At 39.4% G+C, this 123,573-nt stretch overlaps 1 protein-coding gene and 1 pseudogene across 4 annotated transcripts; one reads left to right on the top strand and one right to left on the bottom strand.

Moving 5' to 3' along the window:
- Window positions 1–2,082: 2,082 nt before the first annotated feature.
- LOC144309656 (uncharacterized) lies at window positions 2,083–100,164 on the bottom strand. Of its 4 annotated transcripts, XM_077890752.1 has the most exons (7): window positions 99,679–100,164; window positions 95,056–95,143; window positions 93,663–93,885; window positions 88,726–88,913; window positions 87,986–88,103; window positions 26,432–26,602; window positions 2,084–2,892 (listed from the first exon to the last, which is right to left on the bottom strand). In XM_077890752.1, the coding sequence occupies exons 1-3, from the start codon at window positions 100,159–100,161 to the stop codon at window positions 93,797–93,799; spliced, it is 660 nt and encodes a 219-aa protein (XP_077746878.1). In that variant the 5' UTR covers window positions 100,162–100,164; the 3' UTR covers window positions 2,084–2,892; window positions 26,432–26,602; window positions 87,986–88,103; window positions 88,726–88,913; window positions 93,663–93,796. The 4 variants fall into 4 exon arrangements, with proteins under 4 accessions (XP_077746877.1, XP_077746878.1, XP_077746880.1 ...); XM_077890753.1 differs by lacking the exon at window positions 93,663–93,885 and having other exon boundaries at window positions 2,087–2,892; XM_077890754.1 differs by lacking the exons at window positions 88,726–88,913; window positions 93,663–93,885 and having other exon boundaries at window positions 2,086–2,892.
- Window positions 27,494–37,793, top strand: LOC144309657 (hepatoma-derived growth factor-related protein 2 pseudogene; annotated as a pseudogene).
- Window positions 100,165–123,573: the final 23,409 nt, after the last annotated feature.

Here is a 123,573-nt window from a genome sequence, read left to right as displayed (position 1 = left end):
CATACACACACACACACACTCATGCATGCACACACACACACACCTCACACAAATATTTACCTTCAGCCAGCAGGGACAGTTTAGGTCACCATTATTCCTCTACAACTCTTCACTCTGTTAATACTTGTATCATCTCACCATTCCATAGGCTATCATATTGATCCCCCATATGATGAGGTAATAGAACCATAAACACATGAAGAGATAATTCCCAGGAAAACCTAATGTCCTCCCAACTCTTTGAAGTTTTAGGGAGTTCAAGACATACCAAGATATCTCCTCCAGGGACGCTCAGGTGGTGCAATTGTTTAGTGTCTGCCTTTGGCCCAGGGCGTGATCCTGGAGTTCCGGGATTGAGTCCCACATCAAGCTCCCTGCATGGAGCCTGCTTCTCCCTCTGCCTGTGTTTCTGCCTCTCTCTCTCTCTCTCTTTCTCTCTCTCTGGCTCTCTCTCTCTCTGTGTGTCTGTCACGAATAAATAAATAAAATCTTAAAAAAAAAAGATACCCCTCCAAAGTGAAATACAAGGTGCTATACTTTGCTTCCTGATCATAAAAATAGAGATAGAACTTTTGGTGGCCTTTTTGGATTTTATAAGAAAAAAAATTGAGTGTTCCTTGTCTCAACTCATTAAATAATTTGTAAGGCTGCCAACAATTTGTAAGCCAGATTACAGTAAGATATTCCAGTTAACCCAGTCTGCAGTTCAAGCAGCTTCATAATCCAGAAACTAGAGTGGGGATCCAAAGGATCTATTATTCATCCAAAGATCTTTGGCAAAACAGACTATTGCATGGACCCAACAACAAACCCTAACTAAAGAGTCACAGAGAGACCTCTAGGATTCTAGAGATATGCTATACCATTTGTAGGATATAGATTCTCTTTTACAAAGTAGTTGTTCTCTTGCTACTAGTCTACTTGGTAGAGACTGAGACTTAACTCTGAGATACCAAGTAACATGAAATGTGAGTATTCATCATGAACTGGGTATTATCTAACCTAGGAAGCCATGAAATTGGCATGTGAAAATGACATATTTAAGACTGTACTCTAGCAGGAACCAAAGCCACAGGTAAGTTTTATGAATATATGGTTCCTCCCTGTTCCTGCTGTGCTATCACTTCTTCTTTCAGTAATACCACTTATGAATACCACCGCCACTTGACTGAGGAAGGAAAAATCTGAGGCTGGCTTACATGATATACCACCCCAGCCAAAGTAGTCTACTGGAACATTAAATATTTTTTACTCACACTCAAAACAAATAATATCATTGAAGACACACAAAAAATACCAATGGAAGTATTGGAAAAGCTGGGAAACTCTGTTGTTCTCAGACAATAAGTGCTCTTCCCAGAGCCTTGTGCATTAAAATCACAATTACTGATATCAGGAAGTCATGTTAACATGAGAAACAAGCTCCATGCAGGAAGCCTGATGTGGGACTCGATCCCGGGTCTCCAGGATCATACCTTGGACTGCAGGTGGCCCTAAGCCGCTGAGCCACAAGGGCTGCCCTGTAAATTTTGTTTTGTTTTGTTTTATTATTTTATTTATTTATTTTACTTATTTATTTTATTTTATTTTATTTTTTATTTATTTTATTTGTTTTTTATTTTTTTGTAATTTTTTTAAAGACAGTAAAAATGCTTTAAATTTTTGTCACGAAAATGTATAATTATCAATATCTTGGTATATAGAAATTTGTAATCCATCTGGACATATGGGTTCAGATGGCTACAAGATGCACTAAAGCAGGCTAAGTTGAGATGGGAGACTATTAAACTCATACAACTAGAGACATGTGGTACTTGGAAATGTCTGGCCCTGGAAAGGATAGGAAAGAGATATGGCACTGAAAATAAACAAAGTAGTTGAATTTTTTATTTTTTTTTATTTATTTACGATAGTCACACACAGAGAGAGAGAGACAGAGGCAGAGACACAGGCAGAGGGAGAAGCAGGCTCCATGCACCGGGAGCCCGACATGGGATTTGATCCCGGGTCTCCAGGATCGTGCCCTGAGCCAAAGGCAGGCGCTAAACTGCTGCACCACCCAGGGGTCCCTGAAAATTTTTATATACAAAACAATCAACTCTCAACTCTGTCCTCAATCCCTCATACACACACTTACATATCACAGACACATACATACCACACACAAGTGCCCTGTTCCCAGGCAGAAATGTAAACTTTCAAAAAACAAAAAAGAAATGTAAACTTTCAGAACAAAATAAGATTGGTACAAATTTCTTATCAGTAACACTGGGTGCTAGAAGACATTTTCTGATACTCAAAATCTATTTCCCATATTCCCTCCTTCATGGAGCTATGAGAATAAACTGTAGCAAAATGAAGTTGTAAACCAAAAATATGTTGGAGTGAATCCAGAAAACAAGGAAGGAAGCCCCAAGTGCTGAGATGACAGCTGTATGGCAACATTAGAGAGCAGTAAGTCTGGAGAGGAGCAGGGACATGGAGCTCCCAGAGTGGGGGATTTCCATGCTGTCATGAAGAGTCTTAAAAGAAAATGAGAAGACACTTCCATTGCAGCTTCCAATATGTAAAGAGCTGGGAAGCTGTCACTGTCATCCACACAAGAGCAAAGTTCTACAAACTGAAAATCAATGATTTTTTTAGATCAATCAAAGAATGGAGATTATAGGACAAACCACCACCTCAAAATCTAGAGAGATAGGCAAATACAGAGAATTACAGCTGAGATGTCCATACCTGAACAGAAGCCGTTTATGTGGTAGAAATACATAAATGATAACCTCAGTGAATTGCTGGAGGCTGAATTGGACTAGCTTGAGTGAGGAGCCAAGTCTCAGATGATCCACCGCATTTTCATGGGTTTTATCTCCAGGAATTCTAGTAGGTTCTCACCTTGGAGATCAAAGAAAAATCCTCTCATGCTTTGGGCTAGGAGAGGATGTTACCATTTTGTTGAAATATGCCCAGGTACTTCCCATAACAAAGGTCTTCCCTCCAGAGGAAATTATTAGAACCCTAGAGAATCTGAGGGAAAGGCAGTTAGTTAACCCTAGGCCTCTCTAGCCTCGTCTTACAAAAAAAGGCTAAGAAATGCTTTTTTTTAAAGAAATGGTTCTAAAGGCCACAGCCAAGGGACTCAAGTCCATTAATAAAAATGAGATTTTTTATTTAATGAATGAGATATTTTATTTTTTTTTCATTTTATTAAATGAGGGGTGCCTGAGTGACTCAATTGTTAAGTGTCTGCCTTCTGCTGAGGTCATGATCTCGGTGGGGGGGGGGTTTCCATCTCCCTCTGCCCCCTTCTTCCCCTACTTGGGCTCTCTCTCTGTCTCACAATAAAAATATTTACAAAAATGCTATTTAATCAAATTAAGTTTATAGAAGACTGCTTCACTCCATACCTTGCCACCACATCAACAGGGCTTCGATATAATAACAGTGAATTATAATGGAGAGAGGTGCAAAACACAGACTCTATTTAAGAAGTTGTGCTTAGGGAAATCCAAAGAAAACAGAGAGAAAAAAATAAAACTGAAACCTCTGGCACTTCCAGCTACAGCAAACATTTAAACACAGTCAGCTTTATACAGATTAATACAAAACCTCACACTAAAGGCCTACTAGCCTTAGTTCCTAATAACTGACATATAATGTGCACTTTAAACAATAATTATAAGGTACGCTAAGGAAAGAAAAAAACAGATGAGACACAGCAAGCCTAAGAACTAGGCTTAGATGTGACACAGAATTTGGAATTATCAGATATGAAAGTTTAAAATATTATGATTAATATGCTAAGGGCTCTAAAAGAAAAAATAAACAAATGTAAGAACACATGATTAATGTTAGTAGAGAGATGGAATCTCTAAGAAAATGCTAAAAATAAAAAGCATTATAAGAGAAGTAAAGAATGCCTTTGGAATTCATGGATGGACTCATTAGTACACTGGCGAGAGGACTGGTGCACTTAAAGATGTACCAATAGAAACTTCCTAAACAGAAAAGCAAACAGAAAAATGAATGGAATTATTAAAAAGGCTAGTATGTCCAAGAACTGTAGGACAAGTACACAAGTTGTGATACATAATGATAATACTAGAAGAAGAAGAAAGAGAAAAAGAAACAGAATAAATATTTGAAGTATTAATGGCTAATAATATTCCCAAACTAGTGACATACACTAAATCACACACTAGGAAGCTGAGAGAACACCAAGCAAGACCAAGCAAGATGAACACCAAAAAAAAAAAAAAAAAAAAAAACTACTTCAAGGGGTCTATATTCAAAGTACAGAAAACCAAAGACAAAGGGAAAATCTTCAAGGAAGCCAGAGTACAAAAACACTTTACCTATAGAAGCTAAAGTACACTTTACACTTACAAATTCCCCTTCTTCAGTAAATTCTCTTAATCTCTTCTGGTTTTCTGTTTATATAAACTGAATGTAAGGGTGAGGTCCACAGTTCAGTATGACCACCTCTTAACAATTCCAGTATCTGTCTCTTGAGAATGTGCCAGAGATATTTCATGATTTGTTATCCTTATCTTTCAGGCTCAGTCTAAATACTAACAAGGAAACTCCTATTGAATTTTCAGTTAACATATATATTAGATAAATACTTAATTTTTTTCTTATAGTTGCTTTTCTTATCTGATATTTATCCCCATTCAGGCAGTAGCCAATGTCTCCATGTCTTAAGAGGATAATAGAAAAGAATCTACAGAATTAAAACAATAATAATAAGTTTTTGGCTTTGGTGTTCAGTAGCAAAAGCCCAAGAACAACCAAAATAGTAGAAGAAGACATGACCAGGTAGGACCACGGTAACAAAGAAACAGAAAGAATGAAAAGGTAGGGTCTGGTACATAAACATGATTGTGATTCAGACCATCTGCCCTTGACACTATTCAGTTTTCCAGTACTCAGAGATAACCAGGAAAATGGAAGCTCTATAAAGAAATTAAATTCAGGTACAAAAATTAAAGTTAGATTTTTTTCATAACCAGGTATTTACTCAACTTACATGGAAAATGCCTAGAAGAATACACAGGGAACTGTTAAGAGAGTTTAGGGAGTAGAACAGGAAGTCAGTAGGGAGGAATCAAAACTACTTTTCTCTCATAAACTTATGAAATATTCATGTATTTTTGGAATTTCACTTATTTATTCAACAAAATATAACTTATTTTTATAAAAAGAAATTAACAAGGAGCACAATCACAAATAAATACACATTAAGAAAATTATTCAAGGCAAATTTTCCTCAGGTCCATGAAGATGACAAAAAAAGTGAATGAGGATTTGGTAGGAAAGGAAAGCAATGGAAAAGGTAAGAAAGACCAGGAACCACAAAATAAGAGTCAGCAATAAGAAAAAGTAAACATCATCTTCTTGTACAAATACCATAAGGTTGAGAGCCTCATTAATGTGTCTACGGCCACTTTACTATTAGAAAACACTGAAAAACTGGTGTGTACCCAAAGGAGACAAGTAGACAAATTAAGGAACTGGGATCCATATTGGCTAAGGAAAAATGACATGCTGGTATATAAACACGAGATCAGAAGTCTGAGGAGGGACTGCAGTCATCAGTAAGTAAGTGAAAGTTCATCAAATGGCAAAACGATTACACTTAATTTTTACATCGAGATCAAAGAATTAAACTGAAGAGTCAATTAAAAGGAAGCAGATTTAAATTTTCTAGTGTTCCCTTAAAATTAGATACATTAATTAAAAACCAATCCTGGACATCCCTATCAAGTAGCGCCAGAAGTGCTGTGACTTGTTAATCCCTTTGCTTTGTTTTGGACTTAATAGCAAAAGTAGCTGCAAGTATGCAGAAGGAAATATTAAAATAAATATATCACCTGAAAAGTGAAGGTGAGTCTACTGTGGAAGGGCAGCCCTCCACTGGCAAAGCAGAAGAAATTGCTTTTACCTTTTATAGTAAAGAGGAAGGCATTGGTGTAACCAGCTCCAGATAACCAGAGTAACATGGCTTTAAGAACCTACTAGAAAAGTGTCTGCAGAGAAGGTGTCCAAAAAAGAAAGTATGGGTAAAAGACTGATGGAACCTGAGAAAACGGTTATGATTAACCTGATCTGCTTCACAACTTTGCCTCAAGCCAGACTTTCCACTCCCTTCATGACTCCTCTTCTTTCCTTTAGTATAATCCCTACCACTGAGCAATAGTAAATCTTAGTTCTAAATGTCAGTCCTGAAAAGTTAGCACAAGCTCTCTTGCATTAGATTTCTGATGGCTAAAAAGTGTTCAGAATAGTTTAGCATGATAATCAAATGTCAACATTATTTCAGTATAGCAAGATAATGGTCCGAAAATATTCCTAGTTCACTTCTAAACATAAATAAGCACTTGGGGATCCCTGGGTGGCTCAGTGGCTTAGCGCCTGCCTTCGGCCCAGGGTGTGATCCTTGAGTCCCAGGATCAAGTCCCACATCAGGTTCCCTGCTTGGAGCCTGCTTCTCCCCCTGCCTGTGTCTCCATGTCTCTGTGTCTCTGTGTCTCTGTCTCTCGTGAATAAATAAAATCTTTTTTTTTTTTTTTAATAAATAAAATCTTAAAAAAAGAAGCACTTATAAGTATCTTTAATTAAGAAGGAATTCATAAATGTCAACTAGTTATTTGCAGGTCAAAATCAAGATATTCTAAAAAAACAAAATCAAGGTATTATGTGCTATTTAACAATCTAAAGATTGAAAAATTAAATTCATAGGAAGGAGAGAGAGAACAGATACAAATCAAATTGGTAGATGTTTCCTTATTAGATGTTTGCAAGGGGCACTGAATAACTAAATAGCAAGGGTTCTCATTAAAACAAGAAGAGTTTTCACACTTATTTATTTCACACTATTTATTCCTTTTGTCAAGGAATAAACAGTAATTCAAAAACTTGATTAAGTGTTTTCCATTGGAATCAGAGGCAGCATCAAAAATTCTCTAAACTTACTACGGCAACAATTTCTTAATACATACCCATATCAAATCATTATGTTGCACAACTTAAACTGACACAATGTTATGTATCACTTATATCTTAATAAAACTGAAAAAAAGAAAACCCAGATTTCTACATAAAATCAATAATTAAAAGAGCTTTTACATAAGAATCATAAGACCGAGAAGTCATGGCTACTATTGTATACATCTACACAACTGCACAAAATGTACTCAAAAGTTAATTTGTTTAATTATCACAAGAACAGTCTTCTGTCCTCACTCTGTTACCTGAACACTCTCTTCAAATGAGAGGTGAAGAAACCAAGGACTGGAGAAGTCAAATCCTTAGCCAATGCATTACAGCCAAACAGCTAAACCAAAATTTAACATATGATGACCTCAAACCCATAAATAGGGATCCCTGGGTGGCGCAGCAGTTTGGCGCCTGCCTTTGGCCCAGGGCGCGATCCTGGAGACCCGGTATCGAATCCCACATCAGGCTCCCAGTGCATGGAGCCTGCTTCTCCCTCTGCCTATGTCTCTGCCTCTCTCTCTCTCTCTCTCTCTCTCTCTCTCTGTGACTATCATAAATAAATAAAAATTAAAAAAAAACAAAAACCCATAAATATTCACCTTGGAACAATGCCTCCCTCTCTGAAATATTTGTTCTGTCATTAACAAGCTCCATGACATCAGAAAAAATTATTAATTTCTCTGGATCTTAGTTTCCTTCTGTGTAAAATTCTCTGAAGACAGGAATTCCAAGTTCTCTTTTTTGTTTGATATAAATAATCCATCATTCCTCTATTAAGAGCATATCATAAAGTCAGAAATAAGGCACATGATCGTACCATGAAGTCTTTTTTTTAAAGATTTTATTTATTTATTCATGAGAGACACCGAGAGAAAGAGAGGCAGAGACATAGGCAGAGGGAGAAGCAGGCTCTCTATGCAGAGAGGTTGACATGGGACTCAATCCTGGGTCTCCAGGATCACGCCGCAGGCTGAAGGCAGCGCCAAACCACTGAGCAACCCCGGCTGCCCAAGGCTTACTTTTGAATGTGAGCTGCATAAACATATATTTATTTGAAAAGCAAACAAGGGGCTCCTGGGTGGCTCAGCTGGCTAAGTGTCTCAGTCTTGGCTTCGGCTCAGGTCATGATCTCGTGGTCATGAGATCAGGAGATTTAGCCCCATATCCAGCTCTGTACTTAGTGCAAAGTCAGCTTCAGATTTTCTCTCCTTGTCCCTCTCTCAAATGAATAAATAAATAAATAGTCCTTAAATAAAAAAAGTAAAGCAAATCAAATTCCATGGTTTCCTCTACTTGTCCTTATCTGTAAAGGCATGTAGAGTTGACACATGAAAAATAGAGCCTTTCTTTTTTTAAATAGAGCCTTTCCATAAATGAGCATGTCTATTCACAAATGAGATATTTCCAGCTCTTACCTTCCACCCTGTTTATTAATATTATTATTATCATTTATAATAAAGATATCTGTCTATGGCTTGGTTTGAAAAGGGCTTGCACACTGTCCATCAGCAATAAAAAACCCATGACCTTACTCATGTGGTAATTAAGTCTACAGCCTATCAGCTCATATGAAACAGGCTGAGGCTGTTCTGGTTGGTGGAAGGGAGGAACATAAGACCCTCAGAGGACATCACTAAAATTCCTTCATCCCAGAAATATACACCTCAGTTGGGCAGGTCCTGGTGCAAATAGGAGGTAAGGAATTGTCAGAGAGTGCCACTTATTCATGGGAAGGGGAGCCAAACTAGAGCTGAAACCCTCAGCAGACTGAACCATCCAGAGCTCAGAACAGGGGGGAGCAGCATCCAGCTCTTGCATAAAACCACAGTCTGTGTTATAGCTCTTCATTGCATTGTGCTTAAGCAGACACTGTCTTACAACCCTGGGGATGAGGAAGACACTGCTGGGTTGGGGTGAGGGGAGAGAGACACCAGCATAGGCCCTAGTAGGAGTATACAACAGATTCAGAAAATGCAAGACTGAATATAAGGAAATATTCTATTCTCAGCGCTATAGCTAGCTTCCTGGCTATGTGATTTTGAAAAATGAAATCCCACCTCTCAATCTACATTCTTAAGTCTGCAAATGGGGCATAAAAGTAATACCCATCTTTGGATGTTGTCTTTTCTTTTTTTTTTCATTAAATAAGTTAGTGCCTATAAAGTCACCCTTTTGAACACTGCGCTGCAAAAAAAAAAAATTGGTCACTATTTAGTAAATCCTTGGCAACCCAATGACTGGTACCCAAACATCCGACAGAGGAGTTTACGTATGTAACTTCTAATTTAATCTTCACAAATATTTTAGGAGGTTTAGCCACTTAGCCACTTAGTGGCTAATCAAGAAACTGAGGTATAAAGAGGATAATTAACTTAATCAGATACATACAATAAGCTGTCTGACCCCTCAGTTCTCCTATTCTTAACCACTGTAATATAAAACTCCATAGAGCTAAATATCAAAGATGCTCATTATTAGCATGTCAGTAGACAATATTCTCACTTATTTGCTTTTATTCAATAAAACAATAAACTGCACTGTTTATAAGAACAGTCTTTTTATTTTTATTTTTATTTTTTTTATTTTTTTTAAGAACAGTCTTTTTTAAAAATGAGGCCCAAAGCTATTTTTCTTTCAAGTAGGGAAAACACTTTTTTTCTGAAAACACTGTTTATCTAAAGGTTATTCATCATCAACAAACACTACTTCATTGTAACATCATAACAAACCTATAATTTTGTAGGAGAGAAGTCTGGGTTTTAGAGATATTAAGTGATATCAAGTAAATAGTAATACTAGTAATCATTTACTGACATTCTACATTTAAGCATGACTTCTGGTGCTTTAAGTTATATCTAATCTCCATGATAAGACAAGGCAGGGTCCCCCTCACTTTCATAAATGCAGAAAGTCAGGAAATATTTGCCAAGGGCTCAAATCTTTAAATGATGAAGGTAGGTTCAAGTTCAGGTCTTTCTCACTCTTCAAGCTGTGCTTTTTCTAGTTCAGCAAGCACTGTCATAAATAGATACCTCCTTACTCTTTCTTATGCTCTTCCTTTCCCTGACTCAAGTATCTCCCAAATTCAAGCCTTTATCATGCTTCACTGAAGCATTAAAAATGCCTTGATTTGTTTCTTTCAAAAGCACCCTCCACACTGCCACCAGAATTATAATTATATAAGTAACAGCAGTGTTAATCTGACTGTGACGGCTATTCTCAACATACTTTGACAAGTCCCTCCAAGTGCATTCCGAGGCCCAACACTGAGTAACCACCTTATGACCTTTCAGTCAACAACTTTTCCCCATCCCCCAAAACTGCCACAAATGTTTACCTCTTAAGAATCACCCCAGATGAATGTAAGCTGGTACAGCCACTCTAGAAAACAGTATGGAGGTTCCTCAGAAGTTGAAAATAGAGCTACCCTATGATCCAGCAATTGCACTACTAGGGATTTACCCCAAAGATACAAATGTCATGATTCAAATGGGTACCTGCACCCTAATGTTTATAGTAACAACGTCCACAATAACTAAACTATGGAAAGAGCCCAGATGTCCATCAACAGATGAATGTATAAAGAAGATGTGGTATATTGGTGTATATATATGTGTGTGTGTGTGTGTGTGTGTGTGTGTGTGTGTGTGTATATATATCCATCCATACACACAATGGACTACTACTCAGCCCTCAAAAAAAAATCAAATCTTGCCATTTGTAATGACATGGATAAAACTAGAGGATATTATGCTAAGTGAAATAAGTCAATCAGAGAAAGGCAGTTATTATATGATCTCACCCATATGTGGAATTTAGTAAGAAACAAAACAGAGGATCATAGGAGAAAAGAGGGGAAAAAAAGATGAAATCAGAGAGGGAGACAAATCATAAGAAACTCTTAATCATAGAAAACAAACTGAGGGTCCCTGGAGGGGAGGGAAGTGGGCAGATGGGGTAACTGTGTGATTAAGGACGGCATGTGATGTAATGAGCACTGGGTATAATAGAAGGTTGATAAAACACTGACCTCTACTTCTGCAACTAATAATACATTATGTGTTAATTGATTTTTTAAAATTTTAAAGTAAAAAAATAAAATAAAAAGAACCATCCCAGACATCTCTAGAAATACCTGCCCACCCTTTATTCCTCAAGCTGAAAAAAAAAAGATCTCTGTCAAACTCCTAGGCTCTGCACATACCTCTCACACATTATTTTGAAATGTTCTATGTATGTCTGTCTTTCTCTAAGACTACATTTAGCTTTGTTTTTCAGTACTTGGTAAGACTAGAAATTTAGCAAAGAATTTGTTGAAATACACTTAACTGGCTTGCCCAAGTATAACATCTGAGAAGCAGAAGAAGGAGGATTTTAACTTCAGGTCTTTTAAGGCTAGGCCCAGTGCTCTGTTATATCCAGAAAATAAACACATCTATCCTGTAGCAAATTATGTTGCATAGACACAATTTTGAAACAGAGGTTGGAGCAGAACTAGATCAAGTGCCTAACACATACCTGAAATTATTGTCATCTTGGAAGCAAATGACAAAATAATATTTTTAGGCTACTTCTAAACTATTGGTATCAATATGTGACAAATCTGTACCAATTTATAACATGGATCAGTGTGTTTATGAAGTATCTATAATACAGCAGGAAAAGTTTGCCTCTTAATGAAATATATTCATACCAACAATGACCCTTAGTAATTGCGTAATTACTGCATTGCCTGGTACTATTTGCAGACATTCAGTTATTAAATACAGATTCAGGAGCAAGGGAAGAAATCACAATTTTCCTAGGTAGGCTCTCAATCTAGAAGTAATTAAAGACTTACTTAAGAGACAGAACATGAAAGACCCTTCACAAACCAAACAGTTAAACCTACATTAAATTAAAATTGCGGGGATCCCTGGGTGGCGCAGCGGTTTGGCGCCTGCCTTTGGCCCAGGGCGCGATCCTGGAGACCCGGGATCGAATCCCACATCGGGCTCCCGGTGCATGGAGCCTGCTTCTCCCTCTGCCTGTGTCTCTGCCTCTCTCTCTCTGTGTGACTATCATAAATAAATAAATAAATAAATAAATAAATAAATAAAAATTTAAATTAAAATTGCATTTTACCTTAGAATTAGGAAAATGAGAAATACTTTACTGCCTGCAAGGTATGAACATATATATTAAATATTGGAAGAAATCATTTTAAATAAGCTCCTTCAGTCTGATACTGTCTCCCTGCTGGATTTCAAATTAAAATAGTTTACCCTATTAGGGGAAATGCCTCACTTTCCTTCACTGGATTTCCCCCTTTAGTCTTTCTTTTAAATGTGAGTGCCTCTTGGATACTGCCCTTGGCTCTTCTTTCTTTTGTACTCCCTGGGTATTTCATTAAGGAACTCCATTTTAACTACCATTCAGAACTAGATTACTCCATTCCTACAACTCAATAGCAAAAATACAAACTGAATTTTAAAATAAACAAAGGACTTAAAGAGATATTTCAGAAAAGAAAAGTGCTCAACATCACTAATCATTAGGGAAATGCGAATCAAAATCACATTTGCCTCATACCTGTTAGAATGGCTATTATCAAAAATACAAAAAAATAAATAAATATTAGAGAGCTTATGGAGAAATAGGTACCTTAGCACACTGTGGATAGGAATGGAAAATAGTGCAGTTACTATGGAAAATAGTATGAAGGTTTCTCAAAAAATTAAAAATTACCATATGATCCAGCAATCGTGCTTCTGTGTATATATCCAAACAATTGAAATCAGGAGATACAGCTGATATATAAATATCTGAAGAAATATTTATACTCCCATGTCCATGGCAGCATTATTCACAATAGCCAAGCTATAGAAACAACTTAAATATCCATCAACAAATGAATGGGTTAAAAAATGTGGTATATAGAGACAATGGAATATTATTTGGCCTTAAGACAAAAAGGAAATCCTGCCATATGCAACAACCTCGATGAATCTGAACAATATTAGGCTAAGTGAAATAAACCAGTCACAGAAAGACAAATACTGCATGAGTTCATTTATATGAGATATCTAAAATAGTCAAACCTACAGAAGCATAAAGGTGAATGGTGGTTGCCAGGAGCTAGGTAGAGAGGGACTAGAGAATTGTTTAAAGTGTATAAAGTGTTGCTTATTCAAACTGAGTAAGTTCTAGAGATCTTTTGTTCCACAGTGCCTACAATTAACAATACTATATTATACACTTAAATTTGTTCAGAGGTAGAGCTCATGTTTAGTGTTCATAACACAATTTTACAAAGAGAATGAGATTCAGATTACTCCCAAGTTTATAATTTGAATCCATTTGCCATTCCTGGCTCTCTATACTCATACAAATCCTTTCCAGGTCAGATCAGAGAGAGGGATAAGGCACAAGAGGAAGATTCTGAGCTCACCTCATCCCATGGACATACTGAGGCAACAGTACATCTTTACAACTAACTCTGAAAATAACCTGAAATTGTAAATGAATTTGGTACAAGTTCCAGGATACAAAATTAATATACAGAAATCAGTTGCACTTCTATACACCAGTAACGAAGTAGAAGAAAGAGAAATTGAGAAAACTATCCCATTAACAACTGCACCAAAAAGAATAAAGTATCTAAGAATGCATTTAACCAAGGAGGTAAAAGACCGATACTCTGCAAACAATAAAACACTGTTGAAAGAAACTGAAAACGAAACAAACAAATGGAAAGATATGCCCTGCTTATAGATCAGAGGAATTAATATTGTTAAAATGTCCATACTACCCAAAGCAATCTACAGATTTAACACAATCCAAATCAAAATACATATAGTACTCTTCACAGAAGGCAAACAAATAATCCTAAAACTTGTATGGACCACAGAAGATCCCAAATAGCCAATGTAATTTTTTTCCTGGTTTGGAAGATGCATTGTTTTTATTTTTATTTAAATTAAATTAATTGGAAGAGGCAAGATGGCAAAAGAGTGGGGATCCTCCTTTCATCTCATCCCCTTATTTAGCTAGATAACTCTCAAATCATCCTGAACACCTATGAATTCAACCCAAGATGTAAGGAAAGAATGGCTGGAACAATACAAATAGAAAAGTGACCATTTTTTGCAAGGTAGGAGTGTGGAGAAGAGAAACGGAGGGGCCATATTGGAAGATAAATGGTGTGGGGGTGTGGAGGAGCCTCTGTAAGCTGGTACTAGAAAGTGATATGGCCCTGGAGCTCAAAATTGGGATCTTTAGAAATCTGCTCCTGTTAGAGTGTTCCCCGCCTGAAAGATACTCAGTGGTGAAGCGGGGGCAGAATTAAAGGTGGGACAGTGGGATATCAATATCCCTGGAAGTGCAAAAAGAACAGAGGTGTCTCAGCTGGCAGAAATTCCAAGGATTGCTGCAGGGAAAGGGCTTTAAATGACTGAGCCAGGGAGGGGACTCTCAGCTTGTTTTGCCCTAAACAACGAATGAAGGCTGGATTGGGTGACTGCTCTGGGTGTTGGGCCCCTGAAAAGGATGGGAACACAGCAACCCTCCGTCTTCCTCCAGGAAAGGCAGAGCGGGTGCACACTCAACCACATGAACACTCTCTGTGAACACTCCTACAATGGACAGAAACAGGGTGACCCTCTCCTTCCTCTAGGAGGGGGCGTGCAGTTGCATGCACTAGTGGGGGAAGCTCTCCCTGCCAGAGCCCTGCAAATCACACAAAATAGTGTCCTTCCATCTTCCCCCTGGAGGTTTGAGTGAGTGGGTGGGCATCATAGGAGTCTGTAGAGTTTGGTACACACCATGATCTTTCAGCTCTGGGATTGGAGATGGGGGCCAGTCATTTTTATTTCCTCCCTCTAAAGTGGTGTGGAAAGTCTTCAGGGAACAAAAGCCACACACAGCAAATAGCTTATACTGAGCCCAGTCCCCTGGCATGGGGCGGACAACTCTGCCCAGGCACAGACACCTGAGAATCAGCACAGCAGACCTCCTCCAGAATACTGGCTGGAAGAACCTGGGAACAGAAAGTTTACTGACCAACCAGGACTGGAAAACTCCAGTGGGGGGAGTAAAATAATATATAGAAAGAACTCAAGGTTTTCTCTTATGATTTGTTGGTCTTTCAGTTCAAAATTTTCCTTTTTTTCCCTTTTTTTCCATTTAAACTAGTTTTTTTAATCCACTTTTTCCTTTTAAATCTTTTTTTAACTTTCATATTTTATAATTACATGTTATAGATATGTTTTTCATTTTTGGCTTTCTTTCATTCTATTCAATTTTATTTTTTTTGTGTGTGTATATATATATATTTGGTTTCTTTATAACTTTAGAATTTAGTATCTTTTAACATATAGACCAAAATACACTCAGGACAAGTGGATCACCCTGTTTTGTCCACTCTGAGGTTATATTCTCTCCTCCCCTTTTTTCTTTTCTTTCTTTTTTTTTTTTGTCTCTCTGTGTGTGTGTGCGTGTGTGTTTGTCTTTTTTCTTTTCTTTCCTGGTTCCTAAATTCTTCAGATTTGTCTAGTGCGTATTTTGCTTGGGTTGTTGTTGAAAATTTTAGTTCTGTTGATTCATACAGCCATTCTTCACTGGACAAAATGACTAGAAGGAGGAATTCACAACAAAAGTAAGAACAAGAGGAAATATTCTCTGCCACAGATCTAATGGATAAGAATTTAAGTAAGACGTCAGATGGAATTCAGGATGATAATTACAAAGTGACTAGCTGGACTTCAAATTTTTTTTTTATTTATTTATGATAGTCACAGAGAGAGAGAGAGAGAGAGAGAGAGAGGCAGAGACATAGGCAGAGGGAGAAGCAGGCTCCATGCACCGGGAGCCTGACGTGGGATTCGATCCCGGGTCTCCAGGATCACGCCCTGGGCCAGAGGCAGGCGCTAAACCGCTGCGCCACCCAGGGATCCCACTAGCTGGACTTCAAAAAAGCATAAAAGACTCTAGAGATTCTCTTACTGCAGAAATGAGATCTAATCAGGCCAAAATTTAAAATATTCTGAGATGCAGTCTAAACTGGATGCTCTAACAGCTAGGGTAAATAAGGCAGAAGAGAGAAAAAGTGACATAGAAGACAAGTTGATGGAAGAAAGGAAGCTGAGGAAAAGAGAAAAACAACTAATAGCCCATGAAGAGAGGCTCCTCAGGGAGATAAATAATGCTATTTAAAAAAAAAAAAAAAACAACAAAGATCTGAATTATTGGAATTCCTGAAGGCACAGAGAGTGGAAATGCGGGGGAGGCAGGGGATATATTTGAGACCATCATAACTGAGAACTTTCCTAATCTGGGGAAGGAAACAGGCATTCATATCCAAAAGGTAGGGAGGACCCCTCCTAAAATCAATAAAAATAGATCAATACCCTGACATAGAATAATGAAGCTTGAGAATTTCAGAAATAAAGGGAAAATCCTAAAAGCAGGTCCAGAAAGAGATTCCTAACATACAGAGGGAGAAATATCAGATTGACAACAGACTTCTCCACAGAGACCTGGCAGGCCAGAACGGGCTGGCATGATATATTCAGTATACTAAATGAGAAAAACATGCAGCCAAGAATACTGAATCCAGCAAGGCTGTCACTCAGAATGGAAGGAGAGATGGAGAGCTTCTAAGACAGACAGAAACTGAAAGAATATGTGACCACAAAGCCAGCCCTGAAAGTAATATTAAGGGGGATTCTGTAAGCGAAGAGAGACCAAGAGTAACACAGACCAGAAAGAAACAGAGATAATCCACAGAAACAGGGATTGTACAGGTAATACAATGGCACTAAATTCATATCTTTCAATAGTTACTCTAAACATGAATGGGCTACATGCTCCAGTTAAAAGATACAGGGTATCCAGATTAGATTTAAAAAGCAAGACCACTCATAAATTCTCTAAGAGAGACTCATTTTAGACCTAAATGTATCTGTAGACTGAAAATGAGGGGGTGAAGAACCATTTACCATGCAAATGGACCTCAAAGGAAAGCTGGGATATCAATCGTCGTATCAGATAAATTAGATTTTATTTACTTATTTTTAAGATTTATTTATTTATTCAGAGAGAGAGAGAGAGAGAGAGAGAGAGGCAGAGACACAGGCAGAGGGAGAAGCAGGCTCCATGCAGGAAGCCTGACATGGGACTCGATCCCGCGTCTCCAGGATCACACCCTAGGCTGCAGGCAGCACTAAATCGCTGTACCACTGGGGCTGCCCGATAAATTAGATTTTAAACCAAAGACTGTACAAAGAGATGAAAAGCGGTGCTATATCATACTTAAAGGGTCTATACAACAAAAAGATATAACAATTGTAAATATTTATGCTCCTAATTTGGGAGCAGCCAATTAATAACCAAAGTAAAGAAATACATATAATAATAACACATTAGTAGTAGGGAACTTCAAACCCTCACTCACAGCAATAGACAGATCATCTAAGGAGAAAATCAACAAAGAAATAAAGGCTTTGAATGACTGGACCAAAAGGACTTCACAGATATACACAAAACATTCTATCCTAATGCAACAGAATATACATTCTCCTCAAATGCATATGGAACTTTCTCCAGAATAGACCACTTACTCGTTCACAAATCAGGTCTCAATCAATATCAAAAGACTGGGATTATTCCCTGGATATTTTCAGATCACAATGCTTTGAGACTTGAACTCAATCACAAAAGGAAATTTGGAAGGAATTCAAACACTTGGAAGTTAAAGAGCATCCTACTACAGAATGAAGGAGTCAAACCAGGAAATTAGAGAAGAATTAAAAAGATTCATGCAAACTAACAAGAATGAAAGCACAACAGTTCAAAACCTTTGGGATACAGCAAAGGTGGTCCTAAGAGAAAAGTACATTTCAATACAAGTCTCTCTCAAAAAAAAAAAATCAGAAAAATCTCAAATACACAAGCTAACGATACACCTAAAGGAGATGGAGAAAGTACAGCAAATAAAGCCCAAACCAAGCAAAAGAGAAATAATAAAAATTACAGCAGAAATCAATGAAGTAGAAACCAGAACTATAAAACAATGAAACTAGGAGCTGGTTTTTGAAAGAATTAATAAGATAGATAAAACCCTAGCCAGACTTATCAAAAAGAAAAGAGAAAGGACCAAATTAATAAAATCATGAATGAAAGAGGAGAGATCATGACCAACACCAAGGAAATACAAATTATTTTAAGAATGTATTATAGGGATCCCTGGGTGGCGCAGCGGTTTAGCGCCTGCCTTTGGCCCAGGGCGCGATCCTGGAGACCCAGGATCAAATCCCACGTCGGGCTCTCGGTGCATGGAACCTGCTTCTCCCTCTGCCTGTGTCTCTGCCTCTCTCTCTCTCTCTCTCTCTCTGTGTGTGACCATCATAAATAAATAAAAATTTAAAAAAAAAGAATGTATTATAACTAATTATACGCCAAAAAATTAGGCCATCTGGAAGAAAGGGATATATTCTTGGAAACTTATAAACTACCAAAACTGAAACATGAAGAAATAGAAAACCTGAACAGACCAATAACCAGTAAGGAAATTGAAGCAGTCACCAACAACCTCCCAAGAAACAAGAGTCAAGGACTAGATGGCTTCCCAGGGGAATTCTATAAAACTCATAAAGAATAAATAATACCTATTCTACTGAAGCCATCAAAAAACATAGAAATAGAAAGAAAGCTTCCAAACTTGTTCCAAGAGGCCAGCATTACCTTCATCCCAAAACCAAAGATCCCATCAAAAAGGAGAATTACAGACCAATATCCCTGATGAACATGGATATCAAAATACTCACCATGATACTAGCCAATAGGATCCAACAGTACATTAAAAGCATTATTCACCACAACAAAGTGGGATTTATTCATGGGATGCAAGGGTGGTTCAACATTCACAAATCAATAAATGTGAGAGATCACATTAATTAAAAAAAAAAAAGACAAGAACCATATGATCCTCTCAATTGATGCAGAAAAAGCAATTGACAAAATATAGCATCCTTTCTTGATCAAAACTCTTCAAAGTGTAGGAATACAAGGAACAAGGGATGCCTGGGTGGCTCAACAGTTATAAAGTGCCTGCCTTCGGCTCCAGGCATGACCCTGGAGTCCGGGGATTGAGTCCCACATTGGGCTCCCTGCATGGAGCTTGCTTCTCCCTCTGACTGTGTCTCTGCCTCTTTATATCTCTGTGTCTCTCATGAATAAACAGATAAAATCTAAAAAAAAAAAAGTAACTTAAAAAAAAGGAATAGAAGGAACATACCTCAGTATCATAAAAGCCATATACCAAAAGTTCATAGGAAACATCATTTTCAAAGGGGAAAAACTGAGAGCTTTTCTTCTAAGGTCAGGAACATGACAGAGATGCCCACTCTTACCACTGTTATTCAACATAGTTACTAGAAGTCCTAGCCTCAACAATCAGACAACAAAAGGGAATAAACGGCATTCAAATTGGCAAAAAGGAAGTCAAACTCTCACTCTTCTCAGATGACATGATACTGTATGTGGCAAACCTGAAAGACTCCCTGCCAAAATTGCTAGAACTCATATAGCAATTCAGCAACATGGCAGGATACAAAATCAATGCACAGAAATCAGCTGTATTTCTATACACTAACAATGAGACTGAAGAAAGAAAAATTAAGGAATCAATCCTATTTCCAATTGCACCAAAAAACAGAAGATACCTAGGAATAAACCTAACAAAGATGCAAATGATCTGTGCTCTAAAAACTACAGAACACATGAAAGAAATCGAGGAAGACACAAAGAGAAAAACATCCCATGCTCATGGATTGGAAGAATAAATATTGTGAAAATGTCTATGCTACTCATAGTCACCTACACATCCAATGCAATCCCTACCCAAATACCATGGACATTTCTCACAGAGTTGGAATAATCTTAAGATTTGTATGGAACCAGAAAAGACCCCAAATATCCAGAAGAATGTTGGAAAAAAAAAAAACTGGGACCACCACAATGCCTGACTTCAAGCTATATTACAAAGCAGTGATCATTAAGACAGTATGGTACTAGCATAAAGACAGACACATGAATCAATGGAAAAGAATAGAGAACCCAGAAATGGACCCTCAGTTCTATGGTCAACTAATCTTCAACAAAGCAGGAAAGAATAGCCACTGGAAAAAAGACAAATTTCTTCAATAAATGATGTTGAGAAAATTAGACAGCAACATGCAGGAGAAAATAGATCATGGTCTTATACCATACACAAAGATAAACTCAAAATGGATTAAAGACTTCAATGGGAGACAGGAATCCATCAAAATCCTAAAGGAGAACACAGGCAGCAAACTTTTTACCTTGGCCTCAGCAACTTCCTGCAAGTCATGTCTCTAAAGACATCAGAAGAAAAAAACACAAAAATGAAATATTGGGCCATCACCAAGACAAAAAGCTTCTGCACAGCAAAGGAAACAGTAAACAAAACTAAAAGGAAACCTACAGAATGGGGGAAGATATTTGCAAATGATATATCAGATAAAGGGCTAGTATCTAAAATCTATAAAGTACTTACCAAACTCAAAATCCAAAAAAACAAACAATCCAGTCAAGAAACGGGCAGAAGACATAAATAGACATTTCTCCAAAGAAGACATATTCAATACCAGCACACATAAAAAAAAGCTTCACATCACTTGCCATCAGGGAAACACAAATCAAAACCACATTGAGATACTACTTTACACCAGTTAGAATGGCTAAAACTAACATGACAGGAAACAATAAATGTTGGAAAGGATGTGGAAAAAGGATAACCCTCTGATACTATTGTTGGGAATGCAAGTTGCTACAGTCACTCTAGAAAAGGAGGTTCCTCAAGAAGTTAAAAATAGAGCTAACCTATGACCCAGCAATTGCACTACTGGGAAGATACAGATGTAGTGAAATGAACTGGCATGTGCACCCCAATGCTAATAGTAGCACTGTCCACAATAGCCAAACTGTGAAAGGAGCTGAGATATCCTTTGATAAATGAATGGATAAAGAAGAGTGTGTGTGTGTGTATATATATATATATATATATATACACACACACACACTCGTGATGAGCACTAGGTGTTATACACACTAATGAATTATTGAAAACTATATCTGAAATTAATAATATATATACTATATGTTGGCAAATTGATTAAATTTTAAAAATAATAAAAGAAAAATTCAATTAACATATAATGTATTATTGGTTTCAGAGGTAGAAGTCAGTGTTTCACGAGCCTTATACAATACCCAGTGCTCATTACATCACATGCCCATCTTAATGTCCATCACCCAGTTATCCCATCTGCCCACTTCCCTCCCCCTCCAGGGACCCTCAGTTTGTTTCCTATGATTAAGAGTTTCTTACGATTTGTCTCCTTCTCTGATTTCATCTTGTTTTATTTTTTCCTCTCCTCCCCTATGATCCTCTGTTTTGTTTCTTAAATTTCACATACGGGTGAGATCATATAATTGTCTCTCTCTGATTGACTTATTTCACTTAGCATAATATCCTCTAGTTTTATCCATGTCATTGCATATGGCAAGATTTGATTTTTTTTGAGGGCTGAGTAGTAGTCCATTGTGTGTGTGTGTGTGTGTGTGTGTATCACATCTTTTTTTATCCATTCATCTGTTGATGGACATCTGGGCTCCTTCCATAGTTTGACTATTGTGGATATTGTTGCTCTAAATGTTGAGGTGCAAGCACCCCTTTGGATCATGACTTGTGTATCTTTGGGGTAAATCCCTAGTAGTGCAATTGCTGGGTTGTAGGGTAGCTCTATTTTCAACTTTCTAGGATCCTTCATACTGTTTTTCAGAGTGGCTGCACCAGTTTGCATTCCCACCAACAGTGTACGAGGCTTCCCCCATCTCTGCATCCTTGCCAACATCTGTCATTTCCTGACTGGTTAAGTTTAGCCATTCTGACTGGTGTGATGTGGTATCTCTTTGTGGTTTTGATTTCTATTTCCCTGATGCCAAGTGATGTTAGCCAAAGCAACCTTAAGAAAGAAGAACAAAACTGGATGTATCACAATTTCAAGGTATACCATAAAGCTATAATCAAAACAATATGCTACTGGCACAAAAACAGACACATGAATCAATTTAACAAGACAGAGGGCCCAGAAATAAACTCACATTTATATGGTCAATTAATCTATGACAAAGGAAGCAAAAATATACAATGGGGAAAGCCCATCTCTTCCATAAACAGTGCTGGGAAAACTGGACCTCAACATGCCAAAAAAAGAAAAAAAGAAAGAAAGAAAGAAAAAAGAAAAGAAAAACAAAAAACAAAAACTCAACTAAACAACCACTTTCTTACACCAATACAAAAATAAATTCAAAATGTATAAAGACCTAAATGTGAGACCTGAAATCATAAATCTCCTGAAAGAAACTATAAGCAGCAATCTCTCAGAAATCAGCCTTGGCAACATATTTAGCAACCCTCCTCAGGTAAGGGAAACAAAAGTAAAAATAAACTATTGAGAGCACACCACAATAAAAAGATTTTGGATAGCAAAAGAATCAACAAAACAAAAAAGCAAGCTATTAGATAGGTAAAGATACTTACAAATAATATACCCGATAAGAGGTTAATATCCAAAATATATAAAGAACTGCACAGGGGAGGACACAACAGGATGAGCCCTGGGTGCATACTTTATGTTGGCAAATCGAACTTAAACAAGATATATATATATATATATATATATATATATATATATATATATATGTTGTTTATGATATCAAAATATATATAAAGAACTTATACAACTCAGTACCAAAAAAAAAAAAAAAGAAAAAAGAAAAATTGGGCAGAGGACCTGAAAAGACATTTTTCCAAAGAAGACATACAGATGAAATGGGGGTCAATAACACTAATAATCAAACCAAAACCACAATGAGGTATCACCTTACATCTGTTAGAATGGCTAAAATAAAAAAGACAACAAGTTTTGGGAAAGATATAAAGAAAAAAGAACCTTCATACACTGCTGCTGGCAATGTAAATCAGTATAGCCACTGTGGAAAATAGTATGGACATTCCTCAAAAAATTAAAAATATAAATACCATATGACCCAATAATTTCACTATTGGGTATTTACCCAAAGGAAAAAAAAAACACAAATTCAAAACGATACATATAACTCTTGTGTTTATGGAAGCAACCTATCAATAGACAAATAAATAAAGAAGATGTGGTGTATACACACTCATAGAAATACTATGAAATCATAAAAAAGGATGAGATAAGCCATTTGAGACAACATGGATGGACCTAGAGGGTATTATGGTAAGTAAAATAAGTCAGACGAAGAAAGATAAATACTATATGATTTTATTCATAAGTGGAATATAAAAAAAAAGACAAAAAACAAATGAATAAATAAACTGAAAGCATCAGACCAGAAACGTTACAGGTGGGAGAGTATGAATTGTGTGAATAGAGGTCTTGGTTCTTGGATTCCCCACCAGATTTACATGGTGATCTGTACTGGCATAAGGACAGCCAGAAGGAAAATAGCAAGCACGAAGCAAAAACATACTCTGAAGGTAGGGGAGGGGGGCAGGTTACAAGAGGTGGACGGGCCCTACATTGTTTGGGGATTGGGTATTTTTTACAGCACTCTGAGCTCATTGGAGTTATGAATGTACAGTAGGGTGGTCTCTAATGGAGGCTGCTTCCAATCATTTGAGAAAACCCTCCTACAGGTTGGAAGGGGGAGTTTTTGACTTTACAAAGTTTGTACTAGAACAGTCAAAGCAGAATTTGCAAAGGTGGGGTGGGAGGAATGGTGAGGATGTAGTATTAAAGAAAATGCATTATAATAATCTAGGGGTTACCCTGAGGCAGAGGTAGAAGAAGAGGACATGCTCTGCACCTGTGGCTCTTAATGTGTCAGTCCCAAGGTCTTGGAAGCCAACAAGATCAGGATATCATGTCCCTGGGGCTTTCAATGCCTAGCTTACTTATCACCGTCCCTGCCTCCAGCTCATGTCTCTATAGTTCCCCTTCAAGGACTTGGGACTCTGCCTCAGGATATTCCTCCTTCTGCTCATGTCTAGCTTCTACCTAACAGAAATATACAGAACAATGTATGGCAACCAATGATGGTTGCCAGAGGGAAGGAGGATGAGAGACTGGGCAAAATGAGTGAAGAGGATCGGGAGATACAGGCTTCCAGTTATGGAATAAATAAGTCATGGGAATAAAAGGCACATCATAAGAATATAGTCAATGATACTGTAATAGGATGTATAGTGATAGATGGTAGTTACACCTGTAGTGAACATAGCATAATGCATAAGCTTGTCAAATCCCTACACTGTACACCTGAAATTAATGTAATATTGTGTGTCAACTATACTCAAATTTTAAAAATAACAGTAATATTGTAATAATGTTGTATGGTGACAGACTTTAATAATATCTACCTTGGTGAGCACTGAATGACATACAGAATTGTCCAATCACTACCTGTGCACCTGAAACAAATATAACATTGTATGCCAACTATACTTCGGTATTTTTTAAATGCCTTCTGGTCACATGCATATCTATTGAACCTCATGATCTTCTGCACAAAACTTAGTCCTTGCACACATTCCTTATACTGGTAAATGTCTCAACCCAGTTGCCATTCTAGCCGCAGCTGCCGCTGCCATCTCCTCCTCCTCCTCCTCCTCCTCCTCCTCCTCCACCGTCCCTACATCCAATTTTTACTAAGACTATGTTAACTCTACATCTCTTAATCTGGCTCCTCCTCTTCCACCCAGTTGTAACTGCTTTAATTCAAGCACCCTTTATCTCTCACTGCACATTGCAATAATCAATTTTCCACTCTCTTCTAAAATCACTTCTTTATCCTGCTGCCAGAGACAGACAGATTTCCACACTGACAACCTAATCACATACTCTCCTGATTGAAATATTTCTATGCACACCCACCCACAGGAAAGAAAATCCAAAGATATCCTATCTAATATGATTCTGGCTTACTTCTCCAGTCTCACCACCTACGCTTAACATCTTTAATTGCTTTGTTCCTTCAACCTTAAATGGCTCATTCCTCTATATATTTGTTTATATTAATTCTTCTGAAAAATTATTCTTCTCTTTTCTCCCTCCTTCACCTTCCATTTTTCTCTACTCCTTATATTTCTGGAAAAACTTACTAATCCTTCAAAATCAGCTGAAGTTTAATCCTTTCTTGGAATCCTTCTGTGATCTTGCTAAGGCCTTCATGCCCTCAAAATGTGATCACAGAAGCATTAGACTCTTCTGGAAGCTGGTTAGAAATGCAGAATCTCAGTTCCACCCCAAATCTACTGAGTCCCACTCCAGGTGGTTTTTACAGATGTTAAAAGCAGAATGCTAGATCAGAGCTACTCCCAACAGCACACCAGCGTTAGCAGCAATTGGGAGCTTCCTAGAAATACAAATCATAATCTGATAAAAATATTTAAATCCAGAATATGCAAAAAGTTCTGAAAACTCAATGATAAACAGATGACCAATTTTTTTAATGGGCAAAAGAACAGACATCACACTGAAGAAAATATATAAATGGATAATAATCATGTGAACAGATGTTCAACCTAACTAGCCACCCTGAACTATCACTATATAAAATGTCAGAATGCAAAGAATAACAACAGCAAATCCTGATAATACTCAGTGCCGCTGGCATGAACATGGAGTAACTGGACCTCCATACATTGCTGGTGGGAGTGCAAATAATGCAGTCAATTTGGAAAGCAGTTTGTCAGTTTCTTATAAAGTTAAATATGCACTCAGAATATGGCCCAGCAATCCCACTGCTCAGCATTTACCCAAATGAAATAAAAACCATGTTTAGGCAAAAAATTATAGATAAATGTTTATAGAAGCTTTATTCATAGTCTCTAAAAACTCAAACCAACCTAAATTTTTTTAAGCCTAAATGTTCTTTAACTGGTGACTGAATAAGCCAGCTATAGTCCATCCATACAATGGAATACTATTCAGCACTAAAAAGAAATGAACTGTGGATATACACAAAAACATGGATACATCTCAAATTTATTATGCTAAGTGAAAGAAACTAGACTCAAAAGGTTACATATTACATTATTGTATTAAATGAAATTTTGGAAAAGGCAAAACTATCTGATGCAGAACAGATCAGTAGTTTCCAGGGCCTGGTGGTATGGGTAGGAACCTGGGGGAATTTGACTAGATGGAACTATTCTACACCTTGCTTTCCATGGTGAAGTGGTTATATGAGTCTTTACTTTTGCCAAAACTCACAAAACTATACACTAACAGGGATAAATTTTAATTCATGTAAATTATGCTTTAATGAAAAATGAAAAAAATAGTATTATATATATCATATACATACTATATGTGATACCCACCTTTAAAATATATGAATAGGGATCCCTGGGTGGCGCAGAGGTTTGGCTCCTGCCTTTGGCCCAGGGCGCGATCCTGGAGACCTGGGATCGAGTCCCACGTCGGGCTCCCGGTGCATGGAGCCTGCTTCTCCCTCTGCCTATGTCTCTGCCTCTCTCTCTCTCTGTGTGTGACTATCATAAATTGATAAAAATTAAAAAAAAAGATTAAAAAAAAACAAAAAAATAAAATATATGAATAAACTGTTGTTAAACTATGAAAATTGACATAATTCTCTTTTTTACTTGACCATACAATTCCTTTCCACAGATGTTTTCCCTAATAATATTGTATTTTATAGTTGGAAGCCTTTTATTGATCATTTACCAAACTTTCCTACACCAAAAATATGTAAAAGCATTTACAATTTGTTTTCTTTCTTATGACCAAAAGACATCAAATAATTTAAAGTTCCTCTGGCTTTTGAGTTACTGTTACAACTATTATTAATTCATAATTAAAAGAATATATATTACAAATTTTACTAAATAGTCATTAAATTTAAACATTTTATTAAAAAGTATAGATATTAATAAGCTGAATGGGGCTATTTTTTCCCAATTAGTTCAGCTATTTGTAAACAAGATTACGAATGGATTCATGTCTATTTTTTCTTTTTATAATTAGAAATACTAAGTATATTAACCAACACAAATATATAAGTAGATAGAAGCAGAAGGGGTTTTGTTAGAACACTGGCACCCATTTCCTTTAACTCCTCGTTTCAAAACAAATAAAAAATTATGTATGTAATGATCTAGTACAAAGGGTTGTTGCTGTTTTTTTTTTTTTTTTAATAATCAACTGAAACTCAGCTAGGTTCCCATTCAACTTTATGGAAAGCAAAAAATCAGGAACTGTTTGACACGCAAATGTGCCTGTACTCATTACACTGAAATATAAAGTTTATGCTCCTTCTGCAATTCTCTTGTCCATCTCCTCCTTGTACTGTCTTTGTTAGCATTTTACTTAAACAAGACCAATCCTCCACTTTCATCTTTGGATGAAACATCATACTTCAAGTTATGGGGCCTAGTTTCCTGAATAGCCACCAAGATGCAACCAAGAAGTATGGAGGAGATCTTTATGGAGGTAAACCTTGATCAAAGGGAAGAGCAGATGGGAGGGAGCCAAGGAGAAAATGTCCCCCTCCTTTCTCTCTTTCTTATGGACTACTCGCAGGTGAAGTTCTCCTTTCAGTACTTCTGGGAAAGTCCCAAATGCAGAGTAAATTATGAATGCTAATGTCTCTCTGCAGTTCACTATGGTAACCAGTATAGCAACACATATATACCTCCCTCCCTTCTTTTCCCTTACCTTCACTGCCTGAGGCTTGTACCTCCCAAATAAAGTGTCCTATCAAGAACTGTGAAAGGCTGGAGATTTCACCCCCAATTGTAAGCTAACAAGTGAGCCTGCCACAGTTTCACAGGTGCTGAGAGAAGACACAAGTCAGATAAAGGACTTTGTTACTCATAGCACAGCAGGCAGTATGTACTTTATGTTTATGCTGGCTCTCCTTGCTCACCAAGATATGTGGGGGTATTGTGTGTACAGTATATCTGTGTTACTGCTGAGATAAGCTTTGGAAACTCCCAATATTTTAAAGGGACTGCTAGGAAACGTGTCTAACTATTTTCCCACGGAGGCATATTATTTTTATTTTCTTGGCCAGAAAAAAAAATCTGCACATTCCTCCCAGAGTTGACACTATCCCTATCTTTAGAGGCTATTTACTACACAAACATCTCTCAAAATATAATCTTGGACAAAAGCTGTCACCGATGTGCAGAAACACCATGGAGACTTGCCACTCAACAAGTCTTTAATCTTTGATTTCAGATCCACTTTCTAAAGGTCCAAAGCTAAGATAAACAATTATCCGAGTCATGCATTTTCTCAATTTTTGGACATTTCCCAGATCTTGGATCCTCATTTCACCCTTTTTCACTCTATTCAATGTTCTTGGAGGACTTACTTGTGTTTAGCCAATGAGAGGCTCAATCGTCAGGTCTAAGGGTGGGGAGAGAGATCAGAGTAGTTTTTCCCCTGTACCCTCCCTTACTAGGTCCTGGTGTCAGCTTCTTCCAGTGGCAATTGGTCTAACAGCGAGTGTCTAATTTTATAGTTTAATAATAAAACATAGAGAATGTTTAACTTGTTTTATAAAATGAGAATTTATGGTAATTAGAATAAATCTTACATGACATGACTTAAAAAAGCAAATTTTAATTACTTTAGTGAACAATATACATTAAATCTGAAAGAAACCACATTGAAGTTTTATCCAGAGTTTTTTCCAATATATTTAAAATTTTTTGACATTTTCAGAGCACATCAAATTATATATTTTTAAAAAGTTTTCCTACTCTATATCCTTTAGCTGTTCTTCGGTGCTTTCAGGTACTAGAGAATAACATTAGGAGTGGAAAAGGATTTCCATTAGAAAAGGCCATTTTTAAGCACTTAAAATTTGTTACTGATGTTCTTTCTACTTTTTCCTCAATGGACTCTTCCTCAGAAGCCATCAATTCTTTAAAAAGTCAGGAGATAAAAGAAACAAAGTTGTTTAAATTAAAATTAATATTATTTTCTTACCTTCTACACCACATATCTGAATTCACCATTCTTAGTTACCAAAAGTACCAGTTTCCACCCCAGGCTCTATCCTTAACAGAAATATATAGAACTCTGGAAAGACTCAAAGTCCTATAGGTTCATGGTAGCATGATTAATCATTGCAGGAGGCTTCCCCTTTCTAAGGCATCCAGAGAGGTTTATCCTTCAGGCAATATTCCTTAGTAAGTTATAAGATAAGCGAGGACCTTGTATACCTTTTACAAATTGGAACTTGAGCTTTTCTGAATACAGGCTTGTTTCCAAGCAGATCAATTTTGGGGGAAAACTACACATGGAAGTAAAGTATAAGGAAATTTACTGTCTAAAAACCATTCACGCTTAAGTATCTTGGAAAGGCACGTATCTTCAGGTTGATGATCACAGCACTATGCTATATCATACTTGCAAGTATTGAGAAGAATGTTAAAAGTTTACAAAAATCATGAGTTACTGATTCACAAAAGTTCAAGACTAACCAGTAAAAGGATAAAAACTATTTTTATGGTCTTGTTGAAAAATACAATACAATTAACAATGTTTTAGACTATAAAGAGGGGGGGAGGAAAGTAGCTTTATGTAAACCTGTATCAACCTATTGTATTTATCAGGCTCAACGTTCTATTGGCCCTCCAACACTCCCATCTCTCTCTCTTGCCAGGTATCCATGTACCAAACAGCTTCACTTTGCTGCAGCAACACACATTCCCAAATGGAGTGTGAATCAGTGAGGCCATTATCTTGATCTTTAGGGCATATTCTCAACTCCCCTAGACTGAGTGCACAAAATATGATGGTGGTCAGGTTACGGATACCTCTTACTGCCTTTTTCTTTTTTTCCCTAGGCACTGAGAATATGCATTAGAGAAAAACGAGAAAGCTCTTCTTTTTGCCACCCTGAAATACTGAGTACCTATTATATTCAACATAGTGGCAAAATTCTGCATAATTATTGGTTCTTTAAAATATGGTTGGTTTTAACGTAGTTGCTTTTATTGCATTAGGGGACTGTTTATTGTAAGTTGGCATGTTTCAGAGGTTCCAAGTATAATTCTGTAGTGTTTGATGAATAGATTCCACATTCAGTTCTGAATCTGCACTGAAGATGCACTGTAATTATGCACCATTTAAAAACTTCTTCAATCCCTATAATTAGGATACATTGCCACCAGGTGGCAGGGGAATACCTTCATTTCATGAACTGAATTACTTGGCAAAAACTAGTACTGTTATTTATTTTAACTATTTGCTTTTTATTGTAATCTAGACTCAGTTGGAGATTAATATCAAGAGCGTGATAATAATTTTTAATGGTAACGGATACAAATTACTCTCCTTCTCTGTATCCCCATGGCATTTTGATTATATATCTACTAGGGATCCAAACATCTTGATTTCTGCTTCATTGACAGACAGACATATGGTCTCTGAGGGTCCTCAAGACCGTATCAGAGACTTCATTAAGAATATTTTCTGGGCAGCCTGGGTGGCTCAGCATTTTGGTGCCACCTTCAGCCCAGGCTGTGATCCTGGAGACCCGGGATGGAGTCCCACATCAGGCTCCCTGCATGGAGCCTGCTTCTCCCTCTGCCTGTGTCTCTGCCTCTCTCTCTCTCTGTCTCTCTGTGTGTGTCTCTCTCATGAATAAATAAATAAATCTTTAAAAAAGAATATTTTCTTAATAATGCTAAGATATTATTTGCTTTTTTCATTCTCATTTTTTCATAAGTGTACATACAATAGGGTTTTCTAGAGGCTACATGACATGGAATAAAACGGTCATTCTGTCAAAGAAATGTATTATTGTTTTATATTTGTATTTGAAATTTTCTCAGTTTTAATTTCTAATGTGATAAATACTGAGAGATGTAAGAATAGATGTTCTCTGTGATTTTCAATAATTCTGAAGAGTCTAAGGGAGTCCTGATATCTAACTTGAAAAAGTCCTACTCTAAGTAGTTAGTTTTGGTTAAATGTTGATGTATTTTTCTGTTTCTTTTGAAGACATAAGTTGTTCATGGATCTCCAGGATCACACCCCAGGCTGCAGGCGGTGCTAAACCACTGCACCACCGAGGCTGCCCTGTCAGCTGGTTTTACTCAATTCCTATAACTAAAATATTTAAAGGAATTCTTTCTTTACGTTATAAAATCCTGAGTTAAAACATGGATAGTGACTAGATCTAAGCTATGGAATGAAAAAACTATGTAGTGAAGTTGAACTGGGAATGATTATGGATGGCCAAAACCTTACAAATAATATGTGATTTCACTCAATTATTTAAAGCTAATGATCAAGTTATACTCTTAACTTCAGACAGGAGATAAGAAAATGTTCCATAAAAAAAAAAGAAAAGAAAAGAAAAGAAAATGTTCCATAAATTAAATGACATTTTTCATTATTTATCACCCAGGCATTTTACTGTAAACTAACTTCTTCTGTATTCCACACTATTCATATCTCATATGAGACTTGCTATAATTTTTTAGTTTACAGCTGTTATCCCACAAATAACCACCACCCAGGGTGGGATACCTGTGACATTCCTCAGGAGTGTTCATGGTAATGCCTAGCTGGGGGGAAAAAACAATCTTTAACTTGACAAAGCCAAGGCATTCAGTGTCTGGTAGGTCCTCTTTAGCATATGAAAATCCTTTTGGAACTCCCTTTTGCCTACCTTCCCCAAACTCCTAGGTATATAATTAGCCACCCCTCACAGGCCTGAGGCAGCCCCTCTTCCTGCCCAAGGCTCCTGTCCCCTGCTTTAATAAACCCACCATTTTGCACCAAAGATCAAGTCCTGTGACTGGCTCTCTGCATGGAGCCTGCTTCTCCCTCTGCCTGTGTCTCTGCCTCTCTCTCTGTGTGTCTCTCATGAATAAATAAAATCTTAAGAAGAAAGAAAGAAAGAAAGAAAGAAAGAAAGAAAGAAAGAAAGAAAGAAAGAAAGAAAGAAAGAAAGAAAGAAGAAAGATCATATAAGACGATCTCCATGAAAGTACACTGATAGTTTTCACATGTTATAAGTATGTAGGATATTAGTATTAATACAAAGAAGATTTGTATGCTTTAACACAATAAATTTTGGTCCTCTTCTGAGGCTCAGTGAGGCCTTGTTTGTAGCCCAAGGCAGACATTGACAGGCAGAAAGTCTCTGGAGTAAAGTTGCCATTAGGAGAGCCCTATCCTGAGTAGACTGAAGCTAATGGTAACAAGAGGGAGAATCACTATAGGCAAGAATGAAATATAGGAGTAAACTTGGAATCCATGCCCAGCTATGGTCTAAAGAGCAAGATCTAATAGAATAGGCCAGAATACTGAGAATAGCTTGGTATGGATTACTACTGATCTAGGATTTGATCATACTCTACTTACAAGCTAGTAAATTTGCCTGAAACTATTTCATAAATATTGACAGAAGATATGAGACTTGTGGGTCAAAAATAAAAGACTATTACTCATGACACAGCTATAGAGAAAACATTATTTCCTTCCTCAAGGATGTTCCCTGAATAAAACCATAAGAAATGGTCTGGGTAAAGAGTAGTCATGGCCTTGCATTCTTGGTATACCCAACAAGAAGTGAGTCATGAGGCTTATCTCCCAACAAGTCCTAGAGCACATGGAGCAAATGTGTCAGATCTAAAACAGTACAAAGTGAAAGGATACTAGAATTCTATTATCTGTAGCACTGGCTAGAAGATTTACTGATGACTTAAAGCAATCATCTCTCAACCCAACCTGGATATTACAGTTGGAATGTTTAAAAAATGCACATCTTAATGACTCTGATTAAATTGGTGTATCATGTAGCTTGCCATGAGTATTTTTTAAAGATTTGAATGTGAACATGAGCACCTACATGAAAACAGGGAGAGGGGCAAAGGAAGAGTATCTTCAAGCGGACTCCCCACCAAATGCAAAGCTGGATGTGGGGCTCCATCCCACAACCTATGAGATCATGACCCAAGCCAAAACCAAGAGTTGGACGCTTAACAAACTGAGCCACCCAGACACCTCGCCATGAGTATTAAGAGATTCTAATATATAAAATCGAGACTCCTGATTTAAACAGCCCATATGGGATTAGATCATATGCCTCCATCTTCCCCAATGATAGAAATCCTATACAACAATAGTTTTCAGTCTTTGGCATGCATGAGAATTACTTAAATGGCTCTAAATTACAGATTGCTAGGCTCCAACCCCATAGTTTTTCATTCAGTAGGTGTACAGTGGGGCCTAAAAATTTGTAATTCCAGTTAGCTCCCTGGTGACGCTGATGCTGCTAGTCTGGAACCATTCTTTGAGAACCACTGATTTTTTTTAAGATTTTATTTATTTATTCAGGAGACATACAGAGAGAGAGAGGCGGAGACATAGGCAGAGGCAGAAGCAGGCTCCACGCAGGGAGACTGATGTGGGACTCGATCCTGGATCTCCAGGATGACGACCTGAGCCAAAGGCAGACGCTTAGCTGCTGAGCCACCCAGGTGGTGTCTCCTGATGATTCTTTTTTCTTTTTTTTTTAATGATTTTTAAAGACAAAGAATAGTTATAATTTTGAAAAATTCAATGTAAATAAAAATAATGTGATCAAATCTGAACTTCTCATTAACAGACTAATTCCAGATTAATTTTGTTTTATAATTCATATTTAACTAGCAGTAACTCTTAATTAGATTTCAACAACAAAAGCCAAATGTAAAAACTATTCAGAAAGATGTTCATTATGGAAGAAGGAGGAGATGTTGCAAGGAATTGAGCTGACAAGCAAATAATCCAAGGTTGGGAGAAGAGGCTAGAAAATAGACTAGAGGAGAGGCACAAGCTGTGGTACAGTTAGTGTGGTTTCAGAAACATGATGCTATACACCGTCAGACCAGAATAGCCTCCACTGAATCTGTATTGTGAGTGTTGTTTTAAGCCTCAGAACCCCATATGTCCCTATAGGACAATTAAGGATCTGGGCAGCCCCGATGGCCCAGTGGTTTGGCGCCGCCTTCAGCCCGGGGTATGATCCTGGAGACCCAGAATTGAATCCCACATCAAGCTCCCTGCATGGAGTCTGCTTCTCCCTCTGCCTGTGTCTCTGCCTCTCTCTCTCTCTGTCTCTCATGAATAAATAAATAAAATCTTTAAAAATGAAAAAAATAATAATTAAGGATCTCCCAATAAATGCTTAGATGCTAAATAAATATATAAAGCAAATATTTTTCTTTAAATACAGGGGTCCCTGGGTGGCGCAGTGGTTTGGCGCCTGCCTTTGGCCCAGGGCGCGATCCTGGAGACCCGGGATCGAATCCCACGTCGGGCTCCCGGTGCATGGAGCCTGCTTCTCCCTCTGCCTATGTCTCTGCCTCTTTCTCTCTCTGTGTGACTATCATAAAATTAAAAAAAATTTAAAAAAAGAAATAAATACAAATTAACACTTCTAAATTATGTTTAACATATTTCTATCAAGTTGTATTTCTTAACGTCACCGAGTCCTAATATTTAAAATAGCACATTTAAAAGAAAAAAATGGACATAAAAGAGAAAGTTATCTAAACTATATTTTTATTATTATGATATTTTACCATGGTTCTCTAAAGTTTCCTTTTATATCATTTCTACCACATACTTTGCTCATTGCTGTAAGTATATATATATATATATATATATATATATATATATATATACACACACACACACATACATATATATTTAAGCTTTTAATCTAACAAGAAGTTGAAACAAGTTGAAGGTGCTTTGAAGTCGGTACATAGGAAGTCAAAACATGTAAAATAATCTCTGATGAACTTCAGTCATTATATATATACATATATATATATATATATATATATATATATATATATTAAACATGCTTTACTCTCAGGAGGATTCATATTTATGCTTGATATCACAAATCTTTATTAAAGCAGGCAGTAAAGATGAGGCTCAGAAGATGACTGAATAATGAAGCAGAGTTATCAGTTGAGATATGTACTCTAGAGTGTGTACTTTTAGCAAATAGCTAACATCCATAAGCATGGAAGAAGTTTTGCCTTTGCAGAGTCTACATGAGGATTAATAATTCAGATACAGTGTTTCTATTATGTTTGAGAGAGTTTAATAACCAACAGCCTCCTAACCATCTTTATTTTCCAGGTTCATCTCATGTATGGATCTTTCCTCAAGATCCTATTCACTTCCCAACCTCAATCATCACTTCCACTCTGATGACCCTAAATATACACTCCCATCCCAGGCTTCTTTCTGGAGCTTCAGACTCATTCTCAGCGCCTTATTGGCTGTTATTACTTTATCTGAACCATAAATTCACCTTATCCTAAACCAATTTAACAACTTTCTTCCCCAAAGGAGATCCTACTCTGATTTGCAGGTATTAGGAATTCCATCTTTTTCATACTTTCCTGTTGATAATTGCTGAGTCGTTTTCAACTCTTCTTTCTTCATCTCTTAAATTCTGCAGTCATCAAGTCAAAATTTTTCTGTGTTCTCTCTCTCTGATCCTCCCTTCCTCCACCTTGTTTATACCCTTATTATTTTTAACTGAAGTTCCATAACAGAAGAGGGAGAGGGTCTTCCCTTTTCCTGTCCATCCTGGGCAAACCTAACAGATTATTCTTCCTTATTTGCATCTCTTGACTCTGTGGCTCTAAAACCTTTAAGGAGTCCTCACTGGCCTCCTGCCACCATTTCCTGCAGCCTGGGCCTCCCGCCACCAGCAAGCCCATGCCTTAAAACCCGGGAACTTGTTGTTCGCCAAGGTGAAGGGCTACCTGCGCAGGCCGGCCTGGATCGATGACATCACCGAGGGTGCTGTGAAGCCCCCCCCCCCAACGAGTACCCCATCTTCTTCTTTGGTACGCACAAAACAGCCATCCTGGGACCCAAGGACCTGTTTCCTTACGACAAATGTAAAGATAAGTACGGGAAACCCAACAAGAGGAAAGGCTTCAATGAGGGGCTGTGGGAGATCCAGAACAATCTCTGCGCCAGCTACAGTGCTCCTCTGCCGGTGAGTTCCTCTGATCGTGAGGCCCCTGAAGCTGACCCGGCAGGTGGGAGCAAGGACGACGAGGTCCGGGGAGTCATGGCCGTCACAGCTGTGACTGCCACAGCGGCCAGTGACAGGATGGAGGGTGACTCAGACTCAGACAAAAGCAGGATAACAGTGGCCTGAAGCGGAAGGCAGCAACCCTGAAGATGTCAGTCTCAAAATGAACTCGAAAGGCTTCCAGTGACCTGGATCAAGCCAGTGTGACTCAGAAAGCTCATCTGAGTCAGAGAAGACCAGTGACCAGGACTTCACCCCCGAGAAGAAAGCTGTGGTCCAGGCACCTCGGCGGGGCCCCCTTGCAGGACGGAAGAAAAAGAAGGCACCTTCAGCCTCCGACTCTGACTCCAAAGCAGAATCCGACAAAGGGTGAGCCAGTGGCTGTGGCCAGGTCAGCATCCTCCTCCTTCTCCTCCTCCTCCTCCTCCTCCTCCGACTCAGATGTGTCTGTAAAAAAACCTCCTCGGGGCATGAAGCCAGCTGAGAAGCCACCTCCAAAACCGCGTGGATTGGAAGCCAAAGCCTGAGCGGTCCGACTAGCTCAAGTAGTGACAGCGACAGCAATGAGGTCGACCGCATCAGCCAGTGGAAGCGCCGGGATGAGGAGAGGTGGCGCCAGCTAGAAGCCAGGCGGTACAGGGAGCAGGCGGAGGAGCTGCGAAGGCTCCCTGAACAGGAAAAGGAAGAGAAGGAGCAGAGGCGCGAGCGTGATGGCGGAGGCCCCGGCCAGCGGGAGCAGCAGCGGGGATGAGCTGGGGGACGAGGATGAGCCCGTCAGAAAGAGTGGCCTCAAGGTTCCGGGGCCGCGGACCACAGGCCTCTTCCGACTCGGGGCCTGAGGCTGAGCTGCAGAGGGAGGCAAAGAAGGCAGCAAGACAAAGCACAGAGCCTACGAGGAGACCCAGCCAGAAGGAGAAGAGAGGGTGCCTCAAGGAGAGGCCCTGAGCCAGGCCCGCGAAGGTGGAGCGAACTTGGAAGCTGTCAGAAGGATTCCCACCTGACCAGAAGGTCGAGAAAAAGAAAGAACCTTCCATGGATGAGAAGCTACAGAAGCTGCACAGTGAGATCAGGCTCGCCCTGAAAGTTGACATTCTGGATATGAAGAGGTGTCTGAACGCACTAGACGTGCTAGGAACCCTACAGGTGACCTCACAGATCCTGCAGAAGAACACGGATATGGTGGCCACATTGAAGAAGATCCGCCATTACAGGGCCAACAAGGAGGTGATGGAGAAGGCTGCGGAGGTCTACCCCAGCTCAAATCTCGGGTCCTGGGACCAAAGATTGAAGCCACCCAGAAGATGACCAGAGCTGGGGTGGAGAAGGAAAGGGCCGAGATGGAGAAGGCTAAGGAGGTGCTGGCTGGAGAGGAGGCTCCCATGGAGAGGGAAGAAGACAAGGCGAATGCTGATCTCTCGGCCCCGGTGAATGGTGAGGCCACATCCCAGAAAGGAGAGAGCATGGAAGACAAGGAGCAGGAGGGAAGACACAACTCCGAGGAGGGGCTGGGCTGTGGCTCCTCTGAAGAGCCGTTACACAATGACAAGGCGCGGGAGGGCTCCGAGATGGATGCACCTGGGAAGGAGCGGCAGGAGCATGCAAGGTTGTGGATGGACTCAGAGTCCCTGGACAAGGAGGCCAGATGAGCCCTGGCAGCCAGGCTCACCTGTAGATACCCCAGGCCTGCCCCAGCCCCCACCTGCCACCTGCAGAGCAGAGACCTGTTGGGGAAACACCATGCTGTCCCATTTATATATCCCCTGGGTTGTTTTTCTGCCTAACTTCTGTGATTTCCAACCAACATGGAATGACTATAAAGGGTTTTTTTAATGAAAAAAAATAAAAATAAATAAATAGAGTCCTCACTACTAACCATATTAACATTTTCACCCTGGTATTCAAGATCCTTCTAATATACAAAAGATCTGGCACACATTCCCAATCTTATTTCCTACTGCTTTCTCTCATGTTCCACATGTTCCAAACTTGGTCGCCTCTCTAAATAGAACCTGTGCTTTCTTCCTTCTAAGGCTTTCTTTCCTTTCTGTCACTTAAAGACAGCTCAACATGGTGGAAAGAAGAGCTTCAAGCTTTGGACTCACTGCATTCAAATCCCTACTCTTCAGGTATGTAATTGTGAGCAAATTACTTAATTTTTCAAATCCTCTGTTTCATAGTCTCTAAAATGTATATAATTCTTACATCTCTAAATTTGAGCTTTAAATGAGATAATCCACCAAAGGAGGTCAGTACCTATCACTGATCTTACCACTTCCTTCATGTAGACAAATTTCAAACATTGTGTTCTCACTGCATTAAGCTTTCTTCATCTTCTCACCCAGATGTGATCTCTGCCTTATTTTTAGCAATTTGCATGAATCTTAGGGCACTAACTTTACTCTATATTAAGTCCTTTACTTAAAAAACAATCATTTGCAGAATTATAGAATCTTTCATGTCAACAATCTTGTTTTACCCATCTCAGGATTTCTGTGGCACTCCACATAGTGTCTTCAATCTAGCTTAGTAAACATTTGTGCAAGGAATTGATTTGACTATTTCCAATAAAAAACAGGATGCAAGAAAAAAGCCCCTAACTATTCTAGGGTCTCTTGGGAATAAGGTACTAATAAGAGAAATAAGAGGAGAGGGTGAAGAATGGAGAGACCACATATTAAACTATAGAGAGCAAGACTACAGGCCTTCTTTTTTTTTAAATACTTATTTATTTATTTATTTATTTATTTATTTATTTATTTATTTATTTATTTATGTAGTTACAGAACCCACTCCCCAGGCCCAGCACGAGAAAAGGAAGCAGAGCCAAGGCAGCAGCAGCAGCAGGAGGAGAGCAGGTGGCTGGCGTCCCGCTCCCCCCCCACACTGCTCCCAACACTGTGGAGATGCAGGGCCAGGCACTACGGGTTCACCCTTTTTTTTTTAATTTATTTATGATAGTCACACACACACACACACACACACAGACAGAGACACAGGCAGAGGAAGAAGCAGGCTCCATGCACTGGGAGCCTGATGTGGGATTCGATCCCGGGTCTCCAGGATCGTGCCCTGGGCCAAAGGCAGGCGCCAAACCGCTGCGCCACCTAGGGATCCCGACTACAGGCCTTCTTACAGAATTCATTTCCACTTATGGGAACATCAAACCAAACCTTAGAGCCATGTCTCCAGGAGAGCTCAGGAGAGTAATTGCTCTGTCCCATTTGAAGGATCCAATGCCACTCTAGGGAAGTAGACACCAAGAATTACAAACCCAGAAGGTCATAGGGAAGGCAGAGAAGGGATTTCACCAGATGATGCCAAAAAAGACCTATGACACAAATATTGTAAACAAAATAGGCATAGAGAGGGATGAGTCTATCGGGTTCGATACCCTTTCAAGCTATTTGTTTTCTATATAATATCTCTCTTCATTTTTCTTATATTTTGCTATTAATTCAGATTTCATATAGATGAACATGCAGTATGGTAAAAAGGCCATTTATTGCCAGTATATCAGTCCCTAAACTTTTACAAAGATGGCTTTGGCAAAGCCATTTTCATCTTATCGACTATAATTTCTTCAAATACACTTTCAACACCTTAAAGAAGCTTGGAGGGGCAACTGGGTAACTCACTCGGGTAAGTGTCTGACTCTTGATTTCAGCTCAGGTCCTGATCTCAGAGTTGCCTGATTGAGCCCCATCTCAGTTCCATGCTCAGTGGGGAGTCTGCCTCTCTCCCTCTGCCCCTCCCCCCTGCAGCGCTCGCTCTCTCTCTCTCTCTCTCTCTTGAATAAATAAATCTTTTTTTTAAAGGAAGTATGGAATTAACTTCTTCTTTGGTATCAATTCAAAGAAAAATATTCTGAGCTATTTGCCCTTTGATCTGGGGATAACTGTGTTTTAATCTACATTGTCAATGATGCTATTTCAAGAGATTTTAATTAATAGCCACACACACAAAAAAAAACAATGAAAAGAAGAACAATAAATGCATAGAGAATTTCTTAGGGCTTCTTTTGTAGTTCTTTCATGCTGGGAGATGAGAAAAGGAGAATAGATAGAGGTGTGTTCATAAACTCAGAATAAAGAAGTACAAACTTTGTTCTGGAGTCTGCTGACCTGACTGCCAGGATGTTTCAGTTCCAACAGTTTCTAAGCTTTGTTTCCCAAGTGAACATATAGTACTAGCAACGTAGATTGTAGAGAGTAGGACCTGATAAAAATGAAATTCCCTCTTTTAATGAAGCAGCAATGGAGAAGACAGATCAGTCAGGAGCAAGCCTCCACTCTGGATTATAGAAGCATAGGAGCAATCACTGAAGGAGGATGAAGACCTGGTCAATGACCCTGCAGTGCAGGGCTTCCTCATGCAGAGAAAACAACAAAGCCACTTCACCCTTTGGCTTTTGCTGGAATAGGGATCCTTGGAAGGATGCAGTTGGAATCACTAACACTGCATCTGTTACCAGCTACATCCATCCCAGTAGATTATAGTTAACTCATGAAAATATCTCGCCCTCTGATCAAGGGTGCAAAATCAGGGGAACTAGTGCTCTTTTATCTCCCCTTCTTTCATTGCACTGAATAAATAGACCCAGATCGATCGATTGATCTATCTATATCTATCTACCTACCTAATGGTATTCACTTTTTTTAAGATTTATTTTTATTTTTTTAAATTTATTTTATAGAAAGAGAGAGTGGTGGGAAGGGGCAGAGAGAATCTCAAGCTGACTCTCAGTGGGGACCTCCAACGCAGGGCTCAATCCCAAGACCCTGATATTATGACCTGAGATCAAACCCAAGAGTCACTTAAATGACTGGGCCAGAGGGCAGAGGCAGACAGACCCTACAGGTGGCACTTGGTGTGACCTTGCGGCAACTTCGCGCTTGTCTGCTTTGATACAAGTTTCTGTTTGCTCCTTTTCTAAAGAAATAGCCCATATCGCTTGTGCTTGTTGGGTGCCAGGCCTCGTACCGGCTGTCCCTGGGATCTGCCCGGTGCCTGTTGACTTTGCGACATTGTTTATTCTCCGTGTACGTGAGGGAACGTTCTCCAAGGCGCGCCTCCTGTTCCTGCAGCGGGCTTTGTTCTGTGGTTGTGACCTGTCAGCTGCCTTTCATGCCACATTTAGGGATATTTGCCCACAACCCAACGTCCTCAAATACTGTTCCAGACGCGCCCTGACACTATCTCAGCTGACCTTGCTTCCCTTGCAAGCTCGGGCGCCGGCTACCTGCCTTTGTGATCTCTTTACGCTCCGTGGCCTTCCATCACATGGGGTCTGAGCCACTGTTGTGTTGTCCTTGCATCTTAAGGACCAATGATGGGACTGGGCAGGAAGCCTACACCTCCCTGGACACAGGAGAGAGGGGAGGAGGTGGGAACCCCGAAAACTCAGGGCAAACCCCGCTGTGCCTGAAATAAATAAAATCCAGGCATTTAAAAAAAAAAAAAAGAATGCACAAACTTGCTGCTGTTTAGATCACTGCAGCTTCTAGGACCCAGTTTCTTTTACTGATTTAAAAACAAAACAAAACAAAACAAAAATAAAAAAGTTGTGCCTGAAATGAATCTTGTTTTTTTTTTATAAGTAGCCGCCTGGTTCCTGTGTCCTGTGAAATACAGGCACTTGACCCTTGGTGTAGCCTCTGTTCGACTTTATATCACGGGAACAGACTGGTCTGATTTTTTGGCCCTCATCTTGAATTGGCCACATCCAGGGCCCCTGGCCAGTGGACTGAAGGCTTTGTCTAAGATGACAAGGGCAGCTCAGGGGATGTGGGGGAGGGCGCTTTTATCTTCCCCGTTGTCATTTGAGGTTTTGATCTTCTCTGGGTAAAGAGGCCGTTTATCTTTGTAAACACAAAACGTTTTTGCTTTCTCCAGTTTTCTGTTAATGGTGAAAGAATGGAAGCGAATAGTTTTACTGATTTTTGAGACTCTAAAAAAAAATTTTTTTTTTTAAGGTTAAGGACAACTTTATTGCTACCAGAGGCTTTTATCATCAGTACACGGTTCTGACTGTAATACCTTCCTCAGACTACACAAGGAGCCCAGGATCCAGAAATTAGGAGAAATACAGGTAGGGTAATTTTCATCAAGAAAATACTAATAGCTTAACATAAATCTAGGGTACTGAATTCAGTTATTACATGTTACAGACCCAAATCATAGAGCTGTCCCAATATCTAGAGAGTCTCTCCTACTGATTATAAATGAGTGAAAACTGACCAGTTACCAAAAACAAAAGAAACCAAAACCTTAATTGTTTGATATTTCTTTGGTGAGTACCTGGATATATTAACTTTATCACAAATTCTTTTATACAAATGTGAAATATGCTTTCAACAAATCTAACAGTGCCCTAATTATAATTACATGCCACTTTTAAGTTCTAAATTAAGATAAAAATGAAAACAATAATTTTGTTTCTGAACTCCAGGAACTGAAATGAGACAAACACAAAATCAATGTGGTAATGCTGCTAGTCCTTTTTCTATTACCACCTCTCATTCACATGGGGCAATTTTGAAGAACCCTTTTTGGATCAATCTGAATCGTGGATTAAACATGGCTGCCAGACTGAAATAATTTATTCATTAAATTGCTAAAAAGTAATTTTGAGGGTTTCCTAATCAGTGGAGGTCAGGCTATACAGATCAACATGCATAAAGTTCATTAAGTAGTCAATAAAGCAGCAAACAAAAACGAGGAAAATTAAATCAGGATGCTAGAGACAGGGTGTGTGCCAGCTATGAATTTTGGAACTTAAAAAAAAAAAACACTGAATATGAATTTTTGATATGGGTACAACCATGGTAAATATGTATTTAAATGAGTTCATACAGGTGAATCAGGAAACAGTGGCATAAACTAAATCTCTCTATTTTAATTTCATTAGCTAATTCAGTGGCCATCTTAAAAAATTCTTCACAATACGCACATCATGAATGAGTTAATTTTGACTATAAAACTATTAATTTTGGGGTTTGCTCTAAACAGTTTTATTTTCATTTTAAATAAGGGTCATGAAATTTTAAAGAATCCTTATAGAAATTATCAATTTTGTCTAGACAGCAGGTTAGTGTTCCTGTGATATGAGGATTAAAAGTTACTGCAGTGCCTAGGATGGTGCTTCACAGATAATGTTGTGCATCCAGTCTCAGTAATTGAGAGATAATCCATATTAAGATTGACCTGAAGTTTAGTAAAATATGTTGCATATTCAGTTTTCCTCTAGATCAATGTTTCAAAAGAGACTAGAAGATTTCTGTACCCTAAAAGAAAAGGGAAATTTGTTTTGCAGCCCACACAGCAGATAAAAGAGTGAGCCTCTGTTCTGTGGCTGCTATTTTTGCCATATGTTTAAAGTATGTGATATTGTGAAATGATGATTGGAATGTTTTCTATTAAAAAAATTATCCTAAGGAGAGCTAAGGAAAACTCCCAAGAAATTAAAAAAAAAAAAGATGAAACCTTTAAATAAGAATGTACTGAGTAATAGCTGGTTTCAGGATTTGTCATCTCCCTGTTCAAGTCAATTGTGAGAATACACAAATATGATGATTTTCCTTACCTGCCCTAACCAGGGGCTCCCACTTACCCCAGGTAAAAATCCAGATCATGCATATGACTTGCAGACCCTCCTAAGGCTGGCCTCCACTTTGTCTTCCATCCTCTTCCTTGCCTGCTGTTGTCTGTGCACCTGCTCCTACTCCTTCCCTCTCCACTAACAGCCACACTGAACTCCTTTCCCTGGCCTTTGTGTTTTGTGCACACCCTTCCTTATTTCCCTCCTTTCCACCTTCTTCAACCTGGCTAAATTGTCCTTATCTCCCATGTCTCAGTTTGAATGTCATCTTCTTGCAGAAGACTCTCTTGACACTCCCCTCACCCACTCAGCTTGGAAGACCCTCATTGATAGCCTCATAATGCCCATACTTCCCTCATCACACACTATTGTAAAATGGTGGGTTAGTTTTTCTTTGTCTGTTTTACCTGTCTCCCTTTGCCATAACATTATATATAATTCAGTGGGGTCAAGAATCATGTCTGTATTGTGTAATAGCATTCTCCAATCTAGGGTAGATGTATTCTGGGTGTACATACAAAGCTTCCAAGAAACAAATGGGCAAAATTAGTTTTAAGAGACTCACATACCAGATCTTCCCCTTCCAGGCCTCCTTTCCCAAAACTATCTGTCTGAAAACCTACCTAAAATCAAGGCATGAATGCCAGTTCTCCTTTCTCACTCCTTTTTCAAAATCACCCTTTTCTCACTTCGTGAAAGAAAAGCCTACCTATCACACATGCCAAATCTTAATATGGAGCATTTCATAGGATATAAAAACCATCAGAAAGGCAAACTCTTCAAAGCAAAAACTGAATAGTGCTACTGCAGCCTTCTTTAATTGAGTCACTATCAACCCACAGCAGGAGTTGAGAGTTGTCCCTATATTTTAGAAATTTCTGTTAATATAAAATACTGGTGGGAACCTGTGCTATTTGGCCAATATATCTGGGAGTGACATGGTCACAATGATGATCATTATTATTCTGCCCACCAACTCTTTTATTCCCCCTAAATTTACTGAGATGTAATTGTAAATGAACATTTCATATATTTAGGGTATACAACGTGATGATTTCACATACATATATATTGTAAAAAAAATTACCACAATCAAGTTAATACACCCATCAGCTCACATAGTTACCTTGTGTATGGGGGGATGGGGGGAGAATACAAAACCCTGTTTTAGCAAATTTCAAGTAGACAATACAATGATATTATCTATAATCACCATGCTATAAATTTGATTCCTAAAACAATTCATCTTATAACCAGAAATGGTACCTGTTGACCAACATTTCCTCATTCTCCCACCCCTGCCCAAGTGCTTGGCAATCAATGTTCTATCCTCAAGTTCTATTAGCTCAACTTTTTTAGATTTCACATATAAGTGAAATCATACAGTATTTGTCTTTCTGTGTATGGCTTATTTTATTTAGCATAATGTCCTCAAAGTTCATCCCTATTGTTGCAAATGGCAGGATTTCCTCCTTTTGTGGATGAATAATATTCCTTTGTGTATATGTATTTTTCTTTATCCATTATCTATCCATCAGTGGACATTTAGGTTGTTTCCATATAATGGCTATTGTGAATGATGCTGCAATCAACATGAGAGTGCAGCTATTTCTTAGAGATACTGACTTCATTTCCTTTGTATATATACCCAAAAGTGGAATTGCTGAATCAAATGATAGTTTTATCTTTAATTTTTTGAGGAACCACTATACTGTTTTCTTTATTTTTTTAAAGATTTATTTATTTATGATAGACAGAGAGAGAGAGAGAGGTAGAGACACAGGCAGAGGGAGAAGCAGACTCCATACTGGGAGCCCGATGCGGGACTCGATCCTGGGACTCCAGGACCGCGCCCCCAGCCAAAGACAGGTGCCAAACCACTGAGCCACCCAGGGATCCCTTGCTGTACTGTTTTCATAGTAGCTATCCCCATCTGCCAACATTTTTCTAAGAATTCATACTTTTGAAAGACGGCCCTGCGAAAGTAGAGCAAAAGGACTTTTGAAGAGAAATATTGAAAAGGGAAACTTATTTCCGGGTTATAAACTCATTCATACATGACCCCACACAATGACTCATCTGGGACTCTCAAACTATTCATTTCTTTAAATAAGAATTAGAATTCCCACGTGAGATGCTTATCGTAAGAACATTAACACATTTATTTGAGCTTACTCTTTTTTTTAAGTGAATAAATCTGATTTAGATGACTGATTTGATATTTTCAATGAATTGAATAAACTAACTAGAACTCCAACAACTAAGCGGTAGGGGTGGAACAAGGAGAGGAATACACACACATACACGGTATTGTCACTGCATACAACATTTTTAAAAGATTTTATTTAAATAATGAAAGAGAGAGAGAGAAGGAGCAAGGGCAGAGGAGAGAAAAGAAACAGACTCCCTGCTGAGCAGAGAGCTCAATGCAGGGTTCTACTCCAGGTCCCTGGGATCATGAACTGAGCCAAGGACACTTAACCAACTGAGCCACTCAGGCACCCTTCAAACATTTAAATTGACATACTTTACTATCAAAGTTGTATTGAAATTGACAAAAAAAAAAAGAAAGAAGAAAAAAAGAAAGAAAAAAAAAAGAAATTGACAACACTTGGGATGCCTGGGTGGCTTAGTGGTTGAATGTCTGCCTTTGGCTCCTGGCTTGATCCCAGGACAGGGGGATCAAGTCCCGCATGGGGCTCTCTATGGGGAGCCTGCTTCTTCCTCTATGTCTCTAGCTCTCTTTCTGTGTCTCTTATGAATAAGTAAAATCTTAAAAAAAATTGACAATACTTCAATTTTTCCAACCCTTGCCATCTTAAAAAGCAAAATAGGGGGCAGCCCAGGTGGCTCAGTGGTTTAGCGCTGCCTTCAGCCCAGGCCCTGATCCTGGAAACCTGGGATCAAGTCCCAACTCGGGCTCCTTGTATAGAGCCTGCTTCTCCCTCTGCCTGTGTCTCTGCCTCTAGCTCTCTCTCTCTGTCTCTCATGAATGAATGAATGAATAAATATATAAATAAATAAAGGCAAAATAGGGCGTGTCTAAGAGAAAGAGTAATACTATGATTAATTGTCATTTGTTAACTCTTCAAAGGACCCTTTTGGTGTATTTCCCAAATATTGCAAGAATAAATGACTAAGATTAGGTAACAAATTCTTTTGCAAATTCAAATCATTGCTTTTCAACGAAACTGAAAAAGGACTTGATTTGTTAGCTGATAGAAAAGGGGAGGTGGGCGGGGGAGTGACTGGGTGATGGGCACTGAGGGGGGCACTTGATGGGATCAGCACTGGGTGTTATTCTATATGTTGGCAAATTGAACACCAATAAAAAATAAATTTATAAAAAAAAGAAAATTGAAAATAACATTTGACAACAGGAACATATATAATGAATATTTTTTAAGTATGTAGATGTTATCACTATTCTTTCCATTCTCATCTACCTTTTATGGGAATAAAGCTTTTTAAGCACTTACATCTACATCAGTCATTCTCAAAATGCAGTCTGAAAACAACTAGTGGTCCCTGAAACTCTTTCAGGTGACCATCAAATCCTCCCTTTTCCAGATACACATTTGTATGCAGCCAGATTTTCTTCACGTATTTCAAACAAAACATACTGCAAAAGATTTAAATGCATAAGTAGAATGAGAATCCAGTTGCCATTTTAAAAGAAGGCACTAGATGTTCTAATATGGAAAACAATGCCAATATTTTCACTATTTTTTATTTATTTTTATTTATTTTTTTTTAAGATTGTATTTATTTATTCATGAGAGACACACAGAGTGGCAGAGACACAGGCAGAGAGAGAAGCAGGCTCCATGCAGGGAGCCTGACATGGGACTTGATCCCTGGTCTCCAGGATCACACCCTGGGCTGAAGGTGGTGCTAAACCGCTGAGCCACCAGGGCTGCCCTTCACTATTTTTTAAACATACATCTTTTAAAATGTTACTTATGGTTATATGTAATGGGTTTATTACTTTTATTTTAAAATTAATAAATATTTTTAATTTCTCAATTTTAATTTTTAATGCAGAAATATTGATAAATAAAACACATATAAACAAAAGCTCTCTGGCATTCTCAACAATTTTTTTTTTCAGCAAAGCAATATGCTTCTTTATTTCCCTATCCCATCCCCTTATTAACCTTCCTCCAGGATGGTGATGGGTTGGGAGGGCTCCCTCTGACTTAGGCCCTGGACACTCTTAGGAAATCCCAGGGCAGGATAGTTAGGTAGGTTAGATGACTGCCACCCCAGCTTTATTCCTACCTTGCCTTCTGGGAAATCACAAGCCCTTTCTGCCCCCCCAATACCAGGTATTGCTGCTGCTTTTTAAAAATTCCAAGTGGCCTTAAAGAGAGAGAGGGGGAAAGATCTGAGGGGGGAATCAGCGGGCTACCTTGTTTGAGGAAGGGACCGTTGGGAAAATGTGTCAAGCCAAACTCAGTATTGAGCATTACGGGAGGGAGATGTCCACCCTGGTTCCCTGGGGCAAGTAGGGGGCTGAAGAAGAGATTCAGGGAGGGAAGATGACAAGTAGGTCCTCCTGCTGCCTCTGCTGCCCCTGCCCATGAGGCTTCAATAATTTTTAAGAGTGTAAAGGGGTCTTGAGTTCAACCATTTTGAAAAATGCTGATCAATATAAATAAGAAAAAACTGATGCTTAAACCAGCTTCAATACAGCAATATATATTTATCATTCATAATTTAATAATTGAAAAATACCCAGATCTATATATTTATTAAGGTATGCATCCCCAATAAAGTTTTTTCTATGCTAATAACTTATCAAAGTTTATAATGTAAAATTTGGTACTAATCAATTGTGTAACAACAAAAATTACAATACAACATAATCCAAAACAGAAACATCAACATTTCAAGTTTATTTTTAATAGATATACTCTTTTGGAGTAAAGTATAACAGGCTGATCAATAAAAGATTTTCAAGCAAAAACATATTAGGATAAAATTATGTGGGGTAAATGGAATAGAATTATGTCTCTTAGGAGAAAAAATGTAAACATTCTGACAGTTAAGAAGGAACTCAAGTTTGAAAATATCACAGTCCATCACTGAATTTCCAGAACCTAAAGCATTATGTGTTTATTATTCAATGAATGAGAGATATCCTCTAAATCCTGACTGAGAAAGAGAAAACAGTGTAAGAACAACACTAACCATTGTGTGCTTCAGTCTAGTCAAACAGAACAAATGGTGTTAGAACCAACAATATAACTGAACCATAGAGGACTTTGTACCTAGAGTGTTCCTGGTGATACTGGAGAATTAGGTCTAAAATGAACTCAAGTTCAAATGAAGAGTCTTAGAGATAAATCACACAAAACATTTGGAACTATGCCTGGTATATGACTAGTCCTCATAAATATTAACCACCCTTATTTTTTTTATCACATCATTATCAATGGCCTTAGGCTATTTGGACTTCACCTAAGAACTCTTAGCAACTGGGGAATCTCCAAAGGATATTTTTGGGCTTCAGTCTTCAAGTGAACTTCCCTATGTCATTTGACTGCCCTGCTTCTTGACTCCTACACCATACTCCTGTTTCTACCTTGAAAATTCTGGGCATTATATAATTCTTACAGAATTATATTTTCTTTTCATAAGCTAACTACTGTATCCTTCATATCCTATATATTCTCTCTCTGAGTCACTGTTTCAATAGATCCTTTGAATCATTTCCAAAACTTGCTTTCCAGCTCTAGCCTACCCTCACACTGTGAACCACATGTCCATTAAGAGAAGATTTGGATGCTCCTTACAGACAAAATACAGGCAACATTTTACACCCCCTCCCCTAAATTTTCTTATCTTCTCTTGGATCTTTTAAGTAGTAGCACAGACATTTCACCAAATGGCACTGCCACTTTTGGCAGTCCACCAAAATTAAAATTCTAGGGCATATCTATTGTTTCTCTTCTTCTGTCAGCATTATTTCCTTACACCATTAAGTTCTTCTCATTTTACTTCTAGAATGTTTATTAATTCAGCCCCTTTCCTCACAATCCCTTCTGCATCTATTGCTTTTATTCTCGGTTCTATAATCTCTCACATCTGTACCACTGTAATGGCTTGTTAACTGGTCTCCCCACCCATAATCTGCCCTCCTCAAATCTACACTCCCTGAGCATGTCTATCTCCCTCAAAAGTCATTCAGCGGCTTTTCACAAAGCAAAGAATCAAATATACTCCCTTTAACACCATACACTAGGACCCCCACTTCCTCACCTCTCTCTTCTAACCCATTGTGCCATATTATACTCTAAAGAGACAAAATTTGCATGCATTTTTCTTTTTTAATATTTTATTTATTTATTCATTAGAGGCAGAGAGAGAGAGAGAGAGAGAGAGGGGCAGAGACACAGGCAGAGGGAGAAGCAGGCTCCAGGCAGGGAGCCTGATGTGGGACTCCATCCCAGGTCTTCAGGATCAGGCCCTGGGCTGAAGGGGGCACTAAACCGCTGAGCCACCCGGGCTGCCATGCATGCAGTTTTCTAAGCCTAACAATCTTTACATTGTTTGATGCTTTACCTGAAATATTCTGCCCACATGTTTTATCTTAGATAATTTGTATTCATTTATGTCAAGAATACTTTGTGACCTCATCAGTCTGGAGCTAAGAGTTGTGACATATAGTTCTAAATTATCTGTACAATACCTATCTATCTATCATCTTCCACTAGACTATTATCCCATTAGGATATGAATGTTGTCTTACACATCTGTTTGTCCCTGGCACCTTACCACAGTGTTTTAGTTATATAGTCACTGTGCAATCAGTGTTGAACTAAAGTTTCAGATAACTGCACACATCTCAGGGCAATACTTAGGTAAACAAACAAGATGAAACGATTGCTCCTGGGGAAAGCTAAATCTGTTTTAAATGAAGCTTCACTAAGAATCTAAAAAAGAAACACAAGAAGTAAAGAAGGAAAGTGCAAAGGCCTTATGAAGTAAATTTGATAATCCTAGAGTAATTCAAATCTAGTTATAGATTGTCTAGACGTATTCATCTTTTCTTTTTTTATGATAGTCACAGAGAGAGAGAGAGAGAGAGAGAGAGAGTAAGACAGAGACACAGGCAGAGGGAGAAGCAGGCTCCATGCACCAGGAGCCCAATGGGGGACTCGATCCCGGGTCTCCAGAATCATGCCCTGGGCTAAAGGCAGGCGCCAAACTGCTGTGCTACCCAGGTCTTCCCGTATTAATCTTTTCTATTTCAACTCTATCAAGTTTTTTTTAATATATTTTATTTATTTATTCATGAGAGATGCAGAGAGAGAGGCAGAAACACAGGCAGAGGGAGAAGCAGGCTCCATGCAGGGAACCCAACATGGGACTCGATCCCAGGTGTCCCGGATCACACCTTGGGCCGAAGGCAGCACTAAACCACTGAGCCACCCAGGCTGCCCCCCTCTATATTTTAAATCGTTTGCTATTTAACAGGTCTGTGAATTTCTGTTCTGTTTTCACAATTTGATATTTTTTTCATACTTGATTTGCTTTAAAAGGGAGAAAATTTTGCATGTAATATAAATCTTCTTCATTAATGGAAAACTACATTTCCATGACCATATTCTGTTTTGTTCAAGTTTTAAAGGTTCAACAGAAATGACAAAACAGAAGAACAGAAATACTGGGAGACAAGGTCTGTATCAATTAACTTTTGGTATGCCCTAACTATACAAGAGATTAGATGAATTTGCAAGGTTCATTTTATACAACTCTTAAATTTGTTTTTATTTATTTTTTAAAAGATTTTATTTATTTATTCATAGAGACACAGAGAGAGGGAGAGAGAGAAAGAGAGAGAAGCAGGCTCCATGCAGGGAGCCCGATGTGGGACTCGATCCCAGGTCTCCAGGACCATACCCCGGGCTGCAGGCAGCGCCAAACTGCTGTGCCACCGGGGCTGCCCTTAAATTTGTTTTTAAAAGCTAAACTTAGGGATGCCTGAGTGCCGCTCAGCGGTTGAGGGTCTGCCTTTGGCTAAGGGCATGATCCCGGATTCCCGAGTTCAACTCCCACATTGGGTTCCTTGCATAGAGCCTGCTTCTCCCTCTTCCTGTGTCTCTGTTTCTCTTTCTCTGTGTCTTCCATGAATAAATAAATTAAAATCTTAAAAAAATAATAAAATAAATAAATAAATGCAAGCTAAATTTAGCTGAGCTAATAATTCTTTTGACATTATAAAATAATCTATCTCGGAGGGGCAAGATGGCGGAAGAGTAGGGTCCACAAGTCGCCTGTCCCCACCAAATTACCTAGATAACCTTCAAATCATACTGAAAATCTACGAATTCGGCCTGATATTTAAAGAGAGAACAGCTGGAATGCTACAGTGAGAGAGTTCATGCTTCTATCAAGGTAGGAAGAAGGAGGGAAAAAAGAAATAAAGAAACAAAAGGCATCCAAGGGGGAGGGACCCCGCGAGAGCCAGGCTAAGGCCTGGGCGAGTGTCCCCAGGTCAGGAAAGCCCCGCCTGGAGAAGCAGGAGCTTCACCAATCATCCCAGGCAGAAAGGGGCCCGCAGGGAGTTAGAGCAGAACCCCAGGAGGGCGGGGATGCCCTCAGGCTCCCTGGGACACTAACAGAGCACCTGCCCCTCCAGGAGAGTGCACCGAGCTAACTGAAGAGCTGGACTGCTCACATGGCTAGACCCCAAAGCAGCTCAGCAGCTCGGAGGGCTACGGTGGCGGCTCCATGGAGAGGGGGCTATCAGGGGCTACCCCGCCGGAGTGCGAATCCAACAGAGCAGGCCTGGGAGCACAGGGTGCCAGGGACACAGCCTACGATCCGACCTCCCCCCGGGACAGGCAGAGGACAGGAGGGCCCAGGACAGCAAGGACACTCTTGCCCCCAGCTGAGCAGATCAGCAGCCCGGCCCCTGGAGCATCCAGGCCCTGCAGACAGAGAGCTCTGTAGTTACTATGGGAGCTGAATCCAGGGCTCGAGAGCTGGCCCCGCCACTGGGGTTGTTCCTCCTGGGGCCTCATGGGGTAAAATACCCCCACTGAGCCCTGCACCAGGCAGGGGGCAGAGCAGCTCCCCCAAGTGCTAACACCTGAAAATCAGCACAACAGGCCCAACCCCAGAAGACCAGCTAGACGGACAAGTTCCAGGGGAAGTCAAGGGACTTAAAGGATACAGAATCAGAAGATATTCCCCCGAGTTTTGTTTTGTTTTGTTTTTTGCTTTTTGATTTCTCTTTGCTTTCCCTACCCTTTCTTTCCTTTCTTTCTTTTTTTCTCTTTTTCTTCTCTTTTTTTTTCTTCTTTTTTTTTCTTTCTCTCTTTTCTTTCCTTCATTCTCTCCTCTCTTTCTCTCCTTTTCCCAATACAACTTGTTTTTGGCCACTCTGCACAGAGCAAAATGACTAGAAGCAAAACCTCACCTCAAAAGAAAGAATCAGAATCAGTCCACTCTCCCACAGAGTTACAAGATTTGGATTACAAATCAATGTCAGAAACCCAATTCAGAAGCACTATTATAAAGCTACTGGTGGCTCTAGAAAAAAGCATAAAGGACTCAAGAGGCTTCAAGACTACAGAATTTAGATCTAATCAGGCAGAAATTAAAAATCAATTGAATGAGATGCAATCCAAACCAGAAGTCCTAATGACAAGGGTTAACAGGGTAGAAGAACGAGTGAGTGACATAGAAGACAAGTTGATGGCAAAGAGGGAAACTGAGGAAAAAAGAGACAAACAATGAAAAGACCATGAGGATAAATTAAGAAAAATAAATGACAGCCTGAGGAAGAAAAATCTACATGTAATTGGGGTTCCTGAGGGCGTCGAAAGGGATGGAGGGCCAGAATATGTATTTGAACAAATCCTAGCTGAAAACTTTCTTAATCTGGGAAGGGAAACAGGCATTCAGGTCCAGGAAATAGAGAGATCCCCCCATCAAATCAATAAAAACCACTCAACACCTCGACATTTAATAGTTAAGCTTGCAAATTCCAAAGATAAAGAGAAGATCCTTGAAGCAACAAGAGACAAGAAATCCCTGAATTTTATGGGGAGGAGTATTAGGGTAACAGCAGACCTCTCCAGAGACCTGGCAGGCCAGAAAGGGCTGGCAGGATATATTCAGCGTCCTAAATCAGAAGAACATGCAATCAGAAGAACATGCAATACTTTATCCAGCAAGGATCTCATTCAGAATGGAAGGAGAGATAAACAGCTTCCAAAACAATCAGGAACTGACAGAATATGTGACCTCCAAACCAGCTCTGCAAGAAATTTAAAGGGGATCTCTTAAAATTCGCCTTTAAGAAGAAGACCAGTGGAACAATTCACAAAAACAAGGAATGAATAGATATCATGATGACACTGAACTCATATCTTTCAATAGTAACTTGAATGTAAACGGGCTTCATGATCCCATCAAAAGGTGCAGGGTTTCAGACTGGATAAAAGAGCAGGACCCATCTATTTGCTGTCTATAGGAGACTCATTTTAGACAGAAGGACACCTACAGCCTGAAAATAAAAGGTTGGAGATCCATTTCCCATTCAAATGGTCCTCAAAAGAAAGGAGGGGTAGCCATCCTTATATCAGATAAACTAAAATTTACCCCAAAGACTGTAGTGAGAGATGAAGAGGGACACTTTATCATACTGAAAGGATCTATCCAACAAGAGGACTTAACAATCCTCAATATATATGCCCCAAATGTGGGAGCTGCCAAATATATCAATCAATTAATAACCAAAGTGAAGACATACTCAGATAATAATACACTTCTACTTGGTGTCTTCAATCTAGCGCTTTCTACACTCCATAGGTCTTCTAAACACAACATCTCCAAAAAACGAGAGCTTTAAATGATACACAGGACCAGATGGATTTCACAGATATCTACAGAACTTTACAACCAAACTCAACTGAATACACATTCTTCTCAAGTGCACACGGAACTTTCTCCAGAATAGACCAAATACTGGGTCACAAATCACGTCTGAACTGATACCAAAAGACTGGGATCATCCCCTGCATATTCTCAGACCATAATGCCTTGAAATTAGAACTAAATCACAACAAGAAGTTTGGAAGGATTTCAAACACGTGGAGGTTAAGGACCATCCTGCTAAAAGATGAATGGGTCAACCAGGAAATGAAGGAAGAATTAAAAAGATTCATGGAAACTAATGAGAATGAAGATACAACCCTTGAAAATCTTTGGGATGCACCAAAAGCAGTTTTGAGGGGGAAATACATCGCAATACAAGCATCCATCCAAAAACTGGAAAGAACTCAAATAGAAAACTAACCTTGCACTTAAAGGAGCTAGAGAAAAAACAGCAAATAGATCCTACACCCAGCAGAAGAGAGTTAATAAAGATTCGAGCAGAACTCAACGAAATCGAGACCAAAAGAACTGTGGAACAGATCAACAAAACCAGGAGTTTGTTCTTTGAAAGAATTAATAAGATAGATAACCATTAGCCAGCCTTATTAAAAAGAAGAGAGAGAAGACTCAAATTAATAAAATCATGAATGAGAAAGGAGAGATCACTACCAACACCAAGGAAATGTAAACGATTTTAAAAACATATTATGAACAACTATACGCCAATAAATTAGGTAATCTAGAAGAACTGGACGTATTTCTGGAAAGGCACAAACTACCAAAACTGGAAGAGGAAGAAACAGAAAACCTGAACAGGCCAATAACCAGGGAAGAAATTGAAGCAGTCATCAAAAACCTCCCAAGACACCAAAGTCCAGGGCCAGATGGCTTCCCAGGGGAATTCTATCAAACATTTAAAGAAGAAACCATACCTATTCTACTAAAGCTATTTGGAAAAATAGAAAGATATGGAGTACTTCCAAACTCATTCTATAAGGCCAGCAGGACCTTAATTCCAAAATCAGACAAAGACCACACCAAAAAGGAGAATTATAGACCAATATCCCTGATGAACATGGATGCAAAAATTCTCAACAAGATACTAGCCAATAGGATCCAATAGTACGTTAAGAAAGTTATTCACCATGACCAAGTAGGATTTATTCTCGGAACACAATGCTGGTTCAACACTCAGAAAACAATCAATGTGATTCATCATATCAGCAAGAGAAAAACCAAGAACCATATGATCCTCTCATTAGGTACAGATAAAGCATTTGACAAAACACAGCATCCATTCCTGATCAAAATTCTTCAGAGTGTAGGGAACAGGGATGTCCACTCTCACCGCTGCTATTCAACATAGTACTGGAAGTCGTAGCCTCAGCAATCAGACAACAAGAAGACATTAAAGGCATTCAAATTGGCAAAGAAGTCAAACTCTCTCTTCACCGATGACATGATACTCTACATAGAAAACCCAAAGCCTCCACCCCAAGATTGCTAGAACTCATACAGCAATTCGGCAGTGTGACAGGATACAAAATCAATGCCCAGAAGTCAGTGGCATTTCTATACACTAACAATGAGACTGAAGAAATAGAAATTAAGGAGTCCATCACATTTACAATTGCACCCAAATGCATCAGATACCTAGAAATAAACCTAATCAAAGAGGTAAAGGATATATACCCTAAAAACTACAGAACACTTCTGAAAGAAATTAAGGAAGACACAAAGAGACGGAAAAATATTCCATGCTCATGGATTGGCAGAATTAATATTGTGAAAATGTCAATGTTACTCAGGGCAATTTACATGTGCAATGCAATCCCTATCAAAATACCATCGACTTTCGGGATCCCCGGGTGGCGCAGCGGTTTGGCGCCTGTCTTTGGCCCGGGGCGTGATCCTGGAGACCCGGGATCGAATCCCACGTCGGGCTCCCGGTGCATGGAGCCTGCTTCTCCCTCTGCCTGTGTCTCTGCGCCTCTCTCTCTCTCTGTGACTATCATAAATAAATAAAAATTAAAAAAAAAATTTAAAAAAAAAATACCATCGACTTTCTTCAGAGAGTTAGAACAAATTATTTTAAGATTTGTGTGGAATCAGAAAAGACCCCGAATAGCCAGGGGAATTTTAAAAAAGAAAACCATAGCTGGGGACATCACAATGCCAGATTTCAGGTTGTACTACAAAGCTGTGGTCATCAAGACAGTGTGGTACTGGCACAAAAACAGACACATAGATCAATGGAACAGAATAGAGAACCCAGAGGTGGACCCTCAACTTTATGGTCAACTAATATTCGATAAAGGAGGAAAGACTATCCACTGGAAGAATGACAGTGTCTTCAATAATTGGTGCTGGGAAAATTGGACATCCACATGCAGAGGAATGAAACTAGATCACGCTCTTTCACCACACACAAAGATAAACTCAAAATGGATGAAAGATCTAAATGTGAGACAAGATTCCATCAAAATCCTAGAGAAGAACACAGGCAACACCCTTTTTGAACTTGGCCACAGTAACTTCTTGCAAGATACATCCAGGAAGGCAAAAGAAACCAAAGCAAAAATGAACTATTGGGACTTCATCAAGATAAGAAGCTTTTGCACAGCAAAGGATACAGTCAACAAAACTAAAAGACACTACAAAATGGGAGAAGATATTTGCAAAAGACAAATCAGATAAAGGGCTAGTTTCCAAGATGTATAAAGAACTTAAACTCAACACCAAAGAAACAATCCAATCATGAAATGGGCAAAAGACATGAACAGATATCTCACAGAGGAAGACATAGACATGGCCAACAGGCACATGAGAAAATGCTCTGCATCACTTGTCATCAGGGAAATACAAATCAAAACCACAATGAGATACCACCTCACACCAGTGAGAATGGGGAAAATTAACAAGGCAGGAAACCACAAATGTTGGAGAGGATATGGAGAAAAGGGAACCCTCTTACACTGTTGGTGGGAATGTGAACTGGTACAGCCACCCTGGAAAACTGTGTGGAGGTTCCTCAAAGAGTTAAAAATAGACCTGCCATATGACCCAGCAATTGCACTGTTGGGGATTTACCCCAAAGATACAGATGTAATGAAACGCCGGGACACCTGCATCCCAATGTTTCTAGGAGCAATGTCCACAATAGCCAAACTGTGGAAGGAGCCTCGGTGTCCATCGAAAGGTGAATGGATAAAGAAGATGTGCTTTATGTATAAAATGGAATATTACTCAGCCATTAGAAATTACAAATACCCACTATTTGTGTCAACATGGATGGAACTGGAGTGTATTATGCTGAGTGAAATGAGTCAATCGGAGAAGGACAAACATTATATGGTTTCATTCATTTGGGGAATATAAATAATAGTGAAAGGGAATATAAGGTATGGGAGAAGAAATGTGTTGGAAATATCAGAAAGGGGGACAGAACATAAAGACTCCTATCTCTGGGAAATTAACTAGGGGTGATGGAAGCGGAGGAGGGCAGGGGATGGGGGTGAATGGGCGATGGGCACTGAGGGGGGCACTTGATGGGATGAGCACTGGGAATTTTTCTGTATGTTGGCAAATTGAATACAAATAAAAAACAAATTTATTAAAAAATTACATAATCTATCTCAATATGTTTCATAAATTTGAAACTGTAAAAATAGATGACTCAAGAATATTAGACAAACTCTTTGAGAATGATGTAATCAAATTTATTTGGATTCAGCTATTAATGTTATCTCAGATGGTACTGCCTTTGCTTTCATTTCTATCAGAAAACAGAAATGATTTTTCCATTTGGAAAATTTTACAGATTTTAAGCATTAAATAACATATGTATTTTGTTAAAAATAATAAGTGGTTATCTTACTGACATGGAATAATAGATGTGATTCCTTATATGCTTAATTTATGGTGAAAATTGCTTAGGCTTAATAGAAAGTTGCACAGAAATTCATAGTACACAGTAAGGTGTTATTAAAATGTATAATATCATTTCTAATAGAATTATTAATATCCCAAGAGAAATTGTCTAACTTATGATTTCAGTTAAGCCAGCTCAACAAATGCTGCCACTCTATTATATGCTGAACGTTCTAACAGGAGATAAAAAGATAATAAAAGCAGAATTACTACCTTTAAGAAACTTTCATCTGATGGAGCCACAGAATTAAAACAGTTGTAACTAGGTAGCTTTATGTATACTGAAGTACAAGCAAATTACAAAAGTAGTACAAAGAAGGCAATAATGAATTCAGTTTGGAGAAACTAGAAGGAATAATATGGAAACTGGGCTTTGTAGGATAAGTAGGAGTTCAATGGGTGGTGAAAGTGTTTCAAATGGCCTAGACCTATAAAACAATCTTGTCATCCTCAGATAACTACAAACAATTTAATGCTAAAAGGAAGAAAAGGAGAGTATGGAGAGAAAAAGAAGAAAAAGAAGGGGAGGGGAAGAGGATCAAAAAAGGAGAAAGAGAAGGAAGAAGGCAAGAAGTAAGAAGTAGGGGATCCCTGGGTGGCTCAGCGGTTTAGCACCCGCCTTCAGCCCAGGGCTTGATCCTGGAGTCCCGGGATTGAGTCCCACATCAGGCTCCCTGGTTGGAGCCTGCTTCTCCCTCTGCCTGTGTCTCTGCCTCTCTCTCTGTGTCTCTCATGAATAAATAAATAAAATCTTAAAAAAATAAAAAAAGAAGTAGAAGGAAATGAGGCTGGAGAAGTAGGCTGGGAACAGATTAGAAAGGATTTTGTTGAGCTGGAACCTCCTCTTTTAGGCATCAGGAAGTCACTGAAGGAATTCATCTGGAGAACAATATAGTCAGATTTGAAATTTGGAAAGGTCACTCCAGTAACAACATACCAAAAGAAAAAACTGCATGGGTAAGAAGGAAATCAGGAAGATCAAAAAGCAGCCTATTATTATAGTTCAGGCTGGAGGTGACATGCTTGAACTAACACAAGGCTACTAGTGATGCTGCAGAGAAGACAGGCCTGACAGATCACTTGAGTGAGCACATGGGTATTGAAGGTGAGAGAAGAAAGGAAGCACTGGATAGCTTAGAATGTTATGGACTTCGGATAGCAGTGGTGGCATATCACTAATGCAGACAGTGAAAAGAAAAGTGGAATCGTTTCAGAGTAAAGAAAGAGGAACCACATTACTAAGCTCTGGGGATGTTGACTAAGGGACTTATAAGACCTCCAGCTGAAGGTACATATTTAGGGTTATCCGTTTTTAAATTATACCCAGAGACAAATGATGTTATCCAGGGAGAGAATATAATGAGAAGAGGAATAATAACCTTGGAGAAAAACAAAGTTAATCATACATTCAAGTAAGGGGTGCTCTAAAGAAGAGGTCACAGAAATACAAAGAAATCCAGACTATGTTGTCATGGAACTCAAGTGAGAAAATAGTTGAAAGAAATAATCAACGCTGTTAAGTACCACAGAAAACCTGAGTGAAGTAGTGACTGAAAAATGTTCATTGGATTTGGCAATTGAGGTAAAAATAATATAGTGGTAATTTCAGTGGAATTGGGAAGTTAGAATTCAGATTTCAAATGGAGGGCAATAAAACAAAGGTATATTCTTTTATTTTGTGATGTATTTACTATTTTATTTATTTTATTCAATTTTTTATGTTTTATTTTATAAAGCTATTATTCCAGAAAGATTGTGGAGAAGACAAAAATAAAAAAGGCATTAGCCAGGGGGAAAAAAGTTTCAAAGAATATGTTAGACTTCTTTTTTTTTAAGATTTATTTATTTATTCACGAGAGACAACGGGGGTGGGGGGCAGAGACATAGGCAGAGGGATAAACAGACTCCAAGCAGGAAGCCCAATCTGGGACTCAATCCTGGACTCCCAGGATCACACCGTGAGCCAAAGGCAAATGCGCAGCCTCTGAGCCACCCAGGCGTCCCTGTTAGACTTCTTTTTAATGTCAGTTCATAGTCTTCCTTTTAAGAAAATAGGATCACTAGCAGTTTGGCCTCTAAAATTTTCCTGGTAGCAAGAAAATTCACTACTAAAAATTTTGAAGTCATTTGAAACAACAGAAACTTTAACATTTTGGAAATCCTTGGCAACAGAGGAACAACCTTCTAAAAGCAGGGCACCATAATGTCAGATACTGGCATAAAGACCACAGGAATGTCTTTCAGAGATCCTACACATCAAAAAGCTATTGACACCGTAGAGGCAGTAATGCCTGGTGGTTAAGAATGGTTCTGGGGGTGCCTTGGTGGCTCAGTCAAACATCCAGCTCATGATTTCAGTTCAAGTCATGATCTCATGGATGGTGAGATGTAGCCCCAAGCTGGGCTCCGTGTTTAGCAGGAAGTCTGCTTGAGATTCTCTCTCTCTCTCTCTCTCCTTCTCTCTCTCTCTCTGTCCCTGTGCCCAATCACATCCTCTTTCCCTCTCTTCCTCTCTCTCTAAAATAAAGAAATAAATCTTAAAAAAAAATAGTTCTGGAATCACCTATCCAGATTCAAGGCCTGGCTCTATACCACTTTGTGATTGTGCCAGAGTGAGGTGGTCTTCAGTCTCAGTTTTCTCACCTGTGAAATGGAGATAATAACTCAATGTACATCATGAAGTTCTGTCAGGAGTAAATGAGATAACATTTCTCTGACACTTAGTGATAAGAATGATAATGCTAATTTGGGATATTTTGCTAATGAAGATGATGATATTGATTATACACAGTTGTATAGCTCATATTAAGAACTATGGAACTGGATGAGACCATGAAGGCAGGGAGTAGAGACAGAAAAGAGAAGAGGTCTAAAGCGTCTTCTGGCATATAAGATATTAGGATTTTGAGAAAGAACCAACAAAGGAGACTAAATTGGAACAGTGAGTTAGGAGTAAAAGTAGGAGAACAAAGTCATGGGAGCAATGGAAAGTGTTTCAGGAATGATTGAGTCAAATGATACTAATAAGTCAAGTAAAATGAAGACTGGATTTAGCAGGAATGGGAGCAATGGAAAGTGTTTCAGGAATGATTGATTGAGTCAAATGATACTAATAAGTCAAGTAAAATGATCACTGGATTTAGCAGGAAAAAAAAAAAAAACAAACAGAAATCTTTGGTGACCTTGACAGGAGAAGGCTGGTGGACACTGTTTGTGTCTCTATGTTAGCACATGTATGTTACTTTGATGATTTATGTCCAAGCCACTGAGGAGGCAGATTTTTGTCCATCACTGCATATGATCCAAATAAGGAACATGATATTTTCTGGGGGCTTCTCAGATAGCTAATGGAAAGACATACGTTCTGCCATTGGATGTGACCAAGATCGCTATCCTTGGGAATTGTTAGCAGACATCTTACAGTCTTGAAAAAGAACAGTTTTGGCACAGAAGGAATAGAAGCTAAGCAGAAACCAGTTGATGATGACACAAGTAATTATCCAGCTACCCAAAGATCAACATATCTCTATTTAATTTCCCCAAAGTCTGTTTACCTCAAGATAGTTATACTAGCAAGAAAAATACCATTTTTACATAAGCCTTATTATATGTTTCTGTTATTTGCAAAACAAATATCCTTAACTAATAGTTCAATTTACCAAGGCTGAAATTGCATGAACTGGCTGAGGGAAAGGGTAGTGTTTCCTGGAGGAATTTTGCACAGTCAATAAAAACTCCTATCACAATCTATACATGACCAAATCCTGATCATTTTCATTTCTACATCCCCATTCTGAAGGCGTTCTAATGATGTATAAAATAATTGTTAAAAGCTAGAATCTGTTTTAAGAGAATTCTGTGACAATAGTGATCAAATTTGAGTGTCTTATTTCCTATCCATTTCTGGCTTAAATATATTTGTCTATCTTGAGCCAAGCAGCAGTTGGTGGTGGTGAGCCACTGAGTATAAGTAAGATGTTGAGTTTTGAAAAGATCTTGGCAGAGGAGAAAATGTGGGGCCTTTTCCAACATGGGTGAGGCATGAGTTTGAAAGCCAAATTCAGAGACTCAAGATTAAGTTTGCATTTGATGAACACCAGGGAGAGCCTCAAAGTTCTATACACTCCAAGCATCTAAGGATGACTTGGTCTCTTGTGAAGGGTTCTTAGTCTGACCCCTACAAAGCTGAAAGAGCATATCTAGAAGGCTAAATATCCCTTTTTCTGAGGGCAGGAAGGTATGAGTAGGAAAAGGGACAGGAAGACTCTCTGCTGTCTAGATAGTCTAGCTGTCTACCTTCTATACAATTCCCCAGGGAGTTAGGCAGGTGATGCTTTGCTTCCCATCACTTAGGGAACCTTCAATATTTGTACCCAGGTCTACATCAAGAAAAATAACAACCTTTTAGAATAACAATCTGAAAGAGAAAGAGCAAGATTAAAGGATATAAGTATCCAGTGAAATAGTGCTGCTGGACAGATTTATGACAAGTTGTACAAAAAACTTGAAGAGCATTTTAGTAGAGTACACACACACAATCTAAATATATATTTAAGTCTAAGTAGATATTGGTAGACTGGGAATGTGTTTTTAAAAGTACTAAATAAGAATTCTTGAAATGAAAGTGGAATCGGTTTAGAATAAAAGTATTTAATTATCTCAGCAAAACCCAGAAGTTGAAGATGGTGGCAGGGTTGAATTAGAGTGGAGAGATTAGGTGATAAAAACATTCCTTGGGGCACCTGGGTGGCTCAGTGGTTGAGGATCTGCCTTTGGCTCAGGACATGATCCTAGAGTTCTGGGATTCAGTCCCACTTGGGGCTCCCCACAGGGAACCTGCTTCTCGCTTCTCCCCCTGCCTGAGTCTCTGCCTCTCTCTCTGTGTCTCTCATGAATGAATGAATGAATGAATGAATGAATATATAAAAAATAATTTTTAAAAACCCCACATTCCAAACCTCTCATCTGATGGGATGAAACACAGAAAAGAAGCAAGTGAAAGTTTGCTAAAGGACTCATCTTATTGGTGTGAGTGCTATGATAATTAGGAGGGAAGCCTCCAGGGTGTTGGGGGGGGGTGGCGGGAGGCAACTGTTCTCTCTTTTCACAATGAATATGTACATCAAATCATCACATTGTGCATTTTAAATATATCACAATTTTATTGTCAGTTATACCTCAATAAAACTGAAAAAATGGAAGAGAGCAGGGAGGAACAAGATAGAGAAAATAAGTCTAGTGAAGTTTTGAATTTCTTCATCCTGCTGTACCTCTTGGACTTCATCTTCTGTGAATCAGTACAGTTCCTTTAAGTATGGATTTAAAAATATATATATCTTGCTTTTAAACAGTAGGAGAGAAATGTGTGTCTGACTTAGAGCAGAAGAGGAGTACGTAAAGGTAAAGGGGAATAGAATGAATAGCAACTTGAGTAAACCAGAGAAATAAGAATAAATTGCAAACAATAATGTAAAATAAGAAAAAAATTAAGGAAAACAGATCAATCAGTCAATATGCTCAGTGTTAATGGACTACATGCTTCCATTAAGTCAGTCATATTGGATTAATAAAAGAAGAAGTTAGAGAATATTATTAAATATAAAGTAATTTGAAAACTGAAAATAAAGAAATAGGAAAAAAATACCAGGTAAATCCAAGCAAAGTAAAAAAGACGAATAGCAAGGTTAATATCAGACAATATAGAACTTAAGTATTATATTAAATTCAATAGACAGGGAAAAGCACTAAACCAGATAAAAAGGGAAGTCATATCCTCATAAAAGGCATAAAAGAATGCACTGTATGAATGTACGAGTCAACACAGGTGCTAACCATATAAAGCAAACACTATTATAATAGAAGGGGAACTAAAAATGTATTTACAGCTTGAAATTGAAATACATCTCTTTTCAAATTAGAGCCCTAGTCAGAAAAAAAAAAACCCCAGAGAATTTGAAAAGTATAACCCACAATTATAAATACATAGCTTATATATCTTAAATAGAGATCTAGTATCTCTCCACACTCTAACTCAGCATAGTCTTATTAGAGGAGAAATGAGTGTGTAGAAATGGCCTACGGCCTCTCTCTGGCAGCCTAAGGGACAAGGAGAAAGGGAACAGAAAAAGAAAGAGACAGGAGGGGGAAAAGAAGGACTAGGAGGATAAGGAAGAGGGAGGGAGGAAGAAAAAGATAGAAGAGGGTAAAGAACAAGAAGGAGACAGAGAGAGAGGATCAGGGGAAAGGGAGGGGGAGACCATGAGTTGAAATTCTTTCCCTGCGTCTCTATGGCTTCTGTGTAATGAACAGCATGACACATTGAAATGAATGAATGTGTTTTTAGAGATTTAGAAGGTAATAGTATTTAGCATGGAGACAAACTTTTCTGCCTATTTATCACATGAAAAGCAAAGAACACCCTGAAGTGATATGCATAATGATGCTTAATTTAGATTTTTTGGTTCTGCACAGTCCTTAAATTCTTTTCCTGGAAAAGCTATTATTAACTGTGCTAATTGTAGTTCAGTGCAACAGCTCTCAATGCTTGTCATGTTTAGAGGGTGTTTTTCAGTAAGCTTCTGAAAGCTCTAATTAATAGAAAAGACCAGACTCTCACTGCTTCTTCTATACATGCTTAAAGTACAAAAGATGCTTGATGAAACTACATTACCAAATGATCAAAATGGACTTTTCCCAATCAAATAAATGTAGTTAACACGACCATAAATCTCAGTAACACAATACATGAACTAAAATATTTATTATTTCTAAGGTTATTATTAAATGCTTTCATCAGAATATCTAAATTTCTTTTCGTTCTCTCATCAAAAAGAAATAAGTAACCTTGAATATTATACTAAATTCCATTATATCTACTCATTTAATTTTTCAGAAATTCTGTTATCAGAAAGGGAGACAGAACATAAAGACTCCTAACTCTGGGAAACGAACTACAGGTGGTGGAAGGGGAGGAGGGTGGGGGGTGGGGGTGAATGGGTGACGGGGACTGAGGGGGGCATTTGACGGGATGAGCACTGGGTGTTATTCTGTATGTTGGCAAATTGAACACCAATAAAAAAATAAATTTATTATTAAAAAAAAGAAATTCTATTATGAAAATTTTCAAATATTTATAAGTTGAAAGAATTTCACAGTGAAGACCTATATACTCACCCTTTAGAATCTTTTTCTTTTTTAGATTTTATTTATTTATTCATGAGAGACACAGAGAGACAAAGAGGCAGGGAAACAGGCAGAGGGAAAAGCAGGCTCCAGGCAGAGAGCCCAATGTGGGACTCGATCCCGGCACTGGAGGATCATGCCCTGGCCTGAATGCAGGCACCAAACCACTGAGCCACCCAGGCATCCCTCACCCCTTAGATTCTAACATTAATATCTTACTATCTTGTTTCATTCTATATCTATCCAACTCTATTCATCCATTAATACATCTTGGTCTTTCTTTTTTTTTTTTAAAGATTTTATTTATTTAGTCATGACAGACGCACAGAGAGAGAGAGAGAGAGACAGAGAGAGAGGCAGAGACACAGGCAGAGGGAGAAGCAGGCCCCATGCAGGGAGCTTGATGTGGGACTCGATCCTGGGACTCCAGGATCACACCCTGGGCTTAAGGCAGGCGCTAAACCACTGAGTCACCCAGGGATCCCCTATCTTGGTCTTTCTTTATGAACCTCAAAGTAAATGGAAACACCAATCTCCTTTTTCTTAAGTACTACAGCAAACACTAGTGATTTGGCTTTTGACACAGGCAAGATACATTTATCTCCACTACAATAAGCAGGAAGATGCAAGGCACATATACTAGCATAGGAACTAAGACCCTGAATATATGACTTCCTACTCATGTCTAGAAAATAAGGCAATAGCTAAGTAACATCTTGAGGTTCTGTGGGAAAATGAAAGCTACAGAGGTTATTATTGATAATAATAAGTAATAAGTTCATTTTTCCTTAAGATTTCTTCATCTAAAACTATCAGAGACTCCTATAAACAAGCCAAATCCTCTGATTTGTCACTGAGGAAAAATAATGTTTAAGAATTTTGCTACTCAAGCAATAGAGAAGATTAAAAAGAAGAAACAAAAAGCACCTGAAACCTATAAGTGTTAATATTTCGTGACTATCCTTGTCCAAATATCTCCATTTATTCATTCATTCAGCAAATAATTTTTGGGTGCCTACTGTGAGCCATGGGACACAAAGTTTATGTCCTCAAGATGTTTATATTCTAGTCATATGTCAGGTTGTAATAGATGCTCTAAAGAAAAGTAAAGAAGGGTATTAGTGCCAGAGATGTTATTTTGGGTAGGGTTGTCAGGAAAATCCTTTTTAAAGAAGTGACATTTAAGCAGAAGTATGGAGGAGAGGGCAGGAAGATGGAGATGGCAAAGGGGATTGCAAAAGTACGAAAGTTGTGAGGTGACATGGCATTCGGCACATCAGAGGAATAGTGAAGACAGTGTAGCTGGAGTGTCCTGAGGGAAGGGAGAGAATGACCTGAGATTAGAGAAGCTACAGGGGCCAGATTCTACTCTGAGATGGAAAGTACTATCATGTACTATCATGTACTCAGAGAGTACTATCCTGACAGTACTCATCAGAGAAGGATCTGATTTAGCTTTTCAAAGAATCACTCTGGCTGTGTGCAGAGTGCTGCATGAAGGCAAGCATGGAAGAGGGAAATGAGAAAGAAGATTCTAAGGGGAATCCGGGTGAAGAGCTGATGTTTGGACTTGGGTGGGAGCGGTGGAAGTAGTATATACACAGACCTATACATAGACATATATTTCAATAATTTTACGTGAATGGGACCATGTATATGCTGAATGTGTTCTTTAAACTTTTCTTGTTGGGCAGCCCCGGTGGCGCAGTGGTTTAGCGCCGCCTGCAGCCGGGGTGTGATCCTGGAGACCTGGGATCGAGTCCCACATCGGGCTCCCTGCATGGAGCCTGCTTCTCCCTCTGCCTGTGTCTCGGCCTCTCTCTCGCTCTCTCTGAATGAATAAATAAATCTTAAGAAAAAATTTAAACTTTTCTTGTATACTTATTTTTCTTTTACTTTCCCATTCCCTAGTCCTCCATCCCACACTCCACACTCCTCCCTTCCAGTAACCAATGTAAGAAGCCAGCCATTTATGCAACGTTTCACATTTCTCTCCATTTCAGAAATCATCCATGGAGGACTGTTGTTTAATGTCTTGCTTTATGAAAACTGAATTATATTATCTTACTTGCTGCGTGAATTGCTACTACTTTTGCTTACTTGTCTATTTGGTTAGTTGTCTTTTTCTTACTTGGTAGGCACATTGTAAGTATTGACTCTTTTTTGTGTTCTGTTTTCCTTTATCATATGAATTCCATAACCCTGACCTCCAAGCTCCTATGTGATCACTTCCTCTCTAGAATGACCTAGAACCCTAGATGGTAGAGGCTTCCTGGGGCTACTCATCTCTGGTTAGTCTCACGGTCCCTTCTTTGTCTTCTCAGCATTCCCATCACTGAGTAAACCAATTCCCTGCTTTAAATTTCCTATATTTTCTTGGTTCAGCCCTGATAACTCTTCAATAGTATTTATCCTTGTGCCTCAATCAGAGGAAAAGCTAAAATATTTTTTTAAGCAATGATTATCATGGAGGCCTCCCACACTTCAGCAAATTAGTGGGAACTATTTGTTCTTACTTATTCAACACCACATGCAACATAATCAGCCAAACAGTGTTGACTGAGTATCACTTAATCACCACCTCCCAAAATACAGTGTCAAGTTTCCCCATCACCACAATGCTGCTACCATCCTCTTAGGGGCCAAAAGGCAGACCACCCCAGGATGGACAGCTACTTTGAGTTAAAAAGTAATCAAAACTTAGAAGATTCAGGAAAAGTTCATCTCCCCCACAACTGACTAAAAATACTTTAGATAGACACCCTGCTCCAGGAAGAGAGCTATCATCAGAGCTAACTACAGTACACTACAAACTAGATACCATAGACAGGAAAGAACATAGCAGGGCCTGTTTGATCAAAGTCCTTTCTGTCCCACTGTTTCTGAGTGGTAAACAACAGTTTACCAAACATCAATCCTCTTATGTCTTCCTGAGAATTGCATTCCTTCCCTTTGAAGTACCAGATCCCTATCTCTTTTTTCTTAGTTCAGAATGACTTATATATACCTCCCTTGGTTTGACTATCTTTGGTATATTTCTGAGTGTGTGGATTCTCCATAGGTAGGAAATTAAGTTTTATTTTCTTGTATTAATCTCTCTCACGTCAATTTGATTTTAGCCCACCTAGAATTACCTACTAGGGAACAGAAAATTCTTGCTCCCTAACACCTCATTAATAGATTCTGTAGTTTCCAGATTTAGTTCAAAATTTCTCTGTCCTTCATTCAATTCAGAAACAATTCAATTCAGAAACATTTTTTCATCTAGGACTCTACTGAACGTATTGGTTATTAAGATTTTTTTCTCTTTTGGCCTCCATGCTTTCTACCACCCAAACACAACTGTCAACATTTATTAAGTGACTGAGCAAGTATCTATTGAGAGTCCAATATCTGCCAAGCACTATGCAAAGCACAAGCCAGGTCCACCAAGAGATAGTCCTTCTGGGATCTCAGCAATTTGGCAATTATAATGTAATGTGATAAAGGATATTTTGAGATGACTGATGTCTCATTCATAAAGCAAAAATGGCAGAATTTTGAGATGACTCCCTAGATCCCCTACCCTCGGTCTACACACACAGTATGATCCCCTCCCACTTAAGTATGGGCAGAATTTGTGAATATGATGGGAAAGTCACTTCCATGATTATGTAATGTTATATAAGCTCCTATTTTAGCAGATTTCCTGCTGGCCCTGAAGTGCCAAACTACCATGTTGTAGAGAGGGCCATGTAGTAAGGACCTGAGTTGAGAGTAGGTCCCAGCCTACAGCTATGAAAGAAATAGGAACCTCAGTTCTACAGCTGCAAGGAAACAAATTCTTCCAACAAGCTAAGGAAGCCTGGAAGCCTAATTTTCCCTGGTCAAGTCTCCAGATGAAGACACAGCTGGCCAACATCCTGATCTTAGCCTTAGTTCCTGAGCAGAGTGTCCAGGATACCTAAGGCACAAAAACTGTGAGAAAAGAAATTTTGTTGTTTTAAGCTGCTACATTTGTGGTGATTTGTTACAAAGCACTACATAAAGAAAACAAACTTCACAGGGGTAAGAGGAGGATATTAGTAGTACACACAGGAAAAGACCTAACCAGTCTATGGTGAGGGATGGCTTTTTAAGAAAGACCTAAAACTGAGATCTGAAGACTGCAGGAGTTAGTTTAAGCAAACAGGAGGGGAATGGGGAGAGGAAGGATAGAGAGGTATTCCAGATAGAGAATCCAGGAAATGTGGTGGGGTAGAGGGAGAGACAGAGGGAAAGAGGGAGAAAGAGGAACACAGTCCATAAACTCTTCTTTAAATCTCTGGTAGTTTGCTAATTACCGTGACTCTAAACCATACTTAGAACATTCTTTAGGATCTTCACACTAGGTTTCTACTCTGCCCAACCACTCCCATCCCATTCTATTGTTTAGCCAAAAACCTTCACTGGTGCTAGGAAAGATCTGTGCATTTATTTTGCAACTCCTATCCCAGAAATTCTGCCATATTAAATATCCTAGGTCCAGAGAACAGTTTCTTTGACTCAACAACAGGTCTGCCTCATGTGTTTCACATAACAAGTGCTTTATCATCTCCAGGATGCTATCATATACTACTTCCTTAGTCTCTACCCAAGACCCCATGCCTCACTCCCAACAACAGTGCACTTTGTAATACCCGTGTGCACCTCTGTTCATAGTATCCCTGGCTACGTAGTCTCTTCTTCGACTTTTCCAAGGTTAGGGCCATGTCTGGTTGATGTTTTGTCTTGTTTTCACTTGTTATCATATCATAACTGCTGCCTGGCTGCTTTACTTTCTTATGAGCAAGGCTTAATGACATCTGAGCTATTCAAAGAAGAATGAAAGCTCTCACCCAGAGCCCCCAGACCACTCTTCAGATCTTCCTTTTTATGGGGTATTTTTATGGTTTTGAGATATGGACAATGGGCTAGGAATTCATTTTTTTTTTGTTATTAGTCAAGTGTAAGTATAGCTAAGCTTTTCTGAGTGTATATTACATACCCACCATTGTGTAAAATATTTTCCATGGATTACCTTGTCCCGTGCTCACAGCAGACCTACAGATATGCGTAGTAATATTTTCCTCATTATACAGACAGGGTAACTAAAGCCTGGTAGGTAACAAAGCAGGGATGCCAGCTTCAGCACACTGTTTGTCTAGAGCCCAGGTTTTCAACCACTATTCCATGATGTTTCTTCAGTCTGAACCCAATCATTTCCCACTCCCTGAGGTTCTCCATGATCACAGAGGCAACCAAATAATGCTGGGCCTAGGAAGCTGTCCCTTCTCCAGAGGGTTTTATATTCTGGCACAGAGCTGGGAACTGAATTGAGACTGCTTGGATTTTTCCACAGTTCTGCCATTGATCAACTTTGTGATCTTAATCCCTTAGCCTCAGTTACTTCATCTCTAAAATGGGGTCCATAATAGCCATTTCACAGGGTAGCCATAAGAATTCAATAAGATGATGCAAATAAAGTGTTTATTCCCAGAACTGGCAGCTTGTAAGCACTCAGGAAAAATGTGATTACTATTATTCTGGTCCTCAAGGGAAGTAAAGCAGATACAAATACTTCAATTAATGCACTTCCTATAGTTAAAAAAACAAAATTCCTCAAATCAAGCCTGCTTTCTTTCTTTCTTTCTTTCTTTCTTTCTTTCTTTCTTTCTTTCTTTCTTTCTCCCTTCCTTCCTTCCTTCCTTCCTTCTTTTTTAATTTATGTATTCATGAGAGACAGAGAGGAAGACAGAGGCAGAGACACAGGCAGAGGCAGAAGCAGACTCCACGCAGGAAGCCCGACGCAGGACTCGATCCCAGGTCTCCAGGATCACACCCTGGGCTGAAGGCAGATGCTCAACCGCTGAGCCACCCAGGGATCCCCCTAAGCATTTATTTCTATGCATTAAGATGTTAAATATCACATATGGTGAAAATGGAAATATTCCTTTGAAACACTATCTTAACATTATTTAAATTATTAATAATAGACAGAGGGAAGGCAGAGTATAAATGAGTATCATTATGTTTGTGATTTTGAATGGTGAACATTAAATTACATTGTTGTAAACTATGAAATATTTCAGTTGATTCCCAAATATCCAATAACTTTTCAATAAGGTAAAGAGGATGGTGTTCAAGAGAGAGGCTCAAAAAGCAGCTGCAAACCCAATATATCAGAGAGGAACAGTATATTCAGGACAGGAGGTGGGACTGGCTCTTTCACTATTTTCACTGTAGCTAATGAAAGGCAAACCCCAAAATGTTCAGAGCTCTAGGACTTTTCCGATAAACACTGGAAATGGTGAGTATGATTCATGTCCAAGATTGATTTACTGAAAAATACAGATGTGGAGAGAAAATTTCAGCATTTTAATCTTTGCTAAATATGGTCTCCTTGAAATATAGTGGGGAAGGTCTCAACTGCAAGCCAAGAGATGTGGGCTCCAGTGCTGGCTCCTCCTTAACTAGCTGTGTGGCCTTGGCAAGCTGCACCATCTCACTAGGCTTAGCATCCTTATCTTTAAAAAAGAGAAGATAAGGAGCCCTGACTGCTGGACCCGACACACTCCCTCTAGCTTGAATATTCAGTGGAATAAAGGACTTAGTATCTTTATTTATTTTTGCTGTTTCTTATTTTTAAAGTGGATGATCACCTTTGAAAGCATACATCTTAAATAAAATATGGATTTGAGGCACCTTAGAAAGGCATCTTGATGGCCACTGGCTGGAAGAAAATAGATTGTAACCAGCAGCTGGAGTCAATACAAAATTAAATGAAACAGCGAGAGTATTCAAATATTTTCCTAGGCATGGAAATAGACCTTTCAGAATTATCATTTTCAAAATCATAACTATTTCAAAAGGTACATGGTTAGTAACCATGTAAAAAATAAGGTACAGCATGTTATAAATAAAACATGTTTTACATGGAAACCTCAATTATAGAAAGTAAAGGCTACTTATGAATTATTTTCAGACATTCAAGTTAAATTATGAATGATAACAGCCCAAATTTCCAATTAACTTATGTTTCAAAATAGTATACCATTTTTAAAATAAGGTTCAATATAATCATACTTCTGTAATTCCTCTAGATATTCTTGCTTCAGAGAGCTGTGCAAGCCCAGACAAACAGACTAACCCTTCATACCCCAGTTTCACACATGAAATGGGAATATTAACAGCAATGCTGTACACAGTCCCTCAAACCTTCACAGAAGAGTAATATGTTCCACTAAGCGAGACTGGTAGCTGGCATTGGAAGTACTTGTCAATGGTCTAGTGGAAAGTCTTTTCAAAACTGATAAAATAGCATTTCCCTTGGCAACTCATGGGAATTTTACTGGTATCCTACAAAATCTCTGACTCCTGGTTTATGAATCAAATTTTTATTTTCTGTTGCTGTTGACAGTGTTATTTCGTTTGTTTTACTTTTGTTTTTGGTCTTCCTTCTCCCAGAAACTATGATTTATGAGCAGATGTGTTAGTTTGCAAGCATATCTTGAAGCTATAACTTTCTTACCACTTTCTTTCTGTCAGAAGATGATCTAATCCTTGAGTCAAACTGTATTACAAACACCTAATCTTATTCTGGTCCTGATGAAATCAAACACTTCGGAAATATGTCTCAAGTCCTTAGATCTGTCCTCTCTGCATTCCTCAAGATACATAATCTAAATTGCCAACAAACTTCTACCAAGAGAGTTGGTAAACAAGAGTAGAAAGGTAGTCAACAAGTGAGAGGGTAAGCTAATCAAAGAGATTCTACACAAGGAGAACACACAGACACAAGCACATGCATATATACACATGGATACTTACCAAATGTTTTCACCAAATGCCACATTTAGGAAATATCAGGAAATTATATATACATTATATCCATGGTACATATGGGATTACTATTCTGCAGTTACCCTCAGTAAATGGTAATTGTGTGTCTTCTAGGTGGTCTTGACAAAACTGATCTCTCAATTGAAGGAGCTGTCTTCCAACATGGGTGATCTGCTCCTTTGGAGCTTTTACTTTGGTTGCTCTGGGAAGTTTAATAGTCATTTAGTCAACCCTCAAGTACTCACTGAGGAAGCTCTAACTAAACATTGTGATTTGAGTGCTGAGATTAGTGAGATATTGCTCCAGGGAAATTGATGTTTTGAGTGTTTCTAGGGCAACAGTTCATCTCTCCCAGCAGCAAGTCTGTTGATAATAAAGGGATGGGAATATTGAAACCCTTTTAAATTAAAGAAACACCATATTTGAAGATTAAAGTCAATGGAGAGATGCAAGCAAACATACACTAATGATACAAAGAAATACGCTGTTTAAGTAATGACATAGTTACTGAGAACAGAAATTGAGAAAAATTCACTTGATTAAATGTTTAGGTAATTTTGGTTTGGCTTTGCCCGTTACTTTCTGAGGTTTTTCGATAGAGTTTCATTATTGATCTGCCTTTAGCTACCTAGGCTAGCTCTGTTGCTAGTCCTGATAGCATCAGAGAGGAGTCTAGGGGCAGAGCTGTAAAATACTTAAGCAAATCCATAGAACAAAGGCAACTATTTCTTTGCCTTTCTTTTTTGTTTCCTATCATTCCACCATTCTTCTTAGAATTACCTTTGCTCTCTATTATTTAATCTCCATTATTGATAAGCCTAGAAAACAGACGTTCTCCTTTAAAAGAATATTCTCAATTATAGTATTTTCTCTTTTGAAGTCTGCAAAGACTCAGATCAGGAACTAGCAATCTCTTAGAAATGAGTGTCCTTTTTCTACCTTTTCCTCATATTCCTGGTGAGCAGAGGGTTGAGAAGTGGAAGACACAAGTAGTTTTGATGTTTTATATCTACCTTAACGGGAGAATGAAGGAAGTCTTTCCATCTTCAGGATCCTGTTGCTTAATGCTAATATGAGTAGAGAGGATCAAATTGTTACCAACATATAATATTTCATTAATTGATGATACTTCAGAGAGAAGCATAACTTCAAAAAGCTTGACAGAATAAAGAGGGATGCTACAGAAGGAAATCTGGGAAGAAAATTAAAGGCAACAAAATCACACAATCTATCAGCCACCAGATTAGTAATCTCCCTGGATGGGTAGTTTGTTTGTTTACTGCTTGTTTTGGTGGGAAGGGTTTAGAATACAGAGATTATAGTTTTAAATGCCCAAGATACTCAATTCAAGTAAAAAGGATAAGCTCATTTTACACTTGTCCTTGAGCCTTCAAAGATAAGAAAGTTCCAGGAAGTTTGTATCCAGGAGAAAATATAGGTTCAAAGGTTTCATGGTAGGGAGAGTACTTGGTAGTTTAGTATGCCAGCTTACCCTACCTTCTTTTTAACAAATTTACATTGTAGGTACATCATGATCTCCTTCTAACATCCACCAAGAGGCAAAAGCTTTTTTTTTTTCCACCAAAGTAGCTACAGATACAGAGGTGCTTTATTTTAATAGGGTAATTTGAAAAACAGTTCCCTAAAGAATCAGAGTTTAATCTTATATACATAGAAAAAGTGAATGGAAATTTCCAAACAGTACATTGTGTGACTAGTGACCTCTGTAAGATGTATATGTTTGTTTTTCCTTTTTAAAACAAATGTGTTATTTTAATATCTACTCACTAATGAGACCTGTCAATGATTCCAATTGACAAATAGCCAATGCAGAAGGATTAGAAAGAGCATGGATTAATAATTTCCTAGGAGGCAGAAAGGAAAATTATCATGCATGGTGTGGTTAAAAGCAACCCTTCTAGAGCCTTAAGTTCTTGGGAAAGGGAGAGTCCCCAGGGCTTTACAAAATAAATTTTAAAAAATCAAAACCCTCTACTTGCTTTACCTATCTGAGTACCTAGATCTCTTAAAGCCAAGGAAAGAGAAATATCATTTTCTAAGTTTTCTCTGATCCAATCACTCTCTTTAGAACCTCATTTCTTCTTCATTGTACTAGAGCATTGCCATTATGCTTCTCCTGTATTTGAGCAAATGAGAACAGATGAGAGAGGACTAGGCAAATTAAAAATATCAGTCTATCTATCTATCTATTTATGTATTTTTACTTAACTTCAATTTGCCAATATATACTACATCATTAGTTTCAGATGTAGTTTTTAATAATTCACAGTTGCATATAACTCCCAGTGCTCATATAAGCCCTTTTTAAAAAAGATAACAACTCAGTAAAGATTATTGGATTATGTTATTTGGTAAATCTATTTCTGGGCTATTCCTAAAAAGAAAAGATCACACCCAAGGACCACGTTAGAATAAATTTATTTGAAAGCACTCCTTATCAGCTGCCAATTAAAAAAATTCTCAAGCAGCAATGAATTTAATCAACATAGATCTTCTTAGTCCCAGGCCTGAGATGCTGAAAGGAACGAATAAAGTTAAGAAGCTTTTACTTGTAACTTTTCATTCTGGCAGATTAAACAACTAAGTCTCTTTTTCCTAAATTATTAATATTTCCAGGTAAGGTGGGATTATTCAGAGGTTATTTTCAATATAATTCCCAAACTCTGGCACAGGATTAGCAACATCCTTCTAATTCTTTTAATTTAAAGAATGGTGGGAAGGAGGGGGGAATAAAATCATTTAGCACTGTAAATAGTCTAGCTGATAAAGAGCTTTTGTTCTTTTTAGTTTGTCTTATTATTTAATTATGTATAATTAACATAAAATGTTTACACGTAAAACCATCAATGTGATTCATCATATCAGCAAGAGAAAAACCAAGAACCATATGATCCTCTCGTTAGATGCAGAGAAAGCATTTGACAAAATACAGCATCCATTCCTGATCAAAAGTCTTCAGAGTGTAGGGATAGAGGGAACTTTCCTCGACATCTTAAAAGCCATCTACGAAAAGCCCACAGCAAATATCATTCTCAATGGGGAAGCACTGGGAGCCTTTCCCCTAAGATCAGGAACAAGACAGGGATGTCCACTCTCACCACTGCTATTCAACATAGTATTGGAAGTCCTAGCCTCAGCAATCAGGCAACAAAAAGACATTAAAGGCATTCAAATTGGCAAAGAAGAAGTCAAACTCTCCCTCTTCGCTGATGACATGATACTCTACACAGAAAACCCAAAAGCCTCCACCACAAGATTGCTAGAACTCATACAGCAATTTGGTAGCGTGGCAGGATACAAAATCAATGCCCAGAAATCAATGGCATTTCTATACACTAACAATGAGACTGAAGAAAGAGAAATTAAGGAGTCAATCCCATTTACAATTGCACCCAAAAGCATAAGATACCTAGGAATAAACCTAACCAAAGAGGTAAAGGATCTATACCCTAAAAACTATAGAACACTTCTGAAAGAAATTGAGGAAGACACAAAGAGATGGAGAAATATTCCATGCTCATGGATTGGCAGAATTAATATTGTGAAAATGTCAATGTTACCCAGGGCAATTACATGTTTAATGCAATCCCTATCAAAATACCATGGACTTTCTTCAGAGAGTTAGAACAAACTATTTTAAGATTTGTGTGGAATCAGAAAAGACCCCGAATAGCCAGGGGAATTTTAAAAAAGAAAACCATATCTGGGGGCATCACAATGCCAGATTTCAGGTTGTACTACAAAGCTGTGGTCATCAAGACAGTGTGGTACTGGCACAAAAACAGACACATAGATCAATGGAACAGAATAGAGAACCCAGAAGTGGACCCTGAACTTTATGGTCAACTAATATTCGATAAAGGAGGAAAGAGGGCAGCCCCGGTGGCCCAGCGGTTTAGCACCACCTGTGGCCTACGGCGTGATCCTGGAGACCCGGGATCGAGTCCCGTGTTGGGCTCCCTGTATGGTGCCTGCTCCTCCCTCTGCCTGTGTCTCTGCCCCTCTCTCTCTCTGTCTCTATGAATAAATAAATAAAATCTTTTTTAAAAAAAGGAGGAAAGACTATCCATTGGAAGAAAGACAGTCTCTTCAATAAATGGTGCTGGGAAAATTGGACATCCACATGCAGAAGAATGAAACTAGACCACTCTCTTTCACCATACACAAAGATAAACTCAAAATGGATGAAAGATCTAAATGTGAGACAAGATTCCATCAAAATCCTAGAGGAGAACACAGGCAACACCCTTTTTGAACTCGGACACAGTAACTTCTTGCAAGATACATCCATGAAGACAAAAGAAACAAAAGCAAAAATGAACTATTGGGACTTCATCAAGATAAGAAGCTTTTGCACAGCAAAGGATACAGTCAACAAAACTAAAAGACAACCTACAGAATGGGAGAAGATATTTGCAAATGACGTATCAGATAAAGGGCTAGTTTCCAAAATCTATAAAGAACTTATTAAACTCAACAACAAATAAACAAATAATCCAATCATGAAATGGGCAAAAATACATGAACAGAAATCTCACAGAGGAAGACATAGACATGGCCAACATGCACATGAGAAAATGCTCTGCATCACTTGCCATCAGGGAAATACAAATCAAAACCACAATGAGATCCCACCTCACACCAGTGAGAATGGGGAAAATTAACAAGGCAGGAAACCACAAATGTTGGAGAGGATGTGGAGGAAAGGGAACCCTCTTACACTGTTGGTGGGAATGTGAACTGGTGCAGACACTCTGGAAAACTGTGTGGAGGTTCTTCAAAGAGTTAAAAATAGACCTGCCCTATGACTCAGTAATTGCACTGTTGGGGATTTACCCCAAAGATTCAGATGCAATGAAACGCCGGGACACCTGCACCCCGATGTTTCTAGCAGCAACGTCCACAATAGCCAAACTGTGGAAGGAGCCTCAGTGTCCATCGAAAGATGAATGGATAAATATGTGGTTTATGTATACAATGGAATATTACTCAGCCATTAGAAACGACAAATACCCACCATTTGCTTCAAGGTGGATAGAACTGGATGGTATTATGCTGAGTGAAGTAAGTCAATCGGAAAAGGACAAACATTATATGGTCTCATTCATTTGGGGAATATAAATAATAGTGAAAGGGAATATAAGGGAAGGGAGAAGAAATGTGTGGGAAATATCAGAAAGGAGGACAGAACATAAAGACTCCTAACTCTGGGAAATGAACTAGGGGTGGTGGGAGGGGAGGAGGGCGGGGGGTGGGGGTGAATGGGTGACGGGCACTGAGGGGGACACTTGACGGGATGAGAACTGGGTGTTATTCTGTATATTGGTAAATTGAACACCAATAATAAATTAATGTATTGAAAAAATAAAAAATAAAAAAATAAAATGTTTACATAGCAAAATTGCATACAAATGTATAATATTATCTAAGACCTGGAACAAATTTTCATAACTGATACTCTATACAGAAATGTATGTTCGAAAAATTCATTCGAACTTTAAGGGAAAATAAATAATTATTTTAAGTACAATTTTTTCGCCCTCACATCTTAAAACTACCCCCAAATTGCTTCCAGTATCATGTAAAATAAAGACAGAATTCAATAAAAGTACTTTTTTTTGGGGGGGAAACCAACTAGGGGTGGTGGAAGGTGAGGTGGGCGGAGGGTAGGGGTGACTGGGTGACGGGCACTAAGGGGCGCACTTGATGGGATGAGCACTGGGTGGTATTCTATATGTTAGCAAATTGAACACCAATAAAAATAAATTTATAAGAAAACGATAAAAAGCTTTTGTAGGGATATTTGTTTTGGTGAAATAAATTGGCACTGATGCATAGAAACTGATTTGAGGGAAAAGGGATACCAAAGAAGACACAATGCAAGAATATAAATTAAAAAGTAATATAAGGAAAAGGTTTCATGACTGGCAGTAAATCATTAATTCATGGCCATTTATTGATACTATACTTCCAACAACATGCTACAAGTAATACTAAAATCTTTATTTTTAGAGACACATTTATTTATCTCAAAGGCTTAAGGAACTATTCATTCCATTTAATACACTTTTCCAATATATTTGGTGTAAGATTCTAAATAGAGCAAATATAGTAGAATTTTCCCATTCTTATCCCTATTATGTTTTTATTTTTTTCTAGAGGTATTTGGAGGATCATAAGACAGAATATTTGAGGTTCCATGTCCACATTAGATAACTGATTTGACAAACCCTTAAGTTGTGAAGATCATTTTAAGGTTTGTATATATTCATCCTTGGCCAATATGCTGGAGTGGACTTATTATGCATTGTAAGAATTAATTATTAAACTTCAAGAGGTTTTCAAGCCAATTGACATCCCAGGGGTAGTCTGAAACTGGCCCCATGTAGGAGTATTTACATCATGTTAATTGTCAAATGCTATGAATCAGGACTTCTCTAACCCCATCTCCAGAGCTAGTTAATAAATATTTACCAGTAAGTATAAGTACACCGTTGGTCAGAGCTATTCTTTGACTTTTTCATAATATGCCAAGGAAAATAAAGCCTATTATATAATACAACTTTGACCAAAATGCCTTCTAAAATATGTTATGTTTATTTTTTGTATTAATAAATTCAAAATTTAAGGAATTGGTACTACTAAACTTAAAAAATATGGGCCAGTCAAATCACATTAGATTTGGCTTCTCTGTTTTTATTTTAAAGTTGGAAATGATGTCCTTCAAAGATATATATTCATTTTACTCAGACACAGTAAGTTAGTGAATTTCTCCATTCACTCTAGTCTCTTCCTGCTGTCCCACCTGTTCTGAGGAGTTAACTCTGCTGATACAGCAATTTGACATCTGAAGAACACATTATTTTATAAGTAACTATATAAATGAAATATGTATATTTACATAGTCATTTGACATTACTCTGCTGAAGTAAGACAAAAAATCAGAAGGCAATGCTCAAATCAATAGAAATTAGAATAAACACCAATTAAAATGCAAAAAGACCTTAGGGGGAGACAGCTTCCCAGGCCCAACATTATTGGGTAACTGTGCCGGCCAGGGAGGACTTCCAAGACAGAGGAAGGACCAGGTTGAGACCTAAAGCAACACCATGCTTTACTAAATAAGACCTGAACTCTTGGCAGTTTCTAATAGGCAACCAACACATATTAATACTGTTTGTACATCAACTTATTACAGTGTTCTCCATCTAAATTGTCATAGGAAAAATAAAGTTGTTTCATTCATTTTGGCTTCAGTTTCACATCTGGGCAAAGCACAATGCTGGTAAATACAGCTCTTTATTTTCCTGGTGAAAAATGGACCCTGGGTCTCTGCATAGGAAGTATTTAGCGCCTTTGTGGCAGTGTTCAGTTTAGCCAGACTGCAAATAAGAGAGTCATCTGTGTTTAAACATGGAAAGGGTTCACAGTAAGGGAAGAGATCTTAAACTTTTCTCTTTTCCTGGGTGTGGCTCTTGCTTAGTATCCCTGAGGAAATGAGCTGTTAAGGGATGTGCTGCTCTGTGCATCACAGCTCTGAAAGGAGATACCTTCAAACCACCAAAGTAAACCCTCCTTTGTGGATAATTTAGTAGGTTGATTAGAGCACATTTGATCACTGACCAACAGAACAGAAACAACTACGAAAGCTGAAGGCTCATTCCAGAAACATCTCTGACCAAAGTTTTCTTGAGCTTTAACTTCATGGTTTTATATTTAATCATTTCAGCATTTTGCTAGTTAAACAATTCTGATATGAAATGTGAATCCCAGAAAGTGCAGTTTCATTCCACATAGCTGGAAAATTGGTAACACATTTTTCTCTGCCACTTGTTATCGATTCGAAAAGATCATCCCAAATCCCCACTATTTATTCTGTTCATTAAATTGTCTTATCCCATGGTTTTTCCAGAAACTTTAACCACAGTTCTAATATCTCTTTGTAAATGTTGTCTCATTTGAAATAACTGCTTTAAACAAATATTCTAAACTCACTACCAAATTTATGGCAGCAGATTCAGACTCGAGCCCTCCAGATCACTTGTCTACAATCCATACGACACATAAGAACAAAGTCTTCCAGGGGCAGCTTGGTGGCTCAATGGCTCAGGTCATGATCCAGGGTCCTGGGATTGAGTCCCACATTGGGCTCCCCATAGGGAGCCTGCTTCTCCCTCTGCCTATGTCTCTCCCTCTCTATCTCTCATGAATAAATAAATAGAATCTTAAAAAGGAAAAAGAACAGACTTCTAGTTCAGGCAGGGCAAGCCCTCCAGATCGCTGAACTGTTACCTCTTTGATTCACATCATCACCATTACTTACAGATTTTCTCTAAATTTGTATTAAAGAAATCAAATATCTTTGTAAAACTGTATAATGTAGACATTATAACAGTATTAATTTTCTTTATTAAAATCCTACTTCAGTGACTTTAACTCTGAAAAGTAAAATGACAATGTTTTTTCTTAGAACATACCAGATATCAGAGATATTGATGTTTCCGTGCAACAGTGATATTCATGAACTTGATCAATGTGTCATCATTTAAGAATCCATAAGAATAGGGATCCCTGGGTGGCGCAGTGGTTTGGTGGCTGCCTTTGGCCCAGGGCGCGATCCTGGAGACCCGGGATCGAATCCCACATCGAGCTCCTGGTGCATGGAGCATGCTTCTCCCTCTGCCTGTGTCTCTGCCTCTCTCTCTCTCTCTGTAACTATCATAAATAAATAAAAATTTAAAAAATTAAAAAAAAAAGAATCCATAAAAATAGGATATAAGCTGGTTGGTGTGGATCTGGCTGTGTCCACCACTTTTTCTTGTCTGGGAGGGCAACTGGGCAAATGCTGAATTCTCTCTACAGTGAACAGCAGGTGACCAGGAAGGACAGAAATGCAAGGGTTCCCTGACCATGTCCCATTGATTCTGAATAATTTGAGGCCACGTATTATAACACTAGAACTTCAGAGTTTCAAAGTATGAGGTGGTCTAGTCCAGACTGAATCCTAATCAAGTAAATCTCTGAATGCGCCAAGCAGAACCACCCCTTTCTGTCCTTTTTCCCAGGGATGGAAGAACTGGTGGTGGTCTTGGAAAGCACTCCAGCTCCAGCTTTAGCTCTAGTCCTAGACTCTAGGTCTATCCCTCTTATCTACGGAACCATTTTTAAACTGCTAGGAAACTCTAGGTAGACCATATATCTATATGAACTGCATATTTATATAATCACTCTCTGGATGTGTTTGGATTCTTCACTATGAAAAAGGCATTGCAAATCTCACATAGTTATCTGATTCCAGGTTTGTTCCCTGTTAGATTCCAGGAGTTTTATTAAGCAAAGGAAGAAGCCCTTCACAGTTGATCTTACCTTCACATGCTGGCATATAGTTCTAGGTATCGATATATCCCCACAGACCTAAACAACAGTTAAGTCCAGCAGAATATTATATGACACACAGTCTTTCTTCATGTTGGCAGCAATAGTTTGGATACTGAGAATACGGTTGTGGGTTTTTTCCTCCTGTTGTGTTACATATTTTATCAGTAATCTGAAAATCACTATATTAACACATTTGAACTGCTTAATCAATGCTAGTAAGTTGGCACTGTCAATTTTTCCCTCACTATTTATACTTAATATTCCTCTTGGGTGTGTTTTTGAACGGAACAAAGAAGGATAATTCTTCCTGTTTTTCTATTTTCCTTTTCCATCTCCCTGTCCTTTGGCTGCTATTTTACAAAACACCCTAATTTATAAAAGAATGGTCTCTTACAAGAGATGAAGTACAAGAATTTTAAACCCCTTAATTGCACTGTGTGTTTCAAATCTTAAAACTGAATTCTAATTTAGTGCCTCAATATTCTAAATCAACATTCCAGGAAATTTTTTAATCTTGCAATGATGCAAAGTATCAAGTTGAAAATCAACCACAAGAAGACATAATATTTCCACACAATCTAGGGTTTGTTTTTTTGGGGTGTTCAGGTGCCTACAAGAACACTAGGGAAAGAATGTAGGCCATTTTCAGGTCACTTCAGCTTTCACTGTGCAAGATACAATCAATTCAAAAGAATTCTTTTTTTAAAAAAAATTTCTAGCCTAGATTTTCATTTAGTGAGATATAGCATGTATATAAACACATCAGTTTATGTCTAATTTTCCCCAAATTTATGACTTTATACTTTTAACTTATGGGCTAAAAGTGGAAAAAGATTCACATTGTTTATATTTGCTTTTTGCCTGATTAATGGCAGTTATATCAGAAGGCCTTGGCCAACACTTGGGGAAAGCAGCCAAGTACACACAGATAAGCCAAAAGTCACTAAAGATGAGCAAGTCACAATGCACCATCTGTGGTGGCACCAGATACCTGCATAAAATAATTCCTCAAAATAAGAGAAAATTCACTTAAGAGAAATGCAGCTTGTTTTAATTAACTTTCCTCCAGTAATCGATATCTTTTTAGGAAATACCATAAATATCCTGCTGGATATTTATGATTGTTTGGGCAGCTTTTCTCATGAGGGCCATAAGTAACAGGGAGACACAGTTTTGGTTTCCTCTGTCCCACACAAAGACAACTTGGGACTCTTAAATAATGCCTTGCTTTCAAATTAATACAAAATGTTATTATTTTAACCCAGTAATCAATTAAGCTATTTTTAAGAAATAATATATTTTTTACAATAACCAGGCATTAGTTGAATAAGCTGAGCTGTAGAAGTGTGGCTATACCTCCAATAACACTTGAATGAATTTAACCTAATGGAGTTACAACTTAATACAAATAGATGAGGGATATCTGGGTGGCTCAGTAGTTGAGTGTCTGACTTTGGATCAGGTAATGATCCTGGGGTCCTAGGATGGAGTTCTGCATCAGGTTCCCCATAGGGAGCCTGCTTCTCCCTCTGCCTATGTCTCTGCCTCTTTCTATGAATCTCTCATGAATAAATAGATAAAATATTTTTAAAAAATACAGATAGATGAGTTTGCATCAGAGCACATGGAAAAATATTTTCTGCCACTTTTATGTAGTTTGTTTTAAAATATGTTAACTCAGTCTTTGGAATTTTAAAGACATTTTTATATCTTCTATAATATAATCATTTATATGTGTACTAATACAACCATCACATTTGCACATACTAGACTCTTCCTAAGCTAGGGTTATGAATTAAAATTATTGTGTTTAACCACATTAGTTGAGACAGCTCTACTTTCAGCACTTGAGCCAATGGATCAGGAATGGCCACACAACAGAGGCAATGGTTTAGGTTCAACACCTCACTGACCTTGACTTACAAGTATCTCTGACTTTATTGCCCCTCCGGTTCCATTGTCTTGTTTAGTTCCAACCTTCATTAATTCTAAAATGGTCCATGACAGTAACTTCCTCTCTAGCCTCTGGGCCTCCAAACTACCCTACACTCCATAGGAATGTGGCCATTTGACACCTGTCCTTACAGCTTTGGAAACTGTTCAAATGTCAATAGCCCTTAAAGTTCAAACTTTAATAAGTCAACAATTTTCTGTTAAGCAAATCAATGGATAAACCAACCTCTTCACAATTTGTCTCTAACCTATCTCTTTGGCCTTATGTCTAACTATCCATATGCGCTCCCAAATATCCTAAACTGTAGTTTTCATCACAATGGCAAATTATAGACTATGTAATCAGGCTCCCTGGGTTCTAATCTCAATAGTACTACCTTCAAGATGTGTTAGCGTGAGACCAAATACTTAATTTTTTGAAATTTCAGTTTTCCCATCTGTACAATTGGGATCAAAAGGTTGTTGTTAATTAAATGACACACACTAATATTAAATAAAGAGTAGCACAGAACATGAATACTCCTAACTCTGGGAAATGAACTAGGGGTGGTGGAGGGGGATGAGGACGGGGGGTGGGGGTGAGTGGGTGGCGGGCACTGAGGGGGGCACTTGATGGGATGAGCACTGGGTGTTACTCTGTATGTTGGCAAATTGAACACCAATAAAAAATAAATTTATTATTAAATAAATAAATAAATAAACAAATAAATAGCAGCTAGTAATAATCACAGCAAACAAACACTTAATCCATGCCTTTACCCAAAGCTTTCTGGCTGATGTGTCCTCCCATCTGGTATCCTTTTCTCAATGAACTCCTATATGTCCCTCAAAGATTAGTTCAAATGGCACCTGCCTTTGAAAGCCTTCCCTTACCATTTCACTTGGGAAAAGGTAGCTTTCCCCACTACAATACACTTACAGCATTTTGTGAATATTGTATATTACAACCTGCATCTTCATAAATCTACATATATGTGTTCTTCCTATACTGTAAGATCTGCATGGAAAACAATATCTTTACATCCCCGTATTCTGTTATGGGTAAACTGTACCATCCCTCACCCAAGAAAGATATAGTAAAGTCCTAATACCCAGTACCTCAAAATGTGACCTATTTGAAAACAGAGTTTTTGCAGATATCATTAGTTAAGATCATACTGGAGTAGAGTGGAGCCCTAATCCAAAACAAATGATACCCTTTTAAGAAGACAGCAACGTGAAGACAGAGTCACAAACACCATATGAAGCCAGAGGCAGAGATCGGAGTGATATATATCTCAAGCCAAAGAGTGCTAAGAATTGCTGGCCTTCATCAGAACCTATGAAGAGGCAAAGAAATCTGCCCCAGATCCTTCAGAAGGACTGTGGCCCTACCAATACATTGATTTCAGACTTCTAAACTACAGAATTGCAAGATAATAAATTTCTGTTGTTTTAAGCCACCAGCTTATGGTACTTCATTATAACAGCCCTAGGAAACCAATACATATTCCCAGATTCAGGGGGAAAAACTAACATATTTGTGTTAAAGAAGCAAATGACTTTAACAATTTTACTTAATCAATTGGGACTTACATAGAAAAATAGGAGTGTACAGAGATGGCTAGATTAGAACATCCTAAATTCTGGCTTTAAGAATCTGTAAGTATGTGATTTCCTATTTAAGTGTCATATTTAACTTCCTTCCCCACCTAAAAAATTAAGGTTATTGATTCTTTTTCTTTTAAGATTTTTTTTATTCATGGGATCCCCAGGTGGCTCAGTGGTTGAGTATCTGCCTTTGGCCCAAGACATGATCCTGGTGACCCAGGATTGAGTCCCGCATTGGGCTCCCTGCATGGACCCTGCTTCTCCCTCTGCCTGTGTCTCTGCCTCAGAGAGACACTGAGAGAGAGAGAAAGAGGCAGAGACACAGGCAGAAGGAGAAGAAGGCTCCATGCAGGGAGCCCGATGTGGGACTCAATCCTGGGTCTCCAGGATCTTGCCCTGGGCCGAAGGCAGGCGCCAAACCACTGAGCCACCTAGGCATATCAAGACTGATACTTAAGACTTAGAAAATGTTGACATATTCCTCCTTGCCCTGTACCTACACTGCTTATAAAATGGAACCTATTATTATTCATCAAAGCAATGACATAAAAGTTTTTCAACAGGTGATTTATAAAAAATGGCATACTTATTCATCTTTATATGATATCTATAGTCCAAGGACATTGTGTCTGAGACTCCAGAAAGTTTTTTCCAAAGCATTTTTATTAACAACATGTTTTCTCTCAGGGACCTATTAATTTATTATAATGTAGTTACACTGATAGGCATCTTACCTAAAAACATTCATTTACATGGAAATAACAGTGTAAAGACAGATAAAAGTAATCTTATATTTAGGCCAGAATCAAGGTCTACTCTCTATGTTAGTAATTGCAGCTAAGAAGGAAGGAAAAAAATATAGAATTTGGAAGGAGAAATTTAATTTCAGTCACTGTGGTTAGAAGGGACATTTATTGTATGATTGAAATAAGTCAATAGGAGGACAAACATTATATGGTCTCATTCATATGGGGAATATAAAAAATAGTGAAAGGGAATAAAGGGGAAAGGAGAAAAAATGAGTGGGAAATATCAGAAAGGGAGACAGAATATGAGAGACTCTGGGAAACAAACTGGGGGGGGTGGAAGGTGAGGTGGGCAGGGGGTGGGGGTGACTCAGTGACAGGCACTGAGGGGGGCACTTGATGGGATGAGCACTGGGTGTTATTCTATATGTTTGCAAATTGAACACCAATAAAAAATAAATTTATATAAAAAAATCCAAAGTACACAAGGAAGGCAAAATGCCATACTTATTTGGTGCCTAAAATAACATGTTATTATAAAGTAAAGCGATTTCAATTTTGGAGCATGGAAAATCCCAAAACTATGAAAAATGTGCTTTCTGAGATCTCTATGAGCCTTAACTTCAAAAACATGCAGTGAAGGTACTAAATAAGTCTTTCATGAAAAAGAATGCTCTGGCATGACTCAAATCCAGTTTCTGACACCTACCTTCAATGTTGCCTCTAAATAGATGTCTTATCTTTCACTGTTCAGGTCCTTTAGATCCAGGCCTCACAATGAAGGAAGCCAGTAGAGTCACAGTCTGGTTTTCCAGCTTCTGGAACTCCTATGAATGCACAGATTTGATCCAGTCATCTAATAATTCAACAGTCATTCAATAATCATGAGTTATGCCTTACCCTAGGCCCATCACTGATTTGCTGTTGGCAGCTTTTAGTTTTTTTTTTTTTTCTCTGAAGCTCAGTATTCTCATCTGTAAGCAAGGATAATGATGGTATCTGCTTCCTAGGATTTGTTGTGGTAATTAAATAAGAGATGGCTCATAGTGCTTCACATAGAGCCTGGCATATGATAATTACCCAATACAAGTTAACTGCTGTCTTTATCATCATTACTGGAATATGTTATAAATCTAGTAAGCAAGTTGAGGGTAGGACTGTGTCTATTACTTAACGGACACCCACACTAAACAGCTGAGGCCAGTGAATGCTAAAGTAAATCTTCGTGCCAATTCCAGCTCAAAGCCTACTTCTGCAAATGTTTATTGGAACACAGCCACTCCTGCTCTTTTATATGTTGTCTATGTCTATGTTACCCAGCAGATGTACATAGTTGTAACAAAAGGACTGAATAGGCTGCAGACTGTGAACCATTTATTACTTGGCTCTTTAAACAATAAGTGTGTTAGTCCTGCACTAGAGCTTCGCCACTTACTATGCGGTCCTTACCTCATTAGAAATACAGACACTGGGATCCCTGGGTGGCTCAGTGGTTTAGCATCTGCCTTCCACCTAGGGCGTGATCCTGGAAGCTGGGGATCAATTCCCACATCAGGCTCCCTGCATGGAGCCTGCTTCTCCCGCTGCCTGTGTCTCTGCCTCTCTTTGTGTGTCTCTCATGTACAAATAAACAAAATCTAAAAAAAAAGAAATACAGACACGTAGGCTCCCTTGACCTACCGAATCAGAAACTATATATTTTCACAAAATCTCCAAATGATTTACTAACATTAAGGGTTGAGAAGCGGTGGTCTAGGTCAGAGGTTAACAAACTTTCTGTAAAGGGCTAGACAGTAAATATTTAACCTTTGTTGCAGGACTATAATATCTGTTCAAATCTGCCTTCCTATCTCAAAAGCAGCCAGAAAAAAATATGTAAATAAATGCGCACGGTTCCACGCCAACAAAACCATGTATGGAACCTAAAGTTTCAATTTTATACAATTTTCATGTATCACAAAATATTCTTTTAATTTTTTTTCAACCATTTAAAAATTTTGAACCCTTCCCTTCGCTTGTGTACCATACAAAAGCAGGCAGCAGGGCAGCCCGGGTGGCTCAGCGGTTTAGTGCCACCTTCAGCCTGGGGTATGGTCCTGGAGACCCTGGATCGAGTCCCACATCAGGCTCCCTGCATGGGGCCTGTTTCTTTCTCTGCCTGTGTCTCTGCCTCTCTCTCTCTATGTCTCTCAAGAATAAATAAACAAACAAACAAACAAACAAACAAATAAATAAATAAAATCATTAAAAAAACACAAACCAGGCAGCAGGTAGGATCTGGCCTGTAGATCAGAGTCAGCAGTCTTGGTCTAGGCTAATGCCACATCACTGTTTAGCCAACAGGTTACCTCTCCTCCCATACTCTCCCCAGGACTCTAAACACCTATGTATATTTTCTGGCACATGTGACTTTAGAGAAGTTATCTTCTACTTATCTAACTTATCCTAAAAAATATTTCTGTTCCTCCTTTATGACTTCTAACTTGTAATATAAAGTTCCTATCAAATGATGTGATGGTGTAACTGTTTCCTTTTCATTGGCAGATTAGAACATACCAGAGAGGCTGAACTAGGAAGCTATAGGTGGATAGACAGACAGGTGGACAGATAAGATACCTGCCTCCAACGGAATAGGAACCTGATCACAATGAAAAACTCTTTGTCTCTAAATTCAAACCAACTATGCTGAGCATTTCTAAATATATAGTCAGGATTTGTGTCTATTTGATCCACAATACCCTTCTCCTTGGCCCTTCAAGTAGTACAAGTATGGAAAGTAACATAGGAAGTCTGCACATCTTGCCCTTGCCCTTCCCCTTCCAGAGGCTAGTAGATCACAAGCAACTGAGAAGGAACTGCCAGAGAGGGTTCTCCCTCCAGAAAAAAAGAGCTTTGTCCCACTCTCAGTGCTCTGGGACACATTGGTGGGAGATGGCTAGAGGAGGGGATCCCTACCTGCCTTTTATTTAAGCCAGTATTCTTTGTTCCTGCTTATACTGAGATCAAAAATCAGTTTCAGAAGAGCAGCTTAGTTCACAGAAACCTTTAATTTATGTTCAAAGTTTATTGAAGCTAAGCTCAATAAATGGTAGATAAGAGGACTTTGTTGAGTAAACACAAGATTAATAATTTAGGTTTAGCAATTTAAGAAACATGAAAGTACTCGAGATTCATCAGAAGCACAAACTATATGAACTATCTGCACAATCTTAGAGGAAACATTTACATATACCTATAGACTTAGGATATATATAACATTTTAATCTAAATGAATGTGTTAGAATACATTCTGACTCCTGGTCTCGGCTACCATCACATCTTTTTTGTTGTTTAACCTTACTCTGTTTTATCTTTCTACCATCATCCAATTTTCCCTCTCCTTTCTAGGATAATTTATTCTGCAAGACAGGCTGAGATAAAAACCTTTCTACATAATCTGATAAATCTTATAATTGTAAATTATTCAGTAATGAAATGGTTCCCATAGTGTATTCATTAGGAAGATTTCAGCTACAAGAAACAGAAAATCCTGGCCTAACTAGCTGACATCTTAAGAAATTGATCATTTCATACAAGAAATTCTGCGGTTAGGTAGCTACAGGGTTGCTTAATTCAGTGCCTCAACAACATCATCAAGGATCTTTCCATTTTTCTATATTGCATTATTCAGGATATAGGCTTATCCTTATGTTAACTACCTTACACCATATGTGACAAAAAGATACCCAGTAAAAATGCTGTCTTTTTGTGTCTCTTTAATTATGACAAAGTTTTTCCCTGAACTCCCAGAATATTCCACTTCATAGCTCATTGACCAGAAATGCATCATACCTGTTTCTAAAATATGAGCAGCCAAGAACAATGAGATTACCATAATTGTGCTGAATGGGGAAAATATGCAGCCAAGAATATTTTATCCTGCAAGGCTGTCATTCAGAATAGGAAGAGAGATAAAGAGTATCCCAGACAAACAAAAACTAAAGGAGTTCATAGACCACTAAGCCAGCCCTGCAAGAAATATTAAGAGGAACTGAGTGGAGAAAAAAGATCAAAAGTAACAAAGACGGGCAGCCCCAGTGGCCCAGCAGTTTAGCACTGCCTGCAGCCCAGGGTGTGATCCTGGAGATCCAGGATCGAGTCCCATGTCAGGCTCCCTGCATGGAGTCTGCTTCTCCCTCTGCCTGTGTCTCTGCCTCTCTGCCTGCCTCCTCTCTCTCTCTCTCTCTCTGAATAAATAAATAAATAATCTTTTTTTTAAAAAAAGCAACAAAGACTAGAAAGGAACATCACCAGAAACACCAACTTTATAGGTAACACAGTGGCATGAAATTCATATCTTTCAATAAGCAATCTGAATGTATATGAACTAAATTTCCTTTTTTTTTTATTTATTTATGATAGTCACAGAGAGAGAGAGAGGCAGAGACACAGGCAGAGGGAGAAGCAGGCTCCATGCACCGGGAGCCCGACGTGGGATTCGATCCCGGGTCTCCAGGATCGCGCCCTGGGCCAAAGGCAGGCGCCAAACCGCTGCGCCACCCAGGGATCACGTGAACTAAATTTCCAATCAAAAGACATAGGGTATCAGAATAGATTTTTTTTTTAAAAAAAAGGCACATCTATATGCTACCTACAAGAGACTCATTTTAGACCTAAAGACACCCTGATATTGAAACTAAGGAGATGGAGCACCACTTATCATGCTAATGGATGGCAAAACAAAGCCAGGGTTGCCAAACTTATATCAAACTAGATTTTAAAACAAAGACAGTAACAAGTGTTTGAATGATACACTCGACTGGATGCACTTAACAGGTATATTCAGGACATTTCATCCCAAAGTAGAATATGCATTCTTTTATGTACAATGGAGTATTACTCAGAATGAAATCTTGCCATTTGCAACAATGTGGATGGAGCTAGAGCACATTACACTAAGTGAAATAAGTCAGTAAGAAAAAGACAAATACTATATGATTTCACACTCATATGTGGAATTTAAGAAACAAAACAGATGAACATATGGGAAAGGGGGGAAAAGGGGGGAAAAGAGAGAATGAAACAAACCATAAGAGACCTAACGACAGAGAACAAACTGAGGGCTGCTGGAGGGAGATGAGCGGGGATGGGCTAGATGGGTGGTGAGGACACTTGTCAGGATGAGCACTGGGTGTTGTATGTAAGTGATGAATTACTGAATTCTACTCCTGAAACCAATATTGCAAATGTATGTTAAGTAGAACTTAAATACAATTTTAAAAGAAATTACCGTAATTGGATTAGGAAAGCATATGGTCATGTGAAAGATTAAATTACCTGAATGAAAATCAGCATTAGAAAGAAGTGGGGAGGGGTGCAGGAGCTATACTCAGTAGTCACACAATACTCAATACTACAATCATTAAGAGGTATCTTGTTCATCAGCCTTTGAAGGTAGCCAATTAATTTGCAGGAAATAGTAACTGGGAGATTCTGTGACTATACAATTTTATATTACTGGAGTAATAAAGATCTGAAGCAGCCTCAATGTAATTACAGAATAAAGGCACATAAGACAATCTGAGAATAGTTCTAGAATTTGGCAAAACCTGGTCCTAACACCTTTCAGTAAACCAATGTTCATCAAGGACTCAAGCAGTTGGAATTTATAACTGCCACTCAGGCCCCAGCCGATTTCCCCATGATGTGATCAGTTCCAATTAATATAATGCATCTTGATTTGTGTATCATTCTGTATTCAAGTATGACGAGTACTTGAATACAAAGTTTACTTTAAAACAAGCAAAGAACAAAAAAAGCAAAGTTGAATTTAAAAAAATTAAAACATTCTAATGTGACCCAGAAGCTATCAATTTGTGAATGTTGCCGGGGGGTGGAGGGGGTGTTCTCTTACAGCCTCATTTCAGGGGGCTGCAAGTGGGCAGAAACAAGGCTTGGTCATTCATAGCTGATTGATGATAGAAAACTGAAATGGAAAGAGAAGTCTGTGTATTCTGTTCCTTCTGTCCCTCCCTGTCCACCCACAGTGTCCACCTAGCAGCACAAGTACAGAAACTTGGTTTCCGTAAGCCAAGAGGAAGAGCAGAACGCTGTTTCTGAGACCCAGTGGATGGAGGAGGGGCCATGGCACACAATTCCTATTTACTTTTTCAACTATTTCTTCAAACTAAGAAAAAAACCCTATTCTAAATCTAACCTATTCTAAAATTATCCTAAATTTTCCAAAAACGAGATAGAAAGCATCTCAAATTCCCTTTCATAATTTGAAAGCACAAGTTAGAAATTGAACACCAATAAAAAATAAATTTATTGTAAAAAAAAGAAAAGAAACTGATGTCTGTTAATATATATCAGTACCTCATGCGTTTCAGACACAGCTATCTTACCTTCTTGTTATGTTTTGCTCTTTTTTATACGAATGTACTAATGTAGCCAAGTAATTTAGGATGGGATCAACTCTAGTGGACTTCACAAGCAGGTTTAGTTTTGTTGGACAGCTATTCTTTTAAGTGTTTTGTTGCTAAAAATGTGACAGAGCTACTGTTTCTCCCATGAGTGTTCTGAAGACATATTTAAACATTTCAACCTGTAAGAATCTGCTTAATTCCTCTGCAGAATGTTAAAGAGAAAAGAAGTTACTCTTTGACCAGGAAAGTTTAAGGCATTTAAATATGATCAGATATCCAGAAATAAAATAGTACATTCCATGAAGAAACTAGGAAATCACAACACAGATACATTCATTGTACATGAACAACTCAGAAACTTAGTATAAAAGCAAAGAAAATATTAAGTGATATTATTAAAGTAAGCTAACTAGAATAAGAAAATAACATCAATACCACATTAATTCTATTGGTTTTTCTTGCACAGAACAGAGGGAAAATGATTTAAAAAATTGGACATATTAAATTTCTCCATTCTTTCCACTTAAGGGTAAAGTCTAGATTGAAAATGTTCTAAGAATTTCCTTTTATTTTATTATTATTATTATTTTAATAATATTTATTATTATTTATATGGAGCCCAATGAAGAACCTGAACTCATGATTTGAGCTGATATTAAGAGTCAGACACTTGATCAACTGAGCCACCCAGGTGCTTCGAGAATGTTTTGAGAATTTAATGGATAATTATTTCCCTTAAATCCAAATTTTTCCTTAATAGATTTTTAGAGAACCATATGCTCCTCAATAGTACTCAGTTTTGGCTTATAAATAAGATGAAAAACGTTTGAGGGATAATGGCTTTTATGTATAGACCTGGGTGTGCATATGCACACACACACGTGTGTGTGTGTGTGTGTGTATATTTCCATCAACTGTTTATAATGGAAGTGTATCCAGAATAAGGATAAAACTACTGATTGGATTCTTAAACTATATAACTACTGCTTCAGTCTTAGAAAAACTGTTGCTCAGAAGCTACCAGGATTCTAAGTAATCAACCAGGATATCTACAAGCAAACGTACAGAACTTTTAATAAAAGTCCACTACCTAATCTAAGGTGATTTGAGTACATCTATAGGTGTTTATGAGATTTTATCACATATCACTATGGTTCATAAAACACATTATTTATACAAACAATAACCACAGAAGTCCAACTCTCTAAACTTTCAAGTTACCACTCGGTAAAGCAATCAATTACTTTGATTTAGTACACTGCTATGGGTTTTTCCTGGATGGCAAAGCCTAGATATTGGGAAAGAAGCTAAAGACACGGCCAAGCTTCAGACCTTATGCTTTCTCCCTAAAAGACATTTAAATAGTACCTACCTGTTGCAGAGAGATATGCTGGTTTATGTAGATTTTCATCTATATCAAGTGTTAGCACCTTGCAGTACAAAAGATCATTTTGGTCTTCCTAAAAAACAAGGGAAAAATTGAGCAAAGGCATTCCCCATATGTGTGCTTTACTCAGTTACTTTTGCCACTTTGGCTTTGGACTTTTTGGAGTGGAAGGTGAAATCTAGATGAAAATCAGACCCTTTTCGTACCCCATGAACTCTTAACTCTTCTTTTAAGTCCAGTACAAAACCTACTTTATTTCTTAAAGTCCCTTCCAGTCCTGTGTAATCCATGATCCCATGAAGACTTCTACAGACCCTGACCACAGCAAATTCAAATTATTTGATAAGAAGACACCCTTCAGATAAATGGGACTTTCGTGCTGCTCTTTGGAATAATCTCTGGGACCCGGTCTTGTTATTGTTGTTTCTTGTCTGTTTTTATTTAGGGTTGTATTTATTTCTTTGAGAGAGACGCAGAGACAGTGACAGAGAGCACAAGCTCAGGAGAGGGAGAAGCAGACTCCCCACTGAGCAAGGAGCCTGATGCGGGGCTCCATTTCAGGACCCTGGGATCATGACCTGAGCCAAAGGCAAAGGCTTAACCCACTGGGTCACCCAGGTGTCTTCTCTTGTGGTTGTTGTTGTTGATCATCCTGTCTTTAGGAATTTTCTCCACATTTGGCCACACCAATCTGACTTCCCCACCTAACCCACCACCCATGCCATCTCGTGAGCGGCTTTAACCGACAAAAAGGAAAATCCTGAAAGACATCAAACTCCTAAAAGAAAGGGGAATTGTTAGGGACACTCCCAGAGCTGCAGCCCACCCCTGACTTGTGATGGTATTTGAGGGCACTGAAACCAAGGGTAGAGCAGAACACACAGTTGTGTGGTAAAGCTCAGCAGTAATGACCAACTGGTGTTTGGCCAGAAATTCAGTTTCCCTCCTCTTCTCCTAAACACCATTAACTTTTTTTCTTTTGTTTCTTTTAAGGATTTTATTTATTTATTTATTTATTTATTTATTTATTCATGAGACACAGAGAGACAGAAGCAGGCCCCAGGCAGGGGCCCGAAGCGGGACTCGATCCCGAGGCTCTAGGGTCACGCCCTGGGCTGCAGGCCACGCTAAACCGTGAGCCACCCGGGCTGCCCACATTTTTTCTTTAATGGGATGGATTTGGCAGGTGAATTCACTCCATCTAAATACGAATGCCCTGTCTCGATTCATTCTTATAGCTGAACTTTTAAAAAGTCTCTGCCAAAACCAAACCGCCATCGCTGTACCCTCCTCCACCTCCCGCGGAACATCCTGTCATCCAATTGCATGAAAACCCTCTCCTCGTGGGGCTGCAGAGACGCATCTGATCCCACCTTCCCCCTCGTCGCGCCCACAGGAAGGCAGGGCCGGGAGCCGCACGTACCTCGCGCCGCAGGCCCCGGGCAGGGGGGGCGCGAGCCGGGGAGCCCGCGCGCTGCTCCACAGAGAGCCGTCCTCCGTCCGTCGTGCGGCCAAGGGCCCCGAACAGTGGCCGGGCAGGAGCCGGCGGCAGAGGAGCGGCCCTGGCGGGGTGTTTTCAGGCAGGCTTCCAGCACGCGGCCCCGGGATCTCGGAGGCCGCCCGGAAGCCCTGGTCTCTCTCCCGGGGAGTCCCTGCCGCCGCGCCCCGCACGCGCCGGCAGCTGCAGGCGCCCGACGGCCCCGCCCGCCTCTCGACTTGCGCGTGCGCAGTCGCTCCTCGGAGCCGGCGGGCGCCGGAGCCGCTCGAGGCCTGTGGGAGCGGAGCTGCTTCCGCTCAGGCGGGCGTCCCCGGGCCTGGAGCTGGTCCCGCGGAGCCTGCAGCCGCGCTCGCCTTCGACGTGCGGGAGGAAGCAAGCTCGAAGCCGGCGCTTTCCCGCCTGCGGCCGGAAGCCTCTGCCTGGACGCAGATTTGTGGTCGGTGCGGCCGCGGGCCTAGCCGTGGGGTTCACGTGCTGTTGCACACCCCAGCCGCTCTCGCAGTGGGCGGCCGCGCGGGGAGAGCTCGCCGTCCGGGGGTCTCCCTGCCAGGCTCCCCCTTCACGGACCGTCCGGCCCCCCGGGACCCCCTGGAAGGCGGCTCGGACAGAGGCCCCGGAGAACAGGAGGAAAGGCTGGAGAACTTGCTGCCCCCCCCTGCCGGGCCCCAGGGGAAGGTGCCGTCCAGCCTGGCAGGCGGGGGGCGGAGGCCGGGGGTCACCCCAGCGCCGCGGGGCCGGCTGTGCGGGCGCCCAAGTCCCGGAGGAGCCTGCAGCAGCAGCCTAGGAGAAGCTTTCTCAGCTGACGAAAGAAACGATTTTTGGAGCCAGAAAGGAAACACTACGGGTCCATAGGGGCTGTCGTTTTTAGGTGCTCATCTCCTTCGGGGCAGCCCGGGGCCCAGCGGTTTTGCGCCGCCTGCAGCCGGGGGGTGACCCTGGGGACCCCGATCGAGCCCTGCATGGGCTCCCTGCCTGGAGCCGGCTTCTCCCTCTGCCTGTGCCTCTGCCTCTCTTTCTCGCTCTCTCTCTCTCGCCTCTCATGAATGAATAAATAAAATCTTCAAAAAATAAAATGAATTATCATCGCCTTCAAACAGTATTATGCTAATTCGCATAGGTGGATTTTCCATTTCCCTGTCTCATTCTTTGTGCCAAAAATTGCGTTCAATTTACTTCTACATATGTTTTTAAAAACACTGCCAAACATTACTATTTTTTAGTTTTTAAATTTTTTGCTATTGTTTCTGTAGACACATGGTTAACTGTATGTTTTTTTTTTCCCTTAAGATTTTATTTATTTGAGAGGGAACGAGAGAGAGCACCTGCCCACGTGTCAGATGCGGGCCGAATCCCAGGGCCCCAGTATCATGACCTGAGTGGAAGGCAGATGTTTAAGGGACTGAGCCGCCCGGGCGCCCTATGGTTAACTTTTTCAGAAATTGCCAGACTAGGGATCCCTGGATGGCGCAGCGGTTTAGCGCCTGCCTTTGGCCCAGGGCGTGATCCTGGAGACCCGGGATCAAATCCCACGTCGGGCTCCCGGTGCATGGAGCTGCTTCTGCCTCTGCGTGTCTCTCTCTCTCTCTCTCTCTCTGTGACTATCATAAATAAATTTTAAAAAAGAAATTTCCAGACTATTATACAAAGTGATTTCAGTGTTTTGCATTCCTACCAGAGATATAGGAGACTTCCACTGTTCTCTACATCCTTGTCAATAATTGGATTTCTCAGCCTTTTTATTTTAACCTTTTAAATGGTTCCATACTGGTATTTTATAATTTTGGTTTGCATTTTCTTAATGCTTGATGATGTTGAGTATCTTTCCAGGAGCTTGTTAGCCAGAGTGTCTTCTTTTATGAAGTGTCTTTCTTTTGCTCACTTCTTAATTGAAAAGTTTCTCCTGTTATTGTGTTATACAAGTTCTTTGTATATTTTGTGGCTATGTGTCTGGATCTACCTTTAGTCAGATGTATGTTTTGCAAATATTTTCTCTCATTTTGTGGCTGCCTTTTCATTTTCAGTAGTGTCCTTTGACAAGTAAAATTTTTGGTTTTGGTGGAGTCCAATTAACAAAATTTTCATTTATGGGCTTATTATTATGTCTTGCCTAAGAAATCTCTGCCTAAATTAGATTCTAGACCTTCCCTTATATTTTCTTTTAAAAGATTTAGCTCCTATGTTTATTTTTAATTATTTTTCAGGTATGGTGTAATGAGAAGGCTGAGGTCCATTTGTGTGTGTGTGTGTGTGTGTGTGTGTGTGTGTGTATATCCAATTATTCTAGCATAGTTTACTAAAAAGACAATCTTTCCCCAAGCCTTAAATTTTTGACATCTTTGTTGAAAAATCAATTGGTTATGTAATTGATGTATTTCTGGATTGTCATTTCTGTTCCATTTATCTGAATGTCTATTCTCTGCCATTACTATAGTGCCTTGGTACTTTAACTTTGTAATCTTGAAATCAAATGGAATAAATCCTCCAACTTTATTATTTTTAAAAAATCACTTGCAAATTCTAGATCACTTGAATTTCCCTATGAGTTATATAATAACCTTGTCAGTTTGTCTTTACTCTCATTTATGAAAGATATTTTGCTGAATATAGAATTTAGATTTTTTTTCTGTCAACATTTTATTTTTATTTTTTATTTTATTGATTGATTAACCGGTCGGATGCTCCAGAGCAAGCCTCTCCCTCACTTTTCCCTCCTCTTCTCCTGCCAGAGTCTATCAGAGGGTACAAGCATGGCCTGGTCCTAAATCTAGCCCATCGCCCTCAGTACCGGAATCAAAGCTTGGTGGATGGGCTGTTCAAAGTGCACTGGGCTCCACCGCTCGGGGTGGTGCCGGGCGGCCGGGCTGGGCAGCCTGTGGGATCCGCAGTTTCCCGCAAGGCTGCTGGTGCAGGGGCGCGGCGCGAGGCAGGCCGGGCAGCACCTGGGCTTCCCGCTCCCCCAGGAGCAAGGCGCCTAGATTAGATTCTCCAGCCAGGCGGGCGCTGGAGCAGAGCCGCCCCCCACCCCCGGCCCCCGCCTCCGGGCCGGCCGGGCCTCCAGGGCCGCTGGCCTCAGCTGTCCCCGCCCTCTGGCCTGCGGGAGGGGGACTCACAGAAGAACTGGGCCACGATTTCCGCCTCTGCTCGCGGGAGAGCTGCGGCGCCACGGCCAGGCCTAGGGACGAGGGAGCGCGCTGCTGCCCGGCAGACCAGACGGCGACCGCACAGCCTCCAACGGTTCCCGCCAGTCGTTTGGAAAGTAACGACGCTGCTCCCCGGGGCCTTCGCGCAGGCGCGACGAGCCTCTCGGCCCGCCCAGCGCCAGTCTCCCCGCTCGCCGGAGGGGGCGCCTCGCGCAGGCGCAGTGGGTAGGCGTGGTCAGGCGCTTCCGGGCTGTCGGGGCTCGAAGGGTCCTGGCGGGCACCTGGAATTGTGGTCGCGGGGCCGCAGCTGAGGCGAGAGGACTGCAAAACCTGGCTCTGACGCCCGCTCCGAGGCCTGCGGAGTGAGGCCCAGGATCCCAGTTCGGCAGTTTCAAAGCGATTTTTTTTTTCAAAGCTATTTTCAAAGTGATGTGAACTGCGCGCCGGTTGCATCTTAACGTGGCCCCAGGGACCCCCCCCCCCCCCCCGCAAACTTTTGCTTAGATGCTTCGAGCCAGTCAAGAAGCCGCCTGCGTGGCACCGAGCACAGCTGGAGAGGGCCTGGTGACTGTCTGCCCGCGCAGCTTTTAAGAAATTGGGGGCGGCCCGGGCGGCCCAGCGGTTGACGCGCCTTCAGCCTGGGCCTGACCCTGGAGCCCAGGGGTGGAGTCCGCGTGGGGCTCCCTGCGTGGAGCCTGCCTCTGCCTGTGTCTCTGCCTCGCTCTCTCTCTTTCTCTGTGTGTCTATCGTGAATAAATACATTCTTCAAAAACAAAGGAATCGGGTTGGGGTGAAAGAGGTGAGCCGCAGCCCTTGTCCTGTGCTGTCAGCGGGAGCCGCAGGGGCTGCCTCTGTGCGTGGGAATAAGCTGCTCGGGAATAAGTTCCCCCACCAAACAGGCCCAGACACACTGAAGAAGTTGTCAGGGAATTTTGACCCACGAATTCACGGATTTTATTGATAGATAGGAAAAATCCTGTGAGCAATGTAGGTTTACCAAAGCTTGTGAAACAACTCCAGAGAAATTGAAGAAGGTAACTATAGAGGTTATTTTCAAGTAAAAAAAAAAAAACTTCTAAATTGCCTAACGTTTTTGTAAGTGTAATCAAAATTTGTTGCCATAAATAACAAAGAATTATAATGTACCCTGTTTTCTATTTATCTGGCTCCTTCTCTAAACCTCATGTAATAAACAACAGATACCAAATTCTTCATTGGATTCCCACTGAACGTAGATTCAAAATAAATTCCTTGCCATGGTTAAAAGGCCCATCAATTTGCTCTCCAACTTCATCTGCCTCCCTTCTTTCTCACTATGCTCTGGCTCCACTTGCCTTCTTACCTCCCCTAATACCCAGGCTCTTTCCCACCTACAGGCCTTTTTTTTTGTAAATTTATTTTTTATTGGTGTTCAATTTGCCAACACATAGAATAACACCCAGGACTCATCCCATCAAGTGCCCCCTCAGTGCCTGTCACCAGTCACCCCCGCCCTCCTCCCTTTCCCCCACCCCTAGTTCGTTTCCCAGACTTAGGAGTCTCTCATGTTCTGTCTCCCTTTCTGATATTTCCTACTCCTATTTTCTCCTTTCCCCTTTATTCCCTGTCACTACTTTTTATATTCCCCAGATGAATGAGACCATATAATGTTTGTCCTCATCCGACTGACTTATTTCACTCAGCGTAATACCCTCCAGTCTTGATTTATGCTGTTCCCTGAGCCTGGAATGTTCTCTTCCCCATGGCTGACTCCTCCTCATCTTTTAGGTTCCTTAAAGCTACTTTTTCAGAGACTTCTGCCTTAAGTATCCTTTTATGCCTCCCCGTCCTCCTTTTTTAAATTATTCACAGGCTTTATCATAAAATGCAATTAGGTATTTATTCAGGTTTATTTGTTCAATGTCTGTACCCCACAGGAATGTGACCTCTGTGACCACAGAGGACATAGTGTCTTCTTCACTGTCTCATTTCAGTGTTCAGCACAGGGACTAGGTCGAAGGGCTAATATCAGCTTTCATTATGTGCCAGGAACCATTCTTTGCAATTCACAATCATTAACTTGTGCAATCCTCACGTCGTCCTTTTAGGCACATACTAGTATTATGAACCCCATCTTACAGAAGGAAACCGACACATTCACTTCAGTGTCTCAAGCAGGTTTCCCAAGGTCACAGAACTAAGAAGTGGTTTCCAGGACTTAAACCCATGCAGTCTGGGTTCATAGTCTTTCCGACCCCAAGGACAGACCATTATTAAAGACTCGAACTTCAAATAAAGAAAGCTATGTGAGTTGACATTTGCGTGGCTGACAGCATTTTTAAGAAATAAAAATCTCTGAAAAAATAAAGGAGGTTCTCAGTTCAGCTCACCAGTGCTGAACTCACAAGTTCAAGTTCATTTACATGGTCACCCTGGGGAAATCACAGCAGCAGCAAGCTGGAGAAATGCAAAGGAAGTTGAGCAAAACGCTGAAGTCATTGATAATGACTCTGAATTAAGAAGTCCTAGAAGCTCCACATAGGAACTGGGATGAGAACAACCCAAGAGCTTGTTGAATGAGGGTCAGGTAGAGAATTAAATGTCAGTAGAAGTAGCTGATGTCACATTTGTGAAAGTGACCACCTACACATCACGTTTTCATGAACTTAAATGTAGTCATTAAGAAACTTGAAACTGATGTTTTGCATAAATCAGTCAAATGCGAGGACATTCATGGTCTTTTAAAATTACTGGAGAGCAAGAAAGAATCCAAAGAGTGCAATGCGGATGCTTCCTTTTTTTTCTTTCCACCTGAAGTGCTTAGCCAACCCTTCAACCTACTTCAAATTAGTATTAATTTACATGCCAAAGAATAGGGAAATACTGATTCTTTCTCTATGGCAGCAGTAAACGGATTTTGTTTTAAAGTGAAGTGAAACAACACATTTAACAAAGAATCTTGAGAAATAATATTAGAATTCTATACAAAAATCTTCAGTTAATATTTATCAATCACATACAGTGTGCCTGCCACTTCAGTTAGCAACAGCACGACAAAGCATTCTGTCCTGCCCTGCGGAGTCCAGTACTAAAAAGAAATATTTTCAATGCCATGAACATAATGCTAGGAGAAGGAACAGATGAGCATGCAATCCAGTCCTCCTGGATGTATGGGTGTTCTCATGTCATAAGGTGGGGAATGATATCCCACGGAGAGGGAAAAGAATGCGCAAAAGTACGGAGGTATGACAAGCAAGGCTCATGTGGGGAACTGAAAACAGTTTACTAAGGCTAAAGAAACATATTATTAGAGCAACAAATTGAAATAAATTTAAATAAGGGGAATAACTTGAAAAAGAAGTTAAAATTGAAGCTGGAGCCGAACCTTGATGATCTCGGTAATTATAAGAAGAAACTGGAAGCATCTTCTGCAAGTAGTGGGAATTAATTAAAGGATTCTAAGTAGAGGCTAAAGCTAAAATACCATTTAGTCAGCAAGCTGGAGAATATGAAACTGGAGTCAGCAAGGCCAATACAATTATTCCACTCCAAGACAGAAATAATTTGAATATGAATTAAGATAGTGCTCCTTGATTCATGCTTTTCAAAATATTCACTAAATGTTCTTATCTGCCAGGCAAGGTTCTAGACCTGGGGACACAGCAATTGACAATAAGAAAAAAAAAAAAAAACTGTCATCACAGAACCTATAATACATGATAAATAATTAAACAAGCAAATATGTGAGATTTCAGGTGGATGTAAGTGCCATGAAGGAGAAGAATATGGGGTGGGGGTTAAGAAAGTAATGGAAATAAGAAAGAGAAGAGTTTGAGCAGAGAACTGAAATTAGTATAGGAGAAAGCCATAAAGGAACCTGTGAAAGGGGTCCCAGGCCAGAGAAGCTGCCAAAACAAAACAAAACAAAACAAAAAAGAAACAAACAAACAAAAGCCCCTATTCATTGGAAATTACTTAGTGTGTCTGAAAAACAGCTAGGAAGTGATGTGGCCAGAGTGAGGTGGACATGGGTGGTGAAGTCACAATGGTTGGGGTAGGAGAATGGGGGTACAGACCTGTAGGGACTTTTAGACCATAGTAAAACTTAGGTTTTCACTCTAAATGGGATGAACAGTCATTAGAGGGTTTAAGCAAATGAGTAAAATATAATACATATACAACCTACACCTAAAATATATAAAATCTGACTCAGGGGTGGGCAGCTTAGGACAGACTGTGAGGAGCAATGGTAGAAGACAGATAAATTAAGAAACTACTGCATTATTGCAGGACACTAAGCTGATTGCTGGGGAGATGTGAAAAATGTTCAGATTCTCAGCTTATTTTATTATTATTTTATTTATTTTATTTTATTTTATTTTTTCAAGATGGAGAATCCTGTCTTATTTTTTTCATAACTAACATTTTATTTATTTTTTTATAAATTTATTTTTATTGGTGTTCAATTTGCCAACATATAGAATAACACCCAGTGCTCATCCCATCAAGTGCCCCCCTTAGTGCCTGTCATCTAGTCACCCCCACCCCCACCCCCCACCCACCTCCGCTTCCACCACCCCTAGTTCGTGTCCCAGAGTTAGGAGTCTCTCATGTTCTGTCTCCCTCCTTGATATTTATTCAGCTTATTTTAAATGTAGGGCCAATCAGAGTTGTTACTGGATTGGATGTCAGAATGAGAAAAAGAGAGGAGTGTAGGTGGCGATGGTAATTTCAAGAGGAGGGACACCTCGGTGGCTTTGTGGTTGAGCAACTACCTTTGGCTCAGGTTGTGATCCTGGAATCTGGGATCGAATCCCGCATTGGGCTCCCTGCGAGGAGGCTGCTTCTCCCTCTGCTTCTGTCTCTGCCTCTCTCTCTCTCTCTGTCTGTGTCTCTCATGAATAAGTAAATAAATCTTTATTTTTTAAGGGAAATTTAGAGAGGATAATAAGTTTGGGAAATATACAGAATGAAGACTGTCAAGAATTACTGGGAGTGAATGGGGGCTACTTGGCTTTGAATCCTAGAATCAACTCGGCCAGTTGTAAGTGGTGGAGAAGAGGCAAGTCACTCAATTTCAGTGAGCCTCAGTTGCTTCAGAAAGTGGAAAGATCTGGATATCTCTGGGATGTAGTGAGGATCAGAGAAAATATATACAAACTGGATCACTAGATCTTTCCCACAATAGAAGCTCAACTAGATGATGCTGTTGGTCATGGCTTAGGGAAAAGTGTCTGGCATGATGCTCAGAGCTTTAGTTTGAGTTATTTGGACATGGTGGAGCCTAGAGAGAGATATATAGGTAAAGGGATTGTGTTCAATGACTGAAAAGACTGGGGGAGATACTGATTTCAATCTAGAACACAGGAGAGATGTGTGACAGGCAGCTCAAAAAATCTGCCTCAAAAAAAATTTCAGAAGAGAGATCTAGGCAGGAGAAAAAGAGATCTGGAAGTCATCACCATAGGGATAAGAGCAAAGATACTAGAAGTTCAATAGCTATGGCATGCTGGGGGAGCTTCATGGCATGGTCATCCCATGATCATGCCTAAGGGCCTAGTGTTAATGAGTGAAGTGGCATTTGAGCAAAATTGTAAAGAACCGAGATCAACATACATCATTTTTTTTTTGCAATTTTGCTCATGCCACTCAACTGTAACTCAAATATCGTGTGTATGCATGTGTGTGTGCACGTGCACACACGAGCGTTCATGTATGTGTGTGTGTGTGTGTGTGTAAATGCCAGGCAGTGGGAACAAGGGATGCAGAGGAAGTAGTGTATGAAACCACACAGAACAAAGGACAGAGATGCAGATCAGCACCACTGCTTCAGGAAACTGACTCCTTCTCTGACCACTTACAAAAGACAATTGTCACCAAAGGCTCTACTCATTGATCTCCGAAGAGAACCAAAATCCTTCACTGCTTGAACATTAGAAGCAGTAAGTGCCACAGGAGCTGACCTGGACCAGATCGAGGCCTTATCTCAACTGAACGCCCACAGATTGACTTCGAGTTTGGTTGGTTAACTTCCTGTATCCTTATGTTTTCTTGTTTGTGGTGTGTTTGGCTTGTCTTCTGTCCTGATTTGTGTGCTGTGTAAGAAGCCAATTTTATTTTATTTTATTTTATTTTTAAAGATTTATTCATTTACTTATTTATGAGAGAGAGAGAGAGAGAGCGAGGGAGGGAGGGAGGCAGAGACACAGGAGGAGGGAGAAGCAGGCTCCATGATGGGAGCCCAACGTGGGACTCAATCCTGGGACTCCAGGATCACACCCTGGGCCAAAGGCAGGTGCTAAACCACGGAGCCACCCAGGGATCCCCAAGAAGCCAATTTTAATCACATGGTAAATTGTCACCGGATCTGGAATCCTGAACCTGCTTTATAATTGTGATTTAACTTTGCTTTATGATTGGATACAGCAGACACTGGAAAGACACACCTCGTATTTGTGCCTTCATAGAGTGTTGGTGGCAGCCAACAAATCAGATAACTTGGATGAAATGGATATGTTCTTAGGAGCACACAAATAACCAAAACTGATTCAAAAAGAAATAGAAAAATTCCAGAGACAGTAACAAGTAAAGAGACTCTGTCAAGGAAAAAACTTCCCAAAAAGAAAAGCCTGAAACTAGAGAGTTTCACTGATAAATTCCACCATTTAAAGCTGAATTAACACTAATCCCCTCAAATTTTCCCAAAAAATAGAAGAGGAAACACTTCCTAATTTATTCTGTGAAGGCACCATTACCTCAATACCAAAGCCAGACAAAAATATTTTAAGGCCAATCTAGAAAGAAAATATTGAATAAATAAATAAATAAATAAATAAATAATAAGTAAATATCAATATTCCTATTGAATAAAGATGTAAAAATCTTCAAAAAAAAACCAAAAACAAAAACAAAAACTCTTGTTCTAAAGTATATTAAAAGATTTGCAAGTCATGACCAAATGATACTTATCCAGACTGCAATGGTAATTTCACTGGTAATTTTTATAAAATCAAACAATGTAATATACTGCATTAATAAAACAAAAGATAAAAAAATCATCTCAGTTAATGAAGCAAAACCTTTGACAAAATCCAATGCCCTGTTTTGATAAAAATACTCAGAAAACTAGGATAGAAGGGAACTTCCTTAACATAACAAAGGATATTTATGAAAAACTCACACCTAACATCACATTGCATGGTGAAAAATAGAAAAGTAATGCAAAGAATGGACCTCAACTTCACACTATATACAAAAAACTAACTTAAAGTAGGTCAAAGACCTAAATGTAAGAGTTAAAACTATCAAACTTAGAAAAAAAACCATGAGAGTAAATCTTCATGAACTTAAAATTGGCAATTCTTAGATCTGACACCAAAAGTATGCTGAGAAAAAGAAAAGAAAAAAACAGATAAATTGGATGTCAACATTGAAAAGTTTTTTTTTAAGATGTTATTTTTTTTTAAATAATCTCTGCATCCAACATAGGTGCTCAAACTCACAACCCCCAAACCAAGAGTTTCATGTTCTACTGACTAAGCCAGCCAGGTGCCCTTAACATTGAAAAGTTTTGTGCATCAGAGGATATTATTTAGAAAGGGAAAAGACAACTTATAGAATGTAAGAAGATATTTGTATATCATATATCTGGTAAGAGCCTAGTATCTAGAATATACAAAGAACTCTTAACATTCAACCACTTACAATAGCAATAAAACAAAAGACAAATATAACAACAACAAAAGACAAACAACAAAATTTTTAAATGGGAAGAGATGTTGAACAGACATTTTTCCAGAGAAGATACAAATACCAACAAGCAAGTACATAGGAAGATGCTCAATATTATTAATACTTTGGGAACTTTTAAAGTTTTGATTTAATCAAAACTACAAGGAGGTATCATTTCACTCGCCCTAAGGTGACTGTAATTTTAAAAAGCAGAAAATTACATACATTGACAAAGATGTGAAAAAACTGGCAGTTGCAGGCACTCCTGGCCGGAATATAAAATGGTGTAGCTATTATGAAAAATAGTAAAGCAATTCCTTGAAAAGTCATCACCATATGACACAAGCAATTCTACTCCTCGGGATATACCTCAAAGAATTTAAAATAGGTACTTAAATAGTTGTATGCACCTGTTAGTCTCAAAGCAATTCACAATAGCCAAAAGGGAGAAACAACCCAAATGTTCATCGATAATGAATAAACAAATTGTGGCATATCCATACAACAGAATATCATTCAGCCAAAGAAGAATGATGTATTGACACATGCTACAATGTAGACAAACCTTGAAAACATTATGCTAAGTAAAAGGACCCAGTCACAAAGGTCACATATTGTAGGATTCATTTACATGAAATATCCAGAATAGGTAAATCTGTAGAAATGGAAGATTAGTATTGTCAGGATCTGTGTAGAGTAGGGAATGATTCCTTAATTGGCATGGGATTTTATTTGGGAATATTAATGTCTGGACATGAGATAAGGAGATGGTTGCCAATGAGTATGCCAATGCCAATGAGTACATACTCAATGCCAATGAGTACATTTCACTTTATTTTTCAAATATTTTATTTATTTATTTATTTATTTATTTATTTATTTATTTATTTATTTGAGAGAGAAGGAGAGAGAGAGAAAAAGAGAGAGAGAATGCACAGGCATGTGAGCACAAACATGGGGAGGGGCAGAGGGAGAAGCAGACTACTCTATTCAGGAGCCCAATGTAGGACTCGATCCCAGGACCCTGGCATCATGACCCGAGCCGAAGGCAGATCCTTAACTGACTGAGCCACCAGGTGCCCCTGCATTGTTCACTTTACAATGATTGATGTTATGTGAATTTCATCTCAATTTAAAAAAAAATCATTACCTTGGGAGTGTGAAGAACACATATATTGGAGATGGACTGTAATAAAACACAGGGAGGGTGCAGGCTGCGCACTGCTAGTGGGAGTAGAAACTGAGAGGAAATAGTGGAGTTGAATGTTATTTAGGAAGGAGAAATACTGGGGGGTGGGTGAGAAAGGCTGACTTCTATCCAGAATGAGTAAATTAAGAGCATAAAATTTTGGAACAAAGACAGCCAGTTCTCTACCGAGCAGGCTGCATTTCAGGGAGGTTTTGAAGGCATTAAATGTAAAGCTCTACTCAATGGACCAGTTTGAGCCACAGAAAAGGATCAGAGAGTTCTGAAAATGTGATAGAAATAAATGAGATAGAAGTAAATAGAAAAAAATTGGGCAGCCTGGGTAGCTCAGTGGTTTAGTGCCACCATCAGCCCAGGGCATGACCCTGGGGTGCCAGGATCAAGTCCCACTTCAGGCTCCCTGCATGGAGCCTGCTTCTCCCTCTGCCTGTGTCTCTGTGTCTCTGTCTCTCTCTCTGTCTCTTATAAATAATACATAAAATCTTAAAAAGGAAAGAAAAATCATACCTGTAACATTAGAGGTTTTTTTCAGTTTTTTTTTGTTTTAGTTTTAGTTTTTTGTTTTTTTGTTTTTTTTAATAACATTATGGTCCACTTGGGTTTAGGAAGTAGTCAACAAAAATATTTAGCATAAATGAAAGTTGAGTCAAATGTGATGGTAGGAAGGTGTCCATACAAAGTCCATATTATTTTCTATCTCCCGTCAGTTATTTGTGTAGCTGTACAATTAAGTGATCTAAACAGGTTCTGTCTATAATAAAAAAAATGTTTCCAATAAAAGCACCAATGAATTAAACCAACAAATTATTAAGCTGGGACTCGCTCTACCTCCAGTTCAGGATAGAGCTCTACATGTGTACATTTCTTTCTCCACAAGTACTTCTTGCCTTAAAGAAGTTCACTGTTCATACAGGTATTTTTATCAGTAGGCTCACTGGGAGTACATTGTTGCCTTAACCTTACCACCAAAGTTTCATGGAAGGACAAGGAAAACATCTTGTGTACCTGAGTTTCCTTTCATGTGGATTGCTTACCCCATACCTTTTCTGTTGGGATATGCCAATGGAACTAAGTACTGAGTTTCCCTCTACATTCTATTTTTTTTAGTTACAAAAAAGGATTTATTAGACAAACACATCAATAGATGGAGTCTAAGGATTTGGTTGGAAAGCCACTGGGCCTTTCAAAGCAGAAGTCCAAAGTCACATACTTGGAGCATTACTCTGCTACAATTTGTAGAAACAAGAAAAGTGAGGAATGACAGCACTCCATGCTAGTCCACAGACAGATAAGCCTCCCACCTCCCTCCCTAGTCCATTTCTGTTCAACTGGCATCTTCTGTGACTCTGGTACCTGAGAGAGATGGAATGTTTCCCACATCTTAAAGAAATTCAGTTTCGGGTTACAGATCTTGCCTCTGTGCACCCGAACTCCCTGTTCATGACACATGGGTTGTTGCTTTTCAAGATCCAATGAGCAGTTATTGAGGGAGTGTTTCTCAATAGGTAAAGTGAATAAAACATTCTCATCTATAGTAACTGCATTTTTAATCTCATCTGGTATCAACTGTCTTCTAGAAAGTTACAATGTGTTGTTTAGGGACACTCTTCTTTAACATAGAAGGAAAAGAGTAATTAGTACAGGATATGTAATTAAATGATACCCATTCTGAAATCTTGTAAGAGTCCTGTGAATAGGGACTCATCATTTAATTTATCAGAAGGAGGGGGGGTGGATCTTCTATCATTCCTGACTATACCAGAACTAGATTTTTAAAATTATAATATCATGATATGTTCATGACACCAAACTGGGTTTGCTTTATAAGAAACCTTTGATCATTAAATTTAATTGTTAATGGCACAGGCTGTCAATAAAGAGCAAGCAGTATGATGTCTGTGTAGTTGTCAGTGGGCCTCAAATAACAAAGGTGAGAATGCGACAGACATGACCTGGTTTGGCACATTGGGGTTTCTGAGATGTGAGCTCCAAACATAATACATAGAAAACTGGGATCCCTGGGTGGCGCAGTGGTTTAGCGCCTGCCTTTGGCCCAGGGCGCGATCCTGGAGACCCGGGATTGAATCCCACGTCGGGCTCCCGGTGCATGGAGCCTGCTTCTCCCTCTGCCTATGTCTCTGCCTCTCTCTCTCTCTCTCTCTCTGTGACTACCATAAATAAATAAAAAAATTAAAAAAAAAAAAACAAAAAACAAAAGAAAACTAAGGGCAGTATTCCAAACAGATCTGGCATGAGAATTTTATAAAACAGCTAGTTTTTTCAGGGACATAATAAAAGGAGCGGTTTCAACGAAGGGCCATGCATTAAGTTCCCATTGTTGGATCCATGATGGAAATGTTTTTGCTTCCAAGGCCCTCCTGCAGCCCGAGAACTACTTCTTTCACATCCTTGACAATCTTTTGTATGTCATGCCATCCTAGAGTCTGTTTGGAACAAGGATTGCTCTAGATGAAGCTCTAAAAATGTTGAGTTTGTGCCTTTAAGAAACAGTCCGATTCATGACTTTCGTGTGTAGCAGGAGAGCTGTGCTCTCTCAGCGCGGTTCACTATTTGGGAGCCTAGGCAACGCCAGGACAGATGTATGAAAAGTATCAAATACTGCAAATCAAATACTGCAAAGCAAAACAGGCAGCCCGAGGCATAGACTTCAAGATTTTGGTTGAACCAGTAGTCCGTTCATTAACATTTTTAAGCAACTGAGGCCATGGCCTGGTTGGTCAAAGCTGCTCTCAAAATCTGCGGGACAGTGGAACCGCATGTGCGAGCAGGTAAGTCTAGCCAGGAACTTCTTAACATTTCCTAGCAGAAACTTGGGGTCTTCTCAGAAAGAAAAGTGAAATACCTATTCTCTCAGGAACAGCCTGTGGGGAATCTGTTTGGATCAAGAATTGCGCTCAAGTCCCAATCTTAAATGAAGACCTAAAAATGTGCAGTTTTGTGCATTTAAAAATAGTCCATTTCACAGCGGCAGTGTGTGCTCTCGGACCCAGCTCGTTCAGTATCTGGGAGGAATCGCTGGGTTTGGGCCAAACGTCAGTATGGAAAGGGAAACAATCCGCTTCGGAAGGGGGGAGGCTGCTTAGCCTCCGAGTGAGCTGAAATGTTGGAAGAAGATTCCATCCTAGTGTGAGCGACCGACGGGCGGGCAGGAGGAGGCCTTGGCTCCCCGGAATCTCCCTCCCCGCAGCAGCCGCAGCAGCCCTGCCCAGACACCCAGACCCCTGAGCTGAACGGAGCCTGAGCGCAGGAGAAGGGCCAGGTGCAGGAGCGGGAGGCGCAGGGGACAGCCGGATGCCGGGCCCTCCCTGACCCGCTCTGTGGCCCGCGGGGACTGGGGGGAGTCAGGGGGGAAAGGCCGGAGTGGGCAGGCGGCCGTGCCCCCTGCTGGCGCCCCGCGACAGCGGGAGGGAAGGGGCGCGCAGAAGGCCGCTGGCCCAGGCGGGGTCCCTGCGCGTGGGCGCCCCTCTGTGGACCCGGGAGCCCGACCACGCCAGTCCCTCGGGAGTTCGAGCCGGTGGACCCCGAAGGCGCCGGTTCGTCGGGCAGAAAGGGGTCAGGTCGGAGGGCCCGAGGAAGGATGCAGAGGGCCCCCAGCGCTGCGGCCTCGGCGGGAAGGAGGACGTGGGCCTCCGAGGAGGAGCGGAAAGTCTGCGAGGGCCACGCAGCCAGCCGGGCGCTCCCGGGCTGCCCCGCCCCGGCCGCCCTCCCGCCGCCGCCCGCCGCCCCGGGCTGGGGCGCGCCGCTCCCCCCTGCGCCGCCCGGGGGCCGGGCTTCTGCTTCTTCCACTGGGTCCTCCGCCTCGGGAAGCAGGTCGGGCCTGCGTCTCGGTGAGGCTGGGCGACAGCGCGAGGCTCGGGCGCTCGCAGCCCACAGGTAGCGCGGGGCGAGCTCGTTCTCCGGGGCCCCCAGCTGCTCGCAGGTGAAGGCGGGCGCGGCCTGGCTTGGCGCAGCGGGGCTCGGCGCGGGCCGCGGGGAGCCGGGCAGCCCGGGGAGCTCTCGGGCCGCTCCGCCGCCGCCAGCGCCGCCGCCCGGGACTCGGGGAGCGCGCCGGGTCCGCCTGCAGGCGCTCAGCCCGCTCGTGCGGCCGTCGCGCGCCCGCGTCCTCGGCTTCCCGGTCCTCGTCCTCCGCCTCCTCGGCCTCCGAGCCTTGGAGGGGGCCGCCGGAGTCCCCTGGGCTGGCGTCCGTCCCCGCTTCGGCCTCTGCCAAACTTCTCTTGGCTTCCCGGGAGCAGGGCGCCCGGCGGGAGCGCAGCGCGGAGGAATCCCTGCGGTCCGGGATGTCCAGGACGGGGAGGCGGTCTCTGGCGGGGGGAGCCGCCTTGGCCCCGCCGGCCTGCCCCTGCCCCTGCCCCTGCCCCTGCCCCTGCCCCTGCCCCTGCCCCTGCCGGGCCAGCATGCCCGCCGCCCGCCCGAGGCCCACGGCGCCGGCTCGGGGCCTCGCTCCACAGTTAGTTTTATTGTTTTAATTCCTGAGCGCTAGAGAGAGAGGGAGGGACACAGGCAGAGGGAGAAGCAGGCTCCATGCAGGGAGCCCGACGCGGGGCGCCATCCGGGGTCCCCGGGATCACACCCCAGCTGCAGGCGGCGCTAAACCGCTGCGCCACCGGGGCTGCCCCCCCACTCCACGTTTTAAGGAGAATCTCTACTGTGCAATTTCACACACTACAACTTGAATGTTTCTTCTTCTGCTGACTACATTAATACTCTTTTTGCTATTTTTGTGCTAGACATAAGTATCCAAATGTTTTCCCTAAAGCCGTGTCAATCTTCTGTCCACTGTCCTCTTACACAGAATTGTGACACTGTTCATCGAGAAACCAATTCTTTCCTTAATTAACACTCAGACTGATTTTACTGACAGTGGTTGTATTTTTTCCTTTCATAAATAGTGTAAACTATGTTGATAACTTCATTTCAATTCAAATGTCACAAGCAGAAAATCTAAACAATTAGCAATATTTTTTAAACAAAGGCGTTTGTTTATGTTTTAGAAATTCATGGTTAGGCTATAAGAAAATAAATAATAGCTCTGATCAGTTACATCTCTGGTTTAGCTGTCAGTAACCTGTCAAAGATTTGGGTGGACACATGAAAGCTGCCTTGAGTCGTCACGCACTTACACCTTGTGAGAACATCACAATTACATTAAAGAAGGTTGCAAGCATGCCCTAAAAAAATTCCGTTTATTTCTGCAGTAAACTAGGATGAACAGAATTACTACAAAGTGGTTACATGGATTACACAATCAAAAGATATAAGCAGCACAAGGCATTAATAGAATGACCAGCACTGCAACACACACACACAATCACATACATACACATAGTTGCACAGACCCAGACACGCCCGCTACACACACACATCTGTTACTGGAAGGCACTGGGGAAAGAAAAGAGAAACCCAACTCCCACGACACTGAAAAGGTTTCTCTCCGGTATGCGTCCTCTTGTGCTCAGCCAGGCCTCGCTTCTGGCTGAAGGCTTTGCTGTACTTGGAGCACTTGCATGGCTCCTGCAGTCAACGAAAAGAGATCGCCATGAATCTGGGTGAACTGAGAGCCCTCCTCACTAAGGTATACGCGTGGGGATATTTTACCGAGCTTCTGTAGGGTGCCGCAGCCAATCCAGAGCAGTGCCATGGGTTATTTTCTTTTAATTTTTCAGGAGAAACAGCAACACTCAGTGTCCGCCTGACAAACTGAACCACTTGCTCGTGGTAGTTCATAGTTCCAGCATGTACTGTAGTTCTTATTTTTTATTTTATTTTTATTTGTTGATTTGAGAGAGACCGAGACAGAGAGAGAGAGCAAGAGAGTGGGAGAGTACAAGCAGGAGGGAAAGCAGAGGGAGAGGGAAAAGCAGGCTACCCGCAGAGCAGGGAGCCTGATTTGGGGCTCCATCTCAAAACCCTGGGATAGTGACTGAGCCAAAGGCAGACACCTAACCTGTTGGGCACCTAACCAGGCACCCTTGCAGTTCTTTTAACTAAGTCATACCTTTGCAAAGCTAGGTTATGAATGTCTGACATGATCTAACTACTAAAAGAACTGAACTCTAGGTCTTCTTTTGGTCTTGGTGGGCCACAAAAATTTACTGACACTAAAGAAGGGCATCATGGACCAAGAGAGTTTGGGAACCCTGATCTAGATGGTGCAAACTGCTTACTATCTCAGAGAATGAAAACTTGAGGAAAAAATTTCTATCAGATATTGGGGAGAAGTATAAAAAGCAATACAGCTCAGCTGTGGTTTAAGTATTTTCATCTCTATTGCCCAATCTTTCTTTCTTATGTAGAATGTTCTTTTCTAAAATCTAAACAACTTTCCTAAATGAAGAATATTTACAAATTGTCACAGACTCTTAAGGAAAAAGAAAAAATTCCTACAGGAAGAAAAAACGGTCCACATTCCCTAGCCACCTTTGGTACTAGGTACTTACATTACCATCCTTTTTACTTGGAAAGAATTGCAAAATAAATTAAAATTGTTCCATTAACACACCTCCTCAAAACAAACAAACAAACAAACAAACAAACAAACAAACCCAACTGGCCATCACTAAACAGTGCATAAATCAAAAAGATTTGAGGAAAAATAAACTATTTGTTTAAAGTAAACTTGCAGTGAAATTTTGTCCAGATACATCTTCAAAAATATTATAGTTTTTTTAGATTGAGATAGTGTGTATTTAATTTCCTGTTATGTAAATTCCATGCATATTTTCTCCTTAGTATTTAAGAGTATTACAAAAGTTTCCAGATCTACAAAACCAAACTGACATGTGTGTGCCTACCAACTAGCTCTTAAGGAATCAAACATGCCCAGTACAGGTGTGACTCTCAACGCACCCCCACCCCCGCTCCCTAACTGCAGTACCTCAGCACCTTGTCTGTACACTTCCCCAGAGGTGACTACTAGTGCTGGGTATGGAGCTTATCATTCCCTGGCTTTTCTCTATATTTTGACTGCCCATGGATGGAAGGATCTCTAAGGAAGACATAGTATTATATTGCCCTTTACACTTATGTAAATAGTATCATACTGTATGTAAACTTTGTGAGTTCTTTTGAAATTGATGTATTTTTGCTCAGCATTATCTTTATGAGCTTCTAGTCCTCAATTTCATTTTGTGAACACATGTAGTTCACACTCATTCATTGTTAATACCATATCATATTACATTCAGTGGCTAGACCCCAATTTGCTTATATATAGTATCTAGTGATGGGTAGTTCATGTTTTTCCAATTTTTCACTCTTACAAATAACGTTGCTTTGGCTTTTTTGTACACTGTATACTTGAATGCAGGTAAGTGTAATTTCCATGGTATGTGTATCTAGAAGTGGGATTGCAACTTCCACTCTTCTAGGAATGGCCAAACTCTACAAAGTAGATAAGCCCTTTTACACTCCAACATCCAGTACGTTCTTAAAATTCTATCACTGTATTTTACCAGTTTTGAGACTTAGGAGGGACATGATAAGTGTACATAAGTTTAAAAATATTATGTTCCTAGAAAATAGGACCTCTTATCAATTCGAAGGGATCTTTATCTGTAAGAATTTTTTTTAATTTTGAAATTAATTAAGTCCTCATATAGCTATAAAAGCTTTTTAAAATCTGTCAGGGGTGGGGAAATAAAGGAGATGTTGATCAAAGGGCAGAAGACAAGCATCCTCTGGAGAGCTAATGCACAGCATTGTGATTTCTAGCGAACAACACTGTAGTATTATTTCACAGGTGCTACGAGACTAGATCTTAAATGTTCTCAACATACACGTGCACACACACACAGTCATAAAGGTAATTATATAACATGATGGAGATTTAGATAACACTATGGTGGTAATCATATTGCAATATATAAATGTATCAAATAAATACCTTGCACTTTAAATGTATATAATGTTATATGCCAATTATACCTTAGTTTAAAAGAAGAAAGAAAAAAATAAATAAAATAAGCATTTGCCTGGTATATTCATCTTTGTACTTTTAAACAGTCTATTTTTAGGTATGAGGAGTATCCCCATAAAAAGTACCCCAACTGGATTTTCTTAACCTTCCCTTATATCACCTCTTTAAAAGACAAGTTCTGCTTCTTGATATTCATTGCTATTTATTATAGTTTAATGACCATTATGATATACTAGTATATTTATCTATTAACATTTGTTGTTATTAATTATATATTTAATATATACACTTAAAAACATGTGAATATATTTCATCATTTTATTTTGGGCATTGCTTTTTATCTTGCTTCTCATTCCCCCCCCCCCTATATTTTCTTACATGTTTTGGATTAATGATTTTCCCCTTGTATCATCATAGAAGTTATGAATACTATTTCTATCCCCTTAGTGGTTATCAACAGTTCTATCATGTACACTGAACACAATCGAAAGTTTATCTGTATGTTTTCCCTCCTACTGAATAACGAGTCCTGCAGAATGCTCCTGTCTCACATGTTATGTGTAAGTCTTTTATTTGTGTCTTGACTTTTAAAGCCTGATATGGAATCATTATTATTTAACACATCAGTGTGGTTTAGTTTTATACATTCTTAATGATTACTTGACTTTTCATGCTCTCTGACATTCAGAGGACCTGATGATGGTAAATTCTTCTTTTATACTTGATTGAAAAGGACTTTATTTCTCATTTGTTATTAAGTGAAAGTGTACAAATCCAATCAGATGTATAACAGACTATTTTTCACATCTCTTAGCCATTTCCATCTCTCTGTATTGCACCATTTGCAAGTTCTTTAGAATCAGCTATCAATTATCTTCAGTAGGAACCTGTTAATAGGATCATTTCAGTTTTTAATTTCCATTAATATTTTAAGCTTTTGTAAGTTTTTATTTGTTTTTTTTTCAATTCTGCTTAATTTTTGATAAAATCTTATTTTTTACTCATGTTGCTTAGGTCTATTTTAAAAATACTCTAAATATTTATATAATTTACCTTATCTGATAAATCATTATCTTAAGTTTTTTTGAAATCTAATGCTGCTATTTGTGGTTTCTCCTGTCTCCTGCTCATGGCTCTTGTTTTTGGAGTTATGGGCTCATGTTTGGTGGTCTTTATCTGTTAAAATCCGGTGACCCTTAGGTTGAGGGTATGTCCCTCCAGACAGCATTTGTGTTTGCTTCTGCCAGGCATTCTGGGATGCTATCAATCAAAGGCCATTTTAAGTTTATTTCTTGCTTTAGGGTTTTCTGGTCAGGGAAGTATTTTAGGTCTGAACTCTAAACACACTTGAGGGAAAGACTGTGGTTACAAACTCCAAGGAGAACTCTTTCTCTCTAGCCAGCAATTACTCTGAGACAGTCCAATGTCCTAAGCATCTTTGTCTGCCAAAGGTAGTTTATTTCCAGTCCCTGATTTAATTTTGAGCATCACTTTTCTAGGGCCCCAGCACTGTGGTGGGATGTGGTTCCATCTTGTCCTATAACCTAAATCCAGAGCTTGCCTCCCTTTCCATCACCACTGAAAACCAAATCTTGAATTTACGGATACTGGCAAACACCCTGAAGGTGTTCTCATTCTCAACTTAACCTTATCACTCTGGCCTTCGGCTTCAGTTTGCTTTGTTGGATTCTGGGGATTATTGTTACTTTTTTCCCCATAAGTTCAGATATTTGCTATTTGCTTTATTATCTCCAGCATGGGTAGGTGTTTTGTATAGGACCTCTGTATTTTAAATGACTGTTCAAAGTAACAGAAAAACACTGCATTTTCTTGGCAGTCCAAAAAATAGGATGTTTACTGCTTTTTTCATCTAGTCTAAATCAACAAAATCTCTTTTCACATATCACATGACCTTCGGTGCCTATTATTTCTTCAAATATTGCCCAGTTAAAACAAACAAACAAACAAACAAACAAACAAACTTGAAAATGTAGTTGTAGGTATTTAAATCAGAAATTTCTTGGAGTTGCTGGGACTTTTATTATATCCAAATGTTTTACTTAAACTTGTATTTTAAAAACATATAAGGATATATCAATATGATGTATATGAAAAGGAAAAAGGGAAGGTTTTCTCCCTACAATCTATCTATAAAACAAGATCTTGCGAAGAAGTAAATCACCATGGCAGCTGCAGTGACAGCTAAGTGTCTGGCAGAGAACAACCGAAGACAAGACCAAGTATCTGGATGACTTCCTAAGAGAATGATAGAAGTTTCCAGGAACAAAAGGCAATGAGAAACACGGTCTGTGCATCACTGATTAAGAACACCCCTCTAATTCCTAAATTTTGTCTTAGCAGGTACTGTCTAGGTAGGCATCCTACAGTGCCCCATGGATACTAAGAAAGGTTCTGAGCCAGTGTATGGAGATTATGGCAAAAGCATAAGGGTTTTATAGTTATCACAAGTTTTCAAAAACCCAAATGTGTATTATTCACTGGCTTGGATGGAATAAATAATGTTTTACACACACATTCACACACTCATAGATTGATATTTTTCAAATGTTTATAAATACTACTGGTGATTATTTCAATACACTATTTACAAATGTCACTGAAATTTTATTACCTTCACTTATTTATTTTCTCCTATAAAAGACATTAAAAATACAACTATCATGTGTTTCTGTGTGTGTGTTGGCAGGAAAGATGGGGTTGAAATTTATGTTAGAAAGGTTCCTACAATTCAAAAAGTTTGAGAATTATAGTTGTAAAAGGGACTCATTGAATGAAGTAGTTCTCTGCCTGGACTCCTTCCTTTGTATCAAGAACCATTTGAAGCTGAGGATTCCTTGGGGTTTTGTTCTAAGATTATCAGCTCATACAGGGCTCTACAATCACACTTCTATGTCAGTCTAGAAAGAAAGGTCCTCTGAGTCCTTTAGGCTATAGCAAAGTATAGTAAGAAGCCATGTTTGCCTTTCATGTCTGTCCATCTCTTTTATCCCTAAATCTTAAACAATATACAATTTTCTTGAAGATATTGCAAGGAAGGATATAATTTCTGACATATTTGGTCACAATGCCATATAGCACTCCTTGGAAAGAACTTTAATGTGCACCCTTGCAAAGATTTCAGGTTTTTTTTTAATAGTGAAAGGTAATAAAGGGGAAAGGAGAAAAAATGAGTGGGAAATATCAGAAAGGGAGACAGAACATGAGAGACTCCTAACTCTGGGAAAAGAACTAGGGGTGGTGGGAGGGGAGGTGCCTGGGGGCTGGGGGTGACTGGGTGATGGGCACTGAGGTGGGGACTTGACGGGATGAGCACTGGGTGTTATTCTATATATTGGCAAATTGAACACCAATAAAAAATAAATTTATTTAAAAAATGTTTCAGGTTTTTTTGAAAGATTATATTTATTTATTTAGAGAAAGAGCACACATGTGTGAGTGAGTGGGGGAGGGAAAGAGGGAGAGGGAGAGAGAATCCCAAGCAGATTCTTCACTGAGCGTGGAACCCTGAGATCACTACCTGAGCTGAAATCAAGAGTCGGATGGCTGACTGAGCCATCCAGGCACCCCTGAAAAGACTCCAATTTATAGTGAATGGTACCAAAGCACATGTTAGAGAATTCCTGCTCCAGTAAACAGTTTTTATACTGGAGGCAAAGCCAGAAGGTCACAGGTCACTCATCTCAAATTTAAGAAAACCAAATGAATTGAAATAGGAAGGGAAAAGTACATTTTATTTTTCAGAAAATAAACACAAAACAAAATCGCATCCTTCTTTACTAATTTCTTTCCAATTACTCCTAGGACGCCATGGTGGAAAGAAATTCCACCTCTCACATGGTGAGCATAGTTGGTCCCAGAGAATAAGCTGAGTGGTACAAAGACACCTACACCTGTTCCTCCTCTCCTTATCTCTAAAAATCATGAAACAAAACAAACAAACAAACAAAAAAACTATGCTGCCTCTAGAGCATTCCTAAGTATTCTCAGCCCTAAAGTCCCAGTCCAGAAGAACCCATGCTTGTGTGCAAGGAAGGAAGAGAACTTCAATTTCTAATCTTTGCTGCCCACCCTTATCATAAGGTTCACTGAGGATGACAGCAGTTAGACAACTGTACAGGAGTTGATACAACAAGGGGCCACATGCCACAGAAAGCTAAGGAAGTCTGAGTTCTTACTGGCAGGTTAGGCAGCAGAGGTAAGGCTGGGTTATCTGCTACCTTCCCAAGTATACAGTGGAAAATAATTTGCAGGATGGTGTGGCTGAAGTGTTTAAGCAAGTTTGGACATTGTTGGACTTCCAAAGGTCCCATCACTCCTTCCCCACGAAGAACTCATACAGTATCATCATTATAACATTAATCCTCCACTACTTCTCTTCCTTTTTATCTTTTACTCCATTACAAAATCTTTAATATGGGCACAAAATCTGATGCAATAAAATATCATGGAAATTGTAACACCGTTTCAGAGTGGAATATGTAGTATAAATTACACATTTTAACTCATTAGCTGGATTTAACCAGAGAAAATGATTAGGTCCTTGATTAATTCTGTTTGTGAATGATTACACAGTTTAACTGTCAAATACCTTGTCCTTTGTCATCATAACTGGGGAATCATTCCTAAATGGAGGCAATCTATTTGTCAGTTAAACTATAATCTGTCAAAAAGTAGAATTACTCAGTAGTCTAATCAGCTCCCTTTAATCAAAAAGCATTTGGCAGAATTCATTCAGAAGGTAGGATTTATAGAGCTCTATACCCTGTACCTTGTTATATAGCTACTAAAAAGTCCTATTTTTGTGTTGTTAATGCCCATCTGAATTTTTTTCTTTTTTTTCATCTGAATTTTTAAAAAGCTTCAAATGTTATATTTTTTCCAACATCAACTGAATTAATAAATCTCAAAATCATTTTAGAAACAAAGTTATATTTTTACTAAATCCTGGAGGGATCTTAATGTTGAAGTTATTTAAAATAGACATTTTTTGGAGCTTTCTTCCTACTTTAGCTAAAGGATTGCTTGCCAGGATAGAAAGAAGCATGACCTCCATTATACAGATTACCAAAACCAAGTATGGATCATGGGTAGATATCTGCATGCCACAAGTAGATATTCTGAATATTACTTCCGGTTATTTTTATGTTAGGCCCAATTAAGTAAAAACAGAAAATATAACAAATGAGATTTTCTTCTTGTAGTCAGAAGTCAAGGTACATAGTATAAGGAAGTCATAGAATGCTGGCGTTTGTGACAGTGGTAGCCTGACCCCAATAAAATTGAGAAATAAGAATTAGTAAGCAATTAAAACAAGCTGGCTAGTGAGTATGGGGAGGACTAGCAGAACCTGTGGTATTTTGAACATGTATAAACACAGTTGGCTTATGATAGGGCTCAATCTATAAGCCAAACACTGGCTTTCTGGTTTTTATATAGTATATGGCTATACTTGATGGACAAACTTTTCCTTTATTTGTCTTGCTCAAAGCTATAGCAAGGCCAGAGTGTCCATGCTGTTAATGTAATAACTTACATGTGAGCATCTTGAACATCAAGTACAATTTGAGAGAAGAAACTCACTGAAGAGGAATCAGATATGGAAAGAAGTCTCTTTGTCACTCTTTCTCACACACACATGTATGTTAGGATATAAAGTTATCGGTGCTTGTAAATTAATTTCATTTGATTCTAGACTAAAAATTTCTAGTATTAATATTTCCCCACTAGAGTTCGGAAAAATGATGACTTTTGCCAGATGATCGTTCCCTACTTCTAAATTTAAAAGAAAATCTTAAAAACCTCATGAAGCAGGGATTTGGTGTGAATTTCTTAAAAATGAAATTTCTAAATAGAAATTTTATAACTTTCTAGTTCCCCATTTTCTCAGCAGCTGTAGCAACAGTTAACTTTCTCCTGTTAGGCACATGGCAAACTCTGGCAGAGGGGAAACAGAAAACTTGTGACTAAATACAAAACCATCATATTTTTGTATCATTTGGGGCAAAGTCATTTAGCTGTCCTACTCTTCCATCTGCAAAATGTCTCACTCATTTCCAAGGTAGAATTAGAGACTCTCATATAAGGGAAGGTCATGTTCAAACAGCCTTAGACTCTTGCCAGCCTGCACTCTGGTAAGACCCATTTGCCAAACCTTCTTTAGGCAAGGCACAGACAGCCTAAGCCCTCCACTGTGGTCTAGAGCAGGGTTTCTCAACCCCAGTACTACTGAAATCTAGGGCCAGATAATGCTTTGTTTTGGGGAGCTGTCCTGTGTACCCACTAGATGTCAGTAGCACATATGTCTCCCCTCCAAGTCTATTTCCACTGCATCCTGCGGTGGCCCTGACACTGACCTGAGGTCAGCCTTGACACATGCTCTTCAGGGTGGCAGAAACTGCGAAGTCCATGCTGATATTTCCAGATTTTTCCATTTTACTAGAAGCCAGCTAATTCTCTTCATAAGACTGGTTTTGTAACCAAAAGATGACTACCCAATTCCATAAAGTAACCAATTTGCAATCGAGTCACAGGTGAAATTTAGAGGGGGCTTTTCGAGTGTGGCCACACAGGCTGCTATTACACACAGCTGAGGGGACAGATCTATGGCCCACAGCACAGCATGCCATATATCTATGCCATATATCAACTCTTAATGGCCCCGTTTCTGAAAGCTCATGTGCCACCAGCTGCACACAATCAAAATGCACTGAGTTTCCCTCTAACGAGCAGCCTTGCCTAGAAAACTTCTTTTACAGATGTTTATAGCTTTTGTGACTTTTTATTCACCATCTTATTTTTTATAGCTGGCGTGATCTTTGAACATATGACAAAACAAACCCATGGTCTAGTAAACAATGCACCTAAAATAGATGTCTTTGGGAAGCCTACAGAAAGCTAGGAGAATATTTAGAGCAGGTTTCTACATAACACATCCATAATGGGTTTTGCATTGTAGCTAAGGGAAAACACACTTTCTATAAACTAGGAGAAT

Source organism: Canis aureus, unplaced genomic scaffold, assembly GCF_053574225.1.
Source record: "Canis aureus isolate CA01 unplaced genomic scaffold, VMU_Caureus_v.1.0 ptg000135l_RagTag, whole genome shotgun sequence".
NCBI classification, from domain to species: domain Eukaryota; kingdom Metazoa; phylum Chordata; class Mammalia; order Carnivora; family Canidae; genus Canis; species Canis aureus.
The sequence above is the reverse complement of the archived record's forward strand: the minus strand, read 5'-3'. Positions and strand labels throughout refer to the sequence as shown.

Bases quoted from the DNA above. Each gene is read 5' to 3' on its own strand.
- LOC144309656 (XM_077890751.1), bottom strand. From the start codon at position 100,161: ATGCAACCGGCGCGCAGTTCACATCACTTTGAAAATAGCTTTGAAAAA. The intron at 26,603-95,055 runs GTAGGTACTATT...AATTTATGATAG, and splicing joins AGCATATCTCTCTGCAACAG to TCACACACAGAGAGAGAGAG. The intron at 2,893-26,431 runs GTGGGTATCACA...TTGATCTCCAAG, and splicing joins CCTATTCATATATTTTAAAG to GTGAGAACCTACTAGAATTC.